This window comes from Meriones unguiculatus, chromosome 4 (assembly GCF_030254825.1).
Source record: "Meriones unguiculatus strain TT.TT164.6M chromosome 4, Bangor_MerUng_6.1, whole genome shotgun sequence".
In the NCBI taxonomy this organism is placed as follows: domain Eukaryota; kingdom Metazoa; phylum Chordata; class Mammalia; order Rodentia; family Muridae; genus Meriones; species Meriones unguiculatus.
Genome location: NC_083352.1, coordinates 60,020,775 through 60,164,953, shown reverse-complemented (window position 1 = coordinate 60,164,953; position 144,179 = coordinate 60,020,775). Strand labels below are relative to the sequence as shown.

Sequence of the window (144,179 nt, the reverse complement as noted above, 5' to 3'; positions counted from 1 at the left end):
CATTTCATGTCAGATATAGTCCCTGTTCCCCTTACTAAGGTACCCACTTGTATACTGAGCTACCATGGGCTACATCCGAGCAGGGGTTCTAAGTTATATCCATACATGGTCCTTGGTTGGAGAAACTCTCACAAAAGACCCCTGTGCCCAGATATATTTGGTCTTTGTGGAGCTTCTAAACTTTAAATTACGCTTTAGTTAAGGTTTCTATTGTTGTGATGAAACACCATGACCAAAAGCAAGTTGGGGAGGAAAGGGTTTATACGTGGTTTATACTTTCATGTCATTGTCCACCATCAAAGAAGTCAGGACAAGAACTCAAATAGGGCAGGAATCTGGAGTCAGGACCTGATGCAGAGATCAAGGTGGGGTGCTGCTTACTGGCTTGCTCTTATGACTTGCTCAGCCTGCTTCCTTATAGAATCCAGGTCCATCATTCAGGGATGGCACACCCACTATGGGCTAGACCTTCCCCCACTGAGCATTAATTGAGAAGATACCTTACAGTGGGATCTCATGGAGGCATTTCTCAACTGTGGCTCATTTATCGTTCAAACCACCACCCATGGTTACTTGGTCTAGTGGGAATTTGGAAAGATAAAAGAGCACTTCTGAGAACGAACTAGCAGAACTTTGAAGGCATTGATTGCCTTCTGCTCAACTGTCATGAATTATTGGGAAAAGAGTTGACAATAGAAAAGAAAGGGCTGTGTTACAAGCTCAAGAGCTCAAAGGAAGGAGCTTGAAGAAGTTGATGTTAATGAGTTCAGTTTTTACAACTGATTCTCAGAATCCCATTCTTCCCCAGTCAAGCAAGAGCTGACAAGTGTGGCAAGAGTCTGTTTTAGATAGATAGATAGATAAATAGATAGATAGATAGATAGATAGATAGATAGATAGATAGATAGATAGATAGATAGATATAGATAGATATATAGATCGATCTATAGAGAGAGAGAGAGGGAGGGGTCGTATGTCCATTCTCTATCTTCTTTTCCCTCTGTATCTGCTGTATCTGTGTCAGAAAAGGGGCTTCTTGTCTTGTATGGTTAACATTTGATTCTTAATTAATAGTTCTCTCATAAGATATCCCCTGTAAACATTATACATTTACCATCTTTATATTTGCTCTTTTGTCCATGTTTCTAAAGTATCTGATCTACTTCTGACTCGTTTCTTAATTCATTTCACTCCAATGATATGTCACCATTATTCATCACCAGGAAAAGTTCTGCCTTCTGTCAAGAACTCTCTATGGTCTACAGTTCCCCCCAACTGCGAATATGATATAGACCTCAGTGAGGCAGTGCATCACAGCTCCCCATGCGTCTGTTTCACAATGGGCTCCCCAGTTGGGAATTATGGTAAAGAAGTATATTAGAGATGAACAACTTTAACAAAAGGAAAGAAAGCAACATTTGCCTGAAAAAGTGGCCAAGAATGTTCACACAACTAGACTTTAGCCATATCGTTTTAGAGGATGCCAAAGCAAAGATCACTCTTAAGAAATGTTGCAGACACAGAGGGCCTCTGAAAGGTTCTACCTTGCAGGGTATCAAAGCAGATGCTGAGACTTATGGCCAACCTTTGGGCAGAGTGCAGGGAATCTTATGAAAGAAGTGGGAAATAGTAAGACCTGAAGAGGACAGGAACTCCACAAGGAGAGCAACAGAACCAAAAATCTGAGCACAGGGGTCTTTTCTGAGACTGATAATCCAATCAAGAACCATGCATGGAGATAACCTAGAACCCCTGCACAGATGTAGCCCATGGCAGTTCAGCATCCAAGTGGGTTCCCTAGTAAAGGGAACTGGGACTGTCTCTGACATGAACTGATTGGCCTGCTCTTTGATCACCTCTCCCTCAGGGGGGAGCAGCCTTATGAGGCCACATAGGAAGGCAATGCAGCCACTCCTGATGAGACCTGATAGACTAGGATCAGAAGGAAGGGGAGGAAGACCTCCCCTATCAGTGGACTTGGGGAGGGGCATGCGTGGAGAAAGGGGAGGGAGGGTGGGCTTGGGAGGGGAGGAACAAGGGGGCGATGGGGGGGATACAAAGTGAATGAAGTGTAATTAATAAAAATTAAAATAAAAAATATTTAAAAAAGAAATGCTGCAGATAAAGATGAGCGGATGAAGGGCACCATACACCTACTTCACACAGATATCTGAGACCCTTAGCTAGGGTAGCTCTCTTCAGCAGAGTAAAACTCCCAGATAGAAAAGGAAGCCAAGGCTATCTCAGGATTTGGGCAGCATATCACTATGCTTGTTCCAGGGAGCACCAAAGAAGAGACTGCAGGAGAAGTGGTGCTACAGCCTGGACCCGCTGCTCCTCCTCACTTCAGGTGACTTGTGGGAGATGTAGGACAATTACACATAATACTTGCCTGTCTCATCTTGTCTTTCCTCTTCTGCTATCATTGCTGTGGCTTTAACAGCTCTTTATCCTCACTGTGCACTCCTACCCACTTCATCCTATTCGAGCATTGCCCTATTTAAGTTATCCTCCTCCTACAGAAGCACACAGCTACCACTAGCTTAAAGAGTAAATGAAAATCTGGGAAGTGGAAAAATGGCTCAATGGGCAAGCCCACCTGCTGAGCAAGCATAAGGACCTGAGTTCAAATCCCATGTACCCATGTAAAAAGCCAGGCATGGGTGTGCTCACCTGTGACCTCAGCTGTAAGGAGGACTGTTAGAGCTTGTTGGCCACCAGACTTGCTCTAGAATCAGCAGGAGATGCCGTCTCAAAAGAATAAGGCAGAAAGTGATAGAGCAGAACGTCAGACATCCTCTCTGGCCTCCACACATACAGGGGCGTGTGCCTCCACATACATACAGATACATGTATGCCCCCCTTTCTGTCTGTCTCTCCTTCCTCCCATATTTATATAATGTACACATATTTATATAATATCACAAAAATAAATAAAAGTTAACTTTTATAACATTCTCCAAACTAAATTAACCTCTCTACTCCACATAACAAGCACCTACTTAAAACAGAATAGCCTCAGAATATCCTCCTAAAGATCCCTTGTGCTTGGTCTACCCATTAGACCAGTCTACCCATTAGAAAAGCTCTTTCTTCTAGTCATCTTTCAAGATTACATAGGTCAAAAGTCACAGGGCAGTCTAAGATTCTGCAATGGCCTCTCTCCTCTGATTGTATCATGTACTACATGAAGCCCACTTTGCACAGCTACAGTAAATGCTTAGTAGTTAAGAACGTTTGATGTTCTCCAGAGGCCTTGAATTCTCAGCATCCACGTGGCTCACCAACATCTGTTACTCTAGTTTGAAGGTGTCTCTGGGCACCACACACACATACACACACACACACACACACACACACACACACACACACACGTGATGCACAGATATACTCACAAGCAAGATTCCCATACACATAAAATGAATATTTTTAAAAGGTTCTTTTCATACAACCTCTCAACTGCTCCCATGCCTTTGTTAGGCATTGTGCTCCGGCCTACTAGAAAGTTAATTGTTCTCTCTTGTCCATCTAGGACGTAAATAATTTGAGGACAGGTAGTATGTCGATGCTGACCACAGTACAGAATTTAATATGAATAAATCCTGAATCAGTAAACGTGGAAAAAAGTGTGCTTGCAGTATGCATCTGTGGCACTTTTCTCGCAGGAAGAGAAACCCTCCTTTAACCTGCCCTAAAAATGGTAACCCTTGACACCTTTTAGAAAACGATCGTAGATTATGCCCCATTCCAACTAAGCGTAGTTACATCAACAAGTGGTACTGGCACATTTACTGAGTGAAAAAGGAGGACCAGTCTTAAACCATGGGATCCATGCTAGTGCCCTTTGTGCAAAGAGAAAGTAAAAAGGTGTACATTATATGTTTAATAGCAAATGAAAGCCTACAGTGCATTACTAGCTAGAAGCACCAGGTAAAGCATGCCAACCAAGTAATTATCCCATGAATAAAAGATGATGGCCCAGCTTTGAAGGCAGCATGCTAATGGATTTTTAAACCGACAGTTAAAATTGCATATATTTATCATATACAATAGGCTGTGTTAAAATATATATACACAGTATGAATTATAGCTATTAGTCTATTGAGTGCCAGATGCCTCTAGCTTAAGTAATTCATACAGAAGCATTTTTGTTGCCAATGAAGTTGTGAGCTTTAATTTTTTAAAGCTGATGTTTCTTTCTTGATTTCTCAAAGGCGGCAGCATTTAATTAGACAGGAATCTGTGTTTTACTATACAATAGCTTTCACTTAATGCTACGAATTCTTTTAGGGTTTCCCTGTCTCTCCTGTGCTCTTTCCTGGGATGGGTCCAGAATAAAGAGCAATGATTTTCGCTATTGGGCACTTTTGTTCTCAGGGGTCTTCTGGGAATATCTTCAAACATTTTAGTCATCACAGCTGGTGGGACTGGGCTTTTGGCATCTAGTAGGTAGACAGTGAAATGTTGCTAATTGTTCTAAAGAGCATAGGACAGACCCCACAGCAGAGAATTACCCAGCCCAAAAGTCAACAGTGCTAAGATACAGACATCCTAATTTAGAACAAAATGTGTGTGTGGGGAGGGGGGTCGTGTCCATATGTGTTCTTATGTGTGTATGTACATATGCACATAGATGCCTGCAGTCAACAGCTATCTTCCTCACTCTCCTTCCACTTTATTTTATTTGGGTTTTGAGAGGAAAATTTCAGAATTTCTTCCTTCAGGACCTTCCCATGTGTCCTTGCCAACTCTCCTTCAAATTCATTACCTTTCTCTCCTACTACTAAGGCAGTGTGCCCCACTGAACGAACTTGGCCAGACTGGCTCCCACCAAGCCCCAGGAATCTCTGTTTCTGCAATGCGGGGATTACAGGCACACCACACTACACGTGACTGGCTTTATTTAGGCCATGGACTGGCTTTATTTAGGCCCTTGACTGGCTTTATAAGCCCTTGACTGCCTGAGCCAACACTCCAGCCCAAGGGTTGTTTCTTCTGTGTTTACTTTTTGTTATTTTAGCCTTAGGACTGAACAAAATGAAGTGTTTCCTTTGGCTTCAATTAAAAATTATCTTTTCAAGCCACATGTGGCACACGTCTGTAATCCCAGCACTCTGGGAAGCTGAGGCAGGCAAACTCTGTGAGTTGAAGGTCAGCTTCATCTACAAAGCAAGACTAAGATAGTCAAGACTACACAGAGAAACCCTGTTTTGAAAAAACAAACAAAAATATTTTCATAAATGGAGGCAAAAATGATTTATGAAGCAGTGGGAGAAAAACGTCACCTAAAATATTCACAAGAAATTCTTTGTTGTGGGCAAGACAAACAATACCATGAACCAACAAGGAACTGAAGCCATGGGGAAGCTTGCTTTGTTCTCTTTCATGCTAAGATATATTCATTGCTGAGCAGTATGTGTTACCACGGTGGAAAACACATGGCATATTTTGAAGTTCCACACTTTCTCAAGGTTGGCTATACTTTGAATAAACAGTGTTTTTGTTCCCATTTGGATCCTTTAAATGTACCCCAGCCAAATGGTTTCTACCAGAACCAGCTGCACTGTAATCCTTGCTGCGTTTACAGCCTTTTCATCTTTTTTGTACCTTTCATTCAGCAACGAGAGCTCTTAGTGTGACTCTGCTCTCAGAGTGTTTGAAGAACATAGAGGCAGAAGCAGCACCTGCCTGCATACTCTCTGATGAAATAACTCACAGAGGAATCACCATTCTTGTCTTCCTAACAGTTATTCATGCTGCCTTTCAATAAAGAGTTGTGTGTTGTTCTTCCAATAAGAGGAAATATTTCTTCTGAGAGCTGCACAAAAAAAAAAGGATAAGTGGAGTCATTTGTTTCTATTATGTGTGTCATCAACAGTAAATTTCCTTGATGATTTATCTGTAAGATCTTACAGAGGAAAAAAAAAAGAAGCATAATCCAGAAATTCATATCATGAGACTCACCATATAAATAATAATTAAAGACAGTATAGGCTAATAAAATGTTCCATGATGTTGGAAAAACATTTTATTTTGCTTATATATTTATAATTGTTTGACATAATAGAAAAGTAAATGTGTTCTTGTATTTTTATTTAATGAAAATATTAAAGTAAATAATAATAAAAGAATAATTGCTGAATAATAATCAAGCAATAAAAGCAGATTCACTGTTACAGTTACATATTATACAAATATATGAAAGAAAAAGAGATTAAGAGAGGGTTGAAACAGAAAGAAGTGGGCACCATCAGTCTATTCCCATGCAATTACAAACGGCAAAAGATTTTTATAATCCACTCAGATATATAAGCAAAAGGTTGAGAGAGAGATCTCTAGAATTGTGGTTTGATCTGTCTCCTTGTTTGTCTTATTGTATCTCAATGGATATTATAATTATAACCCCATGAGGATCCTAAGTCAAGCTTCAGCCTACACGTGAGCAGGTTGCAAGTGACATTTGCTGCTCTTTCAGACTCAGTAGCAAAGAAAATGGAAGCAAAAGTAGACCTTGTGTGTGCATGATCTGCACCTGAAATCTTTAATTCTTCTTCTCAGTGGCACTGTTTATCTCCACTATCATTAGCCATGAAACTGGGTGTGAGTCCTGTGACTGTTCCTTGGTTTTTACAGGTTAATAGACTCACTGGAGAAACTTGGAGTTTGCCAAGACCTGTCTTGAGTTCCAGAGGAATAAACTGCGGCTGAATTTCTACCTCATTCTTTTTAACTTTTTTTTATTAAGTTATTTATTTACTTCACATCTCGATTGCAGCTTACCCTCCCTCTCCCCTGCATCCAACTCTCCTCCCCTGCTTCTCAGAAAAGGGGAGGCCTCCCATGGATGTCAATCAGCCTTGGCATACCAAGTTGCACTAAGACTATGTTGTCTTCTTTTATTGAGGCTAAACAAGGCAGCCCAGTTAGGGGAAACAGATCCAAACACAAGCAATGTAGACGAGACAGCCCCTGCTCTTACTTTAGGAGTCGCACATGAAGACCCAGTTGCACAACTGTTACATATGTGCAGAGGGCCTAGGTCTGTCCTATTGCATGCTCTCTGACTGTCAGTTCTTTAACTTTGTATTTTGATATCATGTTGTATAAATTGGATAAATATCCTCTTTCCATTTTCTGTAGTGAATAGAAAGCTGAGTAAAACCTATTTATTATCATAAAAAAGGATTTCCATTAGCCTATTTCTACTATGTGATTAATCACCACCCTAAGGAACAGCTCAAGATAAATTATTATAAATGTCTGCTGTGCTTGGTGATGCATCCCCATAATTCCTGTGTTCAAGAGGTGGAAGCAGAAGGATTACTGAAAGTTCAAGGAAAACTTGCTCTAAGTGAACTGTGAATCAACAAGGGCTACATAGAAAGATTCTGTGTAAAAAGGCAGGGGATGGCTAAAGATATGACTCAGTGGTTCTAGTGCTTGCACCACAACTGTGAGAACTCGACTTCTGATCTCTAGAACCCACAGGAAAAGCTGGCTGAGTGTGGTGGTTTGCCTGTAGTTCTTGCACTCTGAAGAACAGAGACAGGATTGCCAGAGTAAGGTGGCTAGCTAGAATGGCTGGACCTATGAACTCTGGGTTCAATGGAAAGACCCTGCCTCAGTGAGCAAGATGAACATGACAGAGGAAGACATGGCATCAATCTAAGTCTTCCATACGAATACACATGCACGTGCAGAAATGTGAATATGTGATATTCTTATCACATATTTACACATATACATGGAAGAAAATTTTAAAGGAGAGAAAATAAGTAATCACACATCTCAGGTCACTACTTTTACAAACAAACCTCTAACATTTTGCTGTCTTTTCTCTTTTTTTTTTTTTTTTTTTGAGGTAGGGTGTCTCTGTGTAGCCTTGACTGTCCTGGAACTCACTCTGTAGAGCAGGCTGACCTCAAACTCACAAAGATCTTCTTGCCTCTGGCTCACGAGTGCTGGGATTAAAGGTGTGTGCCACCACTGCCCAGCTACATTTTGCTGTCTTTACAGTCACATGACAGCATTTTGCTGTTCAGTTATTCTAGATTTCATTCTTGTTTTTACTTACAGTTTTAATGGTAAATTAATAAATAATAGATAATGCACAGATTGATAGGAAGATGATAGATACCTTGATTTATAGATGGTAGATAGTCAGATATTTGATAAATAGATAAACAGATAGATAGATAGATGATAGAGAATAAATAACACACATAATAGTTTAAATGCTTAATTAATAGAAAATACATAAATAGATCGATGGACAAGAAAATAATAGGTAACGTACAGATAGATGATAGATAATAAATGGTACAAAATCAATAAAAGATAGATGATAGGTGATACAAAGATGCTTGATAGAAGAATATTGACAGATTGATTTATTGCTATATGTATAATTGATAGATAGTAAGTAGATAGACTTATGATAGATGAACAGGCAGCTAGGAAATAAACCAAGAGAAAGGAAGTGAGAAAATATAATTTTCATCATGTGATAATTTTGTGATTTTACACATAAAATTCTAAGAATCTACCACTACATTATAAAAATCACTAAAATAACATTTTCAAAATGTAAAAAATCTATGTATCAAATTTTATTTTTCCTATATGGCTCATGAAAAATCATAACAAATCTTAGGATGTGATATAATTTTGGAGAAAATTATATTCTTTAAACTATTGAGTGATATAAAACCAAATTACAGCCAGAAACTTTATTGGATCCAAAGCTAAAAGAAAGCCAGTATCATGCTTTTATTCCCTCGGGTTACTAAAGAAAATTTATGTAGCTGTAAAAAGAAAATATGGAACCTGGTGAACTGATCATGAAACTCAAATGAAAGTGCTTGTGGCCAGATAAGTATAAACCAGTGGGTTGGGAAGGATTCTTTTCCTCAGTATCAACATTTCTTCAATGTAAGCAACAACAACTCAAAAACGGTTGCACCGCTATGGATGCAGATTGGCTGCCCACACAGACCCATGCACAATAGAGATGAGGTACACAGCAGAGCAGGAGTCCTCCACGGAAGAGGGAAGGGCAGGCTGCAAGGTAAATATTAAGTCAACTAGTTAGCACATGGAAAGAAGAAAGAGTAGGGCAACTTTCCTACTGTGTTCAGAAGCAGAGAGGACAGGAAAACAGCCTGCTTAGTCCTGAATTTATGACGGATCAGTATGTTAATTTCATTATAGTGTGACAGCAGAGCGTGTTTCCTAGAATTTTTTCTTTCCACATTGAATTTTTATTGTTTCCACATTAGCAAAACGCTTAGAATTCTGCACAAATGCATCAAGACACATACCTCTCTGTGAAACATGATCCCAGGCTTTTGTAACAATACTCACCTCATATGGTCTTCAAGAAATTCAACGCTATTACAAAGCAGGCTTTGTGCTTCATGGTGTCGCCATTTGTAAGGAACGTATGCAGAGCACATTTAATACGGGGTAGTCTAATCCCCAGGTTTAGTACTTAGATGTATTAGACTCTTTCCCACATTATGGAATTTTCAGTCTATGATAAACTTATTGCGACGTGAGACTACCACCATTGATCAAGAAGCGTCTGAATGGCTTCCAATCAGTTATATTCTGGATTTATCAGACACTGTCTTTTGACACTCAAGTTTCTTCTATGTCTACACTGGTTTGACAATACCGTAAAAATCCTAAAGATAAAGTAGGTGATAGTTAATATAGAGGCATTTTTACCAAACTCCAGAAAATATGTTAGTAAAGAGTTCATGGTAAGCATTTAGAAATAGAAAGGATTTAAAGAATTGGGATTTAAAAACTAAGACTTTGGAATCATACACAATAAATGGCCATTGACTATGTATACATTGTTGTAGGCAAAATTCTAAGATGTTGTACAGTACTGTTTTCTTGCACAATGACCTTTCTTTTATGTACACATGTGCCTGCAGCCATGTGTGTGTGCGTGCACCTGCGTGTGTTTATGTACAGTCTCATATACCCAAGCCCACAAGAACTCACTGTATAACAAAGGTTGACCTAGGATTACAGGTATGTACCACCATGCCCAGCTTAATCCTCTCCATTTTTAATGTTGGTCCCATTGATACAGTGAGTCATCTCTCCAATGATAATGTCGTATTACATGAAAAAAGTGGAAGAGCATTCAGATGGGCTTCACCTAGTCAAGTGACCTTTAAAATCAGAGTTTTCTAGGTTATGATCAGAGAGGTTCTGAATGTGACAAAGACTCACAGGGTGACTTGTCTGAAGATGGAGACAAGAATCTGGGCAAGAACAGAAAGCTGATGTTAGGACATAAGGGTAGTCATCAGCTGAGAACTGACAAGAGAACAGGAACTCAGTCTTTTGTAACCTCTTCATCGGTGTGCATGAGCTGAAAGGAGATAGTTTCTGAGAACCCACGGATGCAAGACCGAACTACCTTCTGCTTGATGTCAGCTTGGTGAGGTGATTTGTCCTAGGGAACTATAAACAAGTGCATTTGGTCTGGTTCTTTCAAGCTACCAATTTCTAGTAACTTGGTACATATTAATGCAAAAATTAATATAAAACTCACAAAGTTATATGTTTGAATAATGGCTTCTAAAGGGTACAACATAAACTTGATACCTGTGATTCCTGGTTCTTGGCATCTGATTTGAAGTGTTAAAATAAGCATACACAGATTTGCAAAGGAAGCAAGGATACTTACTCCAGGCAAAGAGATAAGACAGGTCAAATGCATGATTGTGATTGACATCAGGCTACACTGATGGGGGCCTTAAAGGCTTGAATTACTGTTGAATTACTGCTGTTCATTTTATAGAGATCAGAAGAAAGAGTGGTGGCGCGGATCTTTATCCTGACTTCAACCTTTTTCTTTACATGCCCCTTCCATTACTGTATCCAGTTTTAATCATATGCACTTCCAATCATGCATCTGCATAAGCTATTAAACAGAGGATTCTTCCTTAAAGCTCACATTGAGGACAGTTTGTCTTACTGAACATAAACCAAAAGCTAGTTCTGCCTGTGTCAGCCTTCCTACTTTTTTTTTCCTTCCTACTTTTATATTCAAACATAACTAGAGTTTAACTGACTGGACTCGATGTTTGATGGTTGTTTCAATGAGGAAAAAAATCTTTTCCATTATTCAAAGAGGGGTGTGCACTCAGCTTAGTTCCAGTTAGTAGTTTTGGGTTGCTAACAGGTTTCTCAGTGACATGTTCAAAGTGGGATATGTGTAAGCCATAATACAGTCAGGTAAGGGTCTCAGGCTGCCAAGTGCACAGCACAAACCAAGTGGAGTCCCAAGTTCCTAAATAAGTTTCTATGTTTGTCTGCCTCAAAATGTATAATGTATACACGTGCTGGAGGCTGTGCTTTCATCTGGCGTCTTTTCATTCCTTTTATTCTTGATACTTCTCACAAGTAAGAATGGTGATATAAGTGAGGTGATTTTTAAAAAGCTAAAATATTTACAAATTAACTAGCCTAAATATAAAAAAGATATGTTTTGAGGTGACTAATGAAAATAGTCTTTAACCATGAAATACAGCAAACTTCTTCATCGTATAATTATATAGAAGCAAATCACCTTTCAGCACTCCTCTGAAAAGCCTGTCCTGTTCATACAAATGTTTAATAAGTAGAACTCTACTGTCCAATGGAAAAGGCAAGATAGGACTTTTGATGGTGACACAAAAGTAGCTTTCTACCACACTCTGTGGTAGGCAGAATTGTCACAAGTGATTGGAGGTGTTTTATGGTTGAAATATGATCAAACATCACATTCTCTTGTTTTTCTGATGGAATGTTCTAGAAGTTGGTAGATTTAGATAGTCTATTAGTAAGAAAGAACTTACAGTCCCTCTAAATCAGTGTTTCTCAACTTTGCTAATACTGCAGCAACAAAGAAAACTCCATGAAACCATGTGGGATCATTTCTCACTAGAGGCAGATGGTGCAATGAGAGCAGAAACAAGGTAACCTAAAAATAGATGCCTAAAACTACACCTAGCACTCAAACATTCAGGACAGCTGGGTGGACTGCCCACACGGAGCTTGAGGACACTGCACCATCAGGAGACTGAAGAGCAGAAGCATAGGGGACAACACCACTATACCACTCCCAGAGTCCTTCCTTCCATACCAGCCACGTGGTAAAGTGGTCAGACTTGAAATATACGCTATGAAAAGCACTTTCAGGTAAGGCTTCTAAAATAAGAATCCATTCAATTGAGTCTAGCCTTTTATATAGATTAGATTAGTGTTGATCACAGAGCTGAAATACTGCAACTCACTGTCAAAACCTGTGTGTGTGTGTGTGTGTGTGTGTGTGTGTGTGTGTGTGTGCACGCACACAGGTGCATTTTTTTCAGAGATTCAGACAACCTGAATCATTATTTATTATGAATAAATAAATCATTATTTATTATGAATAATGAATAAATGCCTTTATTCATTATTTCTCAGGCATGGGTTTGGGGGTGGGACTGCTAACCCTCTTACCATTTGGCTTCCTGCTGAGGGACTTCGCACAGGCCTCAGTCCCTCCATCTACTAGAGAAACAAAGTCTAAAAAGGATAAATCCTTCGATGTTTGAAAACAAATGATTTCTTACTGTGCTCAGTAATCCAAAGAAATCTACTCTCTACTTCAAGCACAAACAATGAAGAGTTTCTTCATTTTTGGTAAACATTTTTATCAACTTTTTTGTTGTACTTTATCTGTAATCATATATTAAGGATATCTTTTAAATACTCCCACCAAATCTCAACTATCAAAGCTCTATCTAAAAGAATGTTTTTATGGTATATACTCTCATATAAGTGGATTCTTAACCTATAAGATAGGATAAACATACTAAAATCTATATACCTAAAGAAGCTAAACATGAAAGAGGATCCAGGGTAAGATGATCAATCCTCACTTAGAAAGACAAATGGGGGGAGCTGGAGAGGTGGCTCAGTGGTTAAGAGCACTGTCTGCTCTTCTGAAGGACCAGGGTTCAATTTCCAGCACCCACATGGCAGCTTACAACTGTCTGTAACTCCAGTTCCAAAGGATCTGAGACCTTCACACTAAATAAAATAAAAATTCATAAAATAAAAATTCATAATTTTTTTTAAAAAAAAAAAAAAGAAAGACAAATGGGATGGACATTGGAAGAAGGAGAAAACAGGAAACAGGACAGTAGCCTACCACAGAGGGCCTCTGAAAGACTCCACCCAGCAGTGTATCAAAGGAGATGCTGAGACTCATAACCAAACCTTCAGCAGAGTGCAGGGAATCTTACGAAAAATGGGAGAGATAGTAATATCTGGAGAGGACAGAAGCTCCACAAAGAGAGCAACAAAACCAAAAAATCTGGGCACAGGAGTCTTTTCTGAGACTGATATTCCAACCAAGGACCATTCATGGAGATATCCTAGAATCCCTGCTCAGATGTAGTCAATGGCAGCTCACTCTCCAAGTGGGTACCCTAGTGAGAGGAACAGGGACCATCTCTGACATGAACTCATTGGCTGGTTCTTTGACCACCCCCCCAAGGGAGGAGCAGCCTTGCCAGGCCACAGAGGATAATACAGCCAGTCCTGATGAGACCTGATAGACTAGGGTTAGATGGAAGGGGAGGGAAAGGGCTACAGCTGGGATACAAGACAAATAAAATATAACTAACGTAAAAAAAATAATTAAAAAAAGAGCGTTTTAGAACCTGTCCTCAAAAATCATCACAAAGCTGCTTTGCAAATGACTGAGTGAGTGAGTGTGTGAGTAGATGAATAAAATGGCTCAGTGTGGAACATGTACATGACACGATATCCATGCGTATAAACAAGAACAAACACAATAAAACATTAGTTGTTTACTAGATTCTTTGATAGCAAAAAAATAAAAATAAAAAGAGCCCATTCTTTATGGTGCTATGTGTACAAATGTAATGGCAATTAGTCCAGCTTCACAGATTCTGCCATGAGCTCTTTCACCCATCACACTGAACCAAAGTTGAACCTCTGTCCCTCCAGCTTCTAGGGCCAAATCACAACCTTCATCATAAAGTAACTGCCTGACCTAAGGTTACACTAGTTTCTTTTGGCCAATTTTTGAAGAAGGAATATAAGGACCCAACCCACCAGCTCAAGTTCTGGGTAACTGAAAAGTTATCATTAAGCCTAGCGCTCCCTCTAGGACAGGCCAACTCCTCTTTTGTTTTTTCCACTACCCTGTTTTCATTAATCCGGATACATTCTGATCCTATACTCTATACTCTATATAGGTCTCTATGCATGTCAGCAGTGAGCACCCTGGTGAACTAGCCTGCGACTAAGTAAAACACATTTTTATCATAATAAATTCTATTATACTTTTTTTCTAAAAAAGATAAACTGTGGATAATTTTTCACACTCCATACCATATAATGTAGGATGTGAAGACAGAAACTTTATGGAATTAGCTTCCTGGCGAGGACAGCAGAAGTCTCTTAACAGAATTCTTTCCTGAGATCTTTTTTAATGTGCATTTCTTTCTGCAAAAACAATACTCTTCTATTCTTGCTTCTTGAAAATTCTGTCTGCCAGAAGGAAAGCAATGCCAGTGGAAAAGAGAGATAACAGACTGACTGTAATGCTGTTTTGATATTTCGAGTATAATACAGGCATACGTGTGTTTGGTGGCTCCTAGAAATTAGAAGGCACAAAATAGACTGGTACTTTGTATTCTGTAAAGCAGAGAAGTTACAAAAAGAGTCTTGCCTAGCCTTCATTACTGCAAATCCTCAAGGCAATTTCAAGTACAAAATAAGTGCTTAATTGTAATTAATAACCAAATGGCTTGTGTATTTGAATATTCTTCAAACTCATACAACAGGACTCCACTGGTCCTCTCTTGGAGTGTACCTTCTTCATTTGTAACAGAATTTAAACCTCTCCCCCTCTTGATTTTTCTCTCACTTTCTACATGATGTGGTAACCTCACAGTCAAAAGAAGTGAACTCTGCCCTGCTTATTAGAAGCAGAAAAAAGTTCAGAAATTAACTTAGAACAAGAAACTGAAACTGTCCTTTTTTAAAATGAAAAAAAATAAAAGGTCAGAAATTAACTTAGAACAAGAGACTGAGACTGTCCTTTTTTAAAATGAAATTTCCCTTGGACTTTGAGGTGATTAATCATGTTTGCACTAATTTTTGTTCATATCTCTTCATCCTTTTCTTTCTTAAAAGAAACAATGTTACATGTGTAGAAATTGAAGTGATAATAATTTTATTTTTCTGTTCTTCAAAGTAAAGACATTTACTAGACTTCTAAAGTACAGTAAAGATTCCAAAGTCCATCCACGAAGGAAAAATATGAGTCATGTATTGGTAATAATGGTGACACCTTTAAGCATATTCCTTCACTCTTTGGCCCCATTCCCAGGGCAATAAGCATATCTTGGTAGAAGACCCAGCTTTCTTCCCTCCTAAATATCCTCTCATCCTCCTTTCCTAGCCCGTTTCCATTTCCAAGTATCAGCCCCCAACACCTAGAAACATAGTTTACTTGAAACCCACCGTGGTCACACCTATCAGGATCCCAGAAGAATTTTCTACCAGCCAGCACATTTTTCTAAGAATCAGAGAGGTATATAAACCAATGAACAAAACACACACCCAACAAAGACAAGACCAGATATCAGCACCTAGAATTACAATTTTCCTAAAACCAGATGCCTGCATGCCAGCTTAAAAACACAATGAATAACAGCCAGAAAAATATATATCTCCTAGAGCATACTCATCCTGCAAAAGCAGGCTTTTTCTGGAGACTTTAAAGGTCATGAGGGCCTGGGCAGATGTTCTACAGACTCTCAGAGACTTCAGATGTCAGCCCAGATGACTTTACCCAGCAAAATATTTCAATAACAATAGATGGAAAAAATAAAACATTCCATTGCAAACCAAATTGAAGCACTATCCATATATAAGTCCAGCCTTACAAAAGGCATTAGGAGACAAACTTCAATCTAATGGGGTTAACTACATCTGGGAAAAATCGCAAACCAGCAAATCAAAAGAGAGAGAGGATACACACACACACTCACACACACACACACACACACACACACTGCACCACCACCACCACCAACAGCAATGAAATAACAGGGATCAAAAAACATTACTCATTGATACCTCTCAACAACTATGGTCGCAATGCTCCAATAAAAAGACATAGACTAAGAGAACACATGCAAAAACAGGAACTATCCTTCCGCTGCATCCCAAAACACATTTAACTTCAAAGACAGACATCACCTCGGGGTATTTCAAGCAAATGGCCCTAGGAAGCAAGCTGGTGTAGCCATTTTAATATTTGATAAAATAGTCTTCAAAACAAATCTAATAAAAAGAGAAAGGACACTACACACTCTTCAAAATAAAAATCCACAAAGAGATCACTGTAACTCTTAACATATATGCACTACACACATGGGCAACCAAGTTCATGAAACAAACACTACTACAGCTTAAATCACATAACATAACGACCCTCACACTAACAGTGGGAGACTTCAGTTCCCTGCACTCACCAATAGAGGGATTATCCAGGCAAAAATGAAACAGAAATGTTGGAGCTAACTGATATTATAAACCAAATGGACCTAACAGATATTTAAAGAACATTTCACACAAATACAAAAGAATTTACCTTCTTCTCTGCACCTCATGGAATGTTCTCCAAAATTGAACACATGCTTGACACAAAGCAAGTCTCAGTAGATGAAAGAAAACTGAAATAACATCCTGAGTCCTATCTGATCACTATGAATTAGTGTTGATGTCAACAACAATAGAAACTCATGGAAGCTAACTCATTGCTGAATGAAAAATAGCTCAAGACAGAAATTTTAGAAGAAAATAAAGATTTTCTAGAATTGAATAAAAAAGAATATACAATTTACCCAAAATGATACAATGAAGGCTGTTCTAAGAGGGAAGTTCAAAGTACAAACTGCCTAAATTATAACTAATTAGCTAAATAAAAAATAAATGGACAGACCTTATGCTAATACTTACCAGCATACCTGAAAGCTCTGGGACAAAAAGAAGAAATCACACAAGAGGAAGAAAGGAGTAGATGGCGAGAAAAAAAAAAAATCAAACCCAGGGCTGAAATCAATAAAGCAAAAATAAAGAAAAGAATACAAATAATCAATGTAACAAAAAGCTGGTTTACTGAGAAAATCAGCAAGATTGACAAGCCCTTACCAAACTAACTAAAAGGTGGAGAGCTAATATCCAAATTAAAATTAGAAAAAAAAAGTATGTAATAGACACCAAGGGCATCCAGGGAATCACAAGGACATGCTTTAAAAGCCTACATTTGTGTCCTGGAAGGATTAGAACATCATTAGATGGAACTATTAGGTGAAAGGATTGGGAGGGAGCTCAGTGAGCTACAGCTGAAATAGAAAGGTAGCCACATGAAGTATAGAAAAGCAAAAACAATTATCTGAGCATTTGTTTTCAGCTTAAAGCCTTTTCACCCATGACAACACCAGAGTCTTTGGGCCTTGATGAACCCAGCACTAGTCCTATTCTTCAGGTCACTGTCAGGAAGCAAGTGAGGACTTGATTCCTCCTAGAGGCACCGAACCATGACCTGAAAGTCAGGCTCCTGGCATCAGACTGGAACACAGTTGCCTGAAGCTGACTAAAGCAGATGTTACAGAAGAGGTGCCAACCGCTCCTTCCTCCTGCTGTCTTTCTGCTGACCTGTCCCACGTGAAAGATCATGGGTGTACCTCTGTCTCCCAGTCCTCTCAGCCTTACTAGCAATCGAAGACAATCATATACAAAGAAAATCAGCACTGCTGGCATTTTTTTTTCCTCTGCAGCTCATTCAGTTTGATCACTTTGGCTGAATTATTCCTTGTGCTAGTATTGCTCACAAATCCTTACCCAATCAGAGCTCAAAATCCTAATGATGACTACTTCTCTCTTTTTAAAGGAAGAGTTTGTTAGTCTGAACACATTTTATTTCTTTTTGGAAATGTCTCTCTTTCATCAGTCAGTCTTCTATTGTTCACAGATAGTTTTCTTTATCTCTTTCTTTTTCTTTTCTTTCTCTTTCTTTTTTCTCTTTCTTCAGTAGAGTCCTGCTGGCCTGGAACTCACCATGCAGTCCAGTCTGGCCCCAAACTGACAGAATTAAAGCTGGAATTAAAGGTGTGCACCTCTACGTGTGGCTTGGACTACATTCTCCAATTGTTTTATTTCATTAACAGGGTTACATATGACCATTTGGTGCATGCCTAATGCCTAATTCCCTCCTACACTCAATCCTTCAGTCCTTTACTCCCTAGACAGTTGCACTTCTACTTCCTAAGAAATGTTATAGCTTTTTATCTCACTTATTGCACATGGGGTTGTGGAGTGCGTGAGGAGGTCAATCTCTCCTTTCACAAGCAAGACCCTGGGATCTGGGGACTGAATGCAGATCATCCGGCTTGGTGGAAAAATTACCTTTAACCACTGAGCCATTTACCTGGTTCTTGCTTCTATTTTCATGTCGTCTATACATATGTGATTTTATGTGTGTTCATAAATGAGAGAAAACTTGAAATTTGTCTTTTTTTGACACTGAATTTATTCAGTTAATGTGATCTCTAGCTACATTCATCTTCCTGCAAATAACATAACCTCATTAATGTTTCAAGGCAACCTGTTGTGTATGTAAACCACATTTTCTTTAACTGTTCCTCGGTTGATGATGACACTGGCTCCATAATTTAGTTGTTTTGTGAATAGTGCCACAATAAACACACACATGGATCTCTTTCTCTATTATAAAAGAATTTTTAATATTTTATTTTTAAAATGAAATCAAAATATTAGGTTGTATTCATGTAATAAACCCCAAATTTATTATCGCTAAGTGGGATTGCATACTTAGATAATAAGTAGACTAACAGACTTGAGAAAAGATTTTAAAATTAGGATTTCTTTTCTCTGGTTTATCAACAACTGGTTTTGAAAGAATAAGTACGTAGAAAAAATTTATAAGAGGCAACTACTATGTATCATTAGTTAATGGGACCCACTCCCCCAGGCTTCAGGACCTGTAGGAGGACAATGAGAGGAGGTAAAGAATAAAAGCTGAGACAGTGTCATTTTTGCAAGCACTGTGTCAAAATCATCCAGAGAACAACCTCTTGATTTACTTTTCTTATACATTTAAACATCGCAGAACTTGTAACTTATAACCTCCACAATAAGAATGAATTCTACTAGCTGATAAACAGAGCTCGGGGCTAGGGCCCAGAGAGAGGATGTGTGGTAAGCATAAATCTTGCTGGTGGAGGGTTGGTATAACGTCCTTGTGGAATGGTTACAATTTACCCTTGTTCCTTCAAATGCTGATTTCTCTACCCCACTATCTGCTTTCAATCAGGACACTGTACTGTGATGCTTATTCTAAGCATCACCTGTCTCAAGTTTGTTCTCTTTATTGTCAGTAAAACAACCAGCCACAATGCTGAGCAACAGAGAGAATAGGATGGGACATCCTAGTCCGGAGGGAAGGAAAAGGAAGCGAGTGGGAGGAGCAGGAGAGCAGGGATCAGCAGAGAGAACTTCAAACCACGAGGAGAGATGAACCTAAGAGATGCCATCAAGTATGAAAGCAAGTATAATGGCTGAACTCTGAATGGGAGGAAACTATGCGGGCTTGGAGGTTTAGGGGGGAGTAACTATTGCCCAGCATTGTGCTCTAAGTTAATTAAATAAATCCTAGTCTCTGTGTGTGATTTGGGCATACAGCTGTTTTAGGAATAACTTCTACTTAACTAAAAGATAAATCAATAATAACTATTAAGAAACCACAACAAATGGCACCCAACTAATCTAAGTAGCCACACTCTTCAAATCATTCTTTAACATAAGTTGGTGGGGGTCGGGGGCAGGCAATTAAGCGCCCAGTGATAAAACCCAAATTTAAAACGTAAAAACTCCCAGGTCAATTACTATCTCTTTAAGAGAGTGTCTTAAACAGCTCCAGGAGCAAAAGACAGCCTGCTGTGGGCAGACCTGAGACTTAACATAACAAAGGTGTTAGGTTAACAGTTTAACAGGAGGGGTACACAAACATGGCTTCCTTATACTGAGGCTGGCCCAGCTCAGCTCAGAGCAACAACAGCAGCCACGGCTGGAAAGAAAAGAACTGTAGTCAGACAGACCTCTAGACAGAGCTTGGCCTAAAACTGTATCTAAAATAAAAAATGCCATGGCAGGGGGTATTTTAATCCCTTTTGGCTTTGTTTCGGTTGTTGTAGTCATGGATCTGTTTACAATTTGTTTAATGGTGATGGCTCTTCTCCCTGCGTTCTCCAAAAATGTTCAAGGAAAAAATGGGGGGAAAGCCAAGGAATGGAATACTAAGTTACAGACAATAGAAAGTGCACTCTTCCTAATAAAAATTAGATTAATATCAGCTAAAATTCAAAGCTCTCTGGCTACAAGATACCTTTCAGCTCTTTCTGGTAAGGGTCCACAGATTCACTGTAAAAACTAAATTCCAAAAAGTAGCCAACTGGGCTTTGCTTGTCACAGCCTAACTTGGCACAGCTGACCCAAAACTTAAAATTTTCTTGTCTCTTTGCTTGAATTTTATTTAAGGGCTTTGAATTACAATGATATGGATTTGAGAAAAAAATATTTGAACAAGTTGGTGAAGGCACATACCTGCCTTTAATTCCAACACAAAGTAAAAAGAAACAGGCAGATCTATGAGTACCAGATCAGCCTACTTTACATAATAAAAGCCAGGATGGCAACTCCTGCTGTTTAGCCACTTGCAGAGAGTCTAAGATTCAAAATGACAAAATTTTCTTTAAGGTTACCATGTAAGTTCTTTTTTTCTTAATAATAGATGTTATGTCTTTACTGATCTAGAGGTTGGATTCACATCAATTTTAGGTTTATGTAAGGAGAGATTGAAAAAATCAGACTAACTTTGTAACCTTTGTTTCTTTTAATTGCCTTATAACTTATATTTGCAAGTTTTAGGCCCATGTTAATTAAAGCCTCTTAGTGCTTCTCCAGAGAACTGAGGAATGTAAAAGTTCCTGACATTAGCCATCTGTGAGGGCAGAGATAAGGAAGAGAACAAGCAGAGATCTCTACTAAATGGAGAAAAAATCACCGGCTGGCGCCGGTGAGATGGGCTTTGTTTGGAAACTGGGCCAAATGACCCCAATCCTTCTCCTGCATAGCTCCTGACCTTTGATCCAAAGCCTGTAACCCCCACTCCTCAGAACAGACATGGGATGAGTTAATCACCCCCCACATTTAACTGTGGATGGCAGGAAATTCCAAACTGACTTGAAGATCAGATATTTACGACAGGGCTGACCAGACCTAAGGATGCCCAGAACCAACCAATTATTTTAAAAGTTAGACACTTCATCCAATCCTAACTTGACAAGAAGTCAACCCCAGGAGATTCCCGCCTTGTGTCTTTTAAAAACCTAAGCTCTTTGTCTCCCGGGGCCACTCCTAGCTGACCAGCAGGGGTGACCCCATTGTACAATGGTTAAGAAGAGTCTCTTGCATTTTTGCATCGATGGATGATTAGTTTCCTGAGTTCTCTTCATACCTTCTTATATTTAGGCTCTTGCTGGGCCTAACAAGATGATGTCACATTGCTCTTTTAGAGCTCTTTTAGACCAGACAACCTCAAAAACTGGTACTTCCACAGAACTGGAACAAAAGGGCATTTTTGCTTAAGAAATATGTTCTGTTGGTCAATGTTAGGACTCAAAACTAGGCTGGGAGACAAACATGCAAACTGCATGCCTCCCACATCAAAAACTTTAAAATGCTGTAGATAAAGGTGTCACACTGCTCTGGAAGCTGGCTTATCCTTTCAAATGTAAAATGGGGGGTAGGGAGCACAAATATCTATGATTAGTTTCCTGAGTTCTCTTCATACCTTCTTATATTTAGGCTCTTGCTGGGCCTAACATTATGGGAGCTCGTCCGGAATTTAGGGGTACTGAGGAGAACTCTGGACACTGGCTATCAGAGGACTCATCTGAGCTCAGAAGTAGGTACCGCGGTTGTCCTTGTCCTGTGTCTCTTGTCTGTTACATGTTTGTTCTGTTATACCAACAGTGGCAGTGTTGGGTTTATGGTCTGGCTCGCGAGCATCTGTAGAAGGGGTTCGAGTCCCCTGAGTGGTTCGAGGCCACTCGCCTGGAACGGTCTCATTAAGGCAGACAGACGTGTCATTAACGCTGAGGCCGCGGGGCATCCTGTAGGACACTAAGCTTGCCCCTTTCTGTGAACAGGGAGACGGAGAGATTCCGCTCCTCCAACCTGGATTGGGGGTGCTCCCCCAACAATCTGAGTCTGTGCGCCTTGGCCAAATAAGGCAAGGTGGCAATTCCTGTGTCTCTCATGTATGTATGTGTTTTTCTGTGTCTGTTTCTTTGTAGACTTGGACTGACAAAAATTTGGACAGAGGACAGTTAAAATTAGGACTTGTTCTCGGCTGGGGAGGGCACACGGCTACATGGCAGGTGACACCCAGCAGTGTGCTCTCCCTCCCGAGGGAGCTGAGGCAGGAGTGCTTTCAGGTGGCTGGGGAGACGCGGTGGAGCTGGCTGCCGGGCTGAGCTTGGGCACTTGAGCCTCTGTGGAATAACAATGCACACCCAGCAGGGCACGGGTTTGATGTGGCCCCTTGTGATGGGCAGCCGAAGAGGGAGAGGCCCGGCTGGGAAGCGGGTTCAGGACCTGCAGGGGAGGTAAGCTAGAGTGAAGCTCACAAGAGAGCCAAGGGAGCAGACAAGGCTCGTGGGCTCCCTTGGTTGAAGTCCTTGTACCCTTGTACATGGCTAGGCAGGGAGCAGCACCAGACAGGAGCTGCTCAGGCCACTGAAAGTGAGGAAAAACTCCTCCCCCTTGCCTTCAAGTCAGCTCAGCAGGGAAGTGAGCAGCAGGAGCTCACCGCGGCCTCTTGCTCCTCTCTTCCCTCCTCCTACCTAGGGGGTGTGAGTCAATTGCAATTTACAGATCAAACAAAGATGTAGGAAGAAAACTGCAGTTGTTGTAATGTTTAGAGTTACAGCTGAGTCTAAATTAAAAAAAGTTTTGTCTGTCTATTTAAATATATGGCCATTTTATAATTATTTTCAACTGGTCTTAAATGGTTGGTATGATCAGAAATAATTGGGTATGTTTTAAGGTTAAAATTCAAATTCTTGTTTAAAACATGTAGATGTGCCTATGTGTTTATAAGGTCTATAAATGCATATGTTTAAATAACAACAATGTAAATTGCCACATGGTGTGGCTCAGGAAAAGAACAAAGGTTGCAAAATCTCTGAGTCAAAATGATTTTATTTCCTTTTAGGATAAGAAGGAAGTCTTTTTTTTTTTTTTCATGATTGGTTTTTTTTATTTTTTTATTTTTTATTTTTTTTATCAGTTACATTTTATTAACTCTGTATCCCAGCCGTGTCCCGATCCCTCATTCCTTCCCGGTCCCTCCCTCCCTCCTTCATCTCCACCGTGCCCCTTTCCAAGTCCACTGATAGGGGGGACCTCCTCCCCATTCATCTGATCCTGTTTTATCAGGTATCTTCAGGACTGGCTGCAAAGCCCTCCTCTGTGGCCTAACAGGACTGCTCCTCCCTTCGGGGGTGGGGAGACCAAAGAGCCAGTCATTGAGTTCCTGTTAGAAATAGTCCCTGTTCCCCTCACTTTGGGAAACCAATTGGTTACTGAGCTACCACAGGCTACATCTGAGTGGAGGTTCTAGGTTATATCCATACATGGTCCTTGGTTGAATGTCAGTCTCAGAAAAGACCCTGTGCCCAGATATATTTGGTCCTTGTGGAGCTCCTATCCTTTCCCCATCAGACTAACTCCCCTTCTTTCTTATGATTCCCTGTACTCTGCCAAAGGTTTGGTCATGAGTCTTTGCTTTGAAAACACTGCTAGTTAGAGTCTTTCAGATGCGCTCAGTAGACTCCTGTCATACGTTCAATGCACATCCCATCTGTCTTTCTAAATGAGGATTGATCATCTTACCCCATGTCCGCTCAATTGATTATCTTTTTTAGGTATATAGATTTCATTATGTTTATCATATCTTATAGGTCTATATAAGTGAGTATATCCCATGTTTGTCTTTCTCAAAAAGGAAGTCTTCTTCTGAGTTGGTATTGGTTCCAAAGATTGGGTTGTTTGCACTGATAAATTTTGGTCTCAAAAATCTGGTTTTGACTTTTAAAATTATGGTTATGCTTTATGAATTTACTCCAGAAAAAGATACTTTGTTTTGATATTGCAAAGACGAGTTTTAAAAATGTTTAAGATGATAAAACATTTACAGTTTATCAGATTTTTTAAGCAATAACTCTTGGGTAGTCTAACAACGAACTTGGAACAGTTTCCCAACCCTTTGAAAAATTAGAGAAAAATTTTGATGGCAGTTTTTCTGTTGTCTAAAAGAAAGAGAGAGTGAGCAAGAGATATTAAAGAAAGAAATAGCTTATCTAAAGCAAGAGTGTCTGGTTAAGCCAGAAAAACGAAGCTATGAACCTAAAGGTATACAGAATGTTATAAAAGGTCTGTGTATGTATATATAAGCCAGGGGGCATATGAATGATGTTTGCTTTGGTTCTTTATACCTGCAAATATTATTTGAGAAAAAATTGTAAAATATCTTGTACTTCATTTAAAAGGCTGGTGATTCTTCATTGCAAAATGTTTTCTTATGTTCTCCTTAAAAAAAAAAAATCTGGCTGACAGGTTTGATGTGAACAGAATAATTCATACAGTTTAAAATTGTTCTATGCTATTGTTTGTTCTGAACTGTTCTGTTAGGCAATTGGTTCTCAAACTTATTTGATCCCAGTGTGTAAAGCTTTTTGCTCTTAAGTTTTAAAAAGATGGGGAGATTCATAAGATTTGCTAGCCACTTTATAAATTGTGCCTGATTAAAGGTCTTGTTTTGATTTTAGTCAGAAAGAGCAGATTTAAAGTTACACTATAGACTAAGCTTTACCCAGTCCTTTTGTTTAGGTTGTTTTTCTAAGGTTAAATTTAGGATGGGTAACTATGAAGTTTGCCTATATGGATCTACTTGAAATTTTATTCTAAAACATGCATCTAAGGAATATGCCAAATTAGAGATTATAGCATTCTGTTTTATAGGACACAATTTAGAGCAGACGATAAAAATAGACAAAGAGTAACTCAGATATGCTGGCCCTCAAGCTTGTCAGAGATCTGATGAATATGGCATTTTAACATGTATAAGTTCATTGTGACAGAAAGTCCCAAAATTCTGGCAGTAGCTCCCCAAGGTCTCTGAGAAGATTTGGACAACAACAGATGACTGTGACTCTGGATTGTGGTATACTAACCACTGGGCAACACTGCCTCAACTGGCCCACTGCTAGAGCCCAGCCTAACTGTGGATGCAGCTGTGGACACCTGCAGAGTCATTGTTTCACATTGTCTGAGGTGAGGTGAGGTCAATCTCTCCTGTTCCTCTTTCCACAGCAGCAGTTTCTCATCCTCTATGCCTGATGGCTGGATTGCCTCTGCTCAGGAAGCCAGGAGACCACATGAGCCAGGGACACTGCCTAGGTGATGGACTAACTAGTCATCTCTGTCATTTTGATTGGTACATTTACTTAGCTCATAATTTATCCTTCTCAGGTCTCTGATCACATTGATGGCTAGGCTGAAAGGCTAGGCTAAATTAACTGTAACTTGGCAGCTAAAGAGCAGACAAGTAGGTCCACTATCAGCTCATTGGACAGTTCATTAGTTAGTTAGAACTACTAGGTACTATATCTTTTGTGTAAAAAGAAAAACAGGTTTGCCCTGCTCACAGGCTTTATGTCAGTTGCCTGTGTCTTATGATAAGTAGTTGGATAAAAAGATATAGAGCTTATGTAGGGTCTGAGGATATAGGAGTTTAGGTTATGATGATTTAATTATTTATTGCAGAGCTAGGAATTGAACCTAGCACCTCAGACTTACTAGGCAAGTGTTCTACCACTGAGCTACATTCTCAGTGCTCAGAAGTTTAGGTTATAAAAATAAAAAATGTAGTTTGGTCTAAAAGATGTTTCAGGGTTGATAAATGCAAAAAATTTAGAGAGTCTAAATGTTTTAAAATATATAAAAATGAGTTATAATGATAGAAAAATGATTTAAGCATATTAAAAAGGGGAGATATTTTAGATTTCTTCTCTTTGCTACCCTTGTGCTTATACTGGTATAAGATTTAAGAAGTTCAGAATTTTGGCATTGATCAATAGACTTCTGATAAGTTGATGGGGCACTGACTGCTTACTATTCAGTCACAAGCTTGAAATTTTAATTTCCTTTGGTTGTTTTCTGGAAATAGATTTAAAGGTACATATCATCATGCTTAAAACATCTGTTCAATGTATATATCTGACCCAAAAGTCATAGCTTTTATTATGGTATTCTTAATGTCTGCCGTTTCTGGGGTAGACTTTGACACAGAAATATCTTAAACCTACTCCTTCTAGTTGCTTTGTTAAGAAAAATCCGAGCATCCAGGGTTTAGCAGTAAAGCCATTAATGTATTCCTGTCTAAATGTACAAAAGGTAGCTGAGCTCCTTTGATGGCTGATTACCAACAGAGCTCACAGTTAAAATGTTAGAGTTTCAGACTGTGGACAAACTTAAGTTGTTTATAAAAGGTACAAAACAAACACCTGACTGGTGCCCATTCCGTTGGATATAGTTTTACCTGTTACTCTCAGAATGTTGTTGTATTAGATTTGCTGATATGTTACTTTTCTGAGTCTTTTAATATATATTTTCTTTTCTGTACCAAAAATTCATATGAGTTTATAAAAATCAAAAGGTCATGAGACCTAGATCTGGCATAGCTCAAACAGATCCCAGATGAGTTTTTTTCTGGTCTTAGGATTCCTCATTTTTCCCATGTAATAGACAAATCTTAACTTCTGTCTCTAGTCTGAATTTGTCTCAGCAGATTTTCACCTGGTTGACTCTATTTCCGGGACCAGCTATGGATTATAAACTGAAATCTGGACTGTCTGGAAGCTGACATGACTGGTCCCCATCTCTTCAATTGAATCAACTAACCAGAGATTGTTAAGGACTGCCCTGCCTCATTGACCAGCCTTTGACTGGCTCCTAGTAATCTTTACTAAATTAGGAAAAACTTATAATTGGACAAAAGGCCATGATTTTGGCATCAAAATAAGAGATTCTAGTATCTTGGGTGAGAGCTCTAAAGATCCAGGAGAAATTCAGTTAAAAGCAACTCCCTTGGGCACTCAAGAAATGGGACCCTTAGCTACTCTGCTTGTTTTTTTTTTTTTTTTTTTTCAATGTTTGAACCCTGCATTGTAAATCATCTGGTTATGTTTATTAGGGAAAAGATTAGTGCAGTGCAAGTGCTTACACTAAGATAACATTACCAAAGAGTAAATATGACTGGGCATGTAATGAAAACTAAAACCCAGATAATTACAGACTAAGTTAACTACCCACATACTTGCCCCAACTTTTGACCAGCATTTCAGCCTCTTTCAAACTGAGATATCAATGGCCCAGTCGTCAGAATGAAGAAATTCCAGAAGACGGATCTTCGACCCACTGTCCCATTCTGCAGGCTGAAATGTTGAGTCAAAAGTCAAAATTTTCTTAAGATAGAATCCTCACTCTACAGCTGCTTCATGATTGAAGCAGTTACAAGGAGAAGGGGGAAATGAAAGAATCAGACTAAATTTGTAACCTATGTTTCTTTTAATTGCCTTATAACATATTTGCAAGTTTTAGGCCCATGTTAATTAAAGCCTCTTAGTGCTTCTCCAGAGAACTGAGGAATGTAAAAGTTCCTGACATTAGCCATCTGTGAGGGCAGAGATAAGGAAGAGAACAAGCAGAGATCTCTACTAAATGGAGAAAAAATCACCGGCTGGCGCCGGTGAGATGGGCTTTGTTTGGAAACTGGGCCAAATGACCCCAATCCTTCTCCTGCATAGCTCCTGACCTTTGATCCAAAGCCTGTAACCCCCACTCCTCAGAACAGACATGGGATGAGTTAATCACCCCCCACATTTAACTGTGGATGGCAGGAAATTCCAAACTGACTTGAAGATCAGATATTTACGACAGGGCTGACCAGACCTAAGGATGCCCAGAACCAACCAATTATTTTAAAAGTTAGACACTTCATCCAATCCTAACTTGACAAGAAGTCAACCCCAGGAGATTCCCGCCTTGTGTCTTTTAAAAACCTAAGCTCTTTGTCTCCCGGGGCCACTCCTAGCTGACCAGCAGGGGTGACCCCATTGTACAATGGTTAAGAAGAGTCTCTTGCGTTTTTGCATCGATGGATGATTAGTTTCCTGAGTTCTCTTCATACCTTCTTATATTTAGGCTCTTGCTGGGCCTAACAAGATGATGTCACATTGCTCTTTTAGAGCTCTTTTAGACCAGACAACCTCAAAAACTGGTACTTCCACAGAACTGGAACAAAAGGGCATTTTTGCTTAAGAAATATGTTCTGTTGGTCAATGTTAGGACTCAAAACTAGGCTGGGAGACAAACATGCAAACTGCATGCCTCCCACATCAAAAACTTTAAAATGCTGTAGATAAAGGTGTCACACTGCTCTGGAAGCTGGCTTATCCTTTCAAATGTAAAATGGGGGGTAGGGAGCACAAATATCTGCCTTGCCTGATGCAAAAAGGGGGCTTACAGGTGGCAAAGTACATGCCAACCTAGTTAAGTCTTAGAAACTCAAATATTACAATTCATATGTTTAAAAGGCTGAATCATTCAACCCATATCAAAAAGGGACAAGCCAAAGAATAGCCACAACCAATGTAAAAATCCAGGTACAAGATGACTAGGGCATGCTTAAGCTCTAAATTAAAAAGAAGTTTATATAAAGTTTACTTAAAACATGCCTTTTCTGTTGCTCAAGGCAACCAGCTTGTCTCTCTAGTGGGAGGCCTTCTCCGGAGATAGGTAACAGCTTGACCTAAACAACAGGCATCCAAGAGCCCAAAAAATATATTTTGATCTATTCAACCTTGTTTTTATTTCAACATGATAATGACTATATGTTCAATAATAATGGTAACTTATATAGCTGATCCCTTCACATGGGAACAACTCTGAAACTGACTGAGACATAAAAAAAATGTCTCCAGCCAGAACTTCAAGAATACATGGCCAATAAATCCTTGGCTACAATAACCCCAAAATTTAATATGTCATTTAATTGATGTTGATAAAAATTGGTTTACAGTTCAGTTTCATCCTGTACATTTATAATTTTAGGACTGTATAATGCTTGTGAGAAATTACATGTTTGCAGAACAAAGGACGGGACACTGGGGATGCTGGATCAAAACTGACAGAAATCCTACTTCCATCATGCCAAGACATTGACACATCTGTTCTAGCATCTTGTATGTTCCAGCATTCTACTTCTTCCTGCCTCGACTGTTTTAATTGTTGTTTCTCATCAAAGCCTGCTCCCAAGAGAGCTTTAAAGAAAGCTACAAATCTCAGTTGGTCCAACATTTTAGACTGTTCCAAACAGTACTTCTATTAAGCCTAAAATTTGTCAAATTCAAAGACTGGACCACAAATATTAATGCTTGCTTAATTAACCATTTTTTCCAATTTTCTTTGGGCCCCCTAACAGGATTTCTGCATGCCCCAAATGTCAGCTAGAAGAAATTTATGAGAACAAACCATCTAATTTCCTGTAAGGGGGTTTGGGTAGGTTTTTGATTGTTTTCTGTGGCTATGAATATTTATTTTCATTGGGAGATGGTCATAAATTATTAATGGTCTTATTCAGAGAGAAAACAAGGTTAGACTCAGGGATTCAGGGATTTCTCTCTTTTCCTTTTTCTTCTCTCTATCTTTATTTCTTAGATAAGGAGAAAAGGGGTTGAAAAGAAAGAAAGGGGACTACAGGGATATCTGTAGAAATAATAAGACACAAGGTAGATTATTGAATCTATTCAACTTAGGGTTTTATTTGTTATTCTCTAATAAGGTTAATTTTAACTCTGGTATAGGATTTTGTATATTCATGCAAAAATAAGTCTATTTGTAATGCATTAATAAATTTTAGTATATTGATACAAATTCAAGGTTACTTCCAATACTTTTAAACTGCTATTACCAATTGTTTAGGGTATTAGGTAATGCAAGTTAATTGCTAGTTAATCAAGTCATAGTTATGTCTGACACTAGTCTAATTTACCATAGGAGTATATGTCCTAGGTTTAACAGATAGATATGATTTTGTAGACAGGTCAATTACATAAAGATAGGTAAGTCTTCAAAAACTTCAGAGACCTACAAAACATGGCATTTTAAAGTGTTTTTACTATTTTAAAGATTCTTTGACAATGAGACAGGTCATCTCCTGGTAGCACCCCACCTATCTCAAAGAAGATGATGAGGATTGAAGAATCTCCATTTGGAGATGGCTTCAAATACGGCAAACAAGCCAACCAGGCAAAAGAAAATGCCCTTGTTTCACAACAGACAGAATTCTGCAAAAAATGGGCAAGCTTAAATGCGAGACAAATCAACTGCCAAACTCTGCTAAGACAGGGTAAGCAAGTGCTAAATAGTTCCTGCTTCACATATATGTCTGTCAAATATACTGAGCTAGAAGGCTGAAGATCATGCTCCAACGTAATAGAGAATTTTGGGTGACTGTTCAGGCAGCAATCTGTCTCTGTCAATTTTTTTTATTTTTTTGTAAGCTGTTAACATGCACTTTCTATTTACTTTAGTAACTAATTTTATTCCTTCTCAAGTCTCTGATGGGGTTGAAGACCAAATAGTTAGAGTTCCACAATTAAGCTGAAGTTGTTTAGAATTTAAGAAAATGTTTTCATATAGGTAATACCAATGAGGATAAAAGTTAATTTAGGAATAGAACTCTGAACTTGTCAGGATAGAATAGATAACCAAGTACTTTCTCCTAAATTGCAAAGTGCATGTGAACTGGACATTGCACATGTACATCTTACCTAATAGTTTTCATAATTTTTATAATTATTATTGTATTGAAAGTACAGGAACCTTTTATTGGACTTAAAAGGGGGACTGTTGGTATAATGTTCTTTTGGAATGCATACAATTTACCCTTGTTCCTTCAAATGCTGATTTCTCTACCCTACTATCTGCTTTCAATCTGGACATTGCATTGTGATGCTTATTCTAAGCATACCTGTCTCAAGTTTGTATAAACATGCCACCATTTGTTCTCTGTATTGTCAATAAAACAACCAGCCACAATGCTAAGCAATGGAGAGAAAAGGGTGGTACATCCTGGTCCAGAGGGGAGGAAAAGGAAGCAAGTGGGAGGAAGAGGAGAGCAGTGATCAGCAGAGAGAACTTCAAACCACGAGGAGAGATGAACCTAAGAGATGACTGAAAGCAAGTATAATGGCTGAACTCTGAATGGTAGGAAACTATGCAGGCTTGGAGGTTTAGGATGGAATAAGTATTGTCGAACATTGTGTTCTAGGTTAATTAAATAAACCCTAGTCTTTGTGCGGTGATTTGGGCATACAGCTGATTTAGGAATAACTGCTGCTTAACTAAAAGATAAATCAATAATAAATATTAATAACCCACAACAGTGAGGATGCAAAGAACATGTGGCCTCTTTCTTTAAGGTTTGTTGTATTCACTGCAGTACTGGGGCCTGAACAATACTCAGGATATTCAGCAAATTCAGGGGGAGGCTGGCTCCTAATGGATATGCAAAGAATGATAGACTACTTTTCATGGTGTCATTCATTTCCTTCCCATGAAGAAAATAAGTCCCCATAATTGAGAACCTGTGTTTCTCCAATGCTTATTCTAAGCTGTGCTTACTACAGTTAGGAAGAACCAGAAGACAGGAGTAGAGTCAGAAGAAAGTCTTAACTTAAAGGACAATCTCACTGCCAAGCAGAGGAAGAGTGTACAAAAACATATCTGAACCAAACATGGAAAAAATGTATGAAAAGCTTTGAATTTATATCATCAACTAAAAAACAAAAGTCCTACGTGGCAGGAAAAGAGAAAAGGAATACATCTGCACTTTATGTGTAAGAGGGAAACCACTAGTCTTTCTCACCTTGTCATCTACCGAGCCTGGCAGTGGCAAGATGAACTGGGCAGCCTGAAGTTCATTCAAGGTTCATGAGTCACTCAGCACTAGTTTTTAAGTGATTTTGCTTAAGAAAACATATTTTGGAGTCGTTTCCAGTACAACTAAGGAAGGATGACTGATAAGCGGGACCTTGGTTCTAACCCCAGGAATGGGACAAAATCTATTTCTGAGGCTACAATGCCTGGTCTGTGTTAATGGTAAGCCACCTTCTTTATTATTCTTTTCTAAATTATACACATTTTAAAACTGGAATCCAAGGTACTGCTATGATGTGGGAATACAATGTGGAATAATTAATGAAGCCAACACAGCAATCACCTCCAATCCTTAACAATTTTGGTATGAGAACATTTGAAATTTACTTTTGGTAATTTGGGAGTGTACAATTCTCTTATGATTAGCTGCATTTGCCATGCTGTGAAACAGAATTTAAAGATCTTTCTCTTCACTGAGACTTTTGGCCCTTAAATCATCTTCATCCCGTTCCCTAGCTTCTTTCACTCTGAAATCACCATTCTCCCCTCTGGATCTGTCAGTCTGATTATTTTAGATGCCAGAGATGAGAGGCTGGATGGAATGCTTGACATTCTGTGTTGAGCTTATTTGCCTTGGACCCACATTCTGTTTTTCCATCACATTGTAACAAAAGGGAAGATATATTTTATATTTTACGGTTGATTAGCATTCACAGTGTATGCACACATTTTCTTTATCCATTCATATAGTGACGGTCACTTATGCTGATCCCATAAGTTGGGTGATGTGAGAAGTAGTAAAATGAACGTGGCACTTTCAGCATGTCTTCAACAATCTGGTGTAAACCTCTTGAGTGACTATCCAGTTTGTTTGTTTGATCACATGATAATTTCATATTGTTAATCTCTTGGCTATTTATTTATATATATGGATGCACACACAGTGCATACCATTGTGTGTGTGTGTCTGTGTGTGTGTAAGTCAAAGAACAACTTGCTGGAATTGGTTTACTCCATCCATTGTGTGAGTTCCTCATCCCAAGGATGGAATTTAAGTCATCAGTTTTGGCAACAAGCACCTTTAGTGGCTGAGCTTTATCACTGGCTCATTAATCTAAGTTTTAAGATATTATTTGGAATAAAAAGATACTACTTGGTGCTAAAGACTGATCCTAAGACCTTGCTCATGTCAGGTAAGGGCTGTACCACTGACTCACATTCCTACCTATACTTTTTTAAGGACTCTAGATAGTTACTCATGATAACGTTCCTGATTTGTGTTCCTAGCAACAGTATGCAAGCCTCCCTTTTTCTCCACATCCTCAACAAGATTTATCTTTCATTTAGCTTTCCAATAATGGCTGTATTGAGATCACTGGTGGGTATGAGATATCTCATTGTCACTTAAATTTACTGTCCAAAAATAGTTATCGCCAAAGAGATGTTGTTCATTCTTGGACAATAAGGTAATTTTTAAAAGAAAAAAATGTGTATTTAGTCAAAGAATATTTTTCTTTTCTCTTCTCTCCCCATAAATTTTCTGAAGCCCTTATATTTTGTGGTAATCAGTGCTTTAGTGCATATATATATATATATATACCTTGCCAATATTCTGTTTCAGCTACAAGCTCTCTCTGAACAACTTTGTCCTGTGAAGTTTTAATTTAGATGTGGTCATATTTTTCTTGCTTACTTATGCTGTCTATAGATTTTGAATCAAATTTAAATAAAAGAACACTTTATCTAGACCAATAGTATGTAATAATACCATTATGCTTTCTTCACAGTGTTTAACCTCATGTTCAAATATTTAATTGACTTGTTTTCACTATGCGGTAGAGTCTAATTTCATTCTACTGCTTTCTTACTTAGGGTTTTAACTCTGTGAAGAGACGTCATGACCAAGGCAACTCTTATAAAGAAAAACATTAATTGGGGCTGGCTTACAGTTTCAAAGGTTTAGTCCATTATCATGGCAGGAAACATGGCAGCATGCAGGCAGACATTGTGCTAGAGAAGGGGCTGAGAGTTCTCTTTCTTGATTTGCAGGCAGTAAGAAGAGCCTGTGTGCCACATTGGGTGCAGGTTGAGCATAGGAGACCTCAAAGCCCACTCTCACGGCGACACACCTCCTCCAATAAGGCCACACTTCCTAACAATGCCACTCCCTATGGGCCACGCATTTAAACACCATGAGTCTATGGCGGCCAAACCTATTCACCACAGCTGTCCTTCTTTTGTATAATTCTTGGCAATTGCCAAAACTCCACCGAAGCTGTCCACATGCAGCTTCATTCCTGAGCTTTATTGTTCCCCATCTGTTGATGTGTCTGTTTTATCAGTATTCAGATGTCTAATTCCTATAATTATTATTTAATCATGTGTTGGCATATTTTAAGATCAGTCAGTATAGCTTTGAAATACAACAATGTTTTGCTTGTCTGTGTTCATGACTGCCTTGGAAATTTAGAAATTATTTTTACATGTGACTTCTTATGAATTTTAGGGTTTCTCTCATTTCTATGAAAAATTATATTGCAGTTTTAACTGAGGTGACAGCACATCTATAACTCACTTTAGATAGTGTTTTAATATTCATCTGTCAATTAACAAGCATAGGATATTTTTCCATTTATTTCACTTCAGTTTCTTCCAAAAATGTTTTACATTCTTCAAGAAGCAAGCTTTTATATCACAGGTTAACTTAATTACCAGTTTATTTAATTCTGTAGTTATTGTAAATGTAATTTCTTTTTTAGAAAGTTCATTTTTGTTGTTTATCAGTCCTATCAACTATTGTGTGCTTATTTTGTGTCCTGAAACTTTGTTTCATTTGTTTATTATTTCAATCAAATTTACAGTGATAAACTTAGGACTTTCTGAACATAAAATTATGTTATCTGCCAACAGGATCAACTTCGTTTTTTAACTTTCTATGTGAATATACTTTATTCCCTTGCCTTCATATATGTTTATTTTCTTGAATAGAAATGGCAAAACTGGGCATCCTTGCCTTGCTACAAATCTTAAGGGACCTTCAGTTTTTCAGCAGTGAGCATAATGTTAGCACTCAAAGTCTCATATTTGGCCTCTCTTTTGTTGAGAGATACATTCTTTCTACACATAATTTTGTGAACATTTCCACTGTGAAAGGATGCTGAATTTTGCCAAAGGACTTTTGGTTTTTATTATACAATGAAATGACCCTGTGGGTTTCTTGTCTTTTGTTGTGTTAAAAGGTTAAATCATGTTTATTGATTTGCATACATTGAACCATCTTTGTATCTCAGGGTTGAATAAACACATCACTGAATTCAATCATTTTAGTGTTTTTTGTTGGGATGTTTTGCATTTGTATTCATCAAGAACTGGCCTGTAATTCTCTTTTCTCGAAATATCCTTGTTTGCCTTTGATATCAGATTCATATTGGCCTTGGACAAGAGTACAGATATTTCTTCCTCTTTAATTTTTGAAATTCTAAAAATGATTGCTATTCTTTCTTAAATGTTTCATAAAATTCAGTGGTAAAGCCAAGCAGTTTCCAGGCTTTCCTTTAAACACTACTTTGTTTAAATTTTTTCTTTTAATTGGAGACAAGGGAGCCAGACTGAACTCAGACTCAGTAAGTCTCGCTGACGTCAAACCCTGATCTTTACTGCTGGGACTGCAGAGATGTGGTACTACAAACAGCCTTAATCTTGGGCTCAAACTCCTGGCTCATCCTTCTGTTTAGATTTTCTATTCCTTCATATGTGTCCAAGAATCAGCCCATTTTTTTCCAAAGTGTCTGTCCAATTTATTGGTGTGTAATTGTTCAGACTGTATTATAGTCCTTATTTCCTTGGCATAAGTCACTAGTCCCCAGTTTTGTTCTGTTTTTTTAATTAAAAGTTTGCTATTTTTCTCCCTCAAAAAAATTTTTTTTTCATTAAGTTGATCTTCTCCCATACCTTTTCAGTGTTTACTTAATCACTAATATTCCTGTCCTGTTAACTTCAGACTGAGTTTCTTCTTTTTATTTTTGGTCATTAATATCTACTGTTAAAATGTTAGCTGTAATCTTTTCCCTTTTTGATGCACCTGTTCCTCTTAGCATTGCTTTCGTTAGCTGAGCATAGGGGTTTATACCTTTAACCTAGCACTCAAGAGGCTGAAGAGAGAGATTTCCAAGTTTGAGGTTAGCCTGAGCTGCATAATTCCAGGGAAGCCTGGACCAGATCACAAAATCCTTCCTCACAAAAACAGAGACAGAGGTAGAGGGAGGGAGATGGGAAACCTGCTATAATTTCAGTTATGTGTCTCTTTTCATTTTTTCTTATTTTTTCATTTATCATTAACACACATACACATTAAAACTGCAGATCCATAGAAATCCTCCTTATCTGAGGTTGTGAAATCCTCCTCTCTCTGAGGAGAGGGTGAGGCGCCTCATGACTGCCAATGCTTCTAATCCAGATCCCAGTGCCTTCACAGACCACTCGAAGACTTGAGAGTCTGGCGTTTCTGCAAGTGTTCGAGGCTGCAGCGGGCTGCTGCTGCAGCTGGAGATTTTTTCTTCACCCTTTTCATCATGTCACTATTCTCAATTAAGTTTTCAGGCAAGAAAAACAAAACCAACAACCAAAAGCCGTTCATTGAACCTCGCCTGTTTAAACATGCAGCAGCCTCCTTCCAGGGAAAGCAGACAAAGAAACCTCAAAAGCCACCTTCATTGTCTAGAGAGATGGTTCTGAAGTTATGAACAAATGCTGCTCCTTCAGGGGACCCAAGCTGGGTTCCAGCACCCTTACCAGGTGATGTAACTAACATGAACTCCAACACCAAGAGATACAACGCTCACCCTGTCCCCTGAGGGCACTGTGCAATCACACTTAGGTACAAAACTAAAAACAAAACAAACCCTTAAAAATAAAAGCCAACAAGAAGGGTGACCCCACTTAGCTTTCATGTTTCTCATTGTTTACCACATTTCTTTCCAGCTTCCAAGGAACCATTTTTTTCAGGTGCTTCAGTCCGGACCTGCCTCGCTATGCAGGAGCTGGCAGGACCGACCACGTGTTATGTTGTGTCCGCCCTTAGGGGCCGTTAGGGTCCCGACAACACCCAATGTCAGTGCCTGCGTCCTGCGACATCACCTGGGCCAGGTGCTTCAGATATCACTGGTCTGCCCCTCCCTCCTGTCCTCTCTCTCTTGCCCTTGCTGTTTTGGTCCCTCTCCTCTTTCTCTGTCCGGGTGCCCTCCCTCCGCCCATGCTCCTCCCCAGTTTGCCCTCATGGCTCACTCAGGCTCTAACTCTCTTCTGCTTTCCTCCGGAATGAACTCTTTCATAAAAGATCCGTTGTGTGTATGGCATCATTTTTAAATAAACACTAACACCACGAGACTCCTGAAGTGGACCCCCTCAGGTCCTCATCCATGCTGCAGTCTGTGACTGGGAACTCAGTTTCTTCCTCTTTCATCTATAACAGGGTTAGCTTGGAGAGAAAGACTTGTCTCCTTTCTGATTTTTTTTCCTCTGTTCAGTTTTGCTTTCAATGCACAACTCAAAGAGAAGGGTAAAACGAGTGAAAAAATAAGATATATAACTGAGTCAGTGAGATGGCTCAGTGGGTAAAGGCTCTTGCCTTTACCTGGCAGCCTCAGCTCCATCTCCAGAACCCTCTGGAAAGTAGAGAAAGAAAAGTGACTGCCTGACTTTGTGCTCTGACCGCTCCTCCCTGAAACCTCCTCCTTGTGCACCTGCGCTGTGGCCCATTTGCCCACCCAAATCACGCACTCTCACGAGACACTAATGAACAATAAACATTTTAAAATAAAAACCCATCTACATGACTTCTTCCATGTTCGAAGAGCCAACCATTGTCAATCTAGCCTACAATAATCTAAATTTTAAAACGATGCAACGTTTCACAGCTTTATGTTTCTTTTTCAAGGAAATTAATCTTTGTCAAAATTCTAGCTCACTGAAGTCTTTGCCAACTACTTTGTCAACAAAACAACAGCTTTGACTGAACTACAGCAGTGACTTCAGTGCTTTTATATATTTACTTGGAGTTTTTCTCTAATCATTTCTTAGCTATTTGTTTACAAAGAGACCGTAATTTGATGACTGTGAATCTTGTGGAGTGATTTGCTCAGGACAGATAATTAAGCAAGCTCCTTTGAAACGTAAGTAAATATTGTGGTTAGATGTCGTTTCTGTTGCTGCCATCTTCAGTGTATTCAGTATCTTGCAGAAGCATAGTTTTAATGGAATTGACACTGTTGGAGGGGCTTGGGAGAGGGCTCATTGGTAAAGTGCCTGCTTGGCTAGTACGAGGCCCTGAATTCAGATGCTCAGTACCCATGTCTGAAAAACTCGGTTTGGTGGCACAGACTTGGAAGCCCAGTGTTTGGAAGGCAGATAAAGTAGGTCAGCCAGTCTAATGAATAAGTTCAGTGGGAGAGAGATCCTGTTAAAAAAAACAAAAGTAAGGTGGAGACTTGGTAAGGAAATGCCTGTTGTCTGTGTCCTGCCTTTGCATATTCACTCACAGACAAATTTGAGCACACGTGAATATGTCCATATACCACAAACATACACAAAAGATTGTAAAGACGCCCACAATAGCTAATTGTTCAGCATTCTCTGTTTTATTTTGTACATGTTATTTCATTTTGTTACTGAATAAGACAGACGTAAAACATACTGATATTTTTATTCCTACAATTACTCACTTGTGTAACAGTGGCAACAATGGACATTTTTATTTAAGGGGATTTATTCGTCCTACATCCTACATTGATTTATTAGCCAGAATTATAATGAAAGACCACTAAAAAACAATTTGAACATAATGGAGATTAACTGATTCCATTTCTGAATAATGTCAGAGTGAGGGCTTCCATCAGAATACTGGTAGAGTGCACTTTCCAATTTAAACAGTGATCACTTGGGACTTGGACAACACTGGTGATTTAGTATAAATAACCAGGAGAGCTATTTGTATATAAAATAAATCCACTTTAATTATATTCTTAGCTCAACAAATTGTGCATCATTTTTTCACGAATTTGGCAAATTCCATGTCTCGGAGAACCAAACAAATGCAAAAGGCAGCCATTGGAATTTTCATTAGGCTCAGGACAAGTCTTGCTTTATTCTGCTATTTATTATAAGTTTCATTCTTGCCCTCCTACAGGGAGATTCCTCAGAGACACCACCACCCCTCCCTTTTAATCACTAGTTTGCAGAGTCCCTGGGGCTATTCCTGGCATGTACAGTTGCATAATGGGAAGCTCCTCGGAGTAAGTTGCTCCTGAGGTTAAGATTTGAGCCATGTGAGCTGCATGGAGAGAAAGGCTGATGTAGGTCTCAACTCTGCAATTTTCTAGCTGTGTGAGCACTGGAAAGTTACTCACTATTATGGGCTGCAGCTAAGAATAGCTCCTAGATAGCAGCATTCCAATAAGTACTGAGAAACTCTTTATTAAAATGCAGTTAGAAGAGTATCGAATGTATGGTCTTGAATGCTTACTAAATGTTACCAATAATTAAACAACTGAGGAGCAACTGGAGAAAAACAAGAAGAATAATTACAAGCTGAAGTTTATAACTTTTGAACCTCTTCTGTGTTATTCTTAATTAAAATATGTGCTCAATATTAATTTTAAGCATATACTCTGAAAATTCTCTCTCATGTTATTTCTGGACTTTAGAAGACAGCCTTTTTTTAGTGCTACAAAGTTCTTTCAGAAATAATTTAGAATCTTCTTTTTAATTTACAATTTTGTAAGACAACAAATAAACAGGCAGGCATTTTTTTTCTATAATCAAAACTTCATTCCTACAAAGTGAAATATTATTAAATGCTTCCTAAGAAGAAATTAAAAATAAAATGTTCTTCATGGTCTAGAGGCACGCATGGCTGAGCTCAAAGTGGAACCCTGTGTCCAATGTCTACAGTATCTTTTTTAAATTATTATTATAAGCAAAACTTCATTCTTACAAAATGAAATATTTTTAAATACTTCCTAAGAAGAAACTAAAAATAAAAATGTTCTCCTTTGTGTAGAGGTAGGCATGGCTGAGCTCCAAAGTGGAACCCTGTGTGTCCACTTACTCTGCTCGGGCTGTGCCCAGAGTTAGGTCATGGAACCTGACCCCACCTTCAGTCTGAGAGTCCAGGTACACCGAGCTCTCACTGCAATTTTCCATCCAGGACAAAGCTTTATTTATTTATTTTTCTGTCTTGGGTTTAGCTAGTCCTGCAGAAATGACCAGACTTCAATTTAAACAAGAGTAACCTCACTTTAGCCTAAGATCTCAGCACATGCTGTAAACAAGCTTTTACCTGAGAGTCCTGCAATGGCTCAACCACTTAAAAAAAAAAAAAAAAAAAAAAAAAAAGGTTCCCATATAGCTATTAGTTCTCTACAATTTGTTCCTTTACCCAGGGCCTGGGAGAGGATACAAATATTTAATAAACTAAAACCACAAAGTGTAATAGTGTTTCTGAGTTTTTTCATCATCCTCATAATCACTATTATTGTGCCTTCCAAAAGTCTTTCCAGACATATTCTTTTCCTAATCCCTTGCTATGAAATTTCAACATGGTGAATATGGCGTGTGTATGAGCGTTATCCTTTCTAAGAATCAAGGTTTACATTTTGGGAGCAATACTGCCCTTTGATAATGGTCTATACAGAGGAACTTAGGTACTAAAACCAGGTAGTACGTTCAGGAGCCTTTCTTGGGCCACATTGCATTAGCACACGCATTGTAACAGCACATTTCCTTGAATGAAGAAAAACATCAGGAAAATATTTTCTCTGCATACATCAGAATTTGAATATTTTAATACTTTATTTTGAAGACAGTAGCTTTGGACTTTTCAGAGAAGTCATCGTATCTGAAGTTACTTCTCCTTGACCTAGGAAACCTCATGCCATTCTTCTCCAACATTTTCTTTGGCACTACTTATAAGCAAGGGAGGATAGTGGAAGGTCACGGAGGAGAAGGGAATGAAGGAAAGACAGCCAGCTATGATTCGTGACACACTTTACATTTTCCAGTAGCCATTCTTTCCCAAAGTGTTAGCTAACCACTTACCCTTGTTCCTTTCAAAAAGTCCTACTTTGAAAGCTGCCTCTCAAGAATTGACTTTTCCCCAGTCTTAATGATTACAATTTCCCACCATTTCTAAAAAACAAAGCTCTGTTTAGATATCGAGTTACTAAATTCAGGATGAGAGATTCCACTGTGCTTTAAAGCAACAGTTTCTGGGGCTGAAAAGATGGTTTCACTATTCAGAGCATTTGTTGCTCTTGCAGAGGACCAGAGCTCAATCCTCAGCCTCTGCAGATGTTTAGGCACCCCCCCCCACACACACACACACGAAAAATCTTCAAAAACATTTTTAAAAGAATAATAAATATTAAATATTTATATAAATCTGTATTTTTCAGTTAATCATGTTTTTCTCCGTTATATTCATTGATCAGCCAAGAAGTCCTTATAGTTAAAGCAAAACAGGTGCCTGTTTTATTGACAGTTTAGTTCATTATGCTTCATGTGGATAATAAACAGAACTAATAAAAACAACTCTGGCGATCATAAAGCATCCTGTGAGGTATTTTTAAGGGTTAGTCAGTGAAAGCAACACAGGCAACACTATGCTGCCTGTTTGTTCTATTATTCATTCGTTATTCATTCATTCAACAGTTATTCAGTGTGAGCCTTTGGTTACTTCTTATTTAGTTTAGCTCATAATGAAAGAAGGCCCACCCTTTTTAGGGTCCCTTACTGCAATTAGATCCAGGAGTTTTCTGTTCTCTACTTTCTTCTCCATGTCTTATCTATGTATTGGCAATAAATTATTTAAAACTCTCTATCTGTACTTTTTGCACTTGAAGCCATTTCTGTTTTCATTACACCAAGTCCAGCTACATGAAAGAATAAAGTTTGGTGCTCTCTTTCCTCCTTTTTATGAACCCCACCTCAATAAAAACAGTCTTGCCAAGCATGAGAGAATACAACCAGACTAAACTACGTTCACTTACAACTCAAGAATAGTTTTTCTCCTCACTTCCTTCTACCTTTGCATTATTCATGAAAACAAAGACTTCATAAGAAATTTATGCCACAAATGAACTCAAGATGAACTACTTAATTTCATGTTTTATTTTTTTTAAGCTTACCTCTTTTACTTTAAATCAGCACAGAACAGAAATAATATAAATCAACATGACTTTTCTTGGGGTCTGAATCAGAAGATTATCAATCAACATTTTACCCAAAGCATGTTTGGAGAATATGAGGTCAAAATATATGATGATAAATGTGGCTTTTATGTTTCTGCAAAGTCTTATTATGCTGAATTTTTTTTTTATTTTCTTCTGGAGTTGTTTTGGCTCACTCATTGCTTCTTTTTTATTTTATTAATTACACTTTATTCACTTTGTATTCCCCCATAAACCTCTCCCTTCTACCCTCCCGGTCCCAACTCCCTCCCCCTTTTTCACTCATGCCCCTCCCCAAGTCCAATGATAGGGGAGGTTTTCCTCTCCTTCCTTCTGATCTTAGTCTATCCGATCTCATCAGGAGTGGCTGCATTGTCATCTTCTGTGGCTTGGTAAGGCTGCACTCCCCTCAGGGGGAGGTGATCAAAGAGCAGGCCAATCAGATTATGTCAGAGGCAGTCCCTCTTCCCATTACTATGGAACCCACTTGGACACTGAATTGCCATGGGCTACATCTGTGCAGGGGTTCTAGGTTATCTCCATACCTGGTACTTTGTTGGAATATGAGTCTCTGGGAAGACCCCTGTGTTCAAATTTTCTGGTTCTGTTGCTCTCCTTGTGGGGTTCCTGTCCTCTCCAGCTTTTACTATTTCCTACTTCTTACATAAGATTCCATGCACTCTGCCCAACAGTTGGCCATCAGGCTCAGCATCTGCTTTGATAGTCTGCAGGGCAGAGCCTTTCAGAGGCCCTCTGTGGCAGGTTCCTAGGTTGTTTCGTCTTTTCTTCTTCTTCTGATGTCCATCCTCTTTGCCTTTTGGGATGGGGATTGAGCGTTTTAGTCAGGATCCTCTCTCTTGATTAGTTTCTTTGGATGTACAGATTTTAGTAGGTTTATCCTATGTTATATGTCTATATGAGTGAGTATATACCTTGAGTGTCTTTCTGCTTCTGGGACAACTCACTCAGGATGATCCTTTCCAGGTCCCGCCATTTATCTGCAAATTTCATGATTTCCTTATTTTTCATTGCAGAGTAATACTCCATTGTGTAAATGTACCATAATTTCTGCATCCATTCTTCAGTTGAGGGGCATCTGGGCTGTTTCCAGCTTCTGGCTATTACAAATAAAGCTGCTACAAACATGATTGAGCAAATGTCCTTATTGTGTACTTGAGCCTCTTTTGGATATATGCCTAGGAGTGGTATGGCTGGATTTTGAGGAAACACTATTCCTAGTTGTCTGAGAAAGCACCAGATTGATTTCCAGAGTGGTTGTACAAGTTTACATTCCCACCAGCAGTGGAGGAGGGTTCCCCTTTCTCCACAACCTCTCCAGCATGTGTTGTCACTTGAGTTTTTTATCTTGGCCATTCTCATGGGTATAAAGTGAAATCTCAGGGTCGTTTTGATTTGCATTTCCCTAATGGCTAATGAGGTTGAGTATTTCTTTCAGTGTTTTTCTCTGCCATTCGATATTCCTCTACAGAGAGTTCTGTTTAGCTCTGTTCCCCATTTTTTAATTGGATTACTTGGTGTGATGCTTTTCAGTTTCTTTAGTTCTTTATACATACTGGAAATTAGCCCTCTGTCAGATAAATGGTTGGTGAAGATTCTTTCCCAATCTGTAGGTAGTCGTTTTGTTTTGATGACGGTGTCTTTTGCTTTACAGAAGCTTTTCAGTTTCATGAGGTCCCATTATATTGATTGTTGCTCTTAGAGCCTGTGCTGTTGGTGTTCTGTTCAGGAAGTTTTCTCCTGTCCCAATGAGTTCTAGGGTGTTCCCCACTATTTCTTGTAACCGATTTAACGTGTCTGGTTTTATGTTGAGGTCTTTGATCCACTTGGACTTCAGTTTTGTGCAGGGTGATAAGTATGAATCTATTTGCATTTTCTACATGTAGACATCCAGTTAGACCAGCACCATTTGTTGAAGATGCTATCTTTTTTCCATTGTATGGTTTTGGCATCTTTGTCAAAGATCAGGTGTCCGTAGGTGTGTGGGTTTATTTCTGGGTCTTCTGTTTGGTTTCATTGATCCACCATTCTGTTTCTATGGCAGTACCATGCAGTTTTTATAACTGTTGCTCTATAATACAGCTTAAGATCAGGGATGGGGATACCTTCAGAAGATCTTTATTGTAGAGAATAATTTCATGTTTTAAAATACACGAAATTGTTTGTCATTTCACTACACTGAAATGATGTCCTACAGTTGCTATTTATTTGGATGAAAGAAGAAACAAAGCATTTCAGTTCAGCTAGGGAGGAAAAAGTAACCTGATTGTGGAGCTAATGCTTGCTTATGAGCTGTTGAATAAAGGGATATACAGAAAACATACAGGTGGTAACAAGAACGAGATGGTGATATACTGTCTTGCAGAACCTCAGAAGGCACAGTGGAGTGTGTTTCTGTGAATTCTAGGGCTGGAAGGGAACAGTCCCTTGTGAGGAGCTAAAACCTGCCTTCATTTTAACAGAAAGGTGTTTCTCAGAATCACCTCACACACTGCATATATTTAAAGGTTATTTTTGTCCTTGACAAGTCTGAGAGGAATCTAAAATAGGCTCAGGCCTGAAAGGACAAAAATACACATCTGGTCTTCTGATCCCAAGCACAAGGGAAATTATTCAAGCACCATACTTTTAAATGCCTAGGCACAATACATGCATTGCTTTTGCCCTTTCTTAATGCAAATGTAACATGCATAGCATCCTACCTGTTTTCTATGCAGACACAGTGATGGTTAATTTGGTTTGTAGAAATGCTGGAGTAGATTGCCAGGCTCACCATGCCTATCACCAGCCACTGCATGCAGCGTCTTGCTTTGAAGAGTTAAGGAGTGGGGTTTGTCCTTTTGCTAGTCTGGAATTTCAAGATTAAGCCAAAGTGGGGTGCCTGGGTTTCAGCGTTTCTTCTGGAATGAGAAGATGGATTTGAAGCTGGCTTTCAGTTTTGCTTCAGGATTTTCCTGGTTTTGTTTCCATCATATCAGCCTCTAGTACAGATTTTTGGAGCTCACCATTGATGAGCTGTAGTTACCTCAAAACACAGATATTTACATTTGTAGTCCTGCAAACTGACCATCATGATCTCTGGACAGAGAGTCAGCTCAGAGAGTGGCTTGCTGTACAAACCTGGCAACTTGGCTTCCATCCAAGAGACCCACATAAAGGTGAAGGAAATAACCAGCAAATGTTACTGGGCTGTCCTTTGGCCTTCACATTTGTATATAGAATAACTTTCATTCTACAGAACTACAGTCTACAGGGATTAAGTAATATTCAGAGAAACAGATTACATTAAAAACTTGTAGAACTATCCAGGCACGTGACACACCTCTGTAATCGCAGCACTCAGGGAGGCAGATGCAGGCAAATCTCTGAGTTTGAGGCCAGCTTGGTCTACAAAGTGAGTCCAGGACAGCCAAAGCTACACAGAGAAAGCCTGTCAACAAACAAACAAACAAACAAACAGAAAAACCTTGTAGAGCTATCTGAGTCTTCTTCTCCCTCTACAATAACCAAGAATTTATATTCCCCTTCACAGTTATCCACGGGGAAAAAAGTAAAGTCAACCCCAGAAATTACTTTCTGAAGGCTCCCCAGGAAACTCCTTTATCTAAATTTATTTGGAAAAAAATGTCTGGACATCACTGCCAAGTGATAAATACATGCTTTTCTCCATAATGCTGATGTGATGATGAACAAAAAGATGGATATTGGCCAAGTGCTAATGGGGTGGATACTGAGGGAGAAGTAGAGGGTGTTCTAGTTCGGTTTTCTACTGCTATGATAAACAACTACAATCCAAACAACCTGGAGAAGAAAAAGTTGAGTTCATATTACTGGCTACCATTGAGGGAAGCCAGGACCGTAGGAGTTCAAGCAGAAACCCAGAGCAGAGACCACGCAGGAACACTGCTTGCTCACATTCACTCACATGGCTCACTGCACACTCACATTTAGCCTCCTTTTTTCAGACATCCCAGCCCCACCTGCCTAGGGATGGTCCAAACCATGCTGCACCAAAACATCCTCCTCAGTTAGCAATCACAGAAATACCCCCTCCCACCCTGAAGACATACCTACAGGCCTATCTACTGGAAGCAACTAGGAGGTATCTAGCAAGCTGGACACTTTGAGCAAATTTTTACTGAAGATGTTTTGCTAAGTGCTCTGTGAATTACGTTTTTTAATACTTATTTGTTGTTCCTTTGCCTATGGAAACAGGGCCTTGCTTGGTGTCACTGCAGGTTTCAGTATTCTTTCTTATTCAAAATAGTTCAAGCTATATGGGTTTAATGTTTTCAATGTACATAAATATAACAGAATTTTATATCTTGCTAGTTGCATAACTGTTCCCTGCGAATTCCTTAATGAACCATTTTGAAAGAAACAAAAGATTATGTGTTTGCCAAATTATCATATTAGTTGATGTCATCATTATGACCAAATTGTCACTTAAAGCAAAATTATCTCCTCTAAAACATAAAAATAGATACACAATAGATATTCAAGACACAAATAACATTCACTCCTACAGATCTTAGTCCAAATAATTGCCGAAAATCCTCAAAATAAGTTCCTGAAACTACACATGAACTGACATATCATGACCAGTATTTAAAAGTTGGAGTTTGGTAACATTTATTATTTGTATATTAATTGGGTAACATTTATTGCTTGTATTTTTATGTGTGTGTGGTGTATAGCTACATAAGTTTATATACACCACATGCATTCAGTTATTTGTGGAGTCCAAAGGAAGACAGATGAAGCCTCTGGGGCTGGCGTTACAAAGGGGATTGATATGGGTGCTGAGAAAAAAAACCCTTAAGAGTAGCAAATACTCATATACACTAAGCAATCTCTCCAGACCCCTGTGCAGTTTAACATCAATTTTTGAAGCTAGTTTAGAACTAGTTTTTAAAAACTCAACTTATAACTAATTACTTTAATATGTACCATAGTGTTATGCCATACTAAACTGATAAGGTACATAGGTAATATCAGATAAGATAGATGGTAGACACATGATATATATATATGTATGTATGAACAAAATTCTTAGAAATGTGAGGCTTAACTACCAAATTGCTATCATAAGAGCCTTATGATGGACTCTTGAGAGAAGCAGGTAAAAATGGCAAGTGAATAAAAAGAAAATGATACCAATGAATTGTCTTTGAACTAAAGTGTGTGAGCTCTGTCCAACAGTATGTGGATGTTAAGTATATGCTGAAAAGTTACTGATACCACTCACAAGCAGTGATGCTGCCTTAAAAAGACATTTAATGGTTATGTTCTGAGCATTTGACAAGGCACTTCTCTCATTCTGACTTTTGAATCTTTTATCACCATTGCTTGTGAGGCATCCTAGAACAGTGAGTTCTAGTGCTGAACTCTGAGTCATGCAACTCTGCGTTCTCTGTATCATTAGTTACCACCACAGAACCTTTCATCTCCACAGGTCCTTGTTTTTTGTTTTTTTTTTCTTTGTAAGCTAATAATTATTTTCTAACTTACAAAATTATTAAAAAAGTAAGACATGCAAAATATATCCTTTTCCCACGAAGGATGTCCTACCTAGTAACTCAAACAATAAACCTGAAGGTCCCTTTATGGCTTCCTTTTGCCCCCCTACTGTCCTCTCACCCATATGGCTTCATCTCAACACTGTAGTCCTCACCAGTGCTTGCTACGCTGCTTTCATCAATCATTTCTGATTGGCCACTCTCCATTTGTGCCTTTCCATCTCATTCTCTAGGAGAGTTAAGTTCTAGGCTATGGAGTGAAACATGTCAACAACCCGGTGTGAACACACGTGGTGCTCATCCCTCCAGGATGAATTCTCACTGCTCTGCAGGGCTCCCCAGACACCCTGGTCCTCTGGCATCCAGTTCTTTCCAACTTCAGGTATGTGTTTCCTGCATTCCAGCTTTAAACTCTCATATTTACGTTTCTCTAGAAATTTGATGAGCTTCTTTGGTTTCCTTTTACTTACTTACTTATTGAGAAAAGCTGAACTATGGACCCCAAGTGGGTAGTGAAATCACAGTTAGCTCAGGCCAGCCCTGAACTCCAGATCCATCTGCCAGACTCTGGAATACTAAGACTACAAGTTTGCATTGTTAAGTTTGGCTGCTTGATTTCTTGATTCCACAGTGTTTCCTAAATTTATTTTCTTCTCAGCCCAGGATTCTGTTCTCTGTGAGCTAATTCCCTGCCTTCCATCTCTTCGCATCCCTACCCAATGCTGAGCTGCTCACTCTCACTTCTAGTTCCCATGTAGCTTGCACAAACTTATTGTGTGATAGCACCCGGTGTCCTTTGTAACTCCTACTACTGAATTCAAGAGTTCTACCCTACTTCCAGACAATGATCACAAAACAAATACTCTTTAAATCAGTGAGGTGGCCGTTCAAAGGCTCTCAAACCATGCTTACCAGGGTGACTCATTAAAAGAAACATTAACAACAAATTATATGGTACTCTCTAGTAGTTGCTCCAAAAAATTTACAGATTTGTTCTTTTAAAATATTTCTTTTTTATATTTTTACAAGTAAATCTAGTGTATAGCCTCCAGAGTCTTCTCATCCTGAAGCCATTGTACAAAGTAGAGAAAACCTGGAGAGAAAAACAAATCTCTTGGAATGTATCAGCTTATGTTTAAAGTCCCCGAGAAATCTGATTTATACATACAGCATACACAATTCTTTGTTGACTCTAAAAGTCAGTGCTCTGGATGGCATTGTTAAAGTTCATCCGTTCCAGAGGTGTCATTACAAATATAGTAGCTTGGGTAGTCTTACTGGACTATCAACATACAGACGAACTCAAATCCTTCCGGACTTTTATCTTCCTTAAATTAAGAGTTTGGTGGCCTCATTTTGACAGAGCTTATCTGTGGTGGTATGACTAAGAATGGCCCCAAGCGGCTCATGTTGGAATACTTAGTCCCAAATTGGTGGACTGTTTAGAAAGGATTCGGAGGTGTGACATTTTGGGAGTAGGTATGTCCATAGGGGTGGGTTTTGAAAGTTGCAACAGTCAGTGTTCTGCCTCTCCTCTAACTTTTGGATCAGAATGCTTACAGCTGTCAGCTGTTCTGCAGTGCACTGCCTGCCTGCTTGCATGATACTCATAAACTCACCCTCTAAGACTGTAAGTCTTCAATTAAATGCTCTCTTTTGCGAGTTGCCTTGGTTGTGACGTTTTGTCACGACAAACGAACGGTGACCAAGACACTATCTGGTCTCTTACTTTTCAAGCATAGTTTACTAGGGGCCACGTTATGTTTTTCTAAGATGTGGTGATTTCTATGTCAGAGGTGATGAAGTCCTCTCAAAACCAGTCCCAGCCCACTGCATTAGGCAAAACCAAATGAACAAACAAACCAACCTCCATCCCAGGCAGAGTGTGAAAAACTACAACACTGACAAAGGAGCTGAGAGTAGAATACTGGGTACCAGAGGCTGAGGAGAGTAAGAGGTGGGGAGGACAGGTTGATCACCCTGACTTGGAGTATAGACAGGAGCAAAAGGTTCTAGGGTGCTTATAGATAACTATCATTACTGTATACTGTGAAAAGGTAGCAGGAAGGATCCCAAATGTTTTCATCATAAAGAAATAATAAACGTGCGGGGAGTCAGTCAGAATCAAACTCAACCATTACACAAAGCAGAAGTGTGTTGATCTAGCACTCGATGCCCTATAAATATGTACAACTTTATATATCATTTAAATGTAAATATTCATAAACAGCACAGGAGGAGGAGGATGGTGAGGAGGAAGACAAGTGAAACCAAGTTTCATTGGTCTAAGCCAGTTTTCAGAAGCAACTGACCTGGATTCTATGGTAACATAGGTTTATGCTGCCCTAGAAATACCTTCCAGTCACTAAACAGACTGTCAGCTGGACTTCTATAATGTTCTGCAGTCAGCACATATGAAGTTTTATACTCAGAAACACAAAGGAGAGTCCCAGGGTGACAGTCAGCTGGAGATCAAGTGGCTATCTCTTAAATATCCTTCCTGTGTTAGGCACAGGAATTCATTAACAGTTCTAGCCCTGGAAGGTAAATCTCCAGAAAGGGCCATCTGTTCTCAGATGAGGACCTCAACAGTGGAAGGTCGCCCATCAACAGCTGGCCTTTTCTTATGACCCATGTCACATTTACAGACAGAAACGTAACTTATTTAAGTCTTTTCTGCATGTCCACACTGATAGCCATGGTGTCTTAAGTCCAGCTAGCTTCACGTGGAAAGACCTTTACCCAGAAGTTGTGGAGCTAGCACAGTTGGATACATTTTTCTGTAAGGAAAATCTGCCTATGTTGCTCTACCTTAACACTTTACGAAACTGTAGGAGATTCCCATAGCTGTGTACATCTGTGGGAACAGCTGTTTTCAGAGATCCTTCTTGTAGTTTGTTTTTATCAACCAAACTTGACCCAGCATTAACTTAACCATGTTAATGCTTAGGGGTCATTTACAGCTATGTATTCTGCTTCTCTACTGTGGACTCAGCCTGTTTATGAGCTGATACTTGAGAAAAAAACAACTCAATCAATCCCACTATACTTTAGACTCCTAATATTATTAACTCCTAAAAGTTAAGCTGAGAACATATACCTTGCTCTCTCTGTGAACCATTCTTGCCTGATTCAGAGCATACCTGTGTTTAAGACAATGCTGATCACTCACCATAAGCACCAAATGGCAATCCCTCCACCCCAACAATGTCGAAAACAATCTGTGCGCATAGGCTGATATCTGCTTGTGGCTTTGTGTGCTGTTCTGGGTCAATAGTGTGAGAAGAACTATTCCCTCCATTGAGAGATTCCTGTAAAAGATCCATTAAAACAAAAAAAAAATCCCTCACTCCCTTTTCTGTGCCTTTTCTCAAAGAAGATGTCTTTGCTCAGATTGGAGCAGACAGATCAGAATTCTTCTGAATGACCAGGCTCACTCTTAAGCAATGATACCAAGGGTTAATTTTCTTTTTTTTCTTTCTTTTAATGTGGCAACACTTTACACATCTTCTTCACCAAAGTTACACCTTAGCGGAACAAGCTCAATAGCGGCCTCACTGCCCTCACCTTCATTTCTGTTCTTCTAGAAGTTCTCTGATTTCTTGTACTCTAAATCTTTCCCTTGTCCTCACTATGTTCCTCCTTCCTCTGTCTGTGAATGTCCACAGACTCTGAGAACTTGCATAAATTTTATCTTTTACTACAGTCTCCCTGTGGCAAGTTCTATACAGTGGGGAAAGGTAACCAAATTCATCAAGCTGAAGTTGGTATCTCTTTCCTAGAAGAATGACTTCCAGTTTGCAATCTAGAATTAAGTTCCCTTCAGGAAGAAACTTCCATGCTGGGCATTCTTAGATGTCTTGAGATGTCAAATATTTCTTCTGCTTCTTGCTGTACTTACTAAAAAATCTTTCTACCTCCCACCCCTTACCTCAGCCCATCTTAAACCCAGCCTTGTTTCTTAATATTGTTCCTAAAGTATTCCTTCTCTCTCCTCTCCCCTTTTCTGTCTCTGTTAATGTCTTTCTGCATCAATCCATATAGTGTTATTTTAGTTCCCTAAAAAAAGGGGAACAGAGACTGTCTGTAACATGAACTCAGTGTCTGGCTCTTTGACCTTCCCTCCCCACCCCTGAGGGAGGAGGAGCCTTGCTAGGCCACAGAGGAGGACATTGCAGCCAGTCCTGATGAGACCTGATAAACTAGGGTCAGATGGAAGGGGAGGAGAACCTCCTCTATCAGTGGACTTAGAGAGGGGCAGGGAGAAGATGAGGGAGGGAGTGTGGGATTGGGAAGGAATGAGGGAGGGGCTACAGCTGGGATACAAAGTAAATAAACTGTAATTATTATAAAAAATAAAATTTAAAAACAAAAACAAAAACAAAACAAAACCCCATAGAAAGTGTATGTGTATGGGATGATCAGAGGAGTTGAGGAAAAGAAGTAGGTGAATATGGTCAAGATGCACTGCATAAAATTGAACAAAAACTATTTTAAAAAGTTTAACTCAGTTGTTTTCCAAACTGTCTCACATTATTATTGTACAAATGTGGCAAAAAAATTTTAGAGAAAAGGCAGGTTATTCAATAAGTGGTTAGAAAATCAAATATTCACAGACAGAAGATCTGAATTAGATCTCTTTATGCTGTATGAAAATCATCTCAAAATGGACCAAAGGCCTTCATGGGAAACATTAAGTTGCTAGGAGACCCCAAGGGAAATGACTCAAGATACTGGCATTGCCTGAGATTTCCTGAGCAGGACTCTTAACATAGTTCAGAAGACACAAATTAAGAACTGACATTTGGGACTGTATCAACTTTTAAGCTTTTACACAGCAAAAGAAACAACAGAAAGGAGAGGCTACCTATAGAATGGGAGAGAATATTGGCCAGGCATTCATCCAACAGTGTTCCTGCATGCAGAATCTCTAAAGAACCCAAGCTGGGAGTACAGCTCAGTGCCAGGAGGTTTGCTTGGCCCCCAGAGAACCTTGGGTTAGAATTTGCTACCCCTAGCACACAGCTGAGGAACAGAGGGAGAAGGGAAAACAAAAGGAGGGAAGAATGAAGTGAGAAAATTGAACAACCTATGAATAGATTATCAAAAACATACAAAGCACCAACAAATACACAAAAGGACTTAAAATCTTTAGCTACAAGGGAAAAACCACAAAAGGAATGCAAGTCAAAGCTAACCTGAGGGTCCATCTCAGTCTAGTAAGAACGGCTTTATCAGAAAGGAAAAAAAGTGGGGGGAGGGGCAAAGAGATGCCTCAATGAGTTAAGGTGCTTCCAAAACAAGCCTAATTCAGTTCCTGCTACCTGCATAAATGTGGGCAGAGATCTGACTCCATAAGTTGTCTTCTGATCCCTACATATGTATCCCCACACAGTAATAATTTTAAAGAAAAAAAAGACCTACCGAACCAACGCAAAACAAAATAACAAATGAAAAATTCTGGCAAGGATGTGAGGGGTAAAAGAAATCCTTAGGATTTGTGTGTGTTGTATGTGTGGTGGTGAGGGAGGGAGGTGGAGCTAAGGAGAGAGAGAAGGTAGATTAGTGAAGCTACTATGGAAAACAATATAGCTCCCTCAATACAGTAAGACATACCATTTGATCCAGTGATGGTACTCATAGGTAGATTCGAATACAAGGCCAGGGTACTAGGAACACCTGTACATACATGGTTACTGAAGCACTATTTCCAAGACTGTGAAATTGGCCTATGTGTCTATCAATTGATAAGAGGATAAAGAAATAGACAGATACACAACAGAGTAGAATTCAACAAGAACAAAAATAGGTCATTTTGGAGAAAAATGGAATGAAGTAGGGGTCACTATGCTGAGCGAGAGGTAGATGCTTTCCCCGCCTCCAATGTGAAGCTAGGGAGAAAAAAAGAAAAAAAGATCTGAAAGTAGATTAGAAACTTGTAAGAAGTAACAAGGAAGAGGGGAACATAAAGATAGAAATAGGACAATACAAAGTATCAATATGTAAATGGAAGTTAATATGTACAGGTGATAGGCACAATTATAATAACAATTTTGAAGATTTATGCATTGTCAGCTTTAGAAACATTCTTGTATGTTACTCCTTCTCTAAGAACCTCATGAATTGTGTTTCTTATCCTTTCTCTACTCAAAACAAGTTGACCCTTGTCAAATTTGTAATACATGCATTTAAAGAGTTTCTGAAAGATTGGATAAGAAAAGCCATAGGTTGGGACCTAGAGACCACACAAAAGAACAGTGGTTGCTTATGGACTAATAATTATCTTTTTAGAATGATGAGCTATCTCTGAAACACACATCTTAAGTTACTGTTTGATTGTGGTAAAAGAAATGCATAACCAAGGCAACTCTAATAAAAGAAAGTGTTGAATCAGACTTTGCATACATCATCTCTGAAGGTTGAGAGACAGAAAGGGAGGGAAGGAAGGGAAGAGATTCAACAAGGCTATACCTACTCCAACAAGCACACATCACCTAATTCTTCCCAAATAGTTCCATTAACTGGACTCAAAGCATTCAGTTCAAACATATGAGGGTCATTCTTATTCAAATTATCACAACATCCTACCGTGAATTTCTGCCAACCATCCTGACAGCACTTACCAATGTTCTGTGGGCCTTTCAAACAGACAATATTCCATGAGGGAAAATGTATACAAAAAGCAATATACTCTACAACTTATACACCAGATTGAACCATACACAAATGCCACTCTATAGTCAGTTTTGTATGGCTCAAAGTAACCGTATTGGAAAACATTAACAAAATTAACGGCTTCATCCATTTCTGCGTAAAACTTGTAAACTGAATTCATTTGAACCTGTACTATTACCAACAAATACAGCAATTATATTATAAATAGCCCAAATCTAAAGCATTAAAATTATCTACATCAAATGAATCATACAGAGACAGCTTCCATAATTGAATCTGATGGTGCCAAATCATGGCTGAAACAAAATACTGCATGATACATCACCAGATATTTTCAAGAGCTGTTGGGGGGAGAAAGAACAAATGCTCCCCAGCACTCCTGTGTGTCACAGAAACACATGAAAGCGTTAGAGCGGTATGCTAACAGGTTTTGCCCAATGACTGGCAATTAGTACCGAGAACATTTTAGTCCCTCTCTACCATCACCACACTAAGACTGCCAACATCTACTTACCACATTTCAATGCGCAGTACCTGTTACTAGATTCTATCACTCTGTATCTGTTTTAGTTTGTTGCCTTTGGGGTCATATCTTCTTACAAAGAACATTTGGCTCCTCTCTTCTATATAAATAAAAGCTTTTATCACTTGAACAAGGTCAATTTTTTTCTGTTTGGGGGATAAGTAATGAGATGAACTATAAGGTACTACAATATAAAATGTATTTGCCTTTCATCAACCTTACAAAAGAAAAGTGAGAGGCAATGAACAATGGAGAAATGTCATGGTGAGGCTTTTTCAAATAATAAGCATGCATAGAAATACAGAGTACACACAATGGTATTTTATTAAATTTACACTAAAGAAGTTTTTCATTTTGTGCTTTCATTATTACTTCACAAACTGATACACACATTTGTACCTTTCTCCAGTACACTCAGTAGTTCTACATGCCTAATTCACAAGAATTTAGGTACACCATACAGACAAATATGATCTGATGTTATTGCTGCTAGAAGCTTAAAACAAGTATCTGTCAGAAAATATTGAGTAGATAATATCCAACCTTGGTTTCAAGGATAGTACAGGGTATTCTTACTATCCCAGGACACAACTGCACAGAATCTGCTCTGTTACCATATGCTAATTTATATTCACATACATACAAATCAGGAAAGTCATGGCTACAAGACAGTGAAATATGCTTTCCTTTAGAATCCTGAATGCATTAAGACAAAAGGAGTTCCGCTTTAAACCTACCTGACAAGTCTTTGTAAATAAGATTTTTGCTATTTTACACAGCCCAAACTGCACTGAAAATTCTGTGTGTGTACATGCATGTGGATGCAGGCATGTTTCACAGGCTTTTGTTGCTGTCAAACAGGCAATGTTTGAGCATGTATTTTAGAAAAGTTCATTGTGTGAACATGTAGATGAATTCATTCTGCAAATGTCAAGTTTTGAATTTGAAAGACTCCTATTTAAGCATCAACTTACTGTCCCTGGCACATAATTAAAATCAGGTGTTCGTAAGTGTGTGGATTTATTTCAGGGTCTTCTACTCGATTCCCTTGATCCACCACTAGATTTCTATGCCAGTACCATGCACCTTTTATTACTGTTGCACAATAGTACAGCTTGAGATCAGGGATGGAGATACTTCCAGAAGATTTTCTATTGCAGAGGATTGTTTTAGCAATTCTGAGTTTCTTGTTATTCTATATGAAGTTGAGAATTTTTCTTTCAAGGTCTGTAAAGAATTGTGTTGGTAATTTGATAGGAATTGCATTGAATCTGTAGATTGCTTTTGGTAAGATGGCCATTTATACTATGTTAATCCTGCCAAGCCATGATAATGGGAGATCTTTCTATTTTCTGCTTTGTTCTTCTAATTCTTTCTTCAGAGACTTGAAATTTTTTTCATACAAGTCTTTGACTTGCTTGGTTAGGGTCATATCAAGATGCTTTATGTCATTTGTGGCTATTGTGAAGGGTGTTGTTTCCCTAATTTCTTTCTCAGCCCTTTTGTCTTTTGTATACAGGAGAGCTACTAATTTTTTTATTTTATATCCAGCAACTTTGCTGAAGGTATTTATCAGCTGTAGGAGTTCCCTGGTAGAATTTTTGGGGTAATTCAGGTATAGTATCATATAATCTGCAAATAGTGATACTTTGACCTCTTCCTTTCCTATTTGTATCCCCTTGATCTCCTTTAATTGCCCTATTGCTCTAGCAAGGACTTCAAGAACTGTGTTAAAGAGATATGGAGAGAGTGGGCAGCCTTGCAGCCTTGCAGTGGGCAGTCCCTGATTTCAATAGGACTGATTTAAGTTTCTCTCCGTTTAGTTTGATATTGGTTAGAGGCTTGCGGTATATTGCCTTCACTATGTTTAGGTATGTGCCTTGTATCCCTGATCTCTCCAAGACTTTAAACCTGAATGGATGCTAGATTTGGTCAAATGCTTTTTCAGCATCTAAGGAGATGATCATATGATTTTTCTCCTTCAGTTTTTTTAATAGTGGATCACATCAATGGATTTCCATATATTGAATCATTCCTGCATGCCTGGGATGAAGCATACCTGGTCGTAGTGGATGATATCTTTGATGTGTCCTTGTACTCGGATTGCAAGTATTTTGTTGAGTATTTTTGCATAAATGTTCATATGAGAGATTGGCCTGAAATTCTTTCTTTGTTGTGTCTTTGTGAGGTGTAGGTATCAAGGTGACTGTGGCTTCATAGGAGTTTGCTAGTGCCAAAACCAAAAATGGAAAAAGATAGCATCTTCAACAAGTGGTGTTGGTCTAATGTTTACATATAGAAAAATGCAAATAGATCCATACTTATCACCCTGCACCAAACTAAAGTCCAAGTGGATCAAAGACCTCAATATAAAACCAGACACACTAAACCTGTTAGAAGAATGGGGAAAAGCCTTAAACTCATTGGCACAGAAGACAACTTCCTGAACAGAACACCAAGAGCATAGGCTCTAAGATCAACAATTAATAAATCGGACCTCATGAAACTGAAAAGCTTCTGTAAAGCAAAGTACACTGTCATCAAAACAAAACAAAAAGACTGCCTACAGATTAGGAAAGTATCTTCACCAACCTTATATCTGACAAAGGGCTAATATCCAGTATATAGAAAGAACTCAAAAAGTTAAACAGCAACAAATTAAGTATTCCAATTAAAAATTGGGGCACAGAGCTAAACAGAGAATTCTCAGTAGAGGAATACAGAATGGCAGAGAAATGAAGAAATGATCAATATCCTTAGTCATCAGGGAAATGCAAATCAAAATAACAGTGAGATTTCACCTTACACCCATCAGAATGTCTAAGATCAAAAATTCAAGTGACAACACATGCTGGAGAGGATGCGGAGAAAGGGGAACACTACTCCACTGCTGGTGGGAATGTAAACTTGTACAACCACTTTGGAAATCCATCTGGTGCTGTCTCAATTAGGAATAGCACTTCCTCAAGATCCAGCTTTACCACTCGTAGACATATATCCAAAAGATGCTCAAGTATAAACAAGGGCATTTGCTCAACCATGTTTGTAGCAGCTTTATTTGTAATAGCCAGAAGCTGGAAACAACCCAGATGCCCCTCAGTTAAGGAATGGATACAGAAATTGTCGTATTTCTACACAATGGAATATTACTCTGCAATTAAAAACAAGGAAATCATGAAATTTGCAAGCAAATGGTGGGAACTAGAAAAGATCATCCTGAGTGCGGTAACACAGACCCAGAAAGACACACAGGGTATATACTCATTCATAAGTGGGTATTAGATATATAATATAGGATAAACACACTAAAATCTGTACACCTAAAGAAACTAATCAAGGACTCCGGCTAAGATGCTCAATCCCATTCAGAAAGGCAAAGAGGATGGACATCAGAAGAGGGAGAAAACAGGAAACAGGACAGGAGCCTACCAGCAGGGTATCAGAGCAGATGCTGAGACTTATGGCCAACCTTTGGGCAGAGTTCAGGGAATCTTATGAAAGAAGGGGGAGCTAGAAAGAACTGGAGGGGACAGGAGCTCCACAAGGAAAGCAACAGAACCAAAAAATTTGGGCAAAGGTTCTTTTTTGAGACTGATACTCCAACCAAGGACCATTCATGGAGATAACCTAGAACCTCTGCACAGATGTAGCCCATGGCAGTTCACTGTCCAAGTGGGTTCTATAGTAATGGGAACAGGGACTGTCTCTGACATGAACTGATTGGCCTGCTCATTGATCACCCCTCCCCTGAGGGGGGAGCAGCCTTACCAGGCCACAGAGGAAGACAATGCAGCCACTCCTGATGAGACCTGATAGACTAGGATCAGAAGGAAGGGGAGGAGGTCCTCCCTATCACTAAACTTGGGGCAGGACAAGGGAAAGGGAGGGTGAGATTGGGAGGGGAGAAGGGAGGGAGCTAAAGGGGGGGGATACAAAATGAATAAACTGTAATTAATAAAAATAAAAAATTAAAAAACAAAAAATAGAAATTAAAATAAATAGATCCATAAAATCAATGACCAGCCATTACTATTGAAAAGAAACATGAATGATACACTATACTTGAGCCTGTATCTCTTCAAAACATCATAGCACTTGAGAATACTGCTTGTAGACACACACATAGTAGCCTTTAAAATACTGAGACCTTGGGGCGGGGCAAGATGGCAGGGCCGGGAGGACTCTAATTCTGAATAGCAGCACAGCAGGATCGGCACAGTGACCAGCAAGCAGAACTCGCGGCCATAAAACACAAGTGATTGTGTTTCTCAGGTGAGAGGATACCCCACAGTGGGGGATTCAATCAGCTTTAACTCACCCGGCTAAACCTCGGAAGAGATCCTGGTTCCGCCAGGCGTTGGTCGCCAGCCCAGAGCTACACGCCAGCATGATCTGGTCACTGTCCCAGACTGAACTGTGGGCCCACACATCACAGACTGGATTTTCCAGTTGAGAGATAACCCCACGGAGCAGGAAACGATTGGGACCGACCTTAGGTCACCCAGACATTCCCTGGAAAAGACTCAGGTTCCGCGGGCGCCCCAGGAGCCAGCCCAGAGCCAGAGCCGGGGACCCAGGCACCAGCACAATGCCCTGCCTGCCTGCGCGCCTGATTTGCCGCCTGAGATAGAACTGTGGGCCCCAGGGCACCAGAGACTCAGTTTCTCTGTTGGGTGCAAACCCACAGGGAGGGAAACGGCTGGTCTGATCTCAGAGCACTCAGCTGATACCACCACCCCAAAAAGGTCTCGGGAAAATTACCCAGTTTAGGCAGACATCCAGGTTCCCAACGGCCAGAAAGGGGGAGCCACCGGCAGGCGTCTGTGCCTGTGGGTTCTACTCACCGCCACCCCAGACAGAACGGCGGTCCCCAAAGCAAAGACTGGGTGTCCCTGGCAGGAGGAAACCCCCAGCGGGGGGGATCATCAGGTCTAACGCTCAGGACATCCAGCACCAAAAGACTCTCTGGGTTCACGCAGACTCTAGGCTCTAGCCTTCTACTGCAGGCAGGAGCGCTGTGCTCAGCCGCCATTATTGAATACCCCTAGGGCACTGGGGCACACAGCTGCATCCTCAGACCTACAAAAGCCAGAGAGCCATTACAGCAGCCCTCAGATACTGTGCCAAGGATCAACCAGTTACCCCTAGCTAGACTGACAAAACTGTGGGAACCCCTGGTCCTTCAAGAGGGCTGCACCCACAGCGTCCGGACCTGAACAGTGCCTGCAGCTGACATCCCAGACAGGGATACACAGCTTCCGGTCCAGACTGAGGCACCCAGCCTCCAGACCAGAGCGGCGCCCCCAGGTGCCAACTCAACCTAGGTGCACATTCTCCAGGCCCAGAGCGGAGCACTCAGCCTCTGGCCCAGAGACTTGCTGGGCACTCCTCTCACTTTCCCAGACAGAACTGTGTGCCCCAGGATAACAGACTGAGTTTCCCTGTTGGGAGAAAACCCCACAGCTAGGGAATCAGCAGGTTCTTCAAGAGGACTGTACCTGGAAAACTGTAACAACAGCAGCAGCTCACTAAATTTATAACAAGAAACCCAACAGTGGGGCAGCTGTCTTGAGAACTTCTATGGTAATAGAGCCCCCAGTGCCTAACAAAGACCACAGCTACTACTCAGGGCTAAACACCTGAGGTGAGCAGTGGCAATTCCTGAGAAACACTGGCCATATAGTGAACATAACCAAAAAAACAAAGGAGGACTCCTTCAGGAAAAATCATCTTCTGGCCAAGGGGATTCTCCCTACCTCAGGACTCCAGGAAGCACAGAAACTAACAGATAAAAACCTAAAACAGCCCAATGGGTAGAGATCAGCGTAAGACAGAGCAATATGGCATCTCCAGAACCCAGCCATCCAGGAGCGAACAGCCCTGGACAACGCAGCACAATAGAAAATCAAGAAGATGACCTTAAATCTATGCTGATGAAGAGGATAATAAAGGAAACAAATAAAATACGTAAAGAATTAGAGGAAGATAAAAACAAATAGATCATGGCTATCCGTAAAGAAATGGAAGAAGTTAAAGACAAGCAGATTCTGGCCATCCATGAAGAAATAGGGGAAGATACAGCCAAACAGTTCGCAGCCTTCAGAGAAGAAATAATTAAATCACTGAAAGAAGTAAAAGAAGCAGAGTTGAAGAAACTAAAAAAAAAAAAAAAAAAAAAAAGAGGAAAATACAATCAGACAGGTGAAGAAAGTGAACAAAACAAATCAAGACCTGAAGATAGAACTGGAAAAATTAAAGAAAACACAAACGGAGGAAATAATGGAGAGGAAGAATTTAGGGAAGAAAACAGGAACTACAGAGGTAAGCATAACCAACAGACTACAAGAGAGGAAGAAAGAATCTCAGGTGTAGAAGATACAATGGAAGAAATGGATATATCTGTCAAAGAAAATGTTAAATCCAAAAAATTCCTGACACAAGAAATCCAAGACAATATGAAAAGACAAAACCTAAGTATAATAGGTATAGAGGAAAAAGAAGACTCCCTTCTCCAAGGCCCAGAAAATATTTTCAACAAAATCATTGAAGAAAATTTCCCCAAGTTAAAGGAGAAGCCAATAAGAATACATAGGCCTACAGAACAACCAACAAATTTGACCAGAAAAGAAAATCTTCCCGCCACATAATAATCAAAACAGTAAGTATACAGAACAAAGAAAAAATACTAAAAGCTGCAAGGGAAAAAGGCCAAGTAACATATAATGGCAAACCCATTAGAATCACACCTGACTTTTCAACAGAGACTATGAAAGCCAGAAGGGCCTGGACGGATATCATGCAGACCCTAAGAGAACACAGATGTCAGCCCAGGCTACTATACCCTGCAAAACTCTCAGTCCTCATAGATGGAGAAAACAAGATATTCAATGACAAAAACAAATTTCAATAATACCTACATATAAATCCAGCATTACAGAAGACACAGGAGGGGAAAATACAACCCAAGAAAATTAGCTTCTGTCAAGAAAACACAGGAAATAATTAACCTTACTACAGTAAAACATAAAGCAACCAAGCACACAACCTTATGACCACAGCCAACATCAAAATCAAAGTATCTAATCAAAGTATCTAACAGCCACTGGTCATTAATCTCTCTCAACATCAATGGAGTCAACTCTCTAGTAAAAAGACACAGATTAACAGAATTGATAAGTAAACAAAACCCAGCAATGTGTTGCATACAAGAAACACACCTAAGGCACAAAGACAGACATAACCTGAGGGTAAAAGGTTGGAAGACGACTTTCCAAGCAAAGGGACCCAAGAAACAAACAGGAGTAGCCATTCTAATATCTGATAAAATAGACTTTCAACCAAAATTAATAAAAAGAGCTGGGAAAGGACACTTCATACTCATCAAGGGAAAATTCCACCAGGAAGACATCACAATCCTAAACATCTATGCCCCAAATACAAGAGCACCCACATTTGTAAAAGAAATATTGATGAAATTTAAACCACATATAGATCCCTACACATTGATAGTGGGAGACTTCAACACCCCACTCTCAACAAAGGACATGTCAACAAAACAGAAATTAAACAAAGAAACAATATCTCTGACAGAGGTCATGAATCAAATGGACCTCACAGACATTTACAGAACCTTACACCCAAACACAAAAGAATTTACCTTCTTCTCAGCATCTCATGGAACCTTCTCCAAAATAGACCACATCGTTGGTCACAAAGAAAGCCTCAACAGATACAAGAAGATTGAAATAATCCCTTGTATCTTGTCTGATCACCATGGAATAAAGCTGGACCTCAACAATAACAGAAATAGAAAAAAGCCTACACACACATGAAAACTGAACAACTTGTTACTAAATGACAGCCGGGTCAGGGAAGAAATAAAGAAAGAAATTAAAATCTTCCTAGAACTCAATGAAAATGAAGACACAGCATACCCAAACTTGTGGGACACAATGAAGGCAGTGCTAAGAGGAAAGTTCATAGCACTAAGTGCCTTCAAGAAGAAATTCGAGACAGCTCATTCAAGCAACTTAATGGCCCACTTAGAAACCCTAGAAAAAGAAGAAGCAGAAACACCAAGAAGGAGTAGACGGCTGGAAATAATCAAACTCAGGGCTGAAATCAATTAGAAACAAATAAAACAATTCAAAGAATCAATGAAACCAAGAGCTGGTTCTTTGAGAAAATCAACAAGATCGACAAACCCTTAGCCAAGCTAACTAAAAGGCAGAGAGACACCATCCAAATCAACAAAATCAGAAATGAAAAGGGGGACATAACTACAGACACTGAGGAAATTCAAGCAATCATTAGGACTTACTTCAAAAGTCTATATGCCACAAAATTTGAAAATCTAAATGAAATGGACAATTTTCTTGATCGATTTGACTTACCAAAGCTGAATCAGGACCAGGTAAATCAATTAAATAGTCCCATATCCCCCAAAGAAATAGAAGCAGTCATCAAAAGTCTCCCATCCAAAAAAAGCCCAGGACCAGATGGCTTCAGCGCAGAATTCTACCAGACCTTCAAAGAAGAGCTAACTCCAATTCTTTTCAAACTATTCTACAAAATAGAAACAGAAGGAACATTACCAAACTCATTCTATGAAGCCACAGTCACCTTGGTACCTAAACCTCACAAAGATTCAACAAAGAAAGAGAATTTCAGGCCAATCTCCCTTATGAACATTGATGCAAAAATACTTAACAAAATACTTGCAAACCAAATACAAGAACACATCAAAGATATTATCCACTATGACCAAGTAGGCTTCATCCCAGGTATGCAGGGGTGGTTCAATATATGGAAATCCATCAATGTGATCCACCATATTAACAAACTGAAAGAAAAAAAAAACACATGATAATCTCCCTAGATGCTGAAAAAGCATCTGACAAAATCCAACATCCATTCATGTTTAAAGTATTGGAGAGATCAGGGATACAAGGCACATATCTAAACATAGTAAAGGCGATATACAGCAAGCCTATAGCCAACATCAAACTGAACGAAGAGAAACTTAAAGCAATCCCACTGAAATCAGGGACAAGACAAGGCTGCCCACTCTCCCCATATCTCTTCAACATAGTGCTGGAAGTCCTTGCTAGAGCAATAAGGCAGTTGAAGGAGATCAAGGGGATACAGCTGGGAAATGAAGAAGTCAAATTATCACTATTTGAAGATGATATGATAGTATACGTGAGTGACCCCAAAAACTCTACCAGGGAACTCCTACAACTGATAAACACCTTCAGCAAAGTGGCCGGATAAAAAATTAACTCAAAAAAAAATCAGTAGCCCTCCTATATACAAAAGACAAAAGGGCTGAGAAAGAAATTAAGAGAAACAACACCCTTCACAATAGCCACAAATGACATAAAGTACCTTGGTGTAACCCTAACCAAGCAAGTCAAAAACTTGTATGAAAAAAATTTCAAGTCTCTGAAGAAAGAATTAGAAGATATGAGAAGATGGAAAGATCTCCCATGCTCATGGCTTGTCAGGATTAACATACTAAAAATGGCCATCTTACCAAAAGCAATCTACAGATTTAATGCAATTACCATCAAATTGCCAACACAATTCTTTACAGACCTGGAAAGAAAAATTCTCAACTTCATATGGAATAACAAGAAACCCAGAATTGCTAAAACAATCCTCTACAATAAAAGATCTTCTGGAGGTATCTCCATCCCTGATCTTAAGCTGTATTATAGAGCAACAGTTATAAAAACTGCATGGTACTGGCATAGAAACAGAATGGTGGATCAATGGAACCGAACAGAGGACCCAGAAATAAACCCACACACTTACGGACACCTGATTTTTGACAAAGACGCCAAATCCATACAATGGAAAAAAGATAGCATCTTCAACAAATGGTGCTCGTCCAACTGGATGTCTACATGTAGAAAAATAAAAATAGATCCATACTTATCACCCTGCACAAAACTGAAGTCCAAGTGGATCAAAGACCTCAACCTAAAACCAGACACATTAAATCAGCTAGAAAAAAAAGTGGGGAATACCCTAGAACTCATTGGTACAGGAGAAAACTTCCTGAACAGAACACCAACAGCACAGGCTCTAAGAGCAACAATCAATAAATGGGACCTCATGAAACTGAAAAGCTTCTGTAAAGGACACAGTCATCAAAATAAAGCGACTGCCTACAGATTGGGAAAGAATCATCACCAACCCTTTATCTGACAGAGGACTCATATCCAGTATATATAAAGAACTAAAGAAGCTGAAAATCAGCAAACCAAGTAATCCACTTAAAAAATGGGGAACAGAGCTAAACAGAGAATTCTCTGTAGAGGAATATCAAATGGCAGAGAAGCACTTAAAGAAATGTTCAACCTCATTAGCCATTAGGGAAATGCAAATCAAAACAACCCTGAGATTTCACCTTACACCCATGAGAATGGCCAAGATCAAAAACTCAAGTGACAACACATGCTGGAGGTTGTGGAGAAAGGGGAACCCTTCTCCACTGCTGGTGGGAATGTAAACTTGTACAACCACTCTGGAAATCAATCTGGCGGTTTCTCAGACAAGTAGGAATAGCGGTCCTAGGCATATACCCAAAAGAGGCTCAAGTACACAAAAAGGACATTTGCTCAACCATTTTTGTAGCAGCTTTATTTGTAATAGCCAGAAGCTGGAAACAGCCCAGATGCCCCTCAACTGAAGAATGGATGCAGAAAGTGTGGTACATCTATACAATGGAATATTACTCAGCAATGAAAAATAAGGAAATCATGAAATTTTGCAGGTAAATGGTGGGACCTGGAAAGGATCAACCTGAGTGAGTTGTCCCAGAAGCAAAGACACACACGGTATATACTCACTCATATAAACATACCACATAGAATAAACCCACTAAAATCTGTACATCTAAACATACTAAGCAAAAGAGAGGACCCTAACTAAAATGTTCAATCCCCATCCTGAAAGGCAAAGAGGATGGACATCAGAGGAAAAAGAAAACAGGAAACAACCTAGGAACCTGCCACAGAGGGCCTCGGAAAGCTTCTGCCATGCAGACTGTGAAAGCAGATGCTGAGCCTGATGGCCAACTGAAGGGCAGAGTGAATGGAATTTTATGTAAGAAAGTGGGAAATAGTAAGAGCTGGAGAGGACAGGAACTCCACAAGGAGAGCAACAGAACAAGAAAATTTGAACACAGGGAACTTCCCAGAGACTCATACTCCAACCAAGGACTATTCATGGAGATAACCTAGAACCCTGACAATGCAACCACTTCTGATGAGAACTGATAGACTAAGATTAGAAAGAAGGCGAGGAGGACCTCCCCAATCAGTGGACTTGGGGAGGGGCATGCATGCAGAAAGGGGGGAGGGCGGGACCGGCAGGGGAGGTGGGAGGAGCTTATGGGGGGATACAAAATGAATAAAGTGTAATTAATAAAAGTTAAGTAAAAAAAATACTGGGACCTTAAATCCCTCTTCACATAAGAATTTAAAATGACAACACTCAGCTTTTAATCAACGATGTTTTATTAGCAAAAACAGTAACACATAAAGGTAGCACAAAGCATATAAAGGAGTAGGGTAGTGAAAAGTGGGAAAGAAACACTGCTCCTAGCTGTCTCTGTCCCTTCTCCATTTAGCACTAGGGATTGTTACTAACCACCTCATTACATAGTAACAGACATATTTTGGTATTTACGGCACTTTTACAGAATGTTCTGCTGTGGTCTGGCTTTCCCCTCCCAAACTCATGCTTCTTATTGGAACAGTAATAGTTAAGTGGGATCTTTAAAGATGGGCTTAGACAATGGGCTGTTGCTTCAATAACGTGGTATGATAAACAAATAGCCCATTTTCCTCAATTGTTTTCACCATGTGATAAAGTAGGAAGAAGGCCCTTGCTAGGTATTGGAACTTGGACACTGGGCTTCCAGGACTCCAGAACTGTGAGGCAGTCATTTTAATTTGATCCAACCTGTGGTATCCTGTTACAGTAGTGCACTGCCTATAGTAAGGCACAGCCCTCAGTGAATTTTCAAACTGTTTTATTCCAGATGTTCAAAAGGCAGTCTCACCCTGGTTCTTTCAAAATTTATGCTTAAAACCCATGTTTGTGGGTGTCTAAAGAGACCAGAAGAGGGCATGCGTTACCCTGGTAGTTATGTCAGTTGCAAGCAGCCAAACATGGGTTCTGGGAAACAAACTCTGACCCTCTGGAATTGTAGCAAGTGTTGACCACTAAGCAATTTCTCCAGCCCTCAATAACTATTTCTATTCATTACACATCTGATTACTATGAACTGGATTATCTTTTCTCTAAAAGAAAAAACAGAATTCAGCTTTAAAAATCAAACATAGTAGCTTAGTGTCAGCAATAACATTTCCATGCTACATTTATTCACCGCCGACTGCAGAAACAACTGTCTGCGTTGTAACCCTTGAGTATTCAGATTTAGTGCAGAAACGCTTGCTTAAGGGTTTTCTATTTGAAGTAAGACACATCTACCTTTATAGGTTGGAGCTTAGGGCCAAGGTGATTTTAAATGAGCTCTACAATTAAAGTGAGGATGACAATCCTGCACCATTTCTCTCTTACAAAAGGCAGTTGGTCTATAAGTCTGTGTCCTGCTCCAAAATCCATAGAGTGGGCAATTTGTAAACAATACAAATGAAGGTTTTTAGTTCTGCAGGCTGGAAAATGTCAGCAGATTCTTTGGTGTTTGATGTTGGCCCATTTGTTCTCCAAAGCCAGTACCTTTTACCCAGATCTTCCAAGCAGTGGGGTAGAAAAGCCACAGTACAGAGCATTCACCCACTGACAAGTAGATTCTTTCATGAGGAATCACATCTGATAGGCCCCATCCCCAATATCACCCATACACCCATACAGCAGACACATTAGCAGTTTGGTTCACCTCGAAGATTTGACTACAAAACACATCCTGAAATGCTAAGGATATATACAACTTGTAGCTAGTTTTTCTCACTGATACAACCTCATCTCCACTAATACCCAAACTTAGCTCATCCACATTTAAGTGAGTTGTCAAAAAAGCTGCAGGAATGTGTTTGCCCTGAAATATCTACAGACTAAGGTGAAATTCTGTGGAAGAGCAGTATGTAGTCTTAACTGCTGGGCCATCTTTCCATCCCAAATACAATCTTATTCTAAATTCTATCAACCCAAAACATTCTACAAAGCAGAAATACACACTACAAACTAGACTAAGTAAAGGCTTGTATGCCAAGGCAGAGCTCTGTACCTATCTATCACAAATGCTGCAGCTGTCTCTTTCTGTATTAAGTGAAGTGGGACCTCAATGCAAACAGTTCCCCATGTGCTGTACAAACACAGTATTCTAAGCATGCCAGGGAAGGAAAGATTAGGATGCACCAACTAAGTAAAGTGCTAAGAAAGGAGAGAAACCTGGATTCAACTCCTTGCCATTGTAATGGCTAAGTAACAGCTAAGCGGCCTCTTCTGGGTGGTCAGGCTCCTCAGTTAATAAACGGAGTGTATAAACTACACTGAAGGCCTACTCAAGTACCAATGACCATTAATTGTTCATCATTTACACCAATGCTGGCAAACAACACTCATTTAATTGAAAACTCTAAATTCACTCTGTCAATTTAATAGGCATTTATTAGGCCTGTTACTGGAAAGCCTGGGAACAAACACAGAAGACACATATACACCAATGCACACCCTAATGTAAGTGATTGAACAGCAAAGCTTTTTAAATAATGTGCTTAAGTAATGGAAATCTACATAGACAGTGGAAGTTGTCAATGTATAGTTAATACCAACCAGCTACTGAAAGCTTCTTCCAATGGTGTCTTTCTCCTACACACTCGTAACTTGCTTAAGGAAATAAAATTTAAAGAATTCTTAACACTTGTAGTCAATTCCAAGGGTGTCAAGTTTATAAAAATGCTTTAAAGACTCTTAGTAGGACTTCAACATGTTACTTTAAGATTATACTAGAAAGACAACCAGTACTCAGCACATTAGAGGTCATGACAACCAGCTTCATAACCATTACTATGTATGCTGTTTCCCGGGTGGGGTAGTGGAGGACATGATTCAACATTTTACTTAAATATTACATGAACTGGATTCTTCTCCAAGAATGAGATAACTGTCCCTATAAATACCATTACAAATGTATATGAACTCACAACTGAAATATATTTGAAATATATATGAACGTACAACTGAGTCATTTAGTATTTTACAATGTTTTAAAAAACTCAAACTCCATAATAGATTTTCCTTAAAAAACTCTTTACCATATAATCTGCACAGTCCATATTTCTCTGATATACAAACATAGACCTAATAGTAAGGTCCAAAATGTGAAGAATTACTCTCCCCAGGAGAGGGAGGTGGAGGAGGAGGTGGAGGAGGGGGTGGTGGGGGCAGAGAGTATGGTAAATTAAGCAAAGGATGAGAGGCCATGTTAGGTGCAGCCCATCCCATGCTCAAAGAAGGAGGTGGGGGCGGGGGCGGGGGCGGGGGCGGGGGTGGGACTGAAAAGTTATGCATATCAAACATGGGAGGGGGAAAGGGATAGTGGGGCATGACGGGATTATCTTGTCTCTGAGGTGGAAACCCCAGAGTCTCTTGAGATGCCATGTGGTCTGAATTATAGAACTGATGAGGTGGGGGCCTGCTGTGGCTTCCTCGAGAGTATCTTCCCCTGGGAAAGCCTCGAGGGAACTCCCTGTTGTGATATCCTTTTGAATGTTCTGAAAGAGAGCCGTAAGCATTCCGATTCTGATGCACTTCACCAACATCTTCACCTTTAATGGCAGAAAAGCAAAATTAAAATTAAAATACAGTTTAATATATCAAGTTTAATATATTAAAAACTGAATTCTATCCCTTAAGTTAGTAACATGACAGAAAACTCAATTTTAAGTGAACTGAAAAGGCACAACTTACTGCTTAAGGATTAGGAAAAGCCAGCAAGACAAAAACGTTTAGCAGTAACTGTACCGAACACCACAAAAAAACCACAGCATTATTCCCACCCACACTCAAGGCTGAGCAGGAAGGCTACATTCTTGCTTAATATCTGTCCTAGACAAATGAAAATTTATTTTTAAAAACCTGTACAAAGATATTTATAGATTTACTCCTAACAAAAAATGCCAATAGGCCAGATATTTCTTAATGGGTTAGTTTGAAAATGAATGGTGCATATCCCCCGTCCGTAAAGAAACAATCTACACATCTGGCAACTTGGATGGATTTCCAAGAAACCATGATCAGCAGCAAAAGCTAATGTGTGATATTTACAGCTGTGTAATCCACTGCAGGATTCCAGTTACATTCCTGAAACGGCCACAGATATTAAGAAATGGAGAATAGCACTGACAAAGCAACCCAGGGGTAAGCACCTGTACATGCAAGGCCATGAAGCACTACAAAACAGAGAAGGAGCAGAAAACAGACAGATGCTTGTTGCGAACTGATGTGAGAAAGCAGCCACAACTAGATTGCAAATGAAGGAGCATTCCGCTCTGGCCTTAGAAATACAGGGCCTTGAGGATATCACCTCAATAATAATCCTAGATGTGAGATAGCAAGTTTACAAGATGTTGCAAGTGAAAGAAATGGGGGTAAAGGGCACATAATAAATCTCTCCTGTTGTTTACTACAACTACGTGAATTTACAATTATCTCAAAAAGTTTAATTTTTAAAAAGATTATAAAAGGGAAAGTAAAAATACATAGTGTGACATGGGTGACATACTACTGAATTCTGAACATGGGCAAATAGGTTTCTTGAGAAACCCACGCTGTAAGCACAGCTGCCTCTATCAGACTCAACTTGTTACCACAGCTTCAGATGGAGCACATCAAAGAGCTCTCAACACAGCCCATGCTGTGCAAGGCCTCCTATGTGAGGGGCACCAGGAGATAAATGGAGAGAACCCGGTGTTCTCATTAATGCTCACTTACATATTTGTACATAAAGTCCAAAAATGACTATAAAAAAATAATATACTCACTTGACTCATTCAATTCGGATTTGAGTTTTTTCCGGCCTTGAAGTTGAGATTTTTTTCTCTGTTTGGCTTCTTTTTCTTTTTCGTCGTCACTGAAATCCAAGGCCTTACAGAGAAAAGTAGAGATTCACTTACTATTGGTTTGCCAATGAAACAGTAGGCACTTGTAGTTGAGGCTCAAACTGCTGCTTACTCACTGACCATGAGGAAAGGTGGCTCATTTCAACTTAATACTATCTATTAATATGTGACAAGAAAAACTGGTTACTTTGTTTTTAAGTCCTAATAATTTTATTAAGCTGGATACTCTTATTTTTTTTCCTCCCGGTTTATTTAATTCCTAGAAAGCTTCAGACAATTAGGTAACTTTAAAATGCCCAAATTAGCATCCTTCAGAGATGGAATACATATTCCATGCCCTGGCCAGAAGTCCAACTTCCTGCTTTAAGATTCATCATCATGCCAGCTGCCAAAGAGGGCAGTAATGAAGACTAAGCTATTTTCATAGATCCAAAACAGAAATCAAAAGACATCATTCCATGACTGGTTCACTCAAACTTAGACACAGGCATTGCCAATCAACTAACGTTATAGTAAGCTCAATCTCGTTCTGCACAATACGCACTATAATGCACACATACTGACAAGTGTTAGAAGAGTGCCAGGCTGAGCAAGGAGAGAGAAGGAAGTGAGACTTTCTGGCACAAATGGATTGACAATATGTACATAGTCAAAAGAACAAGGCACAGAAAACAAAATGCTTTGTAAAGCAAACCAGAGCTTTTCTCTCATACAACAGAATCAGAACTACTTTCTCAGGAATGAGAGAAAAATTTATAATTGGGAGAAGTTTTAGAGATTACTTTGAGTAAATTTTGCTATCATCCCCTAAAAATTTTTTTCTTATTTAACTTCAATTTTGCATTCATGTAATATTTAAAGCAACTATAAATTTTGCATATATACATTAGAATTGTAAGTAAAGATGACTAAGAATTATTTTCTAAGAAATCTTTAGGTCTTTTATGCATGTCTAGCATTTTCCCATGGTCTAAAATTAGAGAATTCTTCTAGACTGTAAGGTGTCATTAACAACTATATAAAATTAAAATCTAACATTTTTATAAACTAGTTTGCCACCCCCCCAAAACCAAAATCATACAGCATGTGAGATTTAATTCTGTACAACACAACCTGAATCAAACCAGTTTCACAAAAACTTAGTATTACCAAAATTATTAACTTTACTCCTGAGGACTAAAATGGGGATTTAACAGGATTAATTTAAGACCCATGTGAATATCCACACACCGTTTGGTGTAGATACCAAGATAGTCCATTCCCTGAGTTAAGTAATTCATGCCTGTAAAATCTCCTGGAGCAGACATAAACCTGGTTCATATCTCAAAAAAGTTAGAAATTAACCCAGACCATGATCTTCAGTACTGTTTGAAATATCTGAAGTATTCAGAAATTAAATCTTCAATTAAACCAAAACCACCACAAAATCTTTAGAATATCCTATTCTCCATCACCTGGAGTGGAAACAAATAATCATTACTCATTTGCATGTGATTCCCAAATAAATTCCACAGCTCTAGGCAGATTAAATCATTAGCCCAACTCAGGAGATGAAGAGGTCCTCCTGACATGGACACAATAATAAGAGATGGAGTTTCAGAAGAGTAACTATGTTGCACAAACATGAGGAGTAGAGTCAGGCATCTGCTCCTGACTCCATCCCCAGGCCCAATGAGTAGCTTGCTTTGCATCACAGCCAAGGGCCATCAGGTCTCAAAGTGACTTTCACTAAACTTAAAAAACTCGACTTTAAGGAATACCATTTTGTCTATCAACAAAGTTGATAAAATGAGAATCATAAGTTGGAATGAATTAACAATGTATATAATTAAGGCATGTGCTGCCTTGTGAAACAGTAAATGAAAAGGTTCATACTAACTTCTGGAGGTGGTTCCTGATCATTCTTCCAAGAGGCATCAGATCCTCGGTCCCTAGAACAGATCAGATTCTGTTATATGTGAACAGGAAGAAACTAAAAGACTATCTTTTGTGTCCTTTACCAATCTCAAATAACATGGCATTTTATAGGAAACACACACACACTGGGGCACATGTAAGTGTTGGCACCGGGAGCTGGGATAAAAGGCTGTGTATACTGTGCAAAGTAAGCGGTTCTGTTCTTTTGATCTTCATTTTCAAGATGCCTGACTTCTGTATAAAATTTGTTCCACACCCACACATAAGATATTCTAGCTGCTGCAGACATGAACAATAACAGAGCAATTCCCTCTAGAGCTTCATGGGACAAAGGCAAAGCCACAAGTTGTCTTTTCTTAACTCACCTAAGAAAAACCAACAATTAATTCTCTGAGTGATTCTTAAAACCAAAGACTGGTGAGTTTGGGGAGGAGGAACACTGTATATTCTAAAGGACACTGTGCTTTATCAGAAGCCTATATGAAATGACTCATTAGAGATGAAATTAGTAATTTTGGTGAGAAGTTTACAATGTGAAAAAGTTTAAGTATTTAGAGTATAATTATAATTTCTGAAACTTCATTTTAAAATCTGTTTAATCTGAACTATTGCATGGTTTCAGGGATCTTTCTTATTCAACTACATTAATACAAATTATTCTTACCAGATGTACTCACTATTTTAAATTAGACCTTAAAAATAAATGAGACGCTCCAGATTTAGTGGCACTAAAATCAATGTGCCAATGACACTGATGTTACGGAATGAACACTAAACTGCTTTAAAAATTTAACTGAGATCTTTGACATTATATATGGTGCTTATCAATGACTGTTTTATCATGCAGTCAGCTGTCATTAACCTGTTTACCTCATATGAATTCAGTGTTCCCTTTGAATACAGCCAGTACTAGAGATGATGCATAGGATTCTCAGTCTGGAGTTGATAAAGGTAACAGGAAAATTTAAGCAACCAAATTCACCAAGGAAACAAGCAACAAAACAGCAAGCGACAGAAAGCTAACTAAACTAGCCTGTCAGGGGTGGAACTGTGATGGGGCTTTGCTCTGAAAGGCAAGCTCTACACTCAGGTAGGTACAAGGAGACATCAAAATGAATAAACGGAGAGTGTTTCTACAGTACAGCCTTACTGTTCACTTCTCCGCTTTACTCGTATTTCTTCTAAGAACTGAAAATCAAGAATAAAGAACCGCTTTTACGTAACTATTTTGTAAGCATTTTTAGAAAACCTTTTGGGTATCTGTTAAAGGTTCTATATGTGGGGCATACACAGGGTAACATCTTATTTTTCAAGGAAAAATAAAATGGTCACTGCCTAAGTACTATTTAAAATATAAAGCCCTTATGACTTAGTATCTATTTAACTCATCCTGTCACTACTTCATGTAGGAGAATCAAGTACACAAAGCTAGAAAAATAACTGAGGCCAAATGGTTCTCCATCAGATTCTTACAGATGACTTGTATAAAAACCAGAAGTTTCACTTCTGAAATAGAAAATGAATTTTAGAAACCTGATTTAATATAAAAATGTATAGGGAACTTCTTATGTGGTACATCTGAGAATATTTTTATAAGGCTATGAATGGTGGTACAAACTTATAAACTTAGCAGCAGAGAGAAGGAGGCAGGAGGGTCAGGAATGAATCCAGCTTGAGATACATGATACTCAACCTTAAACAAAGAAACAACAAACTAAAAACAGTTCTTTAAACTTGTAACTTTATTGGAAATATTTTTTTGTGCAGTAATACTAATACTGAAGTAGTTTGTATAATAAAACATATAATGGAATTTATAAAGCTTTTATGTTCTACAAGTGATGTAATCCTAGTGGCTGATCATGTTATTTGGGTAAAACAGAAAATTACGTATTTTCTACCTGTTAATGCTGATGACAAATCACAGCCCTCAAAGTTATTCACGGAAAGAAAAATGAGCCCTCTGGAATACAGCCACCATTTAAGTAGAAGAAACCGCCATCTATGGAGAATCACTCTTAAAACAAGTTGCTCACACATGAAGAACACAGCAGTGAAGCACTTACTGTCGGAGTTTTTCTGTGAATATATACTGAGTGAAGTCTTTCATGGACGGAGCAAAATACATGGTGTCCTTTATTTTGATACCTTTACTCTCAATGTGATCTGAAGAATTAAACCGTAACACATAAAATGGATGGGCAACAGGTCCAAATATCTCAAATATCTACAAAACAGAAGACACGGAATATGTATCTTTCAATAATGATTTGAAAAAGTAGCAAGATTTTTATAAACACTGATAATTGCTAGAACAAGGCAATTCTATGTAGTAAATTATCTAATTTTATACTTGAAGAGTTTATATTTTGATTACAAATGTAACAGTTTATTGCAAATTTCTTTTTTCTTTTACAAATAAAACAATAGCAAGTTTGTTTTCTGGTGGTACCTGCTAGATACAAATATGAATTATATTAGAGCTTGGCTTACTTGAAAACTGCAACACTGAAAATTCTTGCATACATTTAAACTAATCATTTCTTTAGACCTGAAGTATTTTTGCTTCACAGCTACAACTACACCGTTATAAAGTTTTAAGTAAAAAAAGTATTGGGAAGTAATGGGAAGGCTAGCACAGGCTCAGTGGCGTTCGTGGTTGTAACTCAATCACAGGAAAACTTGGCTGAGTTCAAATTAACAACTTACCTAATAAAGATTATTTAAAAGAAGAATGTAGTAGCATTATTTTTAAACAACACAAAGAATTAATCAATCCAGAACCTTATGGACGGACCTCAGACTATAGATCTGATGTTGAGCAACATCTAAGGATGAAAATGTGAAGAGCAACTCTGCAGTAGGGCTCTGGGTAGTATGCCTCCTCAGAGTCCCTTCAAGTTCTTTGCACCCCTACCCTAACATTCTACTCAACTTTGGAAACTCTGTAACTGCACACCACCTAATATGAAATTAAAATAGGAAATTGTACACTGTGAGAAGAAGAGCATAAAAAAGCAGTTTAGAATAGTAAGAACTGGGACTTTTATTCTGAGCCACCTACAAGAATCTTAAATATGACATATCCTATGAAATTTTTATACAAAGGATTCCTGTCAAAGCAGTTAGCACATGCCACTACCACGAAATGGCACTGATTCAGTATATGCAGCTGTGAGGAAACAAGCAGTAACACAGTACGCAGTCCCCACGTTCCTATCTCCTGGCTGTTCTCAGGTCTCTTGAGTGCTGCATGGCAAACACCCAACTGCATGTGGACCCGGCAGCTGACACAGCCTCGACTGAGAACGAGCTACACCCCTTCTACCCACTCTCCAGGTCAGAGTCAGGCACGCTGGACCAGGTTACTCCTATTTTCTCTCAAACAGAAATCCATCAGGAAAGAGACCTAAAACAGCTTGTATTTCTTATTCTGGATACTGTTTTGTTTCACAAATTTCTTTAGCCAACTCTGCTTCAAACCCATTTCAGAGAAAAGATGACAGACCTATAACTATGTTTTATTTCCTTCTTTGTTTAGGATAGGATCTCATTCAATTCTGCTCAGACCATAGAATGTTGGATTACCTACCACTTTTCAATTTACAAAGTTCTCTAAATAAAATTTAAACCCAGATGTAATTTTTACCTCCATGCATATAATTTTCATCTAATGCATTGACTAGTCTGAAAATTCCCATGTATTTGTGGTATAAAAATGTTATAAATGCCATTTGTAGGCCAAGTGTGGTGGCACACACCTTTAATCCTAGCAATCCGGAGACAGTCATGTGTGAGTTTCCAGGCCAACCTGGTCTACAAAAGGAACACACACACACAAACACACAAACCCTGGCTTCATGGGGTGATGGTGATGGTGGTGGATGGGATGGGATGAGATGGACGGACAGACAGGATGACAGCTACAACAACAAAAAAACCTAAAGAATACCATTTTAATTTTAAATAGGTAAAGCATGTATTTTGAAATTTAAACCGCCTAAGAGAGCTACCATGAGAAAAAAGCAAATGTTATGAAAACTGTAATAAGATTTAAAGAAACAATCTATTTCAGTAATTTTATTTCAAATTAAAAGAAAAATTAAGTAACAATTTCCCTTGTTTTTTTCCTTTCCTGCCTGTTAGCACTTCCTTGAGGCCAGCAACAAGCATTCTGTTTTTGCCAGGGCAAATCTGGTCTCTTCTGAAATAGTGCACTATGTAGCCTCTCCCACTCTTTCCCTCTACCCACCCTAAGATTGTTTTATCCGGTGTGGAGATGCACACTGGCATCAAAACCATTTCAGAGGAGGAAAAGCACACACTGTCCTACACACCCAAACCTGCCCTCCCTTCACAGCTTTCCCCAAAAGAAAAAATTCCCAATGCCAATAAATTCTGTCACCAACTGCTTTGCAGTTGGCCATGGTAAACTAGCCTGCCAGATTTAACATATGTAGGTGAGGAAAGGTGACAGAACTCAGTAAAACTTGATCCTTTCTAAGCTGTTTTAAAATTAAAAACAGTGGAGACAGCAGAGAACAGAGAAAGGTATTTGAGTTCTCCCAGGAATATTCCCTTCTTCAATGTAACTTACTTTACTCTCCTGAAACAAACAAAAATCTCATGTAGGAAGAACTAAATTGCTAAGAATTCAGTGTTTAGAACTTCTGCCTTTGAAGTATCTAACAATGAGAAAAAAAAATTCTTCACATGGGAATGTACTGATCTATATGGCAAAGAATTCTATGGGATAGTAAGCCAATTTATGAAATATATAAAGAATCAAGAATGAATTAAAACTTGATGACTTGTCTAATAAATGCTGAGGACAAACGAGCAACTAGAAAACAAAGTAACAACAATTTGCGTGAGTTTTAACAAACCTTTCCTGCTGCTTGTCGATCACTTTTGAAAATGACAGTATCCTCATTAACTGGAGGTATATTAGTCATAGACTCAATTATTACTGAAAAATAGACAAGAGAAGACAGATTATGGTTTAAAAAGATAAATTAATATTTTAAATATAACCTAAGTTTAAGTGCAATACAACCTAAAATTTAAGGTGGCATAACATACTTCAGTAACTATTCATTAGTAAACAAAAGCTTAATTAGCAAACAGAGATAGATTGTTATTTTAATAGAAAAAGCTGTAATTCAGTCAGGCGTGGTGGTGCTCGCCTTTAATCCCAGCACTCAAGAGGAGAAACAGGCAGATTTCTGTGAGTTCGAGACCAGCCTGGTCCAGGACAGCCAGGGCTACACAGGGAAACCCCGTCTCATAAATTAAAAAGAGCCAGAAAGAGACAATGCTACATTTCCAAGAGAAAAAATAGAAAAGAACAGAAAATACTGTTTTTTAGTCTTAAACAAATTTAAGCTGTGTACATTTTTAAGTAGTTTTTAACAAATACAGCATCATCTAGTCTCATCATTTCTACTATAGAGAACAGAAACTGTCCTACAAAGTTTTGCTTTCCTACCAACAAATGAAAAGTCTGATTATTCACGAAAGCATATTTCTTTGAATAAATGAAAGCAAGGTGACAACGGGCCCATTGTAATTTCTATTCCATCTTTCTTCTCAAAAAACAAACACATGCTATCCCAAGGGTTTAGTGTATACCCATTCTTACAAATGCTACAGATTATATTATAGCATTACATATAATATGTATATATATTGTATTCTAGCGTTCTTACAAATGCTACAGATTTTAAGCTATTTTGCACAGTAACGTGCAACGCATACACACCAAAGCACTAAAAAAGTTACAGTAACACATATCACTATTTTACTATACAGATAATGCCATTTTCACTGGAAATGAAGTTCATATTATTAAAAGTAACCCAGAATTTTTCTGTTGTACCTCAATTTATTTCTTCAATTAATAGTTAGTTCTAAGTTCTAAATATAAATGCATGATGTGACATTCAGGAGACCCATGAACATATAAACATACGCAGTAAATAAATAAAATGTAAAGAAATATGTATAATGAAGTTTATGTACATGCAGTAACAGGAGTTAAGTTTAAGAATTATTTCTATAAGAATACTTTTGCTTTAATTCAAATTTAAATAAAAAATGACAAAATTATGATAAGTACTGATCTATAAAAATATTGACATAGCTATTGTTTAGGAAAGGGTCAAAAAATAAAGTTCTACTTCAGCTATTCTTACAATTGATCAGAGAAACAAGACTTGAATTCTGTCTTATACAGGTTTTACAAATTAAGAGGACTTGTAATATAGTTGCTTTCTCAAATTCAAGAATCGTATGGCTTTGTCAGCCAACTGCAGCTTCTTGAATTTATCTTATTTTAAGAATTAGTATAACTGCCAAATTCCCCACCATATACAATCTTGGGATGCAGAACAGAAAACTTAAGCTACATTTAATGGGTTATGTAAGGGAAAACCCCTGCACCTAGGGCCTTGTAGGGTCAATCACGTGATCCGTTAATTGTTCATTTTTCTAAGAAATTCTGCAAACTTCTAACTGGAGCAAACCAAGGTTAATGGGAGAGGATGGAGGTCAACCTTGAAGGAAAATCTCTTTCTTCTCTACATATAATACACATTTAGGGACGAAGTAACAGCCTCCATGCTTTCTCATGGTCAAAGAAGAGATATGATGAGAGGAGATTCTTCATCCTCAGGAGGTACTACTAATAATTCTCCTGGCTGTGCAGGAAACCTTTCCAAGGGATAATCAAAAATAGAAGAAATGATGGACAAAAGATAACAGAAGAGAAATTCCTGGCTTTAAGAATGAGGCAGGAGTGCAAGGAATCTTATGAAAGAAGAAGGAGATAGTAGGACCTGCAGGGGACGGAGCTCCACAAGGAGAGCAACACAGCCAAAAAAATCTGGGCACAGGGGTCTTTTCTGAGACTCATACGCCAACCAAGGACCAGTCATGGATATAACCTAGAACCCCTACTCAGATGTAGCTCATGGGAGCTCAGTGTCCAAGTGGCTTCCCTTGTAATGGGGATAGGGACTGTCTCTAACATGAACTCAGTGGCTGGTTCTTTGACCACCTCCCCCTGAGGGGGGAGCAGCCTTGGCAGGCCACAGAGGAGAATAAGGCAGCCAGTCTTGAGGAGAACTATAAGCTAGGGACGGATGGAAGGAGAGGATGACCTCCCCTATCAGTGGACTTGGAGTGGGGCTTGGGAGGAGGTAAGGCAGGGAAGATGAGATTGGGAAGGAATGAGGGAGGGGGCTACAGCTGGGATACAAAGTGAATAAACAGTAATTAATATAAAAATAAATTAAAAAACAAACAAACAAATAAAATAATGAGGCAGGTGGATCTCTTGAGTCTGAGGCCAGCCTGGTCTACAGAGTAAGTTCCAGGTCAGCCAGGGCTACATACACCCTGTCTCAAAATCAAAACAAAACAAACAAAAGAACAAAGAAGAGAGACATGTGACAGGAAATATGTGGGCTGGGCCTAGAAACCAAAAAAAAAAAAGAAAGGGAGGGATCCTTCAGATAGCCTAAGAAAGTGCTAGTATTCATGGATTAGCCTACTAAGTTCAGACCTCTGTAAGACTACAAGTCCACATAGCTATTAAGATAGAAAGACTGTGGTGTTTTAAGTCACAAATTTGTGCCATCTTGTTACAGCCAATAAAATAAATGAAATCAAAGAAAATTCTTTAAAAAGTCAGCAAAATAAGAAAAAAATATATTTAAGTAAACACTGAATATTGTATTTTTAAGTTTAATGACTAAGATAAAGTATACATGTTTCAGTGAAAACTTTATACATCAAGTCCTTGACCTATTATAAGTGTATGCTTGAACACATTGTTAATATAAGTTACTTACATACCTAGTTGTTCAATAATGCTTGAAACCACTCCAAGAGGCTTCAGCTCAATATCTTCAGGCAAAGTAACATTGAGTTCTTCAACAGAAGGTAGTTCCTATAATATTGAGAAAAACATTAATCTTCTTCCAGCTTCAATAACTTAAAAGGGGGGGTGTATTTTCCATTTGAAATTTGACACAGACTGTTAAAAGATGTAACAATAAGGATAAAGCATTCCTTTGGTCTTTCCTTTATAGCAGCTGGTTGTGCTTCTGCATTTCTTCCATTTAAGTGCCTCAGGAAATGTAGTAAATCTAGCTATAACGTCTATAGACTTAAATTCTACCAATCACACTTGACAAGAGATGACCTCTTTAAAGAAAAGCTTTATTAAGAAATGCAGAGACATTCCATTTGAAGAGTTCTACTAAGAACTACAATTCTTCCACAGCAGGACAGTTCTCTCTTTGAGCTATTTCGTTAACCTGGATAATTAAGTAATGTAACTAATTAGAGTAGAATAAACAATCAGCAATCTTTCCTGACACTGTGCAAGTCTGACAATGACACCTATCAATCAAATACAGAATTCCTGGAATCAGATGCGGTCTGTAAAAGCTGAAAAGGTGTTCCCTCCTACCTTCTCCTTCCAGGTTAAAAAATAAGTTTCTCAACACCTACAGATTTCTTTTTTGACCCAGCTGTAAACCATACTCAGTTGCTATAGAAACTAAATACTAAAATAGATGAAGGAAAACCTCAGGATAAAACTGATGCTAGCATTCCTATTAAATATACAGAGCTTTGTGTTTTTGACCCTTGACCAAATCGTATCATTCCTGAAGAAGACTTGAAAGCAAAGGCACTGTCAATGACATTAGGCGTTTTTCTCAGGAAAACATTTGGAGAAATGTTAAGAAAGATGAGAAAAATCTAAATAATACAAAGTATAATAATGCAAATGATCATGGGCAACTATTTTTACCTGTGAAAACTTAAGTTTTAAAAAAAGTCACTTAACAATATATCTAAGCTATACTTTCCTTCTGGGATATGCTTTAAAAGAAATCACACTAAGCATTACATCCAACTCAATGCAGCAATTTGCCTCACTACAGTTAAGAAATAATTTTGTTTCAACTGTCAGATTTCTTCTAAGTATTTTTAGGGAGAGAACAATTACCTGCCATTTTGACATTTATTATTTCATCTGTATGTTTTCCCTCCATGTATGTCTGTGTATCATGTGTATGCTTGGTGCCTGAAAAGGCCAGAAGAGGGCATAAAACCCCTGGAACCTGAGTTAAAGACGGTATCAGTCATCAAGTGAGTGCTGGGAATTGAACCTTTTAACTCTCCAGCCCTTACTTGCATTTTAAAACAATAAAGACAGAAGGAGGTTTTCTGGCAAGATTGTACTTTGAAAGTGTTAGTATATCAGACATCAAAAACTCATTCAAATTAAGTTCTACTTGTAAAATAAAGGTTCATGTTAAAAACAAACAAAAAAGACCACCACTAGGAGTATAGAATATAAAGTAAAAACAATCCTGACAAATTCCTTGAAAAAAAAAGAGCCACAATTACTGTTATGTGTTTCCTTCAATTACATTCACTATGCAGATACAGGATTTACCGAACTTGATAGGATTCACTGTACTAAAATATCTTTGTTGCATACTAGTTATCTCCTTTACAACCTGCATATTTTCCTGCACCAAAACATAAATATCTACCCATTCATACCTACTGTATGGTCCTGTAGAAATGTGTCAGACTCTAATACAGTAAACACATAACATATTTATCTGTCCTCTAAAAATGTTCGTCATTCATTTTTTACATTTTTGTGTGATTCTTGTGCTAAGTAGACCTATACTGTATATCAATTCACACTTTCTACATCATGCTATTACTGAGAAGTAAATTGAAAATCTCTGCCAGTTGATATGAAATAATACAAAATATTATCTTGCTTTAAAACACTTCTGCTTCGAACTTGACTGTTAAGTAAGACTAGATAATTTCCTGGTGATCTGTATGTGTTCATGAACTACGAATGTAATTTATGCAGTTTTCTTCTGGATGATTTATCTTTTATTGACTTTTCTGATACCTATGGACTTCTCAAGGTATTTTCCTTGTTTCAAATGCATAGCAAATAATGCTTCCCTTGACTCTAGCATTTTGTTTGGTACACATCTGACACTGCTGAGTTGTCTGAAAAACCTACTGGCATTTATTTTCTTTACTTCTCTAGTTTTAGGAGTCAAAATTTATTTGGCCTATTAATGTTATATTTATATAAGAGTAGAGTAGAAATTGCCTTTATCTTTACCCAAATACTAGCCTGCAATCCCCACAGATTATAATCTTCTAGGCCAACTGGACAACCAGACTTCAACATACTAAATATACTTATCCTTGCATTTTTATTTTTTAACCAAAAACCTCAATTTGGTTCCACAGATCTTTAACAGTCAGTACATTATTTTAACAACTGCGGCATTCATCTATTCAGAAACAAGTAATTCCCAACCAACTCCACCTCCATCAATATTTCCCCGACGGCATTTTCTGTTTTTATGTGTTTATTTTATTAGGTAAGCTTCAAAACTATCAATTAGTAGTTTTGGCATCTACATAGCAAAGAGGTTTGTTATTAGCTCCTTTTTTCATCACTAGCTATAAATTCCTAGTATTCAGCCTGTATCATTGCCCCTCACCACCCCGAGCTTTCTCTCCTCCTCTCCCTCCCTGCTCTGTTGAGGAGGCAGGGTCTCATTACACAGTCTGACCTGTCCTAGAACTCACTATGTAGACCACACTGGCCTCAAACTCAAAGATCAGCCTACCTCTGTTTCTTTGTTCTTTGGGATTAAAGTGTGGCTACTATGCCCAGCTTTCTCTGAATCTTTACAAGAACATAATTGACACACTCCTTTGCAATATTAGAGCTTTATGTTTTCAGATTCTTTAGTGTCAAGAAAGTACAGTGGAAGTTTTGGTTTCTTTAAACCCCAGTTATGTTATGTCTTTGTTTTAAATCCAAGTGTGGACTATGGAGCTGCTTTTAGTTTGTCCACTGCTGATAATTGCCTTATGTGGTTGGAGAAGGGCGTGGTCTTTCCCAGCTGCAGTTAGTGGCATTCTGAGAACTCTAAGAGGATATAAATGCTAGAGGCCAGACAGAGAGTAGGGACACTTCAAGAACACTTCAAGGAACACTCTGAGAGAGAGGGAAGAAGGCTGCTGATGGATATCCTGTCCACTAAGATTGGTATTGCCCTAATGAACCCCAAGACCCTAACCAGCTGGAGCTAAGTCTAAAGAGACTCACATCCCTTTTCCCTTCTAAACTTCTTTCTCTCCTACCTAGGGTCTGGGGGTTGGAAGGGAGGTAGAGGCATAAGAACCAAACTACAATAAATTGAAAGAATAAAAAAAAAAAAAAAAAAAGAGCTACAAGAAAGTATAATAGTGGGCACAATATCTAATTCTATGAACGCTACAAATGAACATACAACTATTCCTCTGTTAAAAAAAAGCTCATTGAGTTTACTGTCTTTCCATCACTTTGTAGCATAACACCTCACTATAAATTGCTTTAACAAAGTCTCTATTCAAATACTCTAATGAACACAGAGCATACATGATGAACTAAATATTGCACACAAAAAGTACAAGAGATAAGTAATGAAACTAGCACCACACAATTCCAACTGTGCCTTGAAAAGTGAGCTAAATCAAAATCAAGGGAAAATAGATACCGATTTCCTTCAAATAAATAGGGTAAGAGAAAAAAAAAAAAAAGAGGAAAAAAACCCTCAAATTCTATCAGCTAGAATTCCAAAGAGAAGTTCCTTGGATTGGCATATCCAATAAAGCACTATTATCTTACTGTTTGAATTCCAAATGTTACCATCTCTTCCCTAACTACTTAATCTAAAAAGCTGCATGACTACCAAGGCTATTATTATTATATTATATATATATATGTATATATATATATACTTATTATTTACTATTCTATTCCTTTTCCTCCTTCAAAACACTCTAACATTCTATGCTTATTGTCCATCCCTAAGAGAAAATAAACCCAATAACTAGGACCCAGTGAACTGTAGCACCCAAACTGATGAACTGCACGTTCATTATATATTTATTAAAAAAACTGATACATGTTACCACTCCAAGCTAATCAAAGATCTCAGAAGTCAAGGTTTACTTTAATCAGAGGAATAAAATCAGAAAGTGAAAATATAATTTAATATACAAACCTCAAGGAAGGAAAAACACCTGAACCCAACCACCTCAAAATAAAATAAAGCTGCCTAGGAAAATTGACTGCCAGGAATGATCCATGGATACCTCTAGCTTGCAGAAGCAAACATTACTGCAATTAGATTAATACCTGGCTTCCTTGATAACACAACAGCTACCCTGGTCACAAGCTGTAAATCTCTGCAGAGACATATTATCTTCTATCAAAGGAAACAGAAGTCAATCATTTTACTTTTTTTGTAGGTGGTAAAAGGGTATACATATGACAAGAAATAAACATCAATAACAAGGGAAAACACCTGGAATACACTGATGGACATGGCTATTTGGATTGCATACAGGATTTAAAGAATTGGAATTATCTACTTCCAATAATTATCTAATGCAGAGGTGATGAAAGGGAAATGGGTCATCATCAAGAAATGGCCAAAACTCAGGACACTGAGAAGACAAGAAGGGTACTTATGTGCAGATAAAAAAAATTAAATGAGCTAGGATTACCCTAAACCCACTACTAAACAACTGTACACAATCCCCTTCATTTCACATACCCAAATAGCTATCAAGTCACACCAACCAGTTAAACATTCTCATCACTGTACATAAGTCCTCTGCATAATGTCACTTTACACTCTCATACAGAAACAGCACAAGACACACATACAGGCACTAACACTGATATACTTCCAACCATGAACACAGATAAAAATTTAAATGGCATTATGATAACATGTACCACAGTACTAAATCATCTTAATGGTAACATAAATATTCTACTTGGGAAATGAAGATTTGTGATCAATCTGTACTAAAGTTCCCAAAATTAAAATGAAATTAAAAGCCTGTTTTAAATGTACATTATCTGCAACTAAACACATTTATGTTGTCATTTTTCTAAAACAAATATTATAAAATGTTCACAGCCTCAAAATCCAAGAACAGTAAAAATATATTTCTAGACAGTCCGTATTTCTATATTTGATAATACAGAAAAGGCTACCTGAAAATACAATACACCAGGCACTTCTAGTAATGAAATGACTAAAATTCAATATACTAAAAAATTCAAGTAATTTATTTCCTACATACCCCATAGCTAAGTTAAAGGTTTTTCTGAGGCAAAAGTGTTACAAACACAATTTAAGAAAGCTTACATTTAACAGAGAACCTTCACCATGACAACATAATCCTTCAGCCTCTGAAAGACTCTACCCAGCGGGGTATCAAAGCAGATGCTGAGACTCATAGCCAAACTTTGAGCAGAGAGCAGGGAATCTTATGAAAGAAGGGGAAGTTAGAAAGACCTTGAAGAGACAGGAGCTTCACAAGGAAAGCAACAGAACCAAAAAATCTGGGCACAGGGGTCTTTTCTGAGACTGTTACTCCAACCAAGGACTATGCATGGAGATAACCTAGAACCTCTACACAGATATAGCCCATGGCAGCTCAGTGTCCAAGTGGGTACCCTAGTAAGGGGAACAGGGACTGTCTCTATAAGGGGAACATGAACTCAGTCGCTGGTTCTTTGATCACCTCCTCTTGAAGGGAGAGAAGCCTTACCAGGCCACAGAGGAAGACAATGCAGCCAGTCTTGATGAGGCCTGATAGGCTAGGGTCAGAGCAAATGGGCGGAGGACTAGGGGAGGAGCATGGGAGATGAGGGAGGGTGGGTGGGATTAGGAGGAGACCAGGGAGGGGGCTACAGCTGGGATACAAAGTGAATAAACTATAATTAATAAAAAATAAATTAAAAAAATCAAACAATAAAAAAAAAAAAACCAAAATAATCCTCTTAGACCAGAATCCACTGTGGCTAGGCACTTTGCTATCAATCTTACCATTTCTGAGTCTGCTCCTTCCCACTTAACAGGTTCTCAGGAAAGTCTTTCTGATCTCAGTTTTCTTCTATTAGTAATGCAGAAAACTGAGCAAAAGCTCTTAGCACAAATGTCTAACAACGCAATTTACAAAATGCTAAGGAACCATCATCAAAAAGGCAGCAGAATGAGTATGGAAACTATATACCAGAGTGGAACAAGATTATCTCTAATAAGCCAGTCATAAAATTACAAGACCCAGGAATGATGTGACAGTTCCTGCCCTTAACAGGCAGAGATAAGTGGATCTCTTATGAATTTGAGCCCAACATGATCTACATTCTGAGTGCCAGGCTAGCCAGAGTTAAAGAGTGAGACTGCCCCATAGCAAAGCAAAGCAAAACAAAACTAACAAGCAAAAAGACCTTAACAACCCTTCTGAAGCAGTAGTGAAACAACACTTGTAAGAATATTGTAGTCTGATTTTCAAAACATCTGTGAGGTATACAAGGTTATCTGTTCAACAAAGTTCTTGATCTGAACTTACCTGAGTAGCACACAGCATTCAAAATGCATCCTATTAAAAACGAAAACATCCAAAAAAAAAAAGGAAGGAGCCACTCTGCCCAAAGTAGGCCCCTTAGAAGATGACAGTCATCCTTTACAATGGCTGACTTCTCTAGCTCTTTTTTTTTGAAGGTTTACTATTGAAAAAGAAAGAAAAAAAAGGCAATTTGGTGATCTAAGGTAAAGTTATCTGAAGACTCTTACTTGTGTTTTGACTCACAAAAATGGAGTAAAAGCAACAGAGGGTTCTAGAAAAAAGAAGTAAATATTCCACAAGGAAACTAATCCCTCCTGGTATTAGTTTGAGCATAACTGAGAAAAGTGGGGAAAGTGGAACAAATTATCTGACCACTTTTCTCATATTACCCCAGAAGAATGCATGCCAATTACCTGACACTATTAGGTAAGCCTTCCCTTTTCAGATATGGTTGGAAAGTAGGATACAATCTCTGGAGCACTGAGAGCCATAACTGAAATTTTATTTTTCCTATATCTGGTAAGACATATTAGAAAAAAGAATGGATTAGGTCTATACATTTTGTGTTAACTACGACCATATTTAATATTTAATCTCTAATTTTTTCCAACATCTCCAGGAGAGGTGTCACAGATTTCTGCAGAACTCAGCCATCTCTGCATTGTACCATTAGTGCCCTCATTAATTACTGTTAGATGATACAAAACAGTCTAAGGCCAACCCATTAAATAGCTGCACCTAAAAAAGTCAATGATTCTTTGAATGTCTTTTAGTTTTTCTTTTCCAATGACTATGGTTTCACCCTATTTTCCTCTAAAATGCCTGTCAACAAAATCAAAGTTCAAGAGTGAGTATGCAGACACACATCTTTAATCTCAGGGAGAAGCAGATCTCTGAGAGTTCAAGGCGAGCAATGGCTATAGAGTGAGAACTTGTCTCAAAAACAGACAACAAACAAAAAACAAACACTACAAAAACTTCATAAAACTCTGCAAAAGATTCAAATATATAACTCAACTAAAATTATAGTTCAGTAAAAAAGGTTCTGTTTAGAACTAAGATTAGCTGTGTGGATGATAAATGAACAAATAATCATTTTCTGAGTTCCTACTGAATGAGACTACAACTGCCATTTGACAGGCTAGCCCTCCTTGGGCAAGTTCACATGCTTTTCACAAGTCTCTGTTTGGCCCTGATGCCCTCCTTTACAACTGAAAGCCAAGCTGCCTTCCCTTTCTCAGTTCTACTGCTTAATACACAGCATTCCTTTGACGTTCTGTCACTAACTCTATTACTCTTTCAACTTCACCATATCCTCACACTTTAGCTAGACAAACTTACTTATTAAAGTCTATCAGGGAAAGTAAGACTCTAGAATGGATCCATGTAATTATAACCATACATGTGTCCACACACTGGAAATGTACTCTACTGCATGAACACTTTCATTTGAAGCTTAAGTCATTAATTTACTGCCTGGAATAACTGTATGGTGCTACATGGAACCCGGGACCCTTTGGGTGTTAAGGCAGGTGCTTTACCATGGCTACATCTCCAGCATTCTGTGAATAGGCTTTATGGAATCACTTATACAGTGAAAGACAAAAACCTTCTTTTAAAAAAATTATGACTGTTGCATAACCTCTAACACAAATAAAAAAATCATCCCTAGATTGTAAATATATTTTGAGTCTCATGAATCTTTATTCTGAGAGCATGGGGCTGGGAGGAAAAACATTAGCAACACACATCAGTCTATAACTGTAACATCAACAAGGCAGCCAACTGGGACTCCTTTTCCAGCTCCTCTATGATTAACTAGTAATCCCTTTTCCCTGTTCCCTTGACCACCTCAGCTTTTTTTTGAGACACAGTATCTATACAGCTCAGGTTGACTCTTAGGATTGCTACTATGGCTTCTTTTTAATTTTCTTGGGATGACAAAATATGATGTAGTGAAAGTATTGGTTTCTTTAAAAACTCAGTTATGTTATGTAAATGGTTTTTGTTTTAATCCCAAGTATGGGATATAGAGTTGCTTTTAGTTTTTCCACACCTGATAACTTCCTTGTGTGACTCAGAGAGGGGCATGATATCTTCGCGAGCTGTACAGAGTTTGATTCTAAGAACTAAGAGAGGAGAAAGCTCCAAGGAGATGGACTGAGGAGGAATCATCCTGCTGCATTTGCCGTTTACTGTTGTTGGACTGCTAGATACTGTGACAACTGAGACTGGTATTTTCCCAAAGGACCCAGCCTGAACTAAGTCTAGAGGTCTATGTCCCCCTTCCCTTTTAACCTTCTTTCTCTCCTATCTAGGGCTGAGCGGGTTGGAAGGGAGGTAGAGGCTTAAGGAACTCCAAATAAAGTAGAGTTTAAAAACAGCACCTACAATGTGGCTACAATCCAATAAAAAAACTGCCTATAAGGTTTAGTTCTGAAAGAATAATCTCCAAGTTATTTCACTATATAACTCCCAGATACCTGTGACTCACAAGTTAATAAAGACTGAGTGTCTCTTAGAAGAAACTAGAAACATCCTGGCTTTCAGATTTTTGACTATTTCAGTACACAAAATAAGATATGCCAGGAATGGAACTCAAGCTTAAAATACGAAATTCATTTGTTTATTGCATAACTTATACACATAGCGTAAGTGTAATCTTATACAATATTTTAAATAACTGTACATGAAACAAAAGTTGCATGTCAATACTCAAAAAGTTTCAGATCTTCACATGAGGATGCTCAGCCTATAGCCTGATCACTGAATTCTAGTTTTCAAACAGCTGGAAAAACTTCAGGAGACTAAATCAGAGGTGGCATAGACTGAAAGAAGTAAAAAGGAAATTTGCACATCTCAATAGAACACTTCTCAAAGATGTAATGCTTCAAAAGCAGATAGAACACAAATTAAACGAAACTGGGCATGCCCATGATCCAGACATCCCTAGGACCCACATATGCTGAAAGCTGCCATTAACTGGAGGATTTAGAAATTTTTTTTCAGAATTTCATTAGGTATTAAATTAATAAACTATTATATCCAGCAGCTTTATGCTCAGACATGCAAGTAACACTGCCTAAGAATCCAAGTGACCCATACCAGCTCTTAACAAAACAGCCCATAGAACACAGTTATAGCAAAGATCAGACACTTAACCGAAGAATGACACTTATTAAACATGTTAATAAATGTAATAAATAAACAAAACAAAAACCTAATAGTACTGTCCCAAAATAAAAGAAATAAAACACTAGCCAGTCAAGGGAACCAACAAGAAAATGAGGTATTTAAAGGGAGGGATAGAGAAATCCACAAAGCTGGAATGCAAGAGATCAATAAACAGCTGAACTCAGGAAGCAGCCAGGGAGGAAAGACAGAATCACATGACCTTCACTGAAGTTGGAAGAATGTCCAAGGGACACAAAAATACTGACCTAATACTAGACCCTCTCCAGCGTCATCAGTGTAGCATATCAATAGGTTGTGCTACTAGACAGGAGATACGTTTCCCTCGGGAATAGGCTCCCTGGAGGTCACTGGCAAAGTACCCTCTATGGCCACCTAAGCCAAAAAGACTTATTCTGAGAGTCCCAGGCTTCCTCGGTTGCAGGGTTGGATTAATAAGCTTTTTTACTGTTTCTCTATGATTCTTGGAACAGCACAATTAACTATTCAAGGAAATATATTTCTGATAGATTACTAAAAGCTTTAGCAAAAAGGAGTGGAAGGAAAATAAAATTTTAGGAGAGGTAATAAATCAGATTCAGCATCAGGAATTGCTTGTGGAAAAACCAAACATTGTAGGTAATAAAGGAGCAAGAGTTTTAGGTCTTTCTAAAGAAAATATTTAATCAGGATCTGTCAAGATGAATACTCTGGATATTCCCACTGCAGTAAAACTACTACAAAACCATTACCAAATACAGGTGTTTATGATGAGGCAGAAAGAAGATAGGTAAACATAGAAGGTCAGAAGGCTTTGTATTATACTATGAGTTTTATGGACAAACTGGCTGGAGCGTCCCCCTTGGTGCCTTATCTCTAAGGAGGATAGTAAATCCTTAGCAAGACAAACAGGAGGAATTCCCCACAGTGCTTATATCTAAGGAGGATTGTAAATCTTTAGCCTATTTGAATTGGGGGGGAGGGGAGGACAAAACAGTCCCTGGCCTCCCCCTCACTAATTAGTAGCGATAAAACTGCGTAAATAGCCATGAGTTTAAAGTTTTGTGTTTGCTTTGATTAAAAGCTTTAAGCCCAAGATTTTTTGCAGACATTGCTTTATATCAGGTTGCCCTTTCAGTTAAACTGTAAACTTTGTATTGTTGGTAGAAGTCTGAATGTTCCGGGAAGTATGTCAACTTCAAGGTGCTTCTTTATGTAATCACTATATAAAGTGTTAGCTTGACTTCAGTAAATCGCAGCAGATTCAAACACCCCATGGTGTGGTCTCTGTCTGGCAAACCACCTAACCTGTGCCTTCCTGATATCCAAACCTCTGATTTCCCACAGTGTGGGACCCCGACTGGGCCAGTCCATGACAACCTAACAGTTACCTAAATTCCCATGACTTTCTAACCCCAATTTAGAGTAAATCTTCTGTTTCCTTGAGGTGAGTCAAGTCTTTTCTTCTCACAATACTATGTTCAACCTTAGCCTAGCATCACAATCATTTCCGAATACTTGCTTCTACCAGTTAACACAGACCCTCCAACTGCAGCATCCCTTACTTGTCAGAAAAACATCCACCTGGCTTGCATGCTACAATAATCCAATCCTCACCCTTCTCCAAACACACATTCACACTCCTTTCCTGCTAACTGGCTTACAGACTCTCCCACTATCAACACTAGCCCACATGCTTTCCAAGCTTTCACTTCCTACACATTCTCACCTCCTACAGACTTGCCCACATACACAGGAATGACCATGAGGCTCATGTCCAAGCTAACTCATATGCATTCCACTGGCTTTGTTCAAGGCAGTGTAACAGATACAGGTAGGTTAAATTCCTCATTAAATACAAAACAAAACAAAAAACAAACAAAACGCATATTGGTAGAAAAACTACCACCCTTACAGAACAACACAGGGGCAGAGCAGGAAAGACAGAGGCCATACTATCTTTGGAATTCAGGACCAAGCTTCTCTCTCTCTCTCTCTCTCTCTCTCTCATTTTTTTTCTCCCCAAGCTTATCTCATGTCTTGAACTCATTGCATCCTTTCAAAGTCATAGTAGATTCTTAAAAAGTCAGAGATTTAGCCAAACCAGAGAAATTATGTCTCCACTACCTCTAGCAACAAAGCTGTGTTGTTTTTCCTTCCTAACACTGTTAAAGTAAAACTAAGTTAATATCTAATCAAAACACCATAATTTAAAATTAAAACCTTGCTGGGTGATAGAGTGCACTTTTTATCCCAGAACTCATTAAGTAGAGGGAAAAAAAAGGCTGTGAGTTCAAAGCCAGCCTCAACTACTTAAGTTCTAGACAGCCAGGGCTACGTAGAGACCCTGTGTCAAAATACCAAACAAACAGGGGTATAGACTCTGTGCCAAAAGCCTAAATAAACAGGGCTAAAGTGTTAAGACCATTGGCTGCTCTGACAGCAGACTGGGGATTCATTTCCCAGCACCTATATGCCACGTAACACCTATCTGTAACTCCAGTTCCAGGGCACAAAATGGCACACACCAGGCAATGTTCTCAGCTCTAAAAGACAATGTATTTAAAAATGGCCATCTTACCAAAAGCAATCTACAGATTCAATGCAGTTCTCATCAAATTACCAACACAATTCTCTACAAAACTTGAAAGAACAATTCTCAACTTTATACGGAATAACAAGAAACCCAGAATTGCTAAAACAATCCTCTACAATAAAAGATCTCCTGGAGGTATCTCCATCCCTGATCTCAAACTGTACTATAGAGCAACAGTAATAAAAACTACATGGTACTGGCGTAGAAACATACTGGTGGATCAATGGAATTAAACAGAAGACACTGAAACAAACCACACACTTACAGACACCTGATTTTTGACAAAGATACAAAGACCATACAATGGAAAAAAAAAAAAAAAAGATAGCATCTCCAACAAATGATGCTGGTCTAACTGGATGTCTACATGTAGAAAAATGCAGATATATATTTATCACCCTTCACAAAACTGAAGTCCAAGTGGATCAAAGACCTCAACATAAAACCAGATACACAACCTATTAGAAGAAAAAATGGAGAAGAGCCTGGAACTTAGAGGTACAGGAGACAACTTCCTGAACAAAACACAAACAGCACAGGCTCTAAGAGCAACAATCAATAAATGGGACCTCATGAAACTGAAAAGCTTCTGTAAAGCAAAGTACACTGTCGTCAGAACAAAACAACAGCCTAAAGACTGGGAAAGGATCTTCACCACCCCTGTATCTGACAGAGAGCTAATATCCAGAATATATAAAGAACTCAAGAAGTTAAACAGTTACAAATCAAGCAATCCAACTAAAAAATGGGGTACATTACCAAACAGAGCTAAAAAGAATTCTCTGTAGAGGAATATAGAATGGCAGAGAAACACCTAAAGAAATGCTCAGTGTTCTTAGTCATCAGGGAAATGCAAATCAAAACAACCCTGAGATTTCACCTTGCACCCATCAGAATGGCTAAGATCAAAAATTCAAGTGACAACACATGCTAGAGAGGATGTGGAGAAAGGGGAACCCTTCTCCATTGCTGGTGGGAATGTAAACTTATACAACCACTTTGGAAATCAATCTGGCGCTTTCTCAGACAATCAGGAATAGTGCTTCCTCAAGACCCAGCTATACCACTCCTAGGCATATATCCAAAATATGCTCAAGTATACAACCATGGTTCATTTGCTCAACCATGTTCGTATACCTTTATTGATAATAGCAAGATAGATGTTCCTCAATTCAAGAATAGATAGAGAAGTTGTGTTACATTTACACAATAGAATACTACTCAACAATTTAAAAACAATTAAACAATTTAAAAAGGAAATTATGAAATATGTAGGTAAATGGTAGGAACTAGAAAAGACCATCCTGAATAAGGTATTCCAGAAGCAGAAAGACACACATGATATATGCTCACTTATAAGTAAATATCAGACATATAGTATAGGATAATCATACTAATATCTGTACACCTAAAGAAGCTAAGCAAAAAGGACCCTGGGTGAGATCCTTAATCCTCATTAAGGCAAAGAGATGGACATTGTAAGACCGTAGAAACAGGGAATAGGGCAGGAGCCTACCACAGAGGGCCTCTGAAACTATACCCAGCGGGGTATCAAAGCAGATGCTGAGACTCATATCCAAACTTTGGGCAAAGTGCAGGGAATCTTATAAAAGAAGGGGGAGCTAGAAAGAACTGGAGGGGACAGGAGCTCCACAAGGAAAGCAACAGAACCAAAAAATCTGGGCACAGGGGTCTTTTCTGAGACTGATACTCCAACCCAGGACCATGCATGGATATAAACTAGAACCCCTGCTCAGATGTAGCCCATGGCAGCTCAGTGTCCAAGTGGGTATCCTAGTAAGGGGAACAGGGGCTGTCTCTGACATGAACTCAGTGGCTGGCTCTTTGATCACCTCCCCATGAGCGGGGGTGGGGGAGCAGCCTTACCAGGTCACAGAGGAAGACAATGCAGCCAGCCAGTCCTGATGAAACCTGATAGGCTAGGGTCAGATGGAAGGGGAGAGGACCTCCCCATCAGTGGACTGGAGAAGGGGCATGGGAGGAAAACAGAGAGAGGGCAGAATTGGGAGAGGATAAAGGAGGTGTCTACAGCTGGGATACAAAGTGAATAAACTGTAATAAATTAAAAAAAAATGTTTTAAAAAGAAAACAATGTACTTAAAAAAAGTAATCTATATTTGAGCCAAATATACATTTTTCAATGATACTCCCAGCAATTAAATTTATCTCTGCTATATTCACTGTCTTTCCACTAGATAGCAGAAAGTAGGAATATAAATGCTTTTGTTTAAAGTACTTGGCATGTGTTACATGTATGTTATAATTTCTTAAAAGAACAAATGGAGAAAAGAAACCTATTTGCATTCATTCTGCAATCACCACTACTGCTGACCCTGAACATTCCATCGGAGGCAATTATTTCACACAGTACCAGGGAGATGCAAAAATCAGTTATGATCTCAGTCCTCAAGGAACAACGCTCCTGGTCTGTGTGGCCAGATCCTGTCTGATTTTCCTGAAATTCTGAGCATTCTATTTAGAACCTTCCACCCCTGCATATGAGCATGCATGTCAACACAGTAAGATTTTGTGTTAAATTTCAAGACTGGCAATGTTAAGAAATTCAATAAGGCAATTCAAACTATATATATTTTAAAAGTACTGTTTTTTTTAGGCCTCCTAGTTGTTGGTTTTCTAATTCGTGAACTTCTGATAGACCACCAGGATATAGGTAAACAGAAAAACATGGTTCCCTGCACTTTCAGGAAATACTCGAATATGAGCCTTTGTTTGCCAACATCGAACGTGAATTAAACACATGAACCACACACAGCACAATACTCCAAAAGCCTACCATGTCAAGCATAAATAAAACTTTTTACTATGAGCAACAATATTGGTAATCCAGCCAAGAAATACACAGCCTTCAAATTTCATATTAGTCACCAATTTAGTCTTTTACACTAATTACAGCTAATAATTCCCATACTTTTAAGAAGCATTGATAATAACTAAAGTACATGGACTAGACCCTAAACAAGCAATTAAGCCTGTACTCTAAGACTATCCTCTTGAATACGAGGTTTCAAACAAACTTGATATTCTCTTCTAAAAGTCAGTTTACATTTAAAATAACCCCACAAAAAAATTTTGCCATCAGCCTTAGTGAGGTGCCAATATAACACATTTCATATAAACCACTTGTTTCCCATTGTTTTGATAGTGCTAGAGGGCCTTGGGTTTTCATGCATGCTAAGCAAGTGGTCTAAAACTGACTGACCTGTGTCCAGCCTAGACAGTCTTCTAAAGAACTGATACAAGTCACTAAAATAAAGGCAACGCCCCAACATGACTATCAGTTAAGTATCAACTGTCAGGCTTAGAAGCAGCCTTAGAAACTTTCCACATTTCTTTTATACAAGAATGTCAAAGTTTGGCAGATGTACAAGCAAAAAGCCAAGACAAAGCACTAAATTTATGGAGCAATTAATGTAAATACTTACATTAAGAAGCAACTCATCTTTTGTTTTAAGAGGGAAATTCTTATTGTCCTTCTCAACTTGTACATCCTCCTCTCCATCTGACAGCACTGGAGGAAGTGATACACAGGAGGAAGAGGAAGAGGAAGATGACGAGGAGGAACTTGAACTATCTGAATCCGTTTCACTGTAGAGGAAAAATTGAAAACTTGGTCAGGTACTATGGTAATTAAAAAAAAAATGTGTTTCAGGTAGGAAACAATTTACTTTTTTTTGCTTGTCCAATTCAAAAGCTAACATTTCAAACTGACTTTGCTGGTGAGCTATTAGGGGGTATTTGGGCTTTCGGGTTTTGTTGTTGTTGTCTGATTATTTTATCAAGAGGCAGGAGTCCTCTGTGCAACTCTAGCTGTCCCAGAACTCTGCAGACCAGGCTGAACCGGAGGCCGCCTGGCTCTGTCTCCAAAGAACTGTGTTTAAAGGTATGTACCACCATTCCCAGCTTTTGTTGTTGTTGTTCATTTTTAATTCCCTGACTTAAAGCAAGAACAGAGCTCATTAGGATGGAAGGTTATAACATCAACATAACAGAAATGGCATGAAGAATAGTTAATTGTGGGATGAGGCCATTTCTGGCATCAGATATATTACTATTAAAAATATTGACACTAGGCCCTCTCTGGGCCGACAGTGGCAAGTGTTATATATCTCTGTGAGTAGAAATTAAGCACACAACAATCAGTGGCTAACGGTAACTCTAGGCAAAGCGCCTGTCTGAGTCACCAATAAGGAGTTCTTTTCAGTCATCACCTTGAAATTCTTCAAACTTTGCCATGATGATCATTCAATTCTGAAAGCTTTGGCTTGACTCAACCAGCCCCCTTACTTCAGCCAATTTTATGTGCTATTTTTACTCTGTCTTTTTTCTTTTCTCTGAACTTTTCAGGCATAATTCATTTCAATGATCTCAATCATCACCCACGTGCAGGTAAATGCCTCCATTTTCGTCCCTAACATTACAATTCTAGAGTCCTAACACCTAGGTACACACCAATCACAATTGTATGAATCATGCATAGCTTATATTTCCAACAAATTAAAAGCAAGGGGAAAAATCATTCTTACTGAATGAGTATCTTTCCCTCAATGTCTCTTTTTATTTCATGATTCAGTCTTCCATCCAGTCATGGTGGGTGAGACCCTGGCATCATTTTAGAACTACCTCATCCTCCGTCAATTATAACAGTCCAACTTCCTAATCCACCGTATTTCCTCATCTGTTCCCACCATTTCAGGACATCACTTCTCACCTCACATTTTCTGTAATAGCTGTATACAATACCAAAAATGCCCTCTGCCCACAATGACTCTTCATCCCACCACTGTTACTTTCACCTTCTCATTACCTCTCATCCAAATGAGCTCCTGCTTTTGCTTTAAAAAGAAAAAAATATTCTTGGACAAGAGATAGTAACAATTTTATAAGACTGCTTAGGATTTTGGTGAGAGAACTGTGTTTATACAAAAGAATGTCTACTTTAAGCCAAGCATGGTGGTTCATGCTTAAAACTTCAGCTCTCCTGGAAGCAGGAGAATCAGAAATTCAAGGTCATCCTTGGCTATATAACAAGTCTGCAGCCATCCTTGGGTGAGACTCTGAAGAAAATGCTATTTGCCTGTTTATTTTCTAAAGAGACAGAGAAAGGAGGTGTAAACTTGGATGGGTAAAGAGGATCTGGGAGGAGATGAAGAAAGTGAACTACGATCTGAATGTTAAATGAAAAAAATTTCAATCATAAAAAGAATGCTATGCTGATATATTTAATCTGCTGCCATGATGTCTGCAGCAAATTATTTTAAATGGCCCAATAACATTCAACTAGTAGTATAAAAGTTCTGAGAGTTGTTAACCCACAATGGTAGCTGTACAGGTTTGTACTTTAAATATGTTAATTCTCCTCCAAAACATCTATACTATGAACAAGATAAAAAAAAAATATACCCCTTAGTATGTCAGCCTTAGACTGCCTTGAAATCAGGTTTCTAGTAACTTTTAGGATCCTAACTCTTGCCACTCCCCACATGGAGCCTAAATCTATCCTCCAAGTGCATGTAACTTTCCAAACTCCAATTATTTTCACTATTGTGAAATTATTATACTATTTGATTTGCCTAAAATTCTTCAGCCTAGAAACCATGTATTCTTCCTTGATAAATTCTCAACTTAAATACTATCTGCTATGCCTACTCACCGAATTACTTCCTTCCCTATTCCAGAGCACTTTTCCAACTGCTACTGGAGGCTGTCCACAACTTCTTTTGGGGTACGGGTCTATAGCTGAAACACTGCCTCCTAGAGGGAGGAGAGGGGCCTCGAAGACTCAAGAAACTAGTGTAACTTACAAGGCTCTGTCCCAAAGTTACAAAAGCAGGAAACTGCCAGGAGGAGGCTTCTGGCAGAGCTGCCACCTCAACAAGGAGCTCCAGGAATACAGCTTTTTGTCACCCAGGCTCCTACATACAAGCACAATAAGTGCATTGCTTGCTAACCTAGGCTTGAGTGAAACTGTTTCTTTGGCCTGTTACTACCCAGGATGAGGAGATGTCTGTTCATGTCTCAAACAAACAAACAAAAATCACACAATCACCAAAAACTTGAAATAAATGATTCTATTATCAAAACATTATCTATTGAGCATACAGGCAAAAAGTAGTGCCTTTTTTCATTTCTTCAAATATCTAGTACCCTCGGCCAGAAAGGGCCAGAAGTCCATTTTCAACATAATTCACTTACTCCCCTGCACCATATCCCGTGTTTGACTTCAGAACCTGCCTCCTGATGTGCTTCTGTATCACCTTTCCAGCAGTGCAACTGATTACAAGATGACTTTCATCTTAGCACTCACTGCCAAGAAACCACCCTGTTCATAACTGGCTTAACTCCACCCACCAATCTCTTCACGTGTCCTCCCTCCACTAGAAACCTATTCTCCCTTGTCTCTCTTAGTTAGTGGTTTCCTAAAAATGCCAAATCTCCTAATCATGTATGTATCTTGTCCTGCTCAGAAGAACACTGCCCCTCACCCCAGGGTTGCTCAAATATTTGTAGTTTGATACCATTCTATATTTTGGATCTTCCACAGGGGAAGGACATTGAGAGGAAATGTCTGTATAAAGCACAAAGCGCCCAATACCAAGAAACGGGTTAACAAATTTCAGACTCTTGCGCCCTATCTCAGTTCTACAGATTAACGTTGACTATCAAGAAACACCTTTAAAAGGGAAGGGTGGTGGGTACCTGCACAACCTGCACTTGAGAGGTGAAGGCAATAGCATCAGGAGTTCAATGTCACCCTTCTGGGATACATGAGACCCTTGCTGTAATGGGGAGGATCAACTTTGAAACAAAGTAGGGCTGCAGTGGAGGCTCGGTGGTTAAGTGCACTGGCTGGCTGCTCTTCCAGGGGATCTGGGCTGAATTCCCAGCACCCACATGGCAGATCACAACTGTCTGTAAGTCCTAGTTCATGGGTTCTGACACCCCCAAACTGACATAGATGCGAAAACACCAATGTACATAAACTAAATTGAAATATTAAAAAAGAAACAACTGACCCTCAAATTTGAAGGTTTGAAAAACCTAGACTCGATTTTAAAAGTACCAATTCCGAACTGAAACAAATTCAAAAGTTTTAACCCTAAAATATGCTAAGCTGAGCTGGTACGAGAATAACAGAGCAAAATATTCAACGAAACGTTCAGGTTTCTAGACTCAGGCTACTACCTCTACTTGTAACTCCCAGGACTATCAAGTTTGGGCAGGGAGTGGAAACCCCTGGATAGTGGCTGAGAGCGCGAGGCCGGGTACCCGCTCCCGGGACGCACGTGCGCTCTGCGCCTCTGCGGAGCGCGCGCAGTCCACCGCCGGGCCCCGGGCACTCCACCTGTCCGAGTCCGACTCCGAGTCCGACGAGAACGTGGCCTGCAGGCCCGGCGGCGGCTGGGCGGCGCAGCCCTCGCTCGGCGGCGGCCGGTCCGGGAGCGGCGGGCTTCCGCCGGCCTCGTGGCCCGGGGCGCGCTCGGCCTGCTCAGCGCCCGGGCGCTCCTCAGGGGGCGGCGGCGCGGCGGGGCCCTGGCCGGAGCCGCCGAACTGGAGCGTCTGCAGCTGCGCGGCGGCCTCCACCACCTCCATGGCGCCGCGCCGGCCGCCGACCAGCGCCGGGCTCCCCTCCGCACACGCTCCGCCCGCCGCGGCCCCCGAAGTCCCGCGTCTCGCAGGTAACCGCACGCGGAGGGAGCCGAGGACACGCCCCCCGGGCTCATCCACGGGACTTCCGGGAGGGCGGGGGACGTCACGTGACGAGCCGCACGCTCCCAGGGGCGGCGGGATTCTGAGGACGGAGAAAACTTGGCTTCCGCGCGGTCCTAAGTCCGCCGTCTTCGCTGATCTGATGAGCTGTGTCTCTCACTAAAGGTAAGCCTTTAAGTAGCCAGGCAAGGTGGCTATGAGGCTAGTACTTTAGTACTGGTTCCTGTACATGGGAATCCCGCTCCAGCAAGTCTTGGAAAGACACCCTTCGTGATTTCCCTTGAAAGTTAAATGAAGATAATCAGCACATTTACATTTTCCCTGTAAAAGAATACAACAGTTTTCTTTCTCCACTACTCTGAAAAGACAACAGCAGTAGTGAAGGGATTTTGCTGTTGATGTTATGACAATGTCTATATCATAGTTGATGCTGCTTCATAGAAGGGTGGGGTGACCCCAAATGCAGCATTTTAATCCTGGTATTATTTAGTCAGATTGTAAAGCACTCAAGCACAAAGGTTTATTTTTTATTTTTTAATTTAATTTTACAATTTATTAATTACATATTTCGATTGTAGCCCCCTCCCTCAACTCCTTCCAGTCCCATCCTTCCTCCCTCCCTTACTCCCCATCCCCATCTCCTAGTCCATTGAAAGGGGGGGTTCTCTTCCTCTGCCATCTGCCCCTAACTTATCACTTCTCATTAGTTATGCCTGAATCCTCTTCCTCTGTGGCCCAGCAAGGCCACATCACCAGGCTGAAGTGAGCAAAGAGCAGAAAACCAAGTTCATGACAGAGGCAGCCCCTGCTCCCCTTACTCAGGAAACCCACAGGGAGACATCCAAGCACAAAATTCTTAAGACTTGGGTAGAGAAGCCTGCTGCCTATAATCCCAGCACTTGAGGAGGCAGAGGCACTCAGAAGTTTGATGCCAGCCTGGTCTACAAAGCTAGTTCCAAGACAGCCAAGGCTCTACACACACACACACACAAATTGTTTCAAAAAACAAAAAGACTTGGGGTGAGATCAGAATTTTCTGGTTTTCTGGGTCTTCAATTAGATGCATCAATGCCTCACCTGATAATATTGTAACAAATCAATAGGCATACATATTTATGAAGGATTATGTAAATTTTATATATTAGTTATTGACAATTTATTGCAGGAGCTCTGTAAAAGACTTTCAGTTAAGTTAAAGAAGCATGTAATCCAGGCATCTCTGCACATTAAAATGTTTACAATCCAGTAGAGGAGTTTTAAAAGCGGAAGTAAATGCTTAGGAGATCATTGAAATATGGCGTAGCAGATTCAAGAGCACAGCAGTGGCAAGTTAAGCTTGGTGGGTGTGTCATGGAAACCCTTTCAAATGGAGTGCAAATTCAAGATGCTAGGTAGTAATACACTGATTAGACAGTGTTCAGGTAGCCCAAGTAAATATGCATGTCTTAAAATCTCAGTTCCACATTTTGATGAAATACACAATCTGGTGTAACTAAATCGCAATTTTCTTATCTTTAAAGTACAGACAAAAATACCATCTTACTTAGTTTAATGAACATTAAATGAGGTTGTATGGAGAGGAATGACTTGTCTAACATGCATTCATTGCACAGAAAAACCTGTGAAGCTGCCCAAAGCAAGGATTTATGAATAAGATGGATCATTGATAATGAGCGATATTGCAGAAAGACACAGCTATATTTTAGAAGGGGAGACATTTTATTCAGAATCACACTCAAAGTGGCAAAATTCCTGTTATCTTTGTTTCAGGATTTAGAGAATGGCAGTCTAAACTAGGGGGTAAGTCAATGAGGTGGAGTAAATGGAAATTCAACATCTTAAGACTGAAACAAGGAACTAAAAATTTTGTAACCTAGGAAGGAATAAAGAAGTCAACGTTGCCTATATAACTGGAGAAGTTGGAAAGTGCTATGAGTGTGTGAAGCTGGATCTGAGAAAGAAACAGCACTGCTGATTGAGAATGACAAAGGGAATTTAAACATAGAAGACTGGCATTCAATAGAAGGCTAAGATCTGAAACAGAGTTCAAGGATAATTCCAGAACTCATCTGTTCATTCGAAAATTGTTTACATATCATTTCTGTGAGCTGTGCACTGCTGTATAACCTATGTGTACAAGAAGATTAATGACAATCCTACTCAGAAAGAATTAATAGTTCAGTAGAAGAGGTAAATTGGAAGCCGGGCATGGTGGCACATGCCTGTAATCCCAGCACTCTCAGATGCAGAGACAGGTGGATTCAAGGCCAGCCTGGTGTAAAAGTGAGTCCAAGACAGCCAAGGCTATACAGAGAAACCCTGTCTCAAAAAGAACAATAGATAGATAGATAGATAGATAGATAGATAGATAGATAGATAGATAGATAGCAGAAAAGGTTCTTCTGGAAGACAAAAGATGTTTTGTAGTAGAGGAAGGTGCTATAGAAGCACATAATATGGTTTGTTTGTTTGAAACTATGTTTCTCTGTGTAGCCCTGACTGTCCTGAAACTACCTTTATCTCCCTTTATACATCAGGCTGGTCTCAAACTCACAAAGATCCACTTGCCCTGGGATTAAAGGCTGGGATTAAAGGTGTGCACAACCATGCCCGGCTCTTTTTTTTTTTTTTTCTCCATACTACGTATTTTTATGACAGAGAAATTTTTATGACAGATAGGGAAAACAGAATAGAGAAGACACTTGGAAAGGTAAGAAACTGAAGTATGCAGTCTTGAAAATAATGTGACCATAAGATTCACAAGAGCCAAACCTGGCTCAAGCACTGTCTTAGGGTTTCCATTGCTGTGAAGAGACACCATGACCAAGGGAACTCTTTTAATGGAAAATACCTAGTTGGGGCTGGCTTACAGTTTCAGAGATTTAGAACATTATATCATGGTGGAAACATGGCAGCATCCAGGCACACATGGTGCTGGTGAAGGAGCTGAGAGTTTTGTATTTTGATTCGAAGGCAGCAATGAGGAAACTGGTGTGTGTGTGTGTGTGTGTGTGTGTGTTCTTGAGCATTTAAGACCTCAAAACCCCACCTTCACAATGACAGGTTTCCTCTAACAAGGCCACACCTCCTAATAGTGCCACTCCCTATCTCCAAGAATACATGAATCTGTGGGGGCCATACTTATTCAAACCACCATAAACTTCTTGTAAGGTCATTGCTACAGATCAGTTAGCAGGGTGATGCTGCTGGCCTCAGAGGTTTCCAGAAAATAAGACCTCTTCCACACAGACATAGTTTTCTTGGACCTTAAAACAAAGCTCACCCTCATAACAGCAGCTTAGACTTCTCTTTGTGGAGCCAATATTTTTTTTTCCATGATCTTTTTTTTTTTTTTTTATCAGTTACATTTTATTAACTCTGTATCCCAGCCGTGTCCCGATCCCTCATTCCCTCCCACTCCCTCCCTCCCTCCCTCATCTCCACCGTGCCCCTTTCCAAGTCCACTGATAGGGGGGACCTCCTCCCCATTCATCTGATCCTGTTTTATCAGGTATCTTCAGGACTGGCTGCAAAGCCCTCCTCTGTGGCCTAACAGGACTGCTCCTCCCTTCGGGGTGGGGAGACCAAAGAGCCAGTCATTGAGTTCCTGTTAGAAATAGTCCTTGTTCCCCTCACTTTGGGAAAACAATTGGTTACTGAGCTACCACAGGCTACATCTGAGTGGAGGGTCTAGGTTATATCCATATATGGTCCTTGGTTGAATGTCAGTCTCAGAAAAGACCCTGTGCCCAGATATATTTGGTCCTTGTGGAGCTCCTATCCTTTCCCCATCAGACTAACTCCCCTTCTTTCTTATGATTCCCTGTACTCTGCCAAAGGTTTGGTCATGAGTCTTTGCTTTGAAAACACTGCTAGTTAGAGTCTTTCAGATGCGCTCAGTAGACTCCTGTCATACGTTCAATGCACATCCCATCTGTCTTTCTAAATGAGGATTGATCATCTTACCCCATGTCCGCTCAATTGATTATCTTTTTTAGGTATATAGATTTCATTATGTTTATCATATCTTATAGGTCTATATAAGTGAGTATATCCCATGTTTGTCTTTCTCCTTCTGGGATATTTCACTCAGAATGATCTTTTCCAGATCCCACCATTTGCCTGCAAATTTCATGATTTCCTCCTTTTTGATTGCTGAGTAGTATTCCATTGTATAAAAATACCACAATTTCTGTACCCATTCCACCGTTGATGGACATCTGGGTTGTTTCCAGGTTCTGGCTATTACAAATAGAGCTGCTATAAACATGGTTGAGCAAGTGTCCTTTTTGTGTACTTGAACAAACTTTGGGTATATACCTAGCAGTGGTATAGCTGGGTCTGGAGGAAGCACTATTCCTATTTGTCTTAGAAAGCGCCAGATAGCTTTCCAGAGTGGTTATACCAGTTTACATTCCCACCAGCAGTGGAGGAGGGTTCCCCTTTCTCCACAACCTCTCCAGCATGTGTTGAGTTTTTGATCTTGGCCATTCTGATGGGTGTAAGGTGATATCTCAGGGTCGTTTTGATTTGCATTTCCCTGATGGCTAATGAGGATGAGCATTTCTTTAAGTGTTTTTCTGCCATTCGATATTCCTCTGTCGAGAATTCTCTGTTTAGCTCTGTTCCCCAGTTTTTAATTGGATTACTTGGATTGCTGCTTTTCAGCTTCTTTAGTTCTTTGTATATACTGGATATTAGTCCTCTGTCAGATAAAGGGTTAGTGAAGATTCTTTCCCAATTTGTAGGCAGTCGTTTTGTTTTGATGACGGTATCCTTTGCTTTACAGAAACTTTTCAGTTTTATGAGGTCCCATTTATTGATTGTTGCTCTTAGAGCCTGTGCTGTTGGTGTTCTGTTCAGGAAGTTGTCTCCTGTGCCAATGAGTTCTAGGCTGTTCCCCACTTTTTTTTTCCAATTGATTTAGGGTATCTGGTTTTATGTTGAGGTCCTTGATCCACTTTGACTTTAGTTTTGTGCAGGGTGATAGATATGGATCTATTTTCATTTTTCTGCATGTAGACATCCAGTTGGTCCAGCACCATTTGTTGAAGATGCTGTCTTTTTTCCATTGAATGGAATTGGCTTCTTTGTCGAATATCGAGTATTCATAGGTGTGTGGATTTATTTCTGGGTCTTCTATGCGGTTCCATTGATCCTCCTTTCTGTTTCTATGCCAATACCATGCAGTTTTTATTACTGTTGCCCTGTAGTACAGCTTGAGATCAGGAATGGAGATACCTCCAGATGATCTGTTGTCGTACAGGATCGTTTTGGAGATTCTGGGTTTTTTGTTTCTCCATATGAAGCTGAGAATCTTTTTTTCAAGGTCTGTAAAGAATTGAGTTGGTATTTTGATGGGAATTGCATTGAATCTGTAGATTGCTTTTGGCAGTATGGCCATTTTCACAATGTTAATCCTACCAATCCATGAGCACGGGAGATCTTTCCATCTTCTGATATCTTCTTTGATTTCTTTCTTCAGAGACTTGAAGTTTTTCTCAAATAGGTCTTTCACTTGCTTGGTTAGAGTCACACCAAGGTACTTTATGTTATTAGTGGCTATTGTGAAGGGTGTTGTTTCCCTAATTTCTTTCTCAGCCTTTTTGTCTTTGGTATATAGGAGGGCTTCTGATTTTTTTGAGTTGATTTTGTATCCTGCCACTTTGCTGAAGGTGTTTATCAGCTGAAGGAGTTCTGTGGTTGAATTTTTGGGGTCGCTCATGTATACTATCATATCATCTGCAAATAGTGACACTTTGACCTCTTCCTTTCTGATTTGTATCCCCTTGATCTCCTTTAGTTGTCTTATTGTGGAGCCAATATTTTGTAAATGATCCACATCAAATTCAAAAGCCCAAATTCACAAAGCCCAAAAATGGTTTGCATAAGGACTCCACTAATCAGAAACTCTCCTACCTGACTGTATCTGTCCTGTACAGCTGGTCTGTTGATGTCCTTCCTTACAGTACTGGAGAATGAAGGCAGGACCTCCCAATAGCTTTTTCCAGAACTCTTCCACTGAGCCATCCTTCCAGCCTTACACTGTTCATCCTGTCAGGCCAGAAGAAAACGGGCACTTTTCAGCCAGAGTCTAAGATCATCTTTGAAAGGAATGGAAACAAAATGAAGAAATGGCCTGCAGGATAGCTAGGGAGCCCCAGGACCACTCAATACCCCCCGGCACTGCAGAGGGCTTTTCTATGAGTATGATGGTGAGTGAGCTAGGCCTTTAAAATGAGATACATAAATACATCAATCTGAGAAAACAGGAAAACTTTACAAGGGAAAATTAAAAAAAAATCAATTTCCTGCTTCAAACCCTAAATATTTGCACTAACATTAAAAAAAAAAAAATCTGAATTACCCAGCTTAGGTTTCAAGCTCTACTTGATCTGCATGCTATTTCCTGTTTCCTTTTTAAATTTCATTTCCTGCTCTCTCCCCCTCCCTTGTGCCCACCATGGTTTCTGGTTGTGAAGTCCTTCAGTCCTCCAGATTTATTCTCCATATGTGACCTTTTCCCTTTGTTTATTTTTTTTTTTTTGCATAATAACAAGAACTTTCTACTCAGTTTACCCAGGTAAGATTCTAGAAGAGACCTCTTAACCACTCAACCACTCAACCTCAGTACTCAAGTGTTAGTAACTGCCTACATGTTTGCTCGCTTTCTGTCCAATAACTTCAAGTTATACTTAAAAAATTATATACTACTTACTATATTTCTTATTCTTCATTGTCTCTTTTTCTCCTGAATCACAAAGTCTTAGGAACCTAAGAACTTTGTCTAACTTACAGCTATTTCTTTCTTGTGCAGATTATAAGAAAATTAGGAAGATTTATTTTTTGAAATATCTATTTTGTGTGTGCACATGTGTGTGGGCAGCTGTGTCTAGGGAAAGATCCAGTTCTCTCCTTCCATCATATGGATTGTGGAGAATTGAACTCAGTTCATCAGGCTCGAAAGCAAAGGAGTTTGCCCACCTGCCATCTTGCCAGACTCCTTATAGATATTTAAATGAAAGAGTAAAAAAAAAAAAAAAAGATAAAATATAAACCTTTCTTAGGCAATCGCAGTAAGGAAGATGGCTTGCAGATAACACATTAGATGCCACCGCAGGGACTTGTCCTCTTTAAATTAATACAACGATAGCTAAAAAAGCTAGTATTGCTGATAAAAATGTCTTGTTTCTGAGATGGAGACAATCTGGGTTTGGGATAAGAACTGTGCTGGTGCCTAGCTTTGAAATAGGTCACTCTTAAAACTGACGCTTTTTCTAAGTGCTCGAATGTCTCAAAATGTCCTGAATTTACCTCCGGTACTTCCAGAACCTTCCAGCCTACTGCATTATTTCTAATAGCTGCTAAACTTAGCCTGAAGTGTTTAGCCCAAGGCTAATTCTTAAGTTTTTGGCATCCGAATACCTGACAGAATCACCAGTAAAACTTAGGGAAGAGAATTTGCCTTGTGCTGAATTACAAGTCAAAGGTCAAATTTTCCATTTCAAAATGACACAGTATTTAAGGTGTGAAAATAAAATATAGGAAGACAATATTATATATTAACATGTATATTATGTTGTATTAGCAAATATGCCATCCTCTATACACTGTTAAGACTGAAAAGATACAAAGAAAACAAACAAACAGCAACCAATCCTAACTAGTTCTTAGGGTCGTTCCTCTGAACTGTGGATCTTGCTGTTCAAAAAAAGAAAAGGAGGTAGACACTTGTCACAGGGCATAGTGTAAAACCTTGGGCGTTGCCTTGGATCTTTGAATTCAAATCCACACTTTAATTGAGTTTGGTGGCTCTTGCCTGTAATCCCAGCACCCACTTGGGAAATTGAAGCAGGAGCATCCAAGGCAATTTAAGGTTAGTTGGGACTTGCAGCCTTACTAAGACCCTACTTCAAAAAACAGGACCAGGGCTAGAGAAGTTGCTCAAGCAGTGAAGTGCTTGCCTATGCAAGCATGAAGGCCTGAATGCCATCCCTGGAATCCACCTTACAAAAGAAACAAAAACCAGATGCCAAATAAATAAAAAAGGAAGAAAGAGCAAATGAAGGAAGACAAAAGGAAGAGAGAGAGAAAGAAAAAAGAAAAACTGTTCAGACAGGTTTGGTGTCTTAGTTTGGGTTTTATTGCTGTGAAGAGACACCATGACCAAGGCAACTCTTACAAAGGAAAACATTTAATCAGGGCTAGCTTACAGTTTCCACGCTGTAGTTCGTTCTTGTCATTCGTTCTTGTAGTTCGTTCGGTCTTGAAGCATGGCGGTGTGCAGAGAGACATTGTGCTGGAGAAGCTGTTGAGAGTTCTTGATCCTCAGGCAGCAGAAGGGACACAAGGAAGCAGAAGTCTATGTCAGAGTGTAGCCTGAGTATATATAACCTCGAAGCCAGGCCCCTCAGTGACTCCTCCAACAAGGCCACACCTGCTCCAACAGGGTCACACATCCTAATCAGGCTACTATCTGGGCCAAGCATTCAAATACATGACTCTATGGGGACATTCTTATTCAGACCACCACATTTGGTGTCATTCATATTAATGCCTTTTCTGAGGAGGAAAAATAAGGATAAGGACAGATCTTGGAGGCTTCCGTGGCAGTCAGCCTCACTCTACACAGTAAATTCTAGGCTCTTGAAAATCCTTGTCTCAAAGCTGGGCATGGTGGCACAAGCCTGCAATCTCAGCACTCAAGGAGTCAGAGGCAGGGGAATCTCAGGGAATTTGTGGCCAGCCGGGTCCACAAAGTAAGTCCAGGACAGCCAAGACTACACAGATAAGCCCTGTCTTGAAAATAACCAAATAAATAAATACCAATAAAAATATGTATTAAAAAAAATCTGTCTTAATGAAACATGGTGGGTGTTCAGGCCGTGAGTAGAATCAGGTACTGAGTATTTTATTGTTGGGTAACCAATGTACTTGGGTTAGCTATAGGTTCCTCAAACTCCCTTGTCCTGGATGCTCAGCATCTCTTCCTCATTTTGTCCCTGTTCTGATAACAATCCCACTGTCCTCTAGTCACTGTACAAAGTCCCAGCCTCACAAGTATTCTGAATGACTTTGCCTGAGTCACTTAGTTTTCTCTGTCTTTTCTTTATCCATTCAATCAGCAAATCAACAAATTTGTGTTAGGTATAATCCTAGAGATTGGGAAGAAAGTGACTAAGTAAATTAAAAAGCTCATGAGTTCAGTGGCACATGCTTGTAATCCCAGCACTTAACGGAAGCAGAGTTCGAGACCAGCCTGGTCTATAAAGTAAGTCCATGATAGCCAAGGCTACACAGAGAAACCCCGTCTCAAAAAAGAAAAAAAAAAAAAAAAGAAAGAAAAAAAGCTAAAGTAAATCTCATGTAACCCACAATGTAGTGTTTTGTTTTACATGGGAAATGATATGAGGGCCTATCAGAGATGCCCTACAAAGGACTAGAGTTGTGGGAGGCTGCCAGGTTGAAGAAATTGTGAGGAGCCTTGGATACACAAAACATTGTCTTCTCCGTCACACTGACCACTAGGCAGGCAGCCTCCTGAAGGAACCCAGGCACGTGTTAACACACAGGCCCCACAGAGAAAGGCACAACACACACACAGACTGGCACATAGGCTGCAAGGAAGAAGGCACAGAATTAGTTCCCTCAGTTTCTTCATCATGGCCTCTGGGAAACGTACAGCTCTGCCAGCTCTTGACCGCTCCAATCCTCACGGCTTGTTTTCACAGGAAGGTCGCCACTCCCTACGCGGGACTGACCAGTAACGAAAGAAAGCTCACTGGTAAGTGCCCTTGCTGCTTTTTCAGAGGAGCAGAGCCCAGTTTCTAGCAGCCACACCAGGCAGCTCACAACCAGCTGTCCATAACCACAGCTTCAGGGGATCTGATGCTCTCTTCTGGCCTCCAAGAGAACCTCCACGCACGCACGCACGCACGCACGCACTAAACTTTGCTAACTCACTTGCTTCCTACTCTGCTCTAATACTCGTGGGAGGTGACTCACCTGACTTGTGAGCCAGGAGAAACAGCTGCACACGTTGGCTACATCCGGGTACTCTTAAACTCTGTGCCGTGCAGAGGCTGCGTTCTGAAATACCCTTCATTATATACTAACACGTGCAAATGCATGACAGCGGTGTTCTCTGTGCCAGATACTGTGCCAAGCATTATATTAAATTTACTTTTCTCCGCAGTTAAATAGAATTATTATCTCTGTTTTATGAAGAAGGAAACTGAACCTTAAGAGGGTTTAATTAGTTTCCCAAGATTATATAGCCGGGAAAGATTTTGAATATTTCTGCAGAGGAAATCCTGAAAATACGGATTGAGTGACTGGGTAGAGAGGTCTGTCTAATCTCAAAAAGGCAGTTTTGCTACAGATCTAAAGTCAGGTTTTTCAGTGAAGTCACTTGGTAGTCTTCCTTTCCCTCCTTGTCTTCTCATGTGTACATGTGTGTTCCTGGATCTCTATGCACAGTCTACCTTGTTATTTGAAATGGAGTCCCAATAAATTTCTCAGGTTGGCCTCAAACTTGACATCATCCTGCTTCAGCATCCTGAGTAACTGTAATCATGAGTATGTGTAATGGCTTTAAGCAATTTTATCAATAACTAACATAATTTCCCCATCCAGGCACTCCTGAATCCTATTTCTAGATTGCTGTGTACTCCAGTGAGAAACAAACGCATGTGTTTATTGGAAACTCCAGGAACTATCACTGATGACCAGATAGATACAGTAAAGAGAAAACTACATCCAAATCGAATGTCTCAGTGCTAAATATGAACACCTCGTCCCTTTAGAAAGAAATGGTCCATGTGAATGTACCATTCTCCAAGGAGGGTATTTCAGGCTAGCATTGTCCAGTGAAATTTCATTTGTGGGAATGACCTCTGTCTGTTACTTATCAAGGCAGAACACAGCAGCCACAGTTGACTACTGAGAATTTTAATTACGGATAAGGTGGGTGAAACCAAAACCAATTAACTGCTATTTAATATTGATTAGTTTCAATTAACATGTTCCTCCAGGTAAGGTATAAACAGACTAAGTTCAGTAGATAAACCTATCCAGACCCCAAATCATATTTTCCTGAGGCAGCTACCATGCTGGATGATGACGTTTCAAGGTTTTGTAATCCCACTCAGACACTGTCAGGTGTTTCCCTTATGATCAAAGGCCCTGGTTTCCAGTGGACACTCATATGGTCAACTGTCATTGTTATTACACTTGTCGTCCAGTGTGATCCTTGCTGCCTCTGATTCTCACAAATGTCCCATGCTGAAGAAGCGTCACATTTACTGAATTTCAAGTAAATGTCCCATGGAAGCAAGGTAGTTTCCAAAATGTCCAGTGCACTGGAAAGTCAATGATCAAGTCACCAACTTATTTTTTTTTTCTTTAAATGTTAGTATCATTCATTTTATTCCAAAAGTATCTTTTATTTGCCTGAGGTAATTTTTGTCTTGGAGGTTTACTGCCTCATCTGCTAAGCTAGGCCTAGTCCTGGAAGCTTCTAGCCTCCATACTATCTAATCTAGGCCTAGAATGTTTTTACCTCTAATACGTAATGCTGAATAAGCTCACCCTTTTTAGTTCTTTCTGAACTCTGGCTGGCAGGTTCAACTCAACTGTTCTGGCTCAAATGCCTCTCCCAGCTGACTAATTCACTCAGGCTTCTCTTTCAGCCTCTGACTGAATTGCTTTGCTTGCCCTCATTCCAACTCTAGCAATTTGTTCTAATCTACTGGCTCCTTTTCATTCTGTCTTCACCGGTGTCTTGCTTGTCCTTTTCGCAACCTGTCTCTGTAAAACTGTCCTGGTAAAACTACTTTCTCTCTCTCTCTCTCTCTCTCTCTCTCTCTCTCTCTCTGTTTCTCCCTTTTAAGTAACCTCTCCTTCCTTTCTGTTCTTGTGAGAGTTGGGCATATTCTGTTCTGTTAAAGCTTTCTCTGATTCATCACATTGTCTTCCTCCCAATTAGACATTACTTTCACACATGGCTGCTTCCTTCTAACAACCAACATTACTTTCATTGTTTGGGATTGAAGGTGTATACTAAGCATGTGTCCGTATTCCCTCCAGAGTAGCCATGTTGCTGGATTAAAATCCTACATTTTCTCAAACTCCATTAAATATGATTGCCTACCCAAAACAACACAAAAGAGAAAAGTATGAGGGATTGGATCTGGGAGATAGCACCAGTAAAGTGCTTGCCACACAAGCATAAGGACATGAGTGTTGATACCAGATGCAAAGTTACATGCCTGTAATCCCAGTACCAGGAAATCTGAGACAGGTAGATCTGTGGACCTCCAAGGCCAGCCAGTTTAGCCCTGGATTCAGTGAGAGACTCTGTTTTAAAAACTTAGGGGGAGAACCACCGAGGGAGACACTCAGCACCGACCCCCAGCCTCCATACACACATACATATGCACACACAAAGTAAGACAGAACGATTACTCCCTAAGGCCAGTTTAATGGGATGGTGGAGGAAAACATACAGCTGATCTTTTCTTTCTTTTTCTTTTCTTTTCCTGTCTTTTTTTTTCTTTCTTTCTTTCTTTTGGATTTTATCTTTCTTTATTCACCACTAAGTTGTTTTTTTTTCCTTTTTTTATAATTTTTATTTCTTTATACTAATCACAGGTTATTTACTTTGTATCCCAGCTGTAGCCCCCTCTGTCATTCTCCCCCAATCCTCCCTCCCTCCCTCATCTCCCCCCTGTCCCTTTCCAAGTCCACTGATAGGAGAGGTCTTCCTCCCCTTTCATCTGACCCTAGCTTATCAGGTGTCCTCAGGACTGGCTGCAATGTCCTCCTTTGTGGCCTAGCAAGGCTGCTCCTCCCTCGGGGCGGGGGTTGGGGAGAGGAGGTCAAAGAGCCCACCATTGAATTCATGTCAGAAACAGTCCTTGTTCCTCTTACTAGGGAACCGACTTGGATAGCGAGATACCATGAGCTACATCCAAGCAGGGGTTCTAGGTTATATCCATACATGGTCCTTGGCTGGAGAAACAGTCTCATCACCAGTGTATTTTTTAAATATATTTTAATTAAAAGAAAATGTCCTAATGTTCTGCCCTCTCCCTTTTCTCCTTCCATCCCTTCCCAGCTACCCTCCCTCCATTTCCTCCCATGTCCCCCATCTCTAGTGGATAGTCTCTTCTTTAATTATTATTGTTGCATACCAATGTCTCAGCAGATTTTATTCATATATTTGTAGAAAGCTGCTTTTTATATGCCATCAGTCCTCCACATTTCAAATAACAGGCATGCACGGTTACATAAGCATAGTCCTCCACATTGCAAATGATAGGCACACATGAACACATAAGCATAGGTCTCAGACCTGTCTATCATCTGCTAATCAAAACACAGGAGCCATCCTGCCATACTCTTAAGACTCCACAAACTCACCAGCAGCATGCCTCTTTGAGCGTAGAAGGCAATTCAAGCCAAGACACAAACTGGTACAAAAAGTTCCCCACACCAGAGACAGTATTTGCCTGCTTAGCACATGACAAAATATATTCTATCCAAATCCATTCCCAGTCCCCAACTCCAATGCCTCACTAGGGTATGATCCTGATGAGCCCAGTCCCACAGGGACCTACTTCCTGTCTGGTTTAGTACCATTCTATTGCCATGACCAAGCCAACACTTATAAAAGAAAGCATTTAATTGGGCCTTGATTACAACTTCAGAGGCTTAGTCTGTTATCATTATGGTGGAAAACACAACAACACAGCAGCAGGAATAGCAGGCAGGCGTACTGCTAGCAACATATTTGAGAGAGCTGTATCCTGAGCCACAGGGAGAGAGAGAGAGAGAGAGAGAGAGAGACTAGACTTGGCATTTTTTTCTTTTTCATAATAATTACAGTTTAGTCACTTTGTTGGCATGGGCCTTTGAAACCTCAAAGCCCCCCCTCAGTGAAACAATTCCTCCAACAAGACCATACCTCTTAATTCTTTTAATCCTTTCAGATAATGTCAGGGTGAATAAGCATTCAAATATTTGTGCCTATAAGGGCCATTCTTAAACAAACCAGCACAATGCCTAAAACCTATCCCAGATTAGCTACTATGAAGGGAGCAAGGGAGGGATGGAAGAGTGGTTATACTCTTCCTGCAAGTCAGTTTGCAATAGACTTAGGGTTTCAGGTTAAAGGATTCTGTGACATGCTGAACACAAATAATGCTTTGTAGTCTCCTCTGCAGGTCAGGCTGGCCTTAAACTCTAGACCCCTTTGCCTCCATTTCTCAAGTGTTGAGATTGTTTTTTTTTTTTTTTTTTCATGTTTTATTCTTCTTGGAACTTCTTTGTAAAATTAACCCCAATTTTCATCTCAGTTTTGTGTTAATGTTTCAGGTCTATTTGTCCTTTGGGCACTGTCTTAGTTAGGGTTCCTATGGCTGTGATGAAACACCATGACCAAAGCAAGTTGGGGAGAAAAGAGTTTATTTGATGTACAATTCCATCATTGAAGGAGGTCAGGACAGGAACTCAATAGGGTGGAAACCTGGAGGCAGGAGAAGATGCAGAGGCCATGGAGGGGTGCTGCTTACTGGTTTGTTCCCCATAACTTGCTCAGCCAGCTTTTTTATTTTTAGGACAAAAACAGAACCCAGGATCACCTGCCCAGATGTGCCCCTACCCACAATGGGCTGGGCCCTCCCACATCAATTAATTAATCACTAATTAAAAAAATGTTCTGCCCTTCCAGGCTGTAGTGCTCCACACCTCCAATCCCACATTCGGAAGTCAGAGGTGGTCCAATCTTTATGATTTTATGGCCAGCCAGGTCTACAGAGTGAGTTTCAGGGCAGGTAGGCCCATACAGAGAAACCCACTATTGAAAAACCAAAAATGAATATAGATAGATGATGGATGGATGGATGGATGATAAATTTGCCCTACGGGCCTGCCTATAGTCTAATTTTATTGAAACATTTTCTCAATAGAAATGGAACTTCTTCAACATGACTCCAGCCTGGGTCAAGTTGACATCCAGAACAGGAACTATATCGAAGTTGCTTTTTTACCCCCTACACATGTCAGCAGTATTGTGGAGGGTTTCTCCTTCAGAATTAATCATCTGACCACTGCGAGGACAGAAAAGTAAAATTCTGCAGAGCGTATTGAGAAGCAATAAATAGCTCCTGGCTTCCAGAAATGAGTTGCAAAATACCTTTAGGATCAAATATTCTTTTGTTCTTTTAGTATTTTAATAATATAATATATGTAATGATAAAACAAAAACCAACCCTTTAGAATTGGACAATACAAACAAACAGAAGGGAAAGAACCAGGAGAAAGCACAAGAATCAACAATCCATTTGTTAACATTCAAGAATACCATAAAAATACTGAACTGGAAGCCATGACAAACACGGAGGACCTGCTGCAGACTCTTGAAGGCCCTGTGCATGCTGTATCAGTTCACAGGAGCTTTGATATACAAGATCTTGTTTTCTTGGTGTCTTCCATTCCCTCTAGCTGTTACACTCTTTCTACCTCTGCTTCCACAAGATTCCCTGAGCCCTGAGGGGAGGGATTTGATAGAGACATCCCATTTAGGTCTGAGTGTTCCAAGATCTCTCACTTTGTTTAATATCTGACTGTCTTTACATTTGTTCAAATTTGGTCATTTAGTCAAAGCTTCTCTGAGGGCTGAGCAAGACACTGGTCTAGGAGTATAGCAGAATATCATTAGGAGTCATTTTATTTTATTTTTATTTTTTATTTTTAGCAGAAGTTTTTGGTTGTACCCCAGGCCCCTGGGCTATCTAGTCTTTGGTTCTTGGTCATCCAAGCAGTGTTGGGAAAGGGTCTTAAGTTAAAATCAGATATTGGTTGGTTACTCTCAAAAGTGTTGTGCCACCATTTAGCTAGCATATCTTGAAGGCAGGACACCAGTGTAGATCAAAGGGTTTGTGGTTGGCTTGGTGTTTACATTTCTATTTTGGTAGCCTGCAGAGTAAATTTCTGTACCAAAGACACTAGTACATAGGGGGTGATGTGAAGGCTTTATATTGGCACCAACTCATTGTCTCCATGTTCAGTGGGTTGTGTAAATGTTGTCTTAAGTAATGGGGCCTTGCAGTCAGTTAGTGTATAGTTTTGGCAACACCCTGGGTTGCTTGGCTAACAACTCAATTAAATGTACCCCAATCTCAGTACTGGAAGTTTCATTTGTTGATAAGAGATGGCAATTTGGAGCTCTGTCTTCCCCTTCATTTGGCAATTTTATTTAGATCTATATTAGGAAATGGGAAAAGATTTTTCCTAACTACACATTGAATAGAGAGCTAATATCCAAAACATATAAAGAACTCAATAAACTAGATATTTTAAAAGCCCTGTTTAAAATGAAGTACAGATCTAAACATAGAAGTCTCTCTAAGCTGTGAAACAGTTAAAGAAGTGTTCAACTTCATTGGCTATCAGGAAAAATGCAAATCAAAATTACTTTGAGATTTTTGTTTTACACCTGCTAGAATGGCTAAGATCTATCAAACAAGTGACAGCTCATGCTGATGAGGATGTGGCATAGGGAAACTCATCCATTGCTGGTGAGAGTGCAAAGTTGTACAGCTACTATGGAAATCAATGTGGCAGTTTCTCAGGAAGATCAATCTTTTTCAAGACCCAGCTCTACCATTCTTGGGCATATACCCAAAGGTTGTTATGCTTCTTCTCACCACAGAGACATTTGCTGAACCATGTTTATTACTGCTGTATTCACAATAGCCAGAAACTGGAAAGAACCTTGCTGTCCTTCAACATATGAATAGATAAAGAAAATGTTGTACTTACATTCCTACTCCAGAACAAACAAATATGGTATGTAATTGCTTACATGTGGATATTAGCTGTGTAGTCAATGATAACTAAGCTTCAATCCGTAGAACAACAGAGGCTGGGTTGTGGAGTACAGTTTATTAGTTGTGGAGTAGAGAATGCTCATAGTGGAGTCTGATGTGTTCAGTGGGACCCACAGATCAGAAACCCTGCCAGAAAGAGGGAGACCTCATTAAAAAGTTCCAAGGGTCAAGAAAAACCAAGTATTAAAAAGACTTGGATTTTAGTTTCTTACCTCAGATTAGGTTGATGGGCTCATTGTAAAACCTGGGCAGTCTCTGAGCTGAATACAGGTTCCCTAAAGGACTTTTTGTTGTATTTGGGTCTGTAATCTTCAACAACTACCTACAAAACTAGGCTGCCTTGCTCCTCTTTTCATGTCACTACCTTGGCTAATTCTGTTTCATACATTTTGCTTTACAGACACTGGAGAATCCTTTATCTGGGGCTTGCAGTTGTGAGCCTGGGTGCCACTTGCCTGTCTCACCTTTATTCATCTGAATGAGACAGTAGTAGGAGGAAGAGTCACCAAAAAAGATGACAGTGCATCTGGATTTAGCCACACAAGGTGGACACATGATAATTCATGCAGGACCTTTGATTTGTTTGTTTGTTTGTTTTTTGTTGTTCATTTTCAGTTATCTGGGGTTAATCCCCTTTTCTAAATAGCAGTTTGCTGAATAATATGAGTGTTCCCATGTGTTGCCTGTAATTCAGTTTTGGGATTACTAAATTGATTTTCCTTTTTCAAGCAAAACATAAAGCCACATGAGAGTTAAACAGAGGTCAATCAATAGTTGAATGGTTTCACAAAATAGCAAATGTAGCAGCTGGCACCATTTCCAATCCGGGAAAGATGCTATCAAAACAGATGTTTCATGGTTTGTTTGCTGAATGGGAGAAAATTATTTTCACTGTGTTTTATTGAGATTTTCTGGTGATTGAATCAAAGTCCTTATAGGAAACATTGTATTTTCCTCTTGCATCTAAAAATCAAATATGTCAAGGTTATTCATACCTTATTCTAAGAATTAAATTATGATGCCCATCAGTAGATTAGTAGTGCAAGTATAACTGGGAAAATAATAACTGAATGACAGAGAGAAGAAAGATACTTGGGCCTAATTAAGCCTGAAGTTTCATTACCCCATACAATCTTGTGTCTGATGAAATCAGATGACAGCATTTCTACAGGGTTATTTTTTCTCCTGAAATTCTGTGATTAACTCACTTCTTGTACTTTTAAAATTCATTTGTTGCTATTTACCGTGTGTGCAGGCCTGATGTGAGTATGTGCATGCTTGTCATGTGCCCATGCCACAGATCTTGTGTGAAGGTCAGAAGAGTTCTCTCCTTCCCCCATGTGAGTTCCAAAGACCAGATCAGATCATCAGGCTTGACAGCACGCGCCTTCCCACTGAACCATTTCGCTAACCACTTCTCCATTCTCCTAAATCCTGGAGACTTCATACAAATGCAGTACCCTCCTACCAATAGCCATTTTCACCTTTTACCTGGGAAGGATCACATTAAGACATGGAGATTTCATAAATTTCATGCATGTTTCAACTATACAGTCAATTTCTTCATGAAGTGGTTGGCTTAAAAACATTTCTAAGAGTTGAGCTGGGCAGTTTCATTCCTACAATTCCAGTGACTCAAGAGGCTGAGGCAGAAGGATGATAAGTTCAAGGCTAGTCTCAGGTACATAGCAAGACCCTGCCAAAAACAAAACAATGTAAAGCAAACCACACAAAAATATTCGTTTTTTATTAAATTTTTATTTTTTAATATTAATTACAGTTTATTCATTTTGTATCCCAGCTGAAGCACCCTACTTCTTTCCCTCCTATTCTCACTTTCCCTCCCTCATTTCCTCCCACACCCTCCTCCAAGTCCACTGATAAGGGAGGTCCTCTTCTCCTTCCATCTGACCCTAGCTTATCAGGTCTCATCAGGACTGGCTGCATTGTCCTCCTCTGTGGCCTGGCAAGGCTGCTCCTCAATCAGAGGGAGGTGATAGGGAGCCAGCCACTGAGTGCATGTCAGAGATTGTCCCTGTTTCCCATTCAAGGGAAGCCACTTGATACTGAGCTGCCATCGGCTACATCCGAGCAGGGGCTCAAGATTATCTCCATGCATGGGCCTTGGTTGGAGTATCAGTCTCAGAAAAGACCGTTGTGCCCAGATATTTTCTCTCTGTTGTTCTCCTTGTGGAGCTCCTGTCTCTTCCAGGTCTTAATATCTCCCCCTTCTTGCATAAGATTCCCTGCACTCTGCCCAAAGTTTGGTTATGAGTCAAAGCATCTGTTTTGATACCCTGCTGTGAAGAGTCTTTCAGAGGTCCTCTGTGTTTTCCTGTTTTCCCCTTCTTCTAATGTCCATCTCATTTGTCTTTCTGAGTGAGGATTGATCATCTTAGCCAGGGTCCTCCTTCTTGCTTAGCTTCTTTAGCTGTACAGATTTTAGTATGTTTATCTCTTAATATATGTCTAATATCCACATATAAGTGAGCATATACTATGTGTGTCTTTCTGCTTCTGGGATACCTCACTCAGGATGATCTTTTCTAGTTCCCACCATTTGCTTGCAAGTGAATGGATATTGGATTTTGTCAAATGCTTTTCAGTTTCTAAAGAGATGATGATGTGTTTTTTTTTTTTCCTTCAGTTTGTTTATATGGTGGATTACAATGATGGATTTCCATATATTGAACCACCCCTGTATGCCTGGGATGAAGTCTACTTGGTTATGGTGGATGATATCTTTGAAGTGTTTTTGTATTTGGTTTGCAAGTATTTTATTGAGTATTTTGCATCAGTGTTCATAAGAGAGATGTGTCTGAAGGAAATAGAAGCAGTCATCAAAAGTCCCCCTTCCAAAAAAAGCCCAGGGCCAGATGGTTTCAGTGCAGAATTCTACCAGACCCTCAAAGAAGAGCTAACTCCAGTTCTCTTCAAACTATTCCACAAAATAGAAACAGAAGGAACACTACCAAACTCATTCTATGAAGCCATAGTCACCTTGGTATCTAAACCACACAAAGACCCAACAAAGAAAGAGAATTTCAGACCTGTCTTTCTTATGAACATTGATGCAAAAATACTCAATAAAGTACTTGCAAACCCAATACAAAATCACATAAAAGGTATCATCCACCATAACCAAGGAGGCTTCATCCCAGGCATACAGGGGTTGTTCAATATGTGGAAATCCATCAATGTAATCCACCATATAAACAAACTGAAGGAGAAAAATAACATCGTTATCTCCTTAGATGCTGAAAAGCATTTGACAAAATCCAACACCCATTCATGTTTAAAGTCTTGGAGAGTTCAGGGATGCAAGGCACATATTGAAATTTAGTAAAGACAATATACAGCAAGCATATAGTCAACATAAAACTAAATGGAGAGAAGCTTAAATCAATCTCATTGAAATCAGGGACAAGGCAAGGCTGCCCACTCTCTCTGTATCTCTTCACAATAGTACTTGAAGTCCTACCTAGAGCAATAAGACAACTAAAGGAGATCAAGGGGATACAAATCAGAAAAGAAGAAGTCAAAGTATCACTATTTGCAGATGATATGATAGTATAAATGAATGACCCAAAAATTTTACCAGAGAATCAGCTGACAAACACTTTCAGCAAAATGGTTGGATACAAATTAACAAACAAACAAAACCAGTAGGCCCCTGTATACCAGAGACAAAAGGGCCTAGAAAGAAATCAGGGAAACAACACCCTTCACAATAGCCACTAATAGCATAAAATACCTTGGTGTGACTCTAACCAAGCAAGTAAAAGACCTGTTTGAAAAACAAAACAAAACAAAACAAACAAACAAAAAAAAAAACTTCAAGTCTTTGAAGAAAGAAATTGAAGAAGATATCAGAAGATGGAAAGATCTCCCATGCTCATGGATGGTAGGATTAACATGGTGAAAATGGCCATCCTTCCAAAAGCAATATACAGATCCAATGCCATTCCCATCAAATTACCAACACAATCCTTTACAGACCTTGAAAGAAAGATTCTCAGGTTCATATGGAGAAACAAAAAACCCAGAATCTCCAAAACAATCCTATACAACAACAGATCATCTGAAGGTATCTCCATCCCTGACCTCAAGCTGTACTATAGAGCAATAGTAATAAAAACCACATGGTATTGGCATAGGAACAGAAAGGAAGGTCAATGGAATCAAATAGAAGACCCAGAAATAAACCTACACACCTATAAATACTTGATTTTTGACAAAGAAGCCAAAACCATTCAATGGAAAAAAGACAGCATCTTCAACAAATGGTGTTGGTCCAACTGGATGTCTACATGTAGAAAAATGCAAATAGATCCATACTTATCACCCTGCACAAATTAAAGTGGGTCAAAGTCCTCAACATAAAACCAGACACACTAATTTGGTTAGAAGGAAAAGTGGGGAAGAGCCTAGAACTCATTGGCACAGGAGACAACTTCCTGAACAGAACACCAACAGCATAGGCTCTAAGAGCAACAATCAATAAATGGGACCTCATGAAACTGAAAACTTCTGTAAAGCATAGGACACTGCCGTCAGAACAAAATGACAGCCTACAGACTGGGAAAGGATCTTCACCAACCCTGTATCTGACAGAGGGTTAATATCCAGAATATATAAAGAACTCAAGAAGTTAAACAGTAACAAATCAAACAATCCAATTAAAAAATGGGGTACATTACCAAACAGAGCTAAACAGAGAATTCTCTGTAGAGGAATATAGAATGGCAGAGAAACACCTAAAGAAATGCTCAGTGTCCTTAGTCATCAGGGAAATGCAAGTCAAAACGCCCCTCAGATTTCACCTTACACCCATCAGAATGGCTAAGATCAAAAATTCAAGTGACAACACATGCTGGAGAGGATGTAGAGAAAGGGGAACCTTCCTCCATTGCTGGTGGGAATGTAAAGTTGTACAACCTCTTTGGAAATCAATCTGTCGATTTCTCAGACAAATGAGATACAGTGCTACGTCAAGATCCAGCTATATCACTCCTAGGCCTATATCCAAAGTATGCTCAGGTACACAACAAGGACATATGCTCAATTATGTTCATAGCAGCTTTACTCATAATAGCCAGAATCTGTAAACATTGGAATACTATTTAGCAATTAAAAACAAGGAAATCATGAAATTTGCAAGCAAATGGTGGGAACTAGAAAAATCATCCTGAGGGAGGTATCCCAGAAGCAGGAAGACACATATGGTATATGCTCACTTGTATGTGGATATTAGACATATATATATTAAGAGATAAATATACTAAAATTTGTACAGCTAAAGAAGCTAAGCATGGAAGAGGACCCTTGGTAAGATGTTCAATCCTCATTCAGAAATCCAAACAGATGGACATCAGAAGAGTGAGAAAACAGGAAACAGGACAGGAGCCTAACACAGAAGACCCCTGAAAGACTCTTCCCAGCAGGGTATTAAAGCAGAGGCTGAGACTCACAGCCAAACTTTGGCAGAATGCACAGAATCTTATGAAAGGAGGGGGAGATAGAAAGACCTGGAGGGGACAGGAGCTCCACAAGGAGAACAACAGAACCAAAAAATCTGAGTCCCATGGTTCTGTTTTGAGACTAATACTCCAACCAAGGACCATGCATGGAGATAATCTAGAACCCCTGCACAGATGTAGCCCTTAGCAGCTCAGTGTCCAAGAGGGTTCCCTAGTAATGGGAACAGGGCCTGTCTCTGACATCAACTCAGTGGCCTGCTTTTTTTTCACCTCCCTCTGATTGGGGAGCAGCCTTACCAGGCCACAGAGGAAGACAGTGCAGCCAGTCCTGATGAGACCTGATAGGCTAGGGTCAGATGGAAGGGGAGGAGGTCTTCCCCTAAGAGTGGATTTGGGGAGAGTCATGGACAGAGAAGAGGGAGGAAGAGTGGAATTGGGAGGGGCTGGGGGGCTACAGCTGGGATAAAAATTTAATAAATTGTAATAATAAAATAAATAAAATTTTAAAAAAGAAAAATCCGAACCAAACAATCAAACAAATAAATAAATGCTGGGGCTGAAGAGATGGCTCAGTATCTAAGAGCACCAGCTGCTCTTCTAGAGGAGCAAGGTTCAATTCCCAGCATCCCTGTGGTGGTTTGTATCTATATGTATCTCTAACCCCCAGGATCAACCATTTGTAAGTCTAACCCCCAGCATCTGATCCCCTCTTCTGGCATTTGTGGGCACCAGGCACACATGTGGTGGTACATGGACATACATACAAGAAAAAAATAAAAACAAATAAACATCATCAATGTAAAGTAAAAATGTAAGCAAATTAATAAATAATACCAAACAAACAAACAAAATGCAGCATGGGGACCACAGCTCTGGTCCTAGAACCTCGGAGTCTGCCCAGTCATTCAATGATCTGTAGTTGTAAAATTTTCTTCCTAGTTTGCTGGGTTGTCACGCATGTATTCCTTAAGTGAACATAAAAAGAGTGTTGGTGTTCTGTGAGCTTTCTTGACGTGTGATTTCTGCCATTGCTTCACAAATGAACCATTGATCATAACACATCAACCATTTTGATCTGTCCCAGTCTCTCTTTTCCATGGCATTCAACCCAACAATATCCTTCCCAACTTTTGACACTGTCTCACCATAACTGTTTGTTTTTTATTCTCTTTGCTCATCCTGTAGAGAAGTGTTTATCAATTATCTGTAAGCTCATGGATCACATCTAGCCTACTGATAAGCCCAAACCAATGGAATTCTTTGTTGCTGTTAGTGTTTCTGATTGCTAGCTTGTCAGCGTAATTTGTTCTTACAGCTTTCATCTCCTATGGATATTACTTGCCAGTTACTGCTTATTGTCTACTGTTTTCAAATTACTCTTCTTACGATTTCAGCATCAGAGGCCTATCTAAATTATCTCTGATGCTTGTTTTGTCTCTTCTCACTGGTTTCCTCGCCTTTTGGTATGTGTTAAATCAGTTCTTGTTAAAAGCCAAACTTTATGTATTTATGTGAAATAGCATGTAAATGAATTTTTAGAAGGACTAGAAGTTTGGCTGTGCCTGAGGTCATCTGTAAACGCTAGAAGATCCATTTTCCTGGTCTCTGGTGTTTTCCTTTCCCTGTTTGTCTTGGGATTCCATTTAATTTGTGTTTACCCCTTGAGTTAATATAGGGGGGTTTTGTTGGCATTATGTAGGTATTAGAAAGAGCTACCTACCAATCATTTTATGAATAAATCACATCCTTTACTTATCACTGATGTGTTTTGAGGCTGGTTTTTTTTTTTTTTTTCTTTCCTACAGCTCCTTATGTAAGCTAGAGAAACTGGAAGGAAGGAAGTGAAATGTCCCCCCTCCCCAGCATAATGCTCTGCTAAAGTCATTTCTTCTATAAAGGAGGTCTTGTAATAGAGGACACACTGATCTTTTTCCCCACAATTGCTATACTCTTCTTCTGCCGAAGTCTCGTGATCTTTGTCAGCTTCATGCGCGGGACCACAATGTGGAAAGTACCTGAGGCATTATTGTTACAAATAGAGCTTCAATCCATCACCTCCCTCTGTGCTAAGGGTCCAGTTTCCTCTCTGATAGACCATTTTATTATGTCATGTTTCTTGTGCTCAGTTATGTCTCTCATTTTATGTTGGGGTGTGTGTGTGTGTGTGTGTGTGTGTGTGTGTGTATGCTACATGCACATGAGTGTGTGGGTACACACATGTATGTACATGTAGAAAGCACCGGTAGTTGTAGGGTGTCTTTCATTCCTTTTTACCTTATTCCCTTGAGGTAAGGTGTCTCCCCAAACCAGACCATACCCTTTCAAGTAGGCTGGCTGGTGAGCCCCTGAGATCTGCCTGTTCCCAGACCCTAGATCTAGAATTATAGTCATGCCCAGTTTTCTCTGTGGATCCTGGGCATTTGAACTCAGGTCCTCATGTCAAGTAGCAAGCACTTCTACCCACTGAGCTTTGCTTCCCACCCTTCTTTTCATATTTTCTATGTTTTATGTCTCCCACGCTTCTGTGTATGCTTTTATATCATCTATAGTACAATGTGCTTTTTTTTTTCAACTACGCTTAACCTGTTGTTAAAGCTATCCACTGAGTTCTTGAACTTGCAATATTTTTCAGTTTTGCAATATTTTTCAGTTTTGTTTCTTCTTTGGGGTTCACATTTCTGTCAAGACCCTTTAATGAATTGAATGTATTAGTGATAGTTATTTCTAAATTAATGCCTGATAACTATTATCTGGATCTCCTGATTAGTTTGTTCTTAATATAGTTAATTTTGTGTGTGTGTGTTTTGGCTTGGTTTGGTTTGGTTTTTCAAAACAGGGTTTTTCTGCATAGCCTTGGCTGTCCTGGACTTGCTCTGTCGACCAGGCGGGCCTCAAACTCACAGAGATCCACCTGCCTCTGCCTCCATAAAAGCTGAGATTACAGGCCTGTGCCACTGTACCTGGCTTGTTAAGTATTTTTTGTATAGGCCATATTTTTCTTAATTTCATAAATCATAGTCATATGATGTTTGATCTTACCAAATTGATGGGACTTGCCAAATTGATTGAGCTAGGTGGGTGTGTGTCTCTCTAAGTGTGCTTCCCAAAAAGTCTTGCTGAGGTGAGGAGAGCTAACCATGATTAGCACCTTCCTGTTTGGGGTCTGAGGCTGAATCAAAAGAGAACAATAGCACAATAGTAATTGTTCTTGTATTGGGATAGCAATACTGGTCTCTCTCTCTCTCTCTCTCTCTCTCTCTCTCTCTCTCTTTCTGCTTCCTGAATTCGGATTCCTCAATCTGTGAGACAAAAGAAGCCGTCCCTATATTGTTTTTCAGATATTTTGTATGAGAAAAGTGATCCAGAATCCTGAGTCATCTCATATCATAACAGAGAAGGTTCTAACTGAGGCCTCATTTCTGGTTTACTCATGGTTCCTAAGGTAAGACCCTCAGCATGTAACATACAATGTTTATTCCTCGAGACTTACACTGCAGCTTCTGTCATCATGTTGGATCTGGCAGATCTTGAGTTAAACCTCTCAGAACATTCTCTTTGGGATCTTAGTGTGACAAATCTGTCACTTGGCAGCTTTTCTTGTGGCTTCAAATAGATTTTATTTTTGCCTGGAACTTCTGGTTCTGAGTTGGGATTGGAGTTACTAAATGCTCCTCTCCCCCATTTTCCCCAATATGACCATAGGGAATAATAACATTTGTTTATTATTTGTGTTTTTGTATCTTAGTAATCAGGAGTTCTGGTCTCGGCAATTAGCATATCACTTAAGGTCTGGTCCAGAAATGTTATGCCTAATTTTAGCAGATTTTATGTAGTTTATTCTTTTAGACAGTGCCCACTCTGAGCCTGAATTTGGCATGGTGTTTGCTATTTAGTCCAGGATCATCTCCAACTCGTAACAGTCCTCCTGTCTCTACTTCCTAAGTACTGAGATTACAGGCAACACCTGCAATCAACAACTGGCTAAAGCACCACGAAGCTAAATCAGCCAGTTTTTATAGCATGTCTGTGATGGCTAATCTTGGTGTTCAACTTGACATACTTGGGAAGAAAGAGCCTTGATTGAGCGTAGCCTGCATCAGGCTAGCCTGTGACTGTGTCTGTGAGTGCCATGTAGGGCGGCACAGCACACTGTGGGCAGCACAGTCCTTTAGCTAGTAGGCCTGGGTGCATAGGAAAAGTCACTGAATGTGAGCTGGGAAGCAAGCCACCAAGCAGTGTTGTTCCATGGCCTCTGCTTTGGTTCCTGCTTCCAAGTTCCTGCCTCAGAAAAACCTGTCCTGGCTTCCCTCAATGACAGCCTGTAACTTGCAAGCTGAAATAAATCCTTTCTTCCACAAATTGCTTTTGGCCAGAATATTTTATAACACCCTCAGAAAATCAAACTATGCCAGTCATCTTTAAATTTTGCATTGAATATTTCTAGTTGTTATCACAAGCAAAGAGGTTTTTTTTTTTTTTTTTTTTTTTTTTTGTTAGTTTCCATGCAAATAGCAGTTCTGGCTGAGGTGGAGGCACATAGCAACTGTATAATAGTTTACGAAGTTAAACATGGCTCTCAGGGAATTCTGCAGTTAAGTAAGCCCTGTAGATGGCAGCTTACTATTTAAGAGTCTACAGTTGCTTTGCTCAGCATTTAACACACCCTGTTAGTAGCTTTAATGATTTTATAGTCCATTGAGGTCATCTCGGGATAACAACAACAACAACAACAACAACAAAATGGCTTTCTGAGTTGCCATATGTATCAGTCAGGCTTTTCTAGAGTAACAGAACTTATAGAATCATTCTTTCTATATACACAGAAAAGGGATTTATTAGAATGACTTACACACATCCATCCAGCTAATCCAACAGTGGTGGATTATGAATGGAAGGTCTAAGACTCCAGTAGTTGCTAGTCCATGAGGCTGATGTCTCAGTTGGTCCTAATTATGCCCTGGAATCCAGAAGAAGTAGGCCCTAATGCTAGTGAAGGAATGGACTTTCTAGCAAGGGTAAGCAAAAGTTTTCTTTTTTTCATGGCCTAATATAGGCTTACAGCAGAAGGTATGGCTCAGATTAAAGGTTCATTTTCCTACCTCAAGATTCAAAAATAAAAGCCTCTGTTTTTTTAATCTCAAAGATCCTGATTAGAAGCAGATTTTCCTACTTCAAATTAAGCAAAAATCCCTCTTATGCATGCCCTCCATTTTTGGATTTTAGTTAGTCCCAGATGTAGTCAAGTTAACAACCAGGAATAGCCATCACATCACAAAAAGGCTTTGAACTTCTAGAAAGGATGTCTCCTTGCCATTTATGCTGCCTGGACCATGGATATATTCAGTCTTTATTTAACATATACATAGGGAGTGAGCAGATGGAGACAAGGCATTCCCCATCCTTTCAACATAGTTCTGAAAATACAAAATCTCAAACTGAACCCAGTATTCTGTGTTCTTAATCTTCATCACCAGGGCAAGCAAATCATCTGTCATTTTGAGAGACTTTCAACTAGACAGAGAAAAATATTTAAAAGGACAAAATGCATGTAACACAATTACTGCAGTTAGTGAAGAACTAACAGTTGTTTGTGTTCAGGGCTTAAAATACTGTACAAAGATGTATACACATCTGTAACAAATTAGGTTTACAGTTTGCACAATGATTTGTTTTCCTCTAGATTGAGCTGTTACTCATGTTGTTATATTATGGCTGTGGGCAAATGAAAGATGTTCTAATATTTCAGACTGGCTTGATGAAAACAGAAATTTGCTAAGTATCTCATTGCTTCCAGATGTACCTTTGTTCAGCATGGCAAAGGCACCTGTTAGTCATAATGGTATGATTTCCTACACCAATATTTTCATTTAGCGTATTCTATCTCCTTTCTAAAACTTCTTAAGCATGACAAAAATAATGACCAATTAGAAAGAACAGATTCTTTGACATGTTGTATTTAGAATAGTTAGTTGATTGATGTCTTTACATTTAATGATCTTTATTTTAAAGCAATTTTGCTTTTAAATATTCTACTCAGTAAAAAAATCTTTGAACTTTCCAATTAGCTTAAGTATACAGACAGTATAATAAATTCCTCTGCTTTTTATAATAAAAACCATTTATTGTTCACAAAGTAGCCACTTGTGGTTCTTTTATAGAGCTGTGACTCTTTCTACATGGTGATGCAGAAAAGCAGCCCTCTTCTTCTGTGGTGACAATGTCTGTGTAGCCTTGAAGTATCTGGATTGTGAATTCTTGTGTATCTAGCTTGAGGAACAAGAGGTTAGAGGTTGAATCCTTCTTGGTAACTTCAGCCTTAACCAACACTTTTTCTGCTCTCATTCACTTGAGAAGACCTTGGTCATGATGATCCATAGATGCAGGAATAGGAGAGACTGAGAAGTGTAGTTCCAGATAAGACACCTTCTTAGGTGGCAAATGTAGCTCTAAACTACATGAGGGTTGTATGCAGGTCCATTTAGCTCACAGTATTAGAGGCTGAAAATCCAAATACCATAGAGTTAAATCCGCAAGTGGTCGTCTAGATGCCTCACACCATGGCAGGTGTAGTTATAACAGAGAGAGGAGTTGTGTGTGTGAGCAAGTGATCACATGGTGAGAGAGGATGCTGTTGGGGGTTGGTCTGGTGCTATGTTTAATTGTTAATTACTGACCCCCAAGATCTGGTTACACCCCAGATGAGCACATTCTCATGTGTACCAAATATCCTTGATTGACTAATAAAGTTGCTGAGAGCCTGGGATGGAAGAGAGGAAGGTGGGGTTTAGATTTCCAGGTTTGGGGTCTGACAGAGACCACAAGGCAGGAGAAAGGGTGGGGAAAGAGAAAGTTTAGCAGGAGGACAGGAAGCCAGAGAGAAGGAAGTTGCCATGGGGAGAATGGACCATGGGCACATGACCATGAGGACAGAGTGATGGAGCTGATCCAGCCCAGACAGGCCTACTTATTGGCAAGTAACTTGGGCTGTATAGCTAGGAGACAGCAAAATTCCTTAGAGGGTGATATCTGCCCAATGTATGCTTTAAGCTTATAAAATAAATTATGATCTCTCTGTCCCAATTATTTGGGAACTAGCCAGGATAGAGAATTCTTCTAGAGTCTAATATTCTCCATTTATAAACAGGATGTTATAGTGAGAGCCTCAATCTGACCCTTCTTTTGAGAAGGATGTTAAATCCCTTTAAAGACTTGTCACTTGAATTGCTCTTTTTATACAACAAGGATTTTCTATTTACAAAAGGAAATTCTCTAATTGCATACTCTATGGATATATAGCATTCAATATTTATACTTGCATGACATCATCAAAATGTTTGTTATTGGTAGGGTAGGAACTATTTTGGTGTCTCCTCAACAAGTTTTATTTGTAGGATTTTCCAGTGCTGTATGAGATGTAAGTCATCTTTGGTCTCTGTCTTCCTTCAGATCCCTTACTCCCCTTCCTTCAGTCTTGGGAATGGGCTGCAGGCTAGTGCCCTCTGCTTTCCTAAACTGGGTCATTTTGCCTAAGGGGACCAGATCTCTTCTGTCAAGGCACTTAAGAAAACAAATCTAAGCCAGTTCAGTGGAGCCAAAACCCAGTGCCCTCCACACTCTCCCAAACTGCATACTCCCCTGAGGAGGCCAATGACAGCAGTCCTTTAGAGGTAGACCTTGCTTAAGGGTGAGAAAAAGCCTGAGTAAGGGCAGCCACCAAAGCTTAGTGGTTTTGTCTACCTTACATCGTAGGTTCACTCTCCAATAAAACAAACAAACAAATTTTATAAATTAAACAGAACACTTCAAAAATTCACCTTGTGTGTAATCAATTATTAAACTTATAGTTTTAAAATCTTGGAAATTTTCAAGCATGTAAGTTTGCCCATGATTTTATTATATAGTTATGGGAATATATATATGTATATATACATATAATGTCCTATTTTTAACTTGAGTGCTGTGTGTGTGTTTGTGTGTGTGTAAGTACAGGTGCCCATGGAGACCAGACATGTCATATCCCCTTGGATCCAGGGACATGTGAGCTACCTGACTTTGTTACTGGGATACATCCACCGCAAAACCAGCACATGCTCTCAACCGCCGAATCATCTCTCCAGCTCAAGACACTTACTTCTAATAGCTACTTTTAAGAAAATGCTGGATAATATTTGGAACTGTCTGAACAGTTATACACTTCCAACACTTAAAACTGAATTTACCTTTAACATACTTGATTTCTTTTTTTAATTGGTTCAGTTGTCTTTAGACAGCTCCAATTTAACTACTTAAGTAATTAATTAGTCTAATTATTAAACTTGGTGTGCCTCTGGTTCTCTTAGCTATCATAACACTATACATAAGCTTAGTAATACTTTGACTCAGAAACAACTTGTCTAAATTTTTGACTCAGAAACAACTTGTCTAAATTAACTGATTTTTTTTTTCCAAATAAAACTGAAATACCAAGGACTTCCGTCCAAACAAACCAAATTTCCATTAAAATTTCCAGGTGATAAAGCCTTAATGTATATTTTCTTTTTAAATGAAAAAAAATATTAATTCAAATCTTTAAAATATTCATCGTCTTACTCTTTGTTCTTTTTAGGAAAATAAGACTTATCGCCTCCCTCATTCATTCGCCCAACAAGCGTTTTCTGCACAGTTGCTGCGCTATTGTAGGCATTGTGTAGTTGTAATGAGCAAAGCAGCAGAAGAGCCAGCTCTTGTGGGGTTTCACTTCAAAAGGAAGAGGACAAGTCATAAGACAGATAAGCACAGCACCTCACACACTGAAGGATAGTACATGGCGGGGAGTCAAGCTTGGAGAGGGGAATGAAGTGATATGAATATGGTCTGCAGAGACTCACAAATGCAATCACTTAAAACTGCACATGTGAGTGGAGAAGGGAGCTGCCTCTGCATGTGCTCAGAAACTCTGGACTCAGTGTCAGCTGACACTTAGCTTCCCTGTTGGTCATTACATCATAAACTACTCATTCATGTAAGGCTCGGTCTCAAGCCTCACTTTGCCTAAGGTTTCTTTCACTTACTTTTGATGATTTTTTGCTTATCTTCAGGTTTTAAAAAGGTGTATAAACATTACTTCTTATAGAACTAAAGAATTCTTTCCAGATTTCTAGGGCCTATGGTTACAGTTATGAAATTATTCTACCTTTAGAGACATAAGCAGATAAAATTTTAAAAAATATTACATAAGCATATAAAATTAAAAAATATTACTTAAGTTTGTATTAATAGATTTTTTTCCTGAGAAAATTTTATTTATTGCCTTTAGAAAATGACACTTGAAATATATTTAGAATGCTAATAGTTCCCTGGAGTCATTATGTTACATTCAAATAAACAAAAGATGAAGGAATTCTGCTAATTTGTTTCTAGAAATTACATGAACAGATTTTTAATTTGATGTGGCCACTTTCATTGAACTCAGTAATATCTGCTTCCACCAATGACTTTTAGTAAGAGAAATAGCATAATGTGCTAATTTAGCAAATGGAAATTACCAGTATTTCTGGGTCTGTTTTTAAAATTTGAAGTTTAATTTGTTTTAAGAAATACTCTAAACATCCCTGATTAAGATTTTCTGATTACATTTATAAATGTATGATATGATACAGAAACTAAATTAAAAATCTATAGTTTGCATTAAGTTATATTTCTCATGCGCACACAAATGATGCCATAAACTGATTTAAGCTTATTCAATTTGAAGTTTTTCATGGAGATATAATCATGTAGCATACAGAATATTAATTCCCTACAGTAGGCTCACTGTTATGCCTCATGATAATCACTTTGGAGGAAAATTGTTTCCAGTGGCTAGAAGGAGGAAGCTGCTAAAACTAGAAAAGAAGAACATATGTTTTTTGTGTAGCTGGAGTGACAAGGTGAAAGGACATGAGAGGGCACGCTTTGTGATATACTCAAAAAGGCTTGACTCGGACACAGGGTAGAGACAACCTATTTTTATACTTTTCTCCATAACCAAGGCAACTTAGATAAGAGAGCATTTCCCCAGTGGCAGTTCAAGGGCAAAGCAGCAGGGTCCACTGAGAGTTCACATGGAAGAAGAGCACGCAGGAGGCAGTGAGCACTCTGGACATGGCATGTCTTTTGAAATATCAAAGTCCACTCCACCCCACAGTAACTCACACCTTCTCATCCTTCCCAACAAGTTCCTTCAATGGTGGATGAAACATTCAAACCTATGAACCTATGGGGACATTCTTATTCAAACCACATACTTGTGTGTATCATCATAATCAGGAACTAGCCGGGCTTCCTGTCAGCATCCTTATCATAGAAGAGCTCAACTGCTAGGCTGTTTTATTCAAAAGGAGACACCAGGTACCACTCTGACCAACTAAATGACGGGAGAACTGCCACCTGAAGTTCAGCTTATATTTCAGATTGCTTTATTATTCATTATTTGAGGACTTCGTACGTGTACACAATACATTTTGAGCATATACATTCCTCCACTCCTTATCCAATTTCTCTTCCCTAAATGTACATTTTAAAAATCTGAAAAATGGTTTCATTCTGAACAACTTTTATATTGGATACATTTGTCACAGTAACAAATTAACACATAAACACATTTTAAATTCTCTTCAGTTTCCTGGTATCCTTATCTGCTCCCACTGCCTACACTTGCTCTTCCCATTACTATGTAGGAACTCTCAGTTCCCATATATAGGATATCTATCTATCTATCCATCCATCTACATATATATATATATAAATATTTATATATATTATAGTACATAAGGCCCTACCTACAATTTGCAAGAAAAGAAGTGATGAAAAAAGGAAAAGAAGAGGGAAGCGGTACAACTTACAAACAAAAAAGTGGTGATGAAACCCTGGGTTTGGTCTCTAGCGCTTCAAGTAAGTAAGTAGTGAGTGATAATAATATGGTAAAATAAGGGAAGTTAACTATCTTCTGGGACAATATATATCCATTCACATCTAGAATAGAAAAAGACTGTAAGTTAAAAAGATGAAGAAGATTAACTCACCTTTCAAAATTATTCCAATAATTAGTCTCATAGGGGAAGATATACCAGAAGTCAGTTTCCAGGAAAGATGTGACAGCTGAAGGAATGTTAAGTTCTTGAGATCACATAGTCAGATTATGATATTCAGCAAATAATAATAAATTAAATTTCTGGTGTCCACACATTCTTCTAATTTGGGGACAGATACATCCAAAGGGAAGCAATGAGACTCTATCCTTTCTGTTGCTTGCATGGCAAGCAAATCTTTAGTCACAGCAGAATTCACTTCCATACTCACATGTCCTGTTTTAACCAGCAGAGCGCCATATTCTATTGTCTTTATAGCTGTAATGGCTGCAGATCTGGTTCCTATATGATTGTTCTAATCAAGAAAATGCTCTTAGCCTGACTTATGGATTAGATTCTAAGGATGAACAAAAATCAGAGTAAAACACAATTGAGACAAGATTTTTTTCTCAAGGAAATGTAAATGTATGTGTGTATACGAGTGTGTGTGTGTGTGTGTGTGTGTGTGTGTGTGTGTGTGTGTGTTTAAAGTTCTTCGGTGTATCTTTGGGTAACTCTAACTAAGCAAGTGAAAGACTTGTATGACAAAGCTTCAAATCTCTGAAAAAAGAAATTGAAGAAAATATCAGAAGATAGAGAGACCTTCCAAGTTTGTGGACCATTAGCATCAGCATAGCAAAAATGGACATCCTGCCCAAAGCAATCTACACATTCAAAGCAACCCCCATAAACATTCCAATCCAGTTCTTTACAGACATTGAAAGCAATCTCCATAAAAATTCCAATCCAATTCTTTATATACATTGAAAGTATAGTTCTCAACTTCACTTGGAAAAGTAAAAATAACCCAAGGTAACTAAAACAATCCTGAACAATAAAAAACTGCTGGAGTTATGAACAGTCTGGACTTCAAGTTGCACTATGTAGCAATAATAACAAAAATAATGTATGGTATTAACACAAAACAAATACATTTATCAATTGAATCAAGTTGAAGGCACAGATATAAATCCACATACCTTTGGACACCTGCTTTTTGATAAAGAATTCAGAAGCACACCATGGAAAAAAAAGATAAATCAGCAAAAAAATGGTGCAGGTCAAAATCCATGTCTGCATGTAGAAAAATGCAAATAGATTCATATTTATTACCTTGTACAAAATCAAAATCCAAGTGGGTCAAAGACCTCAACATAAAAGCAGATACAGTGAACCTGAAAGAAGTGAAAGTGGGGAATAGCCATGAACTCATTGGCACAGAAGACTTTCTGAACAGAACACTGTTAGCCTAGGCCCTACGATTAACAATAAATGGACCTCATGAAACCGAGAGGCTTATGCATGGCAAACGAAATCATCTTTTGGGCAAAGTGGCAGCCTACAGAATGGGAAAATATTTTTTCCAACTATATATCCTATAGAGGACTACATCCAAAACATATAAAGGATTCAAGAAACTAGGTACCAACCCCCCCAAAAAAATGGAGTACAGAGAACAGAGAATTCTAATTCTAATGGCTAAGAAACACTTAAAGAAATAAATGTTCAATATCCTTAGCCATCAGGGAAGTACAAATGAAAGTTTATGATTCTATCTTACATCTGTCAGTATGATAAGATCAATAACACAAGTGATAGCTCATGCTGATGATGATATGGAGGAAAGAGAACATGCCTTCCATTGCTTGTGGGAGTACAAACTTGTACAGCCACTATGGAAATCAATATGGCACTTCCTCAAACAATTGAGAATTAATGTACCTCAACACCCAGTTATACCACTGTTGGGCACAAAGGACACTCCATCCTATCACAAGGACAAATGCTCACTTATGTCCATGATGACTTTATCCATAATAGCCAGAAAATGGAAACAACCTAGATGCCCCTCAGTTGTATATTTACACAATGAAGTATTACTTAGCTGTTAAAAGCAATCACATCATGAAATTTTCAGGCAAATGAATGGAACTAGAAAAAAAATCATAGTGAGATAACTCAGACCCAGAAAAACAAATATGGTGTGTATTCATTTATAAATGGATATTAACTATTAAGTAAATGATAATCAAGCTACAATCTGTAGACCCAGAGACGTCTACAGAGGTTAGATAAAATGGAGAGCTGTAGTCGGGGGAGGCAGGGCATGGATTTCCCTGGGAAAGGGAAATAGAATGGATTTTGCAGGTGGACTGAGGGTGGGTGGGGATGGGAGCATGAGGATCAAGTTGGGGACATGAGGTGACATGGAGAAAGAGAGTATTGGGAGAGATGGCTGGAACTGGGGGCCATTTGGGGAGGGAGATGGAAACCTAGTTCAGTGGAGACTTCCTGGAATCTATAAAGGGGATCCTAGTGAGGACTCCAGTAGTGGGGGACACAGTGTCTGAACTGGCCTTCTCTTTTAGGTAGACAAGGATTCCAGTGGGTGGGACCAGGTTGCAGTCTGTTGAGTTGTTATCCTAGGGCTCCATTGCTGAAGAGTGTTGAGAGTTTGAGCTGGTGCCTGCATGGAGCTTTCACCCCATGTTCTACTCTCTTTGGTGCGGGAAGGTACTCTGTAGGCCTTTGAAAGAGAAACGTTGACACCAATCAAACTACAAAACCTTAGATTACAATCTGTCCTGCCTGTAAGATGTATTGGGGCAATGGTGGTGCAGAATGGAAGAAAGGAAGGAAGGAAGGAAGGAAGGAAGGAAGGAAGGAAGGAAGGAAGGAAGGAAGGAAGGAAGGAAGGAATCAGAGGAGGGGAGGGGAGGTGAAGGGAAGAGAGAGGAGAGGAGAAAAAAAGATTAAAAAAATCAATATTATTCTAATGGTAGTCTGCTATACTCATAGATTGGTGCCTTGTTCAGCTGTCATCAGAAGCACTTCCTCAGGAAGCATATGGGGGTAGATACAGACACCCATAAAGAAAGAGAGAGAGTCTAAATTAGAGCTCTCCATCCGGTCACTCTTTTTGGAGCTCCAGGAACCCAGCTGAAGAAGGAGAGCAAAGATTGTAGAGTCAGAGAGGATGAAGGACACTAAGAGAACATGTCCGCTGAATAAACTAAGCAGGGCTGATATGACTCAGAGAGACTGAAGTTGCAATCACGGGGTGTGCATGGGGATGTACCAGGTGCTCTGTGTATGTTATGGCTTTTAGCTTGGTGTGTTTGTGGGACCCCTAACTGTGGGAGCAGGTGTGGCTTTGCCTCATTTGCCTGCTCTTGGGACTTTTTTCCTCCTGTTGGGTTGCCTAGTCCAGCCTTGGTGTGAGGGCTTTTTCTTCATCTTATTGTATTTTATTTTGTCATGTTTGGTTGTTGTCTCTTGGAGTCCTGTTCTTTTATGAAGGGAAATGGAGGGGGGAGTTGATCTTGGGGAAAAGGAACTAGGGGGAGAGGAAGGAGCTGAAACTGGTCAGAATGTGTTGTATGAGAGAAGATCTATTTCCGTTTTTAAAAGTTGTTTGATAATTGCTAGCAAAGAGATTTTAAATTTTACTCAAGTGGTAATTTCAAGATACAACTTCTGAAAAAAAAAAAGATATAACTTCTGTTTTGGATTTTTGAGACAGATTGTCATGCAGCCTAAGATGACCTCAAACTGTATATAAGATAAAGTGGCCTTGAGCTGTGCATCCTCCTGCCTCAGCTTTCCAAATGCTAAGATTACAAGGACGAGCTACCACATCTAGCAGAACGAACTTTAAAGTCAAAACTTTTCTTGGTTTATGTTTGATCTTGTTATTTCTATGGAGAACAGTAACACTTGCAAAATTGACAGACTAAAAGACCTTTCATAATCTATAATCAATAAAAAGCTAGCACATGAATGAAGTAATTTGTTGGAAGCAGTTATCTATTCCATAGACTTATTTTACTCCACTTTATCTTCTTCTAGTCTAACAATGGTAATGTAATGTGAACTCAATTTTTCTATGTAAAATATCAAATTGATCTCTTCAGTATTGTCTAGGTAAATTTCATGTTTCCAAAAATCGATATCTTGATTCTAAATGTGTAAATGAAATCACCATTCAAATTACAAAAAAAAAAAAAATCATACATCATTATTCTACCTAATAAAATTTTGCAGAAGTTAATAATGCGCAATGCACTATTGAGATATATGCTACCTGTAAATATGTAATATCTCGCAGTTAGAAAATAGAAGCCAGCAAACTTGTAAATGGCAAAGAGTATGACATTTGGGTTGTGTCTGGAAAGAGCTGAAAATTTCATTAGTGGGGAAATGAAGACCATTCAGTATGAAGAAATACCATGTTATGTTTTTTTATTTATTCAAAAACATTTGAATATTGGACATTTATTGGACATCTATTGTGTGTCAGAAATACCCTAAAAGCTAGGAATAAATGTGTTAAGCATGACAAAACTTTTGTAGAAAAAATGAAACAAGCTATATAAAGTAGCATTTGACAGGGTTTGCATTTCCCCAGCCATCCTCCCTTAATTCATTCACATTGTTTCTGATAACTTCAGTATACCTCTTTCTCTAACTTTAGGATACAGAACCCCAGAGTTCCTTCTTTGTACTCCTCTACCTACAGTCCCACTTTTGATTATCTCAGTTAGGCGAGCATTTAAATATCTGTGTGTGGTTGCTACCCAAATGTATTTCTCCAACTCTGAATCTCCCCCATGAATTGCACACTCATATTCAACCACCCACTTCACATCTCATTTTGGATGTCTAAAATGTCAAACTAAACATACTACAAAGCAAACACCAGAGCATAGTGGGAGGAAAAGAGGTTGTAAGATCACTTGGATTGAGAAAATAAAAGAGTTTTAAAATTAAACCAAAGAATTAAAAACTTACAGAAAGTTGTGCGTGGGTGTTAGCATGTTTGACAGAAATGCAAAGACTGGCTCTACCGGCAATTGGGGGCGGCCTAAGGAAGATGGAAGGTGGGACAATGTAGTTATGTTTAGATATAGTTGAAGAGAAACAAACACCTTCCAGGTGTCATGTGCTTGCTGACACTATGCTTGCTAAGTAGAGAGCAGACATTCAGAAATCATAAAGGACAGCTGAGGAGTTACATGGGAGAAAAACAAACACCAGATCAAGGCAGTATACCCTGTGTTGTTCTAGCATTCATCACACACAAGTGTAATTTTATCCTTAGCTTTCCAAACTGGGCTGAAAAGAGTACTAGATCAAAGACTTGGAATATTTTCTATATATTTTTTGTCTTTAGCTACAATTATATGAACATGACATGGCATTGTGTGAATACCTTATGAATGAATGGAAGAGAAAGCAAAGGCAATGATAGAGAAGGATATGGATGAATAGCCTGAGAACACAAAAAGAACATGTGTCAAACACGATCTGAAGAAGTGGCCAGGGAGCTTGGCATTCCGAGAAGGTAGAACAGCTCAGAGAGTTCTGGAGCACTTTGTTTGAGGTCACAAAATACAACTTAAAATGAGGGAAAAAAGAACAAAATAGACTTTGATAGGCATATACTGTCAAGAATGCATTTATAAGCCACTCTAAGATTTATCCTGTGTACAGTGTGGAGGCCACAAAGAGTTTTTAGCAAAATGTTTCGGCAAATAAGGCAGTGATCAGGAAGGTTGATTTGACTGTGAAATACAGGATTAAGAAAGTTAGTTATTGCCTGGTTTAACAGATGAGTGGTGAGAAATTCTGTTGTACATTAATGTGGCGTTTTGGAGTGGAATCGAGGTAGAACGTTGACCTAAAGATCTCCCTGATTACTTCATTTTTTTATCATTGTATTTGCACCATTGACTCCTACTTATAGTCCTGCCATTGTCCTGGGCTTCTGAGTGTCAGTCTATTCATGGAAGTAATTAAGAAGGAAGACCCAAGAGCCCAAAATACTGAAAAGCCAGATCAGCCTTGCTGATGTCTCACGTTAAATACATGCTCTGAATTTCCTATTCCAGATGCTGCCTGGATTCTAAAGTCACACTCCAAGCTCCAACTATAGATCCAGGAGAATTGAGACCATGTCTCATTGCTGTTGGTTCTCCTGATTACATAGTTATTGTTAGTCTATAATGTTTTTTATAAATTACAGAAATGTCTTTAGACTCATACATTAAGAATTTAACACTTACTTCCTGGCTGGGCACTTTATGTTCTTAGCCAGCTTTACAAGTGTACGTGTTGGACTTGTGTGAGTCCCGTGTCACATCAGTGGGTCTCAGCTTCATGACTTTTATCTTTCTACCTGCTGACAATCTGCTGGCTGCCGGACAATTTAGGACTTTAAGAGAAAATGGCTTTAGTTCAAGTTTTATTTTAGAACATCTGTGGAAAAGCATAGCTTTCACCTCAAAGAGAATAAGACCATGTCCCGGGAACACAGATCCAAGTTGTTCCGTGTACCATGTTCCATTGGGAATGTGGCTACCTGAGACTTGGGGCTTGCATTAGAGGAGGCATCCAGCAGGTGGGTATTTGCAAGATGGGAAACCTGTTTCTAGTTTCTGAATCTACCTGATGAAATGTTTAAGCCTTTAGAGACTTGGTACAGAGTAGTTTACTAAGAATACATTTTAAAGGTTTTGAGAGAGGAAAGCATGTTAGGTCAGCATAAGTGTGGATTTAGAAGGGACTAAAAATATCCTAAGATAATTTGTCTCTGATCTGCAACATTTCAGTTCTCCATAATCACTTTGTTCAGTCATTTGACCTTATAGAACCTTTAATGCAAGTATGGCTTGTTTTTTTTTTTTTTTTTTTTTTTTTTTCTTTCCTTCTGGGAATGTTAATTGTTGCATTGGCTGGTTTGATCCCATTGTGAACCCTGAGATTGTGAACTATAAAATCCTATTTCCTGTTTGGTGTGGCTCAGCCCTAATACACACCTTTAACCCAAGAGCTTTTGGTATATTGTAAATACGTACTTGTGGTTTTGGCTTGGCCCTAACACACACCTTTCATCCAAGAGCTAAATAAAGTCAACCACAGGTCAAGAGGCAGAGCAAGAAACCAGCTCTCAGGGAGTAAACAGAAAGGCGGGACATTGAGTTGAAAGGTGTTTAAAACAGCATGGACAAATAGGAAGAGGCTTTTTCCTTCTGGAATGTGAGTTGAGTAGGAAGGGCTTTTTTTTATTCTGGGACATGGGCTGAGCAGGAAGGCAAGCTGGGTGCTATCTCTGCCTCTCTGCTAGCAGGTTTTTAGCCCAGCATTTGGCTAGTGAGTCTTGATTGATAAAAATCGAATTACTGGAATTTTATTTTCATATAACAACAGTTCACAAGAACAGCACTTAAAATTTTCAGTTAAGATTTAGGGATTATATATTAAGAGTTTAATTGCATTTTGGTGGGGATTGCATTGAATCTGTAGACTGCCTTTGGTAAAATGCCCATTTTTACTATGTTAATCCTAGTGGTCCATGAGCATGGGAGATCTTTCCATCTTTTGGTATCTTCTTCAGTTTCTTTCTTCAGAGACTTGAAGTTCTTATCATACAAGTCTTTGACTTCCTTGGTTAGAGTTAACCCTAGATAATTCATATTATTTGTGGCTACTGTAAAGGTTGTGATTTCCTTAATTTCTTTCTCAGCCAGTTTGTCATTTGTATACATGAGTGCTACTGATTTTATTTTTTTAATTAATCTTGAATCCAGCCATTTTGCTGAAGGAGTTTATCAGCTGCAGGAGTTCTCTGGTGGAATTTTTGGGCTTGCTAATGTATACTATCATATCATTTGTGAATAGTGATAATTTAACTTCTTCTTTTCTAATTTATATCCCTTTGATCTCCCTTAGTTGCCTTATTGCTCTAGCTAGAACTTCTAGTACTAGTTCTAGTATTGAAAAGCTATGAAGAGAGTGAGCAACCTTGTCTTGTCCCTGATTTTAGTGGAGTTGCTTTGAGATTATCTCCATTTAGTTTGATGTTGGCTGTTGGCTTGCTGTATATAGCATTCATTATCTTTACATATGGGCCGTGTATTCCTGATTTTTCTGAGACTTTTATTAAGAAGGGACGTTGAATTTTTGTCAAAGCCTTATTTTTTTATTTTTTTATTTTTATTGCATCTAATGAGATGACCATGTATTTTTTTCTTTCGGTTCATTTATATGGTGGATTACATTGATGGATTTTCGTATGTTGAACCATCCCTGCATCCCTGGGATGAAGCCTACTTGATCATGGAGGATGATGTATTCTTGAATTACAGACCTTGAAAGAACAATTCTAAACTTCATATGGAAAAACAAAACAAAACAAAACAAAACCCAAAATAGCTTAAACAATCCAGTATAATAATAGGACTTTTGGGGGGATGCAAGATGGTGGCGACCAGTGCACACAGTTTCTGAGTTGCAAAGGAGCTGAAGCGCTGGAGTTGGTGAGTGGAGGGATGACCAAAGCCAGGGAAATGACAGTGAGGCTTTCTGAAAGAGAGGGAACATCACATGAGGTGAGACCTTTGGTCTCGAGTCACCCCCTGACTTCTTTGGGGAAGGAAAGAAAGGAGCATTTGATCTCCCTGCACTCCCCTTTATCGGGCCTCCCTACTCCTTGACACTTCCGGCTCACTGAGATTCTCAGCTCAGAACTCACTCCTGGAGACTGCTGTGGCAGAGGTGGGGCTCCTGGCCCCTCATCTGTGGTGCCAGCTGTACCTTCTGGATTCCCAGATCCATGGTGCCATCCTCCCAGTGTCCCAGGTCTGAAACTGGTCATACTGACTCCACACGGTTTCCCAGCCACTGACTGTACGGCCCGCCGAAACCCTCTGTGGCAGATAGTAGGCTATACAGCCACTAAAGTCCAGCAGACCGGCCAAATGACCTAGGCACAACAAACGCCAGGCCTTCCAGGTCTGGAGACCACAGTGGTGGGTCCCCAGGACTTCCCAGAAGGCATCTGGACCTGCATCCCAGTCTCCAGTTGCAGCTGGACTTCCTAACCTGGCGGCTGCAGCAGCACTGAACTGGCAGGGCTCCTGCATATGACTAAGCAGGGCCAAAAGGGAGAGTAGAGAGCCCAAATACCCACATCCTTGCCGATGTGACCTCCTTGAGAGTGAGTGCACCTTCAAGAGCGTGCAGAGTCCCAGATAAAGGGTCCTTCTAAACTAGTGGCCAGGCATTGGACCCCTCCCACTCACACACCCATTGTGGGAAACCGAGGAACTCTTAGGACATCGAAGACCCTGCTCTGCAGGTCCAACAGTGGAGTTTAGGTGGATAACACCAGGAGCTCAGACAGAGCTGAATATAAGTGGCCTGTAGGCCACTAAGGTATACAGAGAATTTTCATAAGGAAATTGTGCTTAGATTATCACCTGTGCCTGTTACATCTACAGCACATGCACAAGTAACCCTTTAGATGCCTGCAAGGCAGAGCCCCTCCTACACACTCAAGGGTTCAACATTCTCTATCATTCTGTCCCTTAAGGCGCACTTCCACCCACATTTCAATGCACACGCTCGCTTACATTTGTCCTTCTGCGCCTGTGGACTTTCCTCCCACAGGTACAGCTGCAGCACCAACACACATGCTGAGGCCACAGGACCTCTCTCAGCTTCCTGAAGAATTCTCCAGATGCCAGAGAGAGACAGTACTAGTCTGAACTACAGAATTGAGGAACAAAC

At 39.2% G+C, this 144,179-nt stretch overlaps 1 protein-coding gene and 1 long non-coding RNA gene across 2 annotated transcripts; one reads left to right on the top strand and one right to left on the bottom strand.

Moving 5' to 3' along the window:
• Positions 1-66,641: 66,641 nt before the first annotated feature.
• Positions 66,642-101,033, bottom strand: Naf1 (nuclear assembly factor 1 ribonucleoprotein). Its single transcript, XM_021659717.2, has 8 exons — positions 100,786-101,033; positions 96,866-97,028; positions 81,011-81,104; positions 78,040-78,122; positions 75,220-75,380; positions 73,116-73,167; positions 71,159-71,261; positions 66,642-69,943 (listed from the first exon to the last, which is right to left on the bottom strand). Exons 1-8 carry the CDS (start codon positions 101,031-101,033, stop codon positions 69,477-69,479), a joined length of 1,371 nt encoding a protein of 456 aa, XP_021515392.1. The 3' UTR covers positions 66,642-69,476.
• Positions 101,034-101,149: 116 nt separating this feature from the next.
• LOC132653640 (uncharacterized) lies at positions 101,150-131,798 on the top strand. Its single transcript, XR_009591401.1, has 4 exons — positions 101,150-101,315; positions 110,882-110,934; positions 126,861-126,964; positions 131,512-131,798. It is a non-coding gene; the product is annotated as an uncharacterized LOC132653640 (long non-coding RNA).
• The last annotated feature ends 12,381 nt before the right edge of the window (positions 131,799-144,179 follow it).

Bases quoted from the DNA above. Each gene is read 5' to 3' on its own strand.
- Naf1 (XM_021659717.2), bottom strand. From the start codon at position 101,033: ATGGAGGTGGTGGAGGCCGCCGCGCAGCTGCAGACGCTCCAGTTCGGC. The intron at 75,381-78,039 runs GTTTGTTAAAAC...TCTGTTTTGTAG, and splicing joins ATCGACAAGCAGCAGGAAAG to ATATTTGAGATATTTGGACC. The intron at 71,262-73,115 runs GTTAGTATGAAC...TTTCTCTGTAAG, and splicing joins ATCAGGAACCACCTCCAGAA to GCCTTGGATTTCAGTGACGA.